The following is a 113,828-nucleotide window of genomic DNA, read 5'->3' as shown; positions in this document are numbered from 1 at the left end:
AAAAAAAAAAAAAAAAATTATGGGCGTGCAGCCCAGTAATCTCTCTTTTGATAAACTCTTGTACCAATTAGAGGTGTCAATAGGTGAGGACCCTTCTACTTTTTTATACCTCCCCACTACAAGTACACACACTACACAGCTCATGCAAAATTAAGCTTTTTCCAGAGTGCTTATGAATTCAGACCTCCACTTAATAAATGATTCATTTTTAGAACCACTAAAGACACCTAAAGTAGGTGTAAAGACAAAGAACAAGACAGATTTTCCCCACTGCACTAACCAGCCATCTGAGAGGATGCTAAAATCAACAAACATTAAGACTGGTCAGTACAGAGACTCTGTATAAAGTCAGTGGTTTCCAGTTTCTGTCTATATCAGAATTCCTAGAGGACTTGCTAAAACCCAGACATTAAGCCCTCCTTTCAGGAGGAGGGGCTGGCAAATTTGCCTTTCTAGCCCCTTCCTGGTGATGCACTCCCTGCTGCTGGAGAAGCAAGATGATACCCAGGGCTCTAAAGCCCCAGCCTCCTTGCTACTGGAGTGGCCCACAGGCCCCTTCACATCACCAGGGAACATTAGGAAACAGGACCTTAGGCCCTACCCTAGGCCTTCTGAGTCAGAATCTGCATCTAAAGGGGACTTACAGGTAAGTGGCCTGCATAGCACAGCTCAGAGCCCTGCTATAAGGTCACTTTGCCCACACTCTTCACCAGAGTGCTCTGATGGCTAGTTGATGAAAGCAACCCTCTCCAACATGGCCCTCCTACTACCCCCTCACCAGAGGCAAGGGAAGGTGAAGAGCTGTTGGCCCAATAGCACATTTTTCAAAAGGGGGACCTTTTCAACAATTGCAAACCTAGTATGCTAATGGTTACTGAAACTGAAAAAACAATGAAGGCTATTGTGCAAAAGCTGGATTAGCACACCAGCTGTCAGGGTGATTTAGGAGGGGAAAATGTAACTCTCAACCTGCTAGATGTCAGATATGCTGTGTTCATGTTCCCCCAAATCAGTGAATGAAGTCAAAGTTAAGAGTAGGAAGAATTTGTTGAGAGACAGCTCCAGAGAGACAGGAGGGGACCCGAAAGTGGGTCACCACAGTGGGTTGCCACTTCTCAGAGAAAGTTCTATAGAGCAAAATTATGAGGTGGACAATGTGAGTCAAAACTGTGATCAATCAATAACATTACAAGTATAGCCACTTAGGTAATATTGATCCAGTGGGGAAGCAGGTCACACAGCAAGTATACATGCAAAGAACAAAGACCTTTCTAGGAAGGGATGGATCAGGAGGTTCTAGTCACCCAGATATCTGGTGACTGATGTCTATCTAGACTTTAGTAGACCAGGTGAGTATAATCTTCAGTTTATTGCTCATCCCTTGGGAAGGCATGTAGACCTGGTCATTCCATCTTTATCTTGAGACTTGGCCTTCAACAGAGTCTCCTCCAGCCACAGTTGTAATGTGTTCTCATCTCCTGCACTGACTCCCTCGAGGACCTAGCCATGTCTGACTGCCTATAATATTTCTACCTAACTTAGCTGTCTATAATAAGCACATGATGAGACTCTTTGAGTCCTTCAATTTGGAAAACCACCACTTTGACTTGTTCCCTGGAGGCTGGAGGGCTCCCATCCACTTTCTGAAACTGGTTGCTACAGAAACTGGCCACCTTCAGGGTCACTGCTAAAAAATGACACTGTTTGTAAACTGCTTAGATGTAGTAAGGGGCAATCTCTACCCCTCACATGCTCCAGGCCTCCCCAGACTACTGTGTCTGGAGTCCAAATCCTTCTAGGCCCAGAGAGAGGAAGAAATCCCTTCTCCCTGGGACCAAGAGCCCATTCTCATCCTGCATCACAGGAACCCTTTCCAGGCTGACTTAAGAGCAGGTGCATTTCCCTTTAGGTTGTTCTCATATTTCCTCAGCCTCAAAGAAACAAGATCAAAGCATTTCATATTAGCAAATTTGCAGTGGCAACATAGCTCCATAGAGGGCCAGGATAGAGGCTTGGAAGAAAGAATCATCTTGACCCCGATTGTGGAAGTTAGATTCGACAGAATATTCATTCATCCTCAGCAAAGCAGGCCAGGAGACCCCTAAAGGGGAGACGTTCAAAAATGAAAGAGAGGGGCTGTGGTGGTTGGGTGTGTTGCACACAGAGCGTCATGCGAAGGCAGCTCCCTGGCATTGTTCTGCTGAACCTCTGGTGAGGGTGGGATGCTAAGTCCAGACACTTCTTTCTGGTAGACATGCCTCAAGCTAAGGGTAACAATGTTATGACACTGGCAAAGGCCTGTTAGATCTCAAAATATCCCCAGTGTGGCCTCCCAAAGCCTCTTATACCTTCAAGTGTGTTGTCCTGAAACTCCAGCTAAAATTGCTTTGTTGTCAGAAAAGCTGATTTGATTGGGGTATATTTGGATGTCACCAGCAATCTCTCACTACAAGTTATTTATAGTATAACTTTTACATGACTTGGTAATAGCTCTTACTAACTGTTATTAGGGTTCCATTACAAGTCTGTAATAACCAGGCACTACATAGATGTAGGTGTGAAATTGAAACCCTTAGGAACCACTGTGGTGGGACAGTGGTTTGACAGAAGGCTGAGTGACAAAATAAACCCACATAGTAAACTGCATGCAATGTTTCAACAGACCACTCATGAGACCTTAATAAAAGCACCGGAGCAGAATGTTTGCAGAAAATGAGGAACTGTTGCCAAAGTACAACCTAAATAAGCCTTCTGGCTTCCTTGCTCTTAGTAATATAAAAATCACTAATTTTGGAGGCCATACCTTACTAGATTCCCACTAGCTTTGCTGTAGAATGACACATCTGATATGTAGGTTATAACAGGTATAGGTTACTGCCTAGAGAACTGAAGGCTGCTTTTGCTGAAAATGTGGACCCTTTATATGAACCTACAGAGATGTGATGGGTGAATAAAATGGTATGAAAGGCATGGCATCTCTGTCTTCATATTGTGTCTGTCCCTTTGCTGTTTTAACCCTGGGGTCATGTTCTACTCAGTTCAGCACACAGACATGTTGATCATTTTTAAATGTTTGGTCCAAGATTATAAAACAAGGTTAACTTGATCTATCACACACTGATAGCCTGTATGTGTTTTCTTGTTCTTTCTCCTCCCTCCCTTCTAAAGCCCAAGCACCTATCACAGGGCCCAGCCCCATGAGGCCAGGATGTATTGTTTAGGATAATGACACCAGATACACGAAAATTCAACAGCCTCTAGAAAGAGTTGATTGTGGCCACCCACTCAGTGGTCCAATCCATCACAAGAAGAAACTTTTTTGGAACAATGTCCCTGGCCAATGGAAATTACCAAACTTGAGCCCACCCTAGCAGAGTAACAGTAACCTGCTGCTCTCTTTGTTCTGCAAGTAGCATCTGGGTTACTCTCTCGACCAAGTGCTGACTCCCTTCAGCTGAGTCCACCATTCAACAGAAGGCCTTTCTCCCTTGCAGGAGTTTATGTGCTGTCATTGTGTGGCTCAGTCTCATTTCTAACATCTCTGGGTCAAGGATCCCATCATACAGTGCCAAAGCTATATTCAGCATGCTCCAGACCTATTATCCACTACTCTGGAAGAATTTGTTGAAAGACAGCTCCAGAGAGACAGGAGGGGACCCAAAAGTGGGTTGCCAACTAGCTGAAACATCAACCCCAGCCATAGAGGGCCAGGATAGAGGCTTGGAAAACCTCTGAGCCCAGCAAGACCGACCTGAGCTGGCCAACAGGATCAGAGAAGCGGGAGAGCATGCAGCATAGGCAAGGGTGGCCTTTAGGCTTTATTCTCAGCATCTACCAGTCCAATAATGTCTGAACTTTATACTCAGCTACCAGTCCCCTAATGCATAAGTAACCTTAATTAGTTGACATTCTCCAAGTTAGCAGAGAAAAGAAACCACTTTTTTCTAGGACCTCTGACCTAAAGGTAGGAAAAAGTATTGGCTTGGGCTTTAAAGAAGAAACTAGTTTCTTAGCAACCTGATCCAGAATGTAATTTCAGGAGAAAAGAGTTCCTTCTCTTTAAAAAAAATGTTTTTCTGAACCACTTCAATTATTAAAAAACACACTCATGGGAAATTCTATTCACCTTTAAGAAAATGCCAAACTAAAAAGCAAAGAAACAGAGGATATATTATATTGGATATAGGTCAAGTGGAAATTAATACATATTGGAGAAATGGACCCAAATCACCAACATTCATTTGATTTTTTCATTGTTTTGCATCGACCATCATTAAATCCTAGGCATAAATTTTGCAAGACATTTGGAAATATCCCTGGCAGTACTACTGAGTAACAAGAGGAAGAAATTTCTAAGGAGTACATTTTTTCTGGACATGAATCCTTATTTGAGACAGTTTTCAAATTATTGATGCATCTACCTCCATTACCAGACAGTATAGAAAAAGGTTTTGACACCCGTAAAAACCTCCCCAGGAAGAGAAATCAAATTTTCACGGATTATTTTTAGACAATTTCACCATCACTCAAGCTTTAGATTAGCTCCTGTATTCATTTTCTGTGCCTGCATAACAAACCACTATCAATCTAGCCACTTAACATGGGCATCTTACCCCACAATTTTTATGGGGTTAAGGAGTGCGTAATGGATCAAATTGGGTTCTGAGTTCAGGGACCCAAAAGGCTAAAATCAAGGATTAGCTACATTTTCATCTAGAGGCTCAACTAGGGAAAGATCTCTTTTCAAGCTCCCTCAGAAAGTTGACAAACTGCATTTCTTTCCTGTCATATGTCTAGAGTCCCCATTTTCTTGGCAACTTGTGATGGAGGACTGCTCTCAGCAGCTAGAGACCACTGTCTATACCAGCATAGGTGGTTCACAATATGATAGGTTTACTCTTCAAAGGCAGCAGGAAAATCTGTCTCCCATGTCAAATTTCTTCTAATTCTTTTAAGGACTCATCTGATTAGGTCAAGCCCACCCAAGATAATCTCTTCTTTTAACTCAACATCAACTGAGTAGGGATCTTAATTACTCACTGTGGCTCTGTTTCTGATCTATGAGTTGAAAAGAATGTTCCATGTTCAAGATTGTTGCAAGCTTTAGTGTGTATTTCACTCATTAGAAGAGTAGCAAATGCATTTAAAACTATTCATGTTAAATGTTTATTAAGCTCCACTGTGGTTTAACCCTGTCCTAAATGCCTGTTAAAATAAGGAATTCTGCTGGGTGTGGTAACATCGGCCTGTAATTCCAGCACTCAGGAGGCTGAGGTAGGAGGACTGTCATGAGTTTGAGGCCAGCCTGAACTACATGGCAAGATCCAGTCTCAAAAAAAAACAGTAATAGGGCTGGGGATATAGCTCAGTGGCACAGTGCCTGCCTGGCAAGCACAAGGTCATGAGTTCAATTCCTGCTACCAAAAAAAAGGACAAAAATAATAATAACAATAATAATTAAAATGGATTCTGTTGCATCTCTGTTACCACATCTTTAACCACATGGTTGCTGCAAATCTTTCTTTTAAATTTTACTACACAGCTGCGATTTCTGTTTCATCATTTAGTGTGACTCTTAAAGCATGTGAAGGGACTGTTTTCCTGCCGATCCGTCTAGACAGGAGCACTCAGCAGGTCTAGAGTTGCTCTATGTGAGCCAGTCTTCCTAGCTATCAGAGCACACCTCATACATCCCAACTCCCAAGTGGCATCCACCCGCAGTATATGAGATTTTTGGTGATAGGTACCATTTTTAATTATGAAATTAATCTCAGAAAAATATTCAAATCCATGGTTAAAGTGCTTATGCCTGAAGGGTATAAGCAAGGCTAACGTGGGAATTTAAGATTTTTTAAGTGAACTGATTGGAGAAAAATAAGTAATAATACAAGTTGCTAGGATATGGCAAAAATGATGGTGTAGTAGTTTAGTTATTATGAGTAGGCAGTCAGAGCGGCCTAAGGATAAGGTCGGATAAAAGAAAAGAAAATAGCCCACCATTAAGAGATATCTCAGGCAGCTGGTAAAGATTAGAAATGCAAAAGTAAGCACAAGAGAAGGATAAATCTATGCTAGAAGAGGCGATAAGGACCTTTCCTACTAGGGAGAAGACATGCTTAGCTGACAGTTCCTACCTCCGAAGGTGACCTCAACCCACTTAAGACCAGTGCCATAGGTAAGACCAAAACAAAGAAGGCAGATTGAACGTCTATAAACACTCTCCTAAATGCTTCCTTTTGTTCTCAAATTTATTCTTCAATTGTAGAACACAAAAGAACTTGGGTTTATGCAAAATTAACTGTTTCAATGGTGGGAAACATTGGCGTATGGGAAATTGATAAAAGACCAAGTACTGAAAAAACTAGCACATTCAGCATAAATTATCTTGAGTCAGGCTGCAAGAATCCTTTCGGTCTCACGAAAGTCTACAGATGCCGCCATGTGAAGCGGCTCCTCTCAAGCCACACACTGGGTCGCCGGGCTGCACAGTAGGGGGCAGGGGGTGGAGCTTCTGTTGGGCGCGGCCAACCACGTGCAGCCTGCGTGCGGAGGCGTGTCCGAGAGAGGCGTGTCTTCATGGCGGAAGGCGGAAGTTACTGCAGAGTCACGTGACGCGAGTAACATGGCGGCTACGCACTGAATGCTACCGGTGCCTGGCGGGAGCTGGTCTTATGAGCAGTTAGGTGGTCTAGGTCCAGTGTGCGCAAACGGGGTCTGGGCCCGGGTTCCTGCACATCGCGCGACTGTAGAGTGAGACGGGCTCGAGGGTGGCGTGGTCCATGAACCGGCGCCGGTGGCAGCGCGGAGCCGTAGACTCCCCTGGCCCTGGCGCGGTCCCGGCAGCCACGGGCTGAGTCGCGAGGCTCCAGGACCCACCCCGAGCTGCCGCTATGAACCCCGAGAAGGACTTCGCGCCGCTCACGCCCAACATCGTACGTGCCCTAAATGACAAGCTGTACGAAAAGCGGAAGGTAGCAGCGCTGGAGATCGAGAAGTAAGAGCTACTGGGACCCCGCCCTGGCTTTGCAGCCCCTTGCTGGTCCGCTACCTTGGGGTAGGGGTAGGGGTAGGGGGACTTCTGTGCCTTCCTAGCCAGTGGTGCATTCCCAGGTTTCAGTCCTTCATTGCGGTGTTTCAAAGCAGGATATTTGGAGCCCTATCTGGGAGTCTGTTTCCTTCTTCACTGGCTGTGATTTGGGCCAAGCTCTTTAACCTCCTGGTTACAGTCTGAGTATAGTGATATCGTGTATGTGTGGTGCCTAGCACAGTGCCTAACACTTGATGAGCCCTCACTGGTCTCCATCAAAACCAGGAGATAGGAGCATGGCCTCTGTGATGGGAGAGAAGTCAGAAGCTGAGAATTTACTAGTGATGTTGCCTTGCCTGGCTGGCTTCTTACCTTTTGAGAAGTGAAAGAGACTGTTAAGTGACCAGCGGGAGAAATCAAGTGCAAACCTCATGATCTTAGGAGTCATAGGCTTGCTTATTTTCTGGCATATAATCCTTCCCCGAAAGTGGAAGCCGGAGTAACTTTCCCTTTCTTGCTTCTGCAGTTTTATTACATGTATGTGTAATCACGATCTAGTATTTGGTTTTGTTTCCCAGTGTTCAAAATAGAAAACGTCTAAATGAGGATGTTTTTATTTTCCTTTTTTATTTTTTTCCCAGCCAAATTTTAGTGATAAAGTTGAGTGGATGGGTGATTTCAGGAAAGGGGAAAGAAGCAGGCTGTGAAACTGGAAGATCATCAGCCTGGGAGTTGGGAAAGGTGGATAACAATTGTACCCTGTTCAGTAGAGTAGCCACTGGCCACGTGTGGCTAAATTTGAGTTATTAACAATAAAATTTTAAAATTCACTTTACAGTCACACATGTATTTGAAGCATTTAGTAGCCACACATGGCTCTTGGCTACCATACTGGACAGCTCAGGTTAGAAAACATAACCATCATTGCACAAGCTTTGTTAGACAGCCCCAGTCTAATCCATGGTGTGACACTTATCCTCTGACCTGGTACAGAATGGTTAACTCTGGTTTCTTAACCTCAGCACTACCGACGTTTTGGGACAGATAATTCTTGTGGTGGTTGTAGTAGGATGACTTGTGTCTCTGGCCTTTACCCACTAGATGCCAGTAGCACTCCAGTTGTAACAACTAAAACTGTCTTCAGACATTACCAAATACCCACTGAAGGTGCAAAATTGCCCCAGTTGAGAGTTGCTGCCTTAACTGCTTTGGATTTTATTTTTCTCCCTAAAATTAAAGGGTCTGGACTTTGGTAAGAAGACCTTCCCATTCAATTCTAATGTTCAGTATGTCCATTCTAGCTGTCTTCTCATCAAGCACCACTTTCTTGACTGCTCTTTTTTTATAAAGTTTTCTCTTTGTATCCTGGCTCTCCTGGCTACAAGCTTTAATGAGAATTATCATACTGAATAAGTGGACCCAACAACAATGTATAGACATGGGTCTTATTGCTTTGACATTGTACTCAATGTGTTAGCTTTCTGTTACTGTATCAAATACCTGAGATAATCATAAACAGGTAAAGATTCTGTGTCACAGTGTTGGAGGCTCAGTCCATGGTCAGTTGGCCCCATTGCTTTTCAGCATGTGGTGAGGCAGCACATTGTGGCAGGGAACATGTGGTGGAATAGAGCCATTCGTCTCATGGCTAGGTCTTGAAGGAAGAAGAGGGGCTGAGGGCTCATTGTACCCTTCAAGGGCAAGACCCCAGTGACTAGACAGCTTCCCAGTAGGCCTCATCTTTTAATGGTTGCACCACCTTCCAAGAGCACCAAGCTGGGCACTAGGCTTTTTAACACATGAGCCTTTGGAGGACACTTCAAATACAAACTGTACCACACTTGCTAGGTGTAGTGGTGCACACTTGTAATCCCAGCACTCAGGAAATTGAGTGTCTTAGTTAACTTTGCTCATTGCTGAAATAAAATACCCAACACCACAAATTAGAGGAAAGGTTTATTTAGCTCACAGGTTATAGAAAGTTTCTGTTCACAGTTGGCTGGCTCTAAGGCAGATGGTATGGCAGAGGGGAATCACAGAGGAGAAACAGCTCATGGCATTGCAGGGCAGGCAGAAAGCAGCAACCAGGAGAAGCAGCAGCAGGCTTCCTTCTTTCTGTACCTTTATATTATATCCAGGCTGAGAGTTTATTAAGTGGTACCATCCACACCCAGGGTGGGGCACCCTTAATCCCAGCATTACACCTTTAACCCACGTTTACATACCCTAATCCAGCCACCTTCAAACCTATGGCCATATGAGATTTTAAGAGGGGGACAAACTATAACACTGAGGCAGGAGGATTGTTGTGAGCTCAAGGCCAGCCTGGACTATACAGTGAAGCCCTGTTTAAAAAATAATAATAATAATAACTGTAACACACATATGCCCACTTTGTCCATCACCTGTTTGGCTTTTCAGGAATGTCTGGTTTTATCCTGTTGGGTCCTTGAATGGAGACATTCATTCAGCATTTATTGGTACTTCCAGCACAACCAACATTAAGTGCTTTTACTCTGCAGGAGGTTTTGTGAGGGTTTTGTCCTTAATGGGGTTCATTTTATATTAGACATTGTCCTTAATTTTTGACAGAGAAACTTCCTAGGGCCTTAACTGGACTGTGAACTCCTTAAAAGAATAAACTCCAGGGGCTGGGGATTTAGCTCAGTGGCAAAAGCGCCTGCCTGGCAAGCGCAAGGTCGTGAGTTCGGTTCCCGGTACCGGAGAAAAACCAAAAAAAAAAAATAAATAAAAAAGAATAAACTCCATATTTATATTCAGCACTTAACACAGTACCTAGTGGCATGTGACATTTGGAGTCTACATGAATAACTAGACAAACAGTTTTGGTGGAGAAAGACATTGCAGCCTGAGGACCTTGCTTCTCAGAAGTCAGGCCTTCAAACAGCAGCATGGGGAGCTTGTTAGAAAGAAACTCTCCCAGTCATTCACCCCAGCTAGGCCTACATAATGAGAATCTGCGCTTTAACAAGACCTCCAGATGATGACTACATATAAAAGTTGAAGAGGGGCTAGGGATTTAGCTCAGCAGCACAACACCTGCCTGGCAAGCGCAAGGTCATGAGTTCGATTCCTGACACCGGAAGGAAAAAAAAAAAAAAAACAGAAACAAAAAAAATAAAATAAAGGTTGAAGAGTGTGACCTCAAGGATGGTGTGTTCTACACTTAGAATATTTTATTCCAGTGTCCTTTTGGTTTGACCTGGTCAGGGTGAGGGTCAGCCAAACAGATAATCCCCGCAGATACCCCATAAAAGAAAAGTCAAGATATTGGCAGTTGCCTGTGTAGTGTAGATGAATCCGCTGACATGCTTCAGAAATGAGAATATTTGGTGAGTGGCTCACTCCTGTAATCCCAGCACTCAGGAGGCGGAGGCAGGAGGATTGTCACAAGTTTGAGACCAACGTGGGCTACAAAGTGAGTTCAAGGCCAGCCTGGAGACAGTCTCACCATGTAGTTCAGATTGGCCTCGAACTCACAATGATCCTCCTGCCTCAGCCTCCTGGAAATGCTGGGATTACAGGTGTGTGCCACCACACCCGGCTCAAGGCCAGCCTGAACAGCATAGTGAGACCCTGTCTCAAAAAGACAAAAAAGAGAGAGAGAGAGAATTTGCCAGGTGTAGTGGCTCACACCTGTAATCCCAGTGCTTGGGAGGCTGAGGCAGGGGAACTGATACAAGTTCAAGGACAGCCTGAGCTACATAGTGAATTCAAGCCCATCCTGAACTACGTAACGGGACTCTGTCTCAAAAAAAAGTGAAAGTGTTTAGTCCTATTATTGGATAAATGGCCCCTGTAAGACACTCTTACACAGAGCATAGTGGTGCACGCCTGTAATCCCAGCACTCGGGAGGCAGAGGCAGGAGGATTGTTGCAAGTTCGAGGTCAGCCTGGGCTACAAAGTGAGTTTAAGACCAGCCTGAACTGCATAATGAGACTCTGTCTCAAAAAGACAAAAAACAAAAACAAGACATTCTTACAAGCCTGCATGATTTGGAGCCTGCTTGGTTTGTTCTAGTCTAGTCCAGCAGACTCTGGAACCTACCCCCGAAGATTCAAGCTCCTATTCATTAGCTGGGTGACTCTGAACAAGCTATTACCCTCTGCCTTAATATCCTTATCTGTAAAATGAGAATAATAACAGTATTCATAGAGCTATTTGATTGCTTAACCTAATGTTATGAAGTGCTTAGTGCAATGCTGGGCATGTTATAATTATCATCTATAACTGTTTTAATTATAACATATGTAATTGTTTCTATCAGTGCTGCTTTTATCTCTTTGGTTGGCAGAATAATGGCCTCCCAGAACTGTCCTAATCCCTGCAGTCTGTGAATATGTGATTTAAGATAGCAGGTAGAATTAAGATTGTTACTCAGATGACCTTAAAATAGGGAGAGTATTCTGGATTACCCAAGTGGTCCAGTGTAACCCCAAGTATGCTTCGCTGTGGACAGAGGAGGCAGAACAGTGAGTATCAGAGTGGTATGACAGAGACTCAACCAGCCATCACTAGCTTTGAAGATGGAAGGTACCACCAGCCTCTGGAAGCTGCCAGGAAAGTGAGTTCCCTTCTAAATCCTCCAGGAGATGAAGCGTCCCTGCCCACACCTTGATTTTAGCGCAATAATAAATTTGTGTTGCTTTATTACAGTAGCAAATAGGAAGCTGTTACAACTCTCTTATCATTGTTTCTAAACCTTCTACCTCTTCTAGACCTTGATCTCTGTTCACATCATCTCAGTGCCTGCCAACTCTCAGCAGAACTTAGCTGGAGGCTGAAGGCCTGGCTGCTCTTCAGATTTGCCCCCGGCTTTTGCAGACCAGGCAGCAAGTGCAGGCACAGCCTCCTTGTCACCCTGAGCCTAGTAGTCGCAGTATTGGTGGTTAGGGATCCCTTTCAAGAAAAACCCCAGAGAACAGGAGACATACTCCAAAGGCAAAAGTCAAGATTTATTTATGGTTTACGAGGCGGTGAGGACTCAGGCTTCCCTGGGACAGTCACAGTCTCTAAGTGGAATTGCCCGCGTCAGTGGCACTCAAGGTGAGGGGAATATGAAAGTTGAGAGGTATCAAGTATGCTTTGAGCTTTCTTTTTCTTGAAAAGCCGCAGTTAAGGGCACAAATGTGTGATGATACGAGTCTGTCCCAGCTGCCATAACAAAATACCACAGACTGGCTTCCACATTAGCAGGTTATTTCTCGCAGTTCTGGAACCTGGGAAACGCAAGATGAAGGTCTTGCAAGGCAGTTCTCATGCTGAGGCCCAGACTCTGGGCCTGGAGGCAGTTGCTGTGTTAGGTGTGCTCACGTGACTGCTTCTTTTTTTGGCAGGGGGAGAGGGAAGGCTGGCTCTGGTGTTTCTTCTCTAAGGACACTAATCTTAGGAGATCAGAGGCCCTGCTCTTATGATCTCATTTAATCTTAGTTAATTAAGAGGCCCTCTCTCCAAATGCAGTCATATCAGGGTTAGAGCTGCAGCATATGCATTTGGGGGTGAGAGGATAGTTCAGCCCATAGCAGCGATCACAGGGACACCTGGGACCGTGTGTGAAGTGCTGTCTGCCCCATCTGGGGTGGTGGGGGCACAGGGACATGGAGAAGCTTCTCTTTCTTTGGCCATCATATGCTCTCATCTCAGTTCTCGTGGAGGCCCTGGGTAACATCACCCCATTTCACGAGTGAGAAAACAGGCCCCCCGAGGTTAAGTCATCTTCCCAACTTTTACAGCTAAAACCTGAATTAAAAAAAAAAAACCTAGGCTTATTTGTCTCAAGCCTTGCCCACCACCTTGGATGGTTTTCCTGCCAACCAAAGGAGCGTACATGTAATAAAAGAAATTTCATATTTGGACATGACCGTGGTAGTCCACAGCCCAGATGCTCAGGTGACAGAGCCAGTTCTGCATATGATGTTCCCAGGATGACAGGCCTCTCAGCCACAAAAAATGTAGAGATGGATGCTTGGCTCCACTACACTAGGGTTGTGTTGTGGCCAGTATCTGATGGCAAGTGTAAGCTCGTTGTGCGCAGTCTCCAGAGAGCTTTCCCTCTACCACCTCAGCCCAGTGACCACACGGTTTCCTAGAGGCTGAGATATTCAGGGTAAGATTTTAGTGGCCAGTTCAGGTTTTACAGCTTCTTGATTTTAGGGACACAGTCATTGATCAGCCCTGATGAGAAAGTTGATAAAACCCTGGGCTTTCCTCTCTTGGAGATTCAGATGTGGGTGACAGATGTCAACAGGAGTCTGCTTAGTGTGGGCGCTCACTCTGCTGGGGATTCTCTGCCAGGCACTGTGCAGGCAGGGCCCCATCTGTCCCGCTGCCGACTGGAGAGATGGCACCTTTCTTTCATAGTTAAATCTCTAGCATGCTTGAGCTCTGAGTTACTTCTCCAGCCATACCAGTAAACGTAAGTGCCCTTTGAGAAGCCCAGGGCTTGGGGATCAGAGCTCCTGGGCCTGTTGGGATTTGGGGTGAGGAGGTCTCCAGAGCTCTTGGATCAGACAAGGTTGAACTGTCCCATTTGTCCATGCTCTTTGGAATCTGCCAGCTCTGAGAGGGAAAACTCTATTACTAAGGGCTTGTGCTAATTTTTGGAGTTTGGGTCAGAATTCTACTCCTTGGAACCTTTTAGCGAATTGCTTCATCCAGGGGTCAGGGGCACAGACTGTTTAGTTTGGCCTGGATCTTAGAGTAGTTTAAATTGAGAAAATTCACAGTGCAATTCAGGTTCCTGGCTTCCCTTAAGGAATTGGGAGCTGTGGTTGTGAGACCCGCTTTCCCACTCAGCAGATCTGGAGGAGCCGGCCCCTCCCTGTTGTTGGCCAGTTCTCCAGCGCCTGCTGTGGCTCCCTTGGCCTCATCTGAATCTCCCTCCTGGCCCCTCAGAGCATTTGGGTTTGTGCACTTTTGTTTAACCTCATGTGCCTCAGCTTCCTCATCTTAAAAAAAAAGTACACGGTGAAAACGTGCTGAGTGGAAGAAGCCAGTTCACATATGATTCCAGTTACAAGATCTCCAGAAAGGGCAAAATTATAGGGACAAAGCAGATTAGTGGACACTGGGCTGCAGGGAAGCATTTGGGGAAAGGGGAGTGACAGACAAGGGGACAGAGTTTTTCTAGAGGGCAATTAAAAGGCCCTTAAATTGATTGTGGTGATATTGCAGAAGTTTGTGAATGTACTGAAACCCAACTGACTTGTAAACTTGCGAAGAGTGAATTTATGGGTTATGAATTATAGCTCCGCTTTTAAAGATAAGAATGTCAGCAGAGCACTGCTACAGTGCAAAGAAAGCACTCACCAAGTGTTCACTGTTACTGTCTGTTTTGGTTACTTTTTTCTCGCTGCTGGGACAAAATACCTGACGCCCAAAATTAAGGAAGGAAAGGTTTATTTCGCTTACAGTTCATGGAAGTTTCAATCCGTACTTGGCAGATTATAAGGCAGAGTGGCACGTGGCAGAGGGCTGCATCTCAGGGCGGCAGCAGAGCAAAGCAGCAAGCCACACACCAGGGCGGAATCGGGGAGTAATCTCCCCAAGCAGCTTCCTCCTCTCCTTACATATGTAAACTATCCACCCCAGGGCGGGTGTAGCTCTCACACCCACAATCATTTAACTCTAACAGCCTGCCCCATGTCCGCGTGAGGCATTGGGGGGACACACAGACATAAACCATAACACTGTCACTCAAGAAGACGACTTCTTGAGTTTACAACCCTTGATGAATGAATGCATTGGCCATGTCATAGGCAAGCCACACAGTCCTGTTACACGTTTGTACCTTGGTAAGACAGCTGTTACAGCATTGCTCCCGGAACATACAGGTTTGGATGAACAAATCATGTTTTGATTGCTGCCATTTATAATGGTATAAGAGATTTTTAAGGATATGCAGAGAAGTGACAGTCAAAATGACAGAAATGAGGTACATATGTAGCAAACTCCATGGTAATCTTTGTAAAATCAGCTGAAAGATTAAAATGCCGTAAGGTATTCCATGATTAACCATCAAGGTTAAACTGTGGCGCCCCCCTCCCCCCGTATCAGCACCATCATTCTACTTTCTGTCTTGAAATCTTTGCTTGTGGAGAAGTAAGTGTTTGGCAGGCATTACAGGCGCCCCTGTTGCCAGTGGACGAGTAATTTTCTGCACCTTCTTATCTCTTCAAGTGGGGGGTACTCGTTTTCTCCACAGTTTTCATAAGTACCCATTTCCTGACTCCTTGTAGTAAATTCTGATTTTTTTTTACTGTTTAGACAATCAAGTTGTATAACTCACATACACAAATATATGTTATTTTAGTTACAAGTTTCTGTTAGTGTAGTTTTAAAGTATATGTGCAAACTTTAAAAGCAAAACATCAAGAAAAGGCTATGTCTTATGCCATTCTTGTGATAGTCTGTAAATAAAACAAAACTTGATTTATGTGTAATGAGCACTCAAAAATGAAAACTGAAGTAATGCGCATACCATGCATGTGCCAGGCTCTCTGTTCAGTTACTGGCACTGCCAAAAGAAGAAAGAGAAGAGAGAAAAAGAAAACTTAAAAATACTATACAATTTCAGTTACACAAGAAATAATTCAAAAGTTTATTGAATTTATTGAACACTAATTATATTTCTTACTGGATACCTGCTAGCTACAGAAAATTTAGTATTAGAACACATTTTAATCAGTGGGTGTTTTTAACCTTTAAAATTAACTCAGGTTATACAAACTTTCTCCCAAAGCTGTTAGGAAAATGAAAGTTATTATTGGAAAGCCATTTGAGCCTTTATGTAAAGCTCATTATATTCTTACCAGACTTTTGCTTAACCCTATTATAAGTTGATTTTCTGATCTCTTAAAATGTTTTTCTAAGGACATATGATTAGTAGTTCTGTAAAAATTACTTTTAAAATGTTTTATTACATAAGTAACCATTTTCTGTAGAAAAATTACAAAATTCTTTATAGGAAATGTACATATAGGAAACTTTCAATGTAGAAAAATTTACAAAAGACAAAGGTACTCATAATCTCATAGTCCAAAGGTAAGCAAACGTAACACTTGAGTTATGAGCTTTGATGTGCCTGTCACTCCAAGCCACTTGTGGGACAGCTGATAGCGTCCTTTGTAGGATGCCGTAGTCCTTTGTTCCGTCAGCCACTATAGGGTGGTTGAATTGAACTCAGAGTCAAGATTGCCTGACAGCAAGCGACCTGGGGCTGCTTGTGTAACATCGTTGAGCCTCCCTGTAAAGTAGGATGCCAGTGAAGCATAAATTAGGTAATAACATTTGTTAACTCTAGTGTCTCATACACAGTAGGGATCATATTTTGATTTTACATTCTCTTCTTAAAAGAGAATTGTCATTGTTGCTTATTTCTTTTCCTTCTGCTCTAAACAGTACTAATAACAGCCTGGTATGTAACCTTCGATGTTTTCTGTTTATCCACATAACATACATTTTAGTCTTACCTTTCTCCCTGCTCTATAACCATACAAGCATATATGAGGTGGTTTTTCTGCCATTTACTATACAAAAATTGGGTGTGTGGGTTATTAATCTTTTAATCTGACAGTTGTGGAAATTTTCCTTATCAGTAGATATAGATCTTCTTAATTCTTTACACTGGGCACATTGATGTGCTAGAACTCTTTCTACCACTTTATGTGGGCTTTTGTTTGTCATGGCCGTGAAAAACATCTCTCTAATAAATGTTCAACACTAAAAAAAAAAAAAAAAAGAGGTCAGCGGAGCACTGTTACAGTACAGGGAAAGCACTCACTAAGTGCTATTATTGTCACCCGAGATCAAAACGGGCCTCCTCCTCTGTCCCTAACTCTTGTACCTCCACTGGTCATGTCCAGTGCACACACGGTGTGTGTTTTGCCAGTTAAGTCTCAGACCTTTGCAGCAGGCCTCTGGTCTGTTCTCACTTCTCCCATTCAGTTATTTGGAGATGTGGGAGCAAGTAGAAACGAAGTTATTGCAGGACTCATCAAAGCAGATGGAGGGGACTGTACTCATACTCTGGGAAATCGCTGCCTGGATGTGCCATCTGAATTCTTGTGTCACCTAGGAAGCATGTCACATGGGGAGCTAAGGCAGAAAACAAAAAGGCAGCTCCAAGTCCATGGTGAAAGTCCCACCGCACAGGAATAAATGTCAGCTCTGGGTTTATCTTTCTGTCGCCCAGGAACCAGAAGAGCAGCAAGTGTCCAGTCAACATTTGTCCTGGTGGTGTACAGATGGGTTTGTGTCCTTCATTCTGACTTTGCCCTGCTACTGTTACTTGAGCATGTGTGATGCAAGCTTGTGATGTGCATTGTCTAATTTAATTCTCTCAAAACAATGTGAATCTTTGTGATTATTAATCCTGCCTTGTGGCTGAGGATGTCTCCTCTGAATACGTGGGAATCTGAGTGTAGTGGCTAAAACCTCAGCCACTCATGATAGAAATGGACTTTTGAGCATCACCAAATGAAATGGGATTGGAGTTCAATAAAATAGTGAGTATAAAGTGCCTGGCACTCAGTAGGCATGTGGCAGGCGGTAGTGCTGATACCTGGGAGAGAAGTGGTGTAATATAACGGCTAAGGTTTCAGACACTGGGGACAGGAAAACCTGAAGGTGTTTTGTAGTGACTGCCGAGAGCCCCCGTTCAGAACTGATCAGAAGTATTACAGAATGATTGATTTTTAGACCTACCATCCACAAGTTATTTGACCTTGTGTATATTCTCTGAGCCTCTGTTTCCCCCAGTTCTAAGCCGACTAGAATAGTGCCTAAGTGAGTGGCTTGTTTTAAGGTTTAAGTTAGATAGTGCATGGAAAGCACCCAGCACTCTGCTGGCATATCGCAAGGGCTCAGCTATGGCTGCTCATTGCCTGCCTTCACAGCAGAAGGCCGGCTCTCAAGATTCATTTCAAGTGTGCACCTCATCTGTCAAGTATGCACCTGTCAAGTACATATCTCATCTGTACTCCCTGTGTGTATTGAGGAATGCTTCGGGGAAGGCGATACACTGAACAGCAGGGGAAATGCAGGGAGAAAGCTACGTGTCACCTGAGACTTTGGTTCTGCACAGGGAAATTGCCATTGTAACTGAGTGTGTTCATTTAGCAGCTGCAGTAGCTTCAGGAGATGGCAGGGAGAAACTGATATAGTTGAAAGGACATGGACTTTGTAGGTGTCGGGGGTTCAGACTCTCTGTGGCCCTGGGAAGGGGACTTGGTCTCTCTAGACTGTTTCAGGTCTGGAAGATGAGGTTAATGACAGCTGCACAAAGAGGTGGAGGAATAACTGACTCCTGAAATACTTAGTGCTAAGAAAGTGGTCAGCTCACGCAGCCGTGACTGTCACTGAGCTGTTACAGAGGCCGAGAGAGCCAGTACAGGGCTGTGGCTGTGTCGTTCAGAGTGTGGCCCCTGGTTTTCTCCTGGTTGGTGGCAATCCAAACCTGTCCGTGTGTCCTGCCCTGCCCATGACGCCTTCTCTCAGGAAGGGGCAGTCAGGGAGGCGGTCTTGTGATTTGCAGTTGGTGCCAGCCTACACTGTGGCTCGTGGCTTCTGGGGAACCCACCCTTCTGCCATTCTGCCACACCTCTGACCAGTCACAAGCACTGCTGGAGGACACCTCACTGATAGAAGAACATCTCATTGAGAAAAGCTTTTCAGCTGCTCTATGGGAAAAGCAGGCACAGGCAGCTTCGCCTCTTTGTTGAAGAGAACAGTAAAGCCTGAGACCTTTGTGTCAGTGAAGGGCCCTGGGGAGTCACGATCATGAGAGTTTCTAGGCCAGATGTTAACTTCAAAATGAGTTCAGCCTCAGACCCCCCACCTCTGGCTCCTAAGCTGTAGATGAAAGGAGAGACAATGCAGCCTTTTGAAGAGAGACTGGGCCTGGAACTGGGGGTGTCTGAGGCTGAACTTCACTTACTCTGCTTCCCTTATAGTTGCTTTTCTGTTCTCTGCACTTCCCCTATGAACCAGCGAGGCCAAGCTGCAGTTGGCTCGGGGCACTTTCGGAGCGCTCTGCAGGAGTTAGAGCACACCTCTGCCCCTCAGCACATCACTTCAGGTCACATCGCAGCATGTGCATCCTTCCCCAGCCACCAGCCACAGCTGTGGTGAGCCAGGCTCTGCTCTGTGTGCATTTGGAATCGCAAGAATGGTGCCCTTTGCCCCTACTACTTCGAACAATAAGACTGGGGTCAGTCCTGTCCACATTCCGTGCCAACTAGGTCAGCAGGCTAGGTTTAGATTGCAGGCCCTCCCCATGCCACCAGTGTGGCAGCGCAGGGCTTTGCCCAGGTTTGCCCTATAGCTTGTTCCCTCAGCCAGGACTGCCAGTCTCCCAGATTCAATCTGCTGGCAGATATTACTGATTCCCACCTACTGTGTGCACAGCACTAGACCAGGAGGGGCTGGTGGTAGGGACTCCGAGAAGTACGGCATTGTCCTCCAGGATCTCATCAAGGAGTAGTAGGAATTTAACTGGGGATATGGAGCAGCACATTGGTCCACACAGAATGAGGGATCGTTAAGGGCTTCTGGATTCGGAGGAGATGTGCCCACTTCATGGGAGAATTGAAAAAAGCAGGGGGCGGTCCTTGCTGGACTTCGCAGGCTGAGAGGAGCGTGGGAGGGAATGGTGGGTTTCCAGAAGGTGCAGACAGGAAGTGCAGACAGGTATGGCGAGCAGCGGCTCATGAGAAGGCGGCTGTCGCTGGTGGAAGAGGATGCTGAAGAGTTGGGCGGGGAGACTGGAAAGGTCTCCTGGCCCTCGTTAGACCACCCAGCATTTCAGCTAAAAAGGATGGGCTGATTGATGGGACAGATTCTTCCTACCTGTCTTCCAGGGAGTGACCCCAGGCCTGGGCCCAGGGCTCTGTGTTGCTGATATCAGTGAGGACTTGTTCGTGTTATTTCTTCTCCAGAGGAGCCATTGTTTGTCTTCCTGACTCTTGTTTTCCTGGAGATAAATAAATATTCTACCCTAAATGCAAGGGTACAGACAGTAGATACCTGGGGAACCTGTTTCTCGGGCTGTCTGTGTAGTGGCCTGGGGGCCAGAATCAAGCCCTGGTAGGATTTGGGCGGGGGTCTCCCAGTTGGTGTCCAGCAAAGAAAGCAGCCCCTCAGCGTCCCGTGTTCTCTTTTCAAGGCCCCACACGCTGTCACTCCGCCATCAGGGCCACATGCCTTCCACTCTACCTCCAGAGCTCCTCGAGTGCCATTCCGGCACCCCCACTGCAGATCACGCCTGCTAAAGTGTACGTGCTTCCCCTGCTAATGCCTTCTGTAGCTCCTCAGTGCCACCAGCATGAGACACCAGTTCCTCACCAAGCGTTCAGGGTCTCTTCCACCTTTGGCCTTGGCTCGTACCAAACACCGCACTGCCCCTCCTGCCTCTGAGCCTTTGCAGACTTACCCTGAGCACACTGAGATGCCTGCTCCTCCTTCAGAACCCTGTCCAGTGCTCACCCTCGTGGGGCCACACTGCAGTCCTCCCAGCAGCCACCGGCCATACTGTCTCCTCCTAGCCTGGCCTCACCTTGCACTCTTCTCAGCACATTTGCACAGTCTCCTGGAGGACTCTCTTGTTTCTCTTGAGAGCCCAAGGCCCGGGAGCACATCCAGTAGGTCCCGGTCACTGTTGCCTCTGAGGATGTGCTTCCCAGTTGTGCAGTGAGTGTTTGTGACCTGAAACCAGAGACAGGAGAGGAGCTGGTGCCAGGATGCTAGTGCTTGCTGCAGGGAGGCTGGCTGTCCTTTGGATCCTGGCCGATGCCTGTAGGATGTCCCTACTTCCTCTCTGAGTAGTGCTGTGACTGGTACCACGCAGAAGCAGGGCTTGGCTTCCTAGGAAAGCTGTCTGGGAGTGGAGAGACATAGCCGCTCACAGTGAGCCGTTGTTTGTCCCCACATCCCAGATTCTTCAAGAATAAGGACACTCATCTTCCGGATCCTTGTGGAATTTAGGAAACTTGAGTGTTTTTCCTCAAAGGTATTTAAAATTTAAGCCATAAAAACAAGGCATTCACAGTTTTCTGACTGGATTCACAAATTTGTAAGGCAGTATAAAATCCCAAATTCATTCCTTAGAATTAAAAAAAAAAAAAGTTCACTAATGCATTGGCCGGGAATCGAACCCGGGCCTCCCGCGTGGCAGGCGAGAATTCTACCACTGAACCACCAATGCTCTGCGTGTTGGGAGTTGTGTGCACCTCCCTTTATCCCCATTCTGGGCCTCCTTGAATATATGCAGAGTCACATTATGAGACTAGTCTCTAGTGCTGCCACATCAGCGCAGCAGTAAGAACAGGAAGCAGAGCTCCAGAGCAGGAGGGAGCAGGCAAGAAGCAGAAGGAGGCATGTGTGCCTCTGTCTAAGAGGTTGATTTGCCTTCAGGCCCCAAGACAGAAATTGTAGCTCAAATCTTCCTTCTCATGTAGCAAAGTGCTGAGACTTGGGGTGATTCTCCCTCTGATGTTTGGGTCCTCGTTCCCGCTTCTGTGGAGCTGTTCCACTATTCTCAGGTTTCACACCGGCGTCTTGCTGGCCACAGGCCAAGGCTGAGGGAAGTGAAGCAGGAGTCCTCTGCCAGGTAGAGGCACGAAGGCCAAGCTCCCACAGCTTCTCTGGAGAGCCCAGTGGCAGGAACGCATGGTCCCAGATTTGCAGGATCTCTCTGAGGAAATTGATCAGGAAGGGCCAAAAAAGCAACATGCCATTGCATTGGCCGGGAATCGAACCCGGGCCTCCCGCGTGGCAGGCGAGAATTCTACCACTGAACCACCAATGCTCCAGCTGTTTTCTGCAGCATCTGCAGGGCTCTCCTTACCGGGCTGTCCCTATAACTACCCAGACAGGATCACTGGGCTTCACCAGGCTGGTCTGTCCAGTTTGGGAACCACACAATTTTATGTAGATCCATCCTTCCCTTACACTGCTTCTTCAGGAACTGGGCCCTGTAAATGGCATTTAGCTTCCCGCTGGACACCCTTGGGTCATAGATCACTCTCAGCCCCTAAGATCAGAGCAGGAGACACCTCACTGGTCACCTATGCAGCCCCTTCCTGAAATACCCATCCCTTCTCCAACGTCACCCGCGCAGGAGCCAGGCCTGTTTTGTCCCCTCGTCTGTGAACAGTGCCTGGCATGTCATGGGTCCATACACTGCTAAATTTAATCCTTAAACCATGGTCCACTCTGTCTTTGAATAATCGCTTTGCAGGAGTGGTCACTGTCTCACAAGACAGCACGTGTGTTTTTGAACATCACTATTAGAAGTATCTAACATTTGAGGGGCTGGGAATGTAACTCAGTGGTAGAGCACGTGCCTAACATGCACAAGATCCTGGGTTCAGTCCCCAGTACCACAAAAAAAGAAAGTTCTGAACATGAAGATGGGACCACACAGGTACCTTTTGGACATGACTGTCCTTAAAATGCTTCAATATAACTGGAGTTCCCATTTATGCAGTAGATAAGCAGTGCACCTGCTGTGACTGGATACAGAGGATAAGAGAGTGCCCAGGCAGTTACTTTGAAAAGTCCTTGATCTCTAGGTGGCCTGCCTCTCACATCGCACAAACACCCCCAAGCTTCCCACCCCCCACTCGCTGTACTGGAGATTGAACCTAGGGCCTCTGCTTTGAGCTACATTCCCAATCCTTTTTTATTTTGGGACAGTCCTCCTGCCTCCCAGAGTGCTGGAATTGCAGGTATGCACCACCATACCTGGCACAAGCCTCCCCAGGCTTCCTAAAGACTTCTTTCATATACTGCTCAAAACCCATCAGAGACTTCCTGTTATCATGGTGGGAAATCTATTTCCCCTCATTGGACACAGCAGCCTTACATCAGCCAGCCCATCCTAGTCTCTCTCCCAGCACTCTTCTGTCCTCTGGGCCTCAGACAGGGCTGGCTTGCCTTTGCTTACACAGTGCCTTTGTCCCCACCTCTGAGACCCACTCAAGTCCCTCTTCAGAAGACTTCCCTGCCCACCCCAGCTGCGGCTCTCCCGCCAGGGATGTGGTGGCTTATGCACCATTGTCCCACATGAGGCTTCTCACTGCAGATTGCCCTTGATATCCATGAGGCTCTGAGAACAGCCGGGCTGCTGTGGAAGCTTCCCTTGGCCCCTCCACACCTGCCCTGGGAGGCACCTTCGCTGCAGATGCATGCGCCCACCTGAGCCTCCTCCCTGCAGTGTGCCACTGCCTTAGAGGCACCATCCACCCTTCTCCCTCTCATACTCCACGAGCTACCAGTGCTCTTCTGTTTCTTCTAGAAATGATCTCCCTGCTCTTTCCATGGCCCTAACTGTGTCTCCAGCTTTGTTTACTACGATAGCTGCAGTTACAGAGGGTTTTCTTCCTTGGCCTCAGTTTCCTGCTGTCGAACCAGTTCCCCAGCCCAGCCCTCCAGGCTGCTGCCAGCGGTATCTAATGAAAGCACAGGTCTGCGCTTGCCTCTCCATTGCTGGGAAACTGCCAGTGGATCATCTTTGTCTTGTCTGTCTCCTTCCACACACCAGACTCCTTGTACTTCCCTAAATATGCCATGTCTTCTCAGCGCTCTGTACGGGCCAGCTCTTCCCTGAGCATGAGCTCCCCTGAGCTAGGGTTTGGACGTTGTGCGTCCTGAAGAGTCACGTGTGGAGAATATAGTTAGGTTGGAAAGCGAGACCACCTGTTACAGACCTTAGGTCATCCAGAGTCACCCAGGGCTCTGTCCTCTGAGGGATTCAGGTAGTTCTGCTGTGCTGCCTTGGGAGTTCTTGCCAGAAGGTTGTTACTCAGGCCTGAGCGTGGCCCTGTTTGGGGATGTGACCGATTCCTCCCGTACATCTTCCCACCCTCCCCACAGCCATGAGATGGCCCAGCCGAAAGGGGCCCTCGCCAGAACTGAGTCAGTGCAGACACAGTGCCCTTGAGCCTCTGAAACTGTGAGCTAAATAAACCTCTTTTCTTCATAAGTAGCCTGCAGGTGCTTCATGATGGAAACAAAAAGCTGACTTGTAGAGTGTGCAGGGGCACAGGACGCCCCAGATTCAGGAAGGTAAACTTGAGCAAGCATCCCCTAAAGATAGATGACTGGCTGATAGACGGCACATTGTTTGATCTCCAGTGAGGCACTGCTTTCCATTCTCTCAAGTTCCTGGAAGAGAAAGAGTGCCACTGCCGCCTTCTGTTGTACACAAAGGGAAACTGAGACCCAGAGTAGGGAAGCAGCCGTGACCCAGCCGGCAGCAGAACTGAGAGGACCTGCCCGGGAGGCCCACTCCCCAATTCCTCTTTCTAAACAGGTCATCAGCCTTCCTAGTGCCAGCTCCTGCTCACCCCTCTACAGCAGAGGTCGCCTGGCTCCACCCACTCACAGCCCTCTCTCCCCTCTCTCTCCAGGCTGGTGCGGGAGTTCGTGGCCCAGAACAACACCGTGCAAATCAAGCATGTGATCCAGACGCTGTCTCAGGAGTTCGCCCTGTCCCAGCACCCCCACAGCCGGAAAGGGGGCCTCATCGGCCTGGCTGCCTGCTCCATCGCACTGGGCAAGGTGGGGCCTTCTGAGGGACAGACATGCCGGTGGGGACCTTTGCTCTGACCAAGACCTACTGTAGGCCCTTTCCCTCCTGAGACCCAGCGGGGCATTGCAGACCTGTGTTTATCACCACTCTTTCCACACTTAAGACCAGCGGGGCTGGCTCTGTGGCCTTGGAGCCGTGTCCCCAGTCGTGGCCCCTCTGCTGACGTAGAAGCTGACCTGGGAAGGGTCTTTGAGCCCAACCTGCCCTCAGAGGCCCAAGATCTCCAGGGGCAGCTGGAATGCCCCGGCACTGAGAGGCTTGGTTGGCCTGTTTCTGACCTGCCTTCTGTGCTGTCGCAGGACTCGGGGCTTTACCTGAAGGAGCTGATCGAGCCGGTGCTGACATGCTTCAATGATGCAGACAGCAGACTGCGCTACTACGCCTGCGAGGCCCTCTACAATATCGTCAAGGTGGCCCGGGGCGCTGTGCTGCCCCACTTCAACGTCCTCTTCGACGGGCTGAGTAAGGTGACTGTTCCCTTGCCTGAGCGGAGCTCGGCCCACCCGCCTCACTTGACCTTCTGGGACCTTGCGTGCCTGGGCCCCTCTGCCCAGATTTAAGCAGAACAGATAAGCGTGTTGCTGCAAGAAATACATGTTGAAACTAATCATTTTTAAGATGAGTTTGTATTGATACCTGTTTTCATTTCTCTGTTAATTTATTTTTTTGCACTTCATAAAAATAGCAGTCTGCCACACATTGGAGGGAAAAAAACTGAGAGTCTGAGAAGCACTCTCTTAACTGGCGGTGTCCGCTGTCCAACTGTATTCCCCCTGTGAGGAGGGCAGAGATGGTTCTAGCTTCCTAGTGCTCTAGAAAAAGTGGCCTCTGTAAGGGCTTTGGAGTCCTCCCCTCCCCGACGGCCTCATGGAACCGCCCTCCCAAGTGGCACAGAGAAGCCCTGTGGCCCCACCAATACCAGCCTCGCAGCTGCCCTTGCAGCGGCCCTGTCTCCCCCAGCACTGAGGCAGACCCAGTATCTTAAGGTGGGAAGGCCAAGGGGAAGCAGCCACCTGAGCTGTTTACAGCAGGGCACAGAAATGCCCCCAGGCTCCCAGAACAGAAAGGGGAGCCCCACTGAGCTGGTTCCTAAGCCCCGTTCGGTTTTGCTCACCCTCTTCCCTTCCTTTCTCAGCTTCACTCACTGAGAGGAGCCCCTGAGTGTTCTGAGCTGCACCACGGCCTTGGCCGTGAGTTTGCAGTAGGCTCCTTGGCTTACATTTGACAGTGACCGTTGCCTCGTTGTTTCTCTCCTATTTCTGGGCCTCATAGTTGGCTGCTGACCCAGACCCAAATGTGAAAAGTGGATCTGAGCTCCTAGACCGCCTTTTAAAGGTATTTATACCCTGTCCTTACTTTTACTCTTTAGCTTCTTTTACTTTTCCTTTTGTCTGTCCGTCTTAGGGATATTCTTCTTAATTTTTTTTAATTTTTCTATAGTAAAGTTTACTATTTGGTGCGCATGTCCATGACAAACGTATAGACCTATGCTGACCCCACAGATGCCCCCACGCAAGCTCACCCGGCACGTGACCCTTCCAGTGACAGTTCTGTCCAGCCCACAGGAGGAGGGTTTTGCCATCCAGTTAGTTCTCTTGGCCTTGATCCCTGCTCTCAGTTGATGCCTTCTGCATATCCTTTGGCTTGTGACAGGGTGGATTTTCCAGGGACTCGTCCCACCTAGCTCAGGCTCTGCTATTTCCCTCCTTGGTTTCCTGGCCCCTGGCGCCATCCCATAGTCGACAGCAGCTCGGGCAGTCCTGCTTGCTGGCTGCCAGTGGCTCACACTCATTTGATCCACAGGACATTGTGACTGAGAGCAACAAGTTCGACCTGGTGGGCTTCATCCCCTTGTTGCGGGAGAGAATTTACTCCAACAACCAGTATGCACGGCAGTTCATCATCTCCTGGGTAAGGTCCTGCCCCGGCGGGACTCCTCCAGCCCCAGAGGCTCTGGTGGAGGCACATTGCTCCCAGGCACACCCTTGGCAGTTCTTTCTGCAAGAAGCCTCCCTGTTATCCTCCAGTGGCCACTGGCTTCCTACAGTCCTGAAACTCTTTATCCAGTGTAGCCCCTAAAGCCCATCCAGTTTGTCCCTAAAGGGTCTCTCCTTGTCCCAGAAAACACCCAGACTGATCTGTAAAGCCTCTAGCAGTCACTTTTTCTACCCCTGACTATCCTTCCCCAAGCAGATGAATCCCTTTGGAGTCAAACTACCATTCACCTGCACAATGAAGGAAAATGATCGCTGCAGACACCCTCCCCGTGGAGCAGTGCTGTGACGCGCCACCTGCACAGGGACCCCTTCCCTGCCTGGGTCCCAGGGGAGTGGTGAGGAGAGGAGGCCCTAGGCCTGCACTAACTGTACATTCCCTCCCGCTGCTTCCCCTGGGTCAGATCCTGGTTCTGGAGTCTGTGCCAGACATTAACCTGCTGGATTACCTGCCGGAGATCCTGGACGGACTCTTCCAGATCCTGGGCGACAATAGCAAAGAGATTCGGAAAATGTAAGTAGAGGGAAGGACAGCCAGCTGCCCCCTGCTGGGAGCCCTGAGGGTGCACACGTACCCCATGCCCCACCCATGCCCCATCCACAGCAGCAAAAAGAAGCTTGCCTTTTCTTCTGCTTCTGCGCTTCCTGCTTGAGGAGCTGAGAGCTCATTAGCCCCAGCTCTGCACATCATCCACTCCCCAGCTGCCTGACCTAGAGCAGCGATGGGCACTGGCTGAGCCTCCTCAGCCCTGTCTGACGCAGGCTGTTTCTCTCCTCCTTTTCTCGTTGGTAGGTGCGAGGTGGTCCTTGGAGAATTCTTGAAAGAAATTAAGAAGAACCCTTCCAGTGTTAAGTTTGCTGAGATGGCCAATATCCTGGTGATCCACTGCCAGACCACAGGTGCGAAGGCCCCACAGCCACTGCCCTCCATCACTTCTCAGCTTCAGTGAGGGGGTAGGAGGGGCCCCTGGTAGGAGAGTTAACCTGTGTGACGTTGGAGCCCAGAAGCAATAGAGTGATGGGCCTTGGAGAGAGATGGGGTACTGTAGACGTGGAGGCCCTTTCCCTTGTTCTGGAAACTTCCTCACTGCAAGCTTGTCCTCAGCATTGAGAATTGGAATGATGCTTGGAGGATCGTGTATCCATTAGCTTTTCTTGAGTGTTACACCACAGTGAAATGCAGCTGCTTAAAAAACAGCCACTTGTCATTGGCCATGAGTCTGTAACTCTGCTGATGGTTTTGCTCTCCTGGGCCAGGCTGGGCCTGGTCCTGCACCTGTAGTCAGCTGCAGGGTGTGGAGTTGGGTGGTCTGAGACAGCCTCACTCATGTCTGGCGGTTGGCTGCCTGTCCACTGGGTAGTGGGGGCAGCTGGTCCAGACATCCCATCAACTAGGTGACTGAAGCGGGTTCCAAGAGCAACAGCAGTGGGCAAGGTCTCTTGAGGCTTAGGCTGGAAGCAGCACACCATCACTGTCACTGCCTGCTACTGGCCAGAGTCCAAGGCCAGTCCTGACTCAAGGGCAGGAAAATAGACTCCACTTCTTGATGAAAGGAGGCGCGAAGTTGCATTACAGAAGGAACACAGATCCAGGGAGATGTGGCTCCTTTTACAGAATAGCACAGGATTGTCACTGCCTTCCAAGCTGCTGTCCAGGCAGTGCTTTGGAAGGCAGAGTCCTCCAGTAAGGAAGTATTGATGAGGCCAGAAGCAATGCAACCTCGGTGTGCCCTGGTCCCCCGTCCCATCCTGCATCTGCAGTGGGAGGGAGCTCTCCAGCTGTGCATGCTGAACCCACTGATTCCCCTTCCAGATGACCTGATCCAGCTGACGGCCATGTGCTGGATGCGGGAGTTCATCCAGCTAGCTGGCCGGGTGATGCTGCCCTATTCCTCTGGGATCCTGACCGCTGTCTTGCCCTGCCTGGCCTACGATGACCGCAAGAAAAGTATCCTTCCCTCAGGAGAGAAGCAAGGGCAGCCCCAAAGGAAGGCGTGAAATGGAGGGCTCTGGGAATGGGGACTCCCTTAGGATCCACCACTCCAAATAGTCCTAGGGGCAGGTGGAGCTGAACACGGACCAGGAGAGTCGGATGCCGAGCTAATGCCAGCTGACCCTGGGCCTCACCTGTTACTTACAAATGGGGTGCAGCTCTCCCGGGTGCCAGGTTCCACCCTTCTGAATTCACACTGCTTTGCCTAGGGTAGGGAGATCCTGTTGAGAAGAAGGCCACCAGGAAGGGGCCCTCCAAAAGAAAGAGGAGCAATTCACACAGGCCCCAGTGGCAAGGCCACCAGGGACTCAGGTTGGACTGACGAAGCTTTGGGGGAGGACTAAGGCCCTGACCAGGAGGATCAGGCCTCCAGTTCAGGGAAGGCTCCTGCTCCTTACATCAGTGGACACAGGCATCAAGGAGGTGGCCAATGTGTGCAACCAGAGCCTGATGAAGCTGGTCACCCCTGAGGATGACGAGCCAGACGAGCTGAAGCCCGCAGTACAGAGGCAGACAGAACCCAACCCCGAGGATTCCGTGGCAAAGCAGGCGGGGACGGCCAGTGGTGAGTAGACTGTCCCCACTCCTTCCCCCGCCCTCGCCTCCACGGTGGCCCTGCAGCTCACTCACAGCCTCCCTCACATGTTACCACATTTCATTCTCGTAACTGCCCAGTGAAGTATGAGCTGTTATTATCCTCACTCTTCAGGCTTGAGCAGCTACTAAATGGTGAGCTTGGGATTGGAACCCAGGTGGTCTACCCTTACTGCCTCAAAGCCCTGATCTCCCTCTGGGGTCAGCCACAGTAAATCATTGTTTCAGTGCATGGCAGGAGAGTCAGGCTGCACTATTCCATTCTTGGCTGTTGGCATCCACCCGTTCAGCTGCCTGTACCATAAGTCATTCTCAAGGGGAGAGGGTTAAGGAGACTCTGCTTTATTCATTACCTGGGAATTTTCCTGCCCAAGTCTGTACCTTTTTTCTAGCTTTTTTTTTTTTTTTTTTTTTTTTTTAAGTACCGGGAATCAAACTCAGGACCTTGCACTTGCCAGGCAGGCGCTTATCCTACTGAGCTATATCCCCAGCCCCAGTCTGTACCTTTTTTAAAAAAAGATTGTTTTGCATTGTCTTTTCTTTGTTGTTTATAAAATAAAGAAAACTTTTTTTTTTTTTCTTTTGGCATATGCCTGTAATCTTAGCACTCAAGAAGCTGAGACAGAAGGGTCACAATTTTGAGGCCAGCCTAGGTTACATAGTGAGTTCAAGGCCAACCTGAACTACATAGCAAGACCTTGTCTCACAAAAGAAAAGTAAAACCACTTTTATACTTACTGAGGCCTGGGGTACATCTCTGTTAACTGGAGTCCTGACATTTTCATATTTCCTAGCGCCCTGTTTTGTGACTGAAAGCTCACTGATCAGCTTTCAGCTGACATCCTCCTGTGCAGAACCAGCCAGAGTAGATTGGTGCACACCCTACTCAAGTCCTTAAGGATAACAAAGTAGGGTCTAGAACCTGATCCAGGAGCCAAATTGCCCTTCATGGATCTCCCATTGCCCTTCATGGATCTTCTTTGAACATCAGAGCAGAATGTCAGGCTATGGCCACCTCCTGTGGGTTTGGCTGGTGGAACTTAGCAGCATTCCTTATTGGACCTGTCTTGGGTGTCAAGTTACAGCCGTGCCATCACCACAGTGAGCTGCAAAGCAGCTGGAAGCAGAGCAGTACACAGCTGGAGCATTGGTGGTTCAGTGGTAGAATTCTCGCCTGCCACGCGGGAGGCCCGGGTTCGATTCCCGGCCAATGCATGCTTTTTTTTTTTGGCAGCTCTAAGGAAAAAGAAAACTTGGAGAGTTAAGTGAATGCAAGTCTTTGAAAGGAAGCGCTTTCTTACTGGGAAAAACTAGAAGAATCTTAGGAATAGACATAGTTGATTAGTTTGTAAACTTTAAACTTCTACTGCTGTGTGAGTATTTTGATTTTCTTTTTGCTTTGGATTCTCATTTTAGAAAATTAGCAAAATAGAAAAAACTACAACGATTGGTCCTACCAAAGACAATCAGTATCACAATTTTGGCACATTTTCAAGTTTTTAATAGATAATTAAGACCAGGCATGGTGACGCATGCCTGTAATCCCAGCACTGGGGAAGCTGAGGTGGGAGGATCATTGAAAGTTCGAGGCCAGCCTGGGCTACAAAGTGAGCTCAAGGCCAGCCTGAACTGCATAATGAAACCCTATCACAAAAAAGGAAAAAAAAAAAAAAAAAAGGAAAAAGAAAATTAAAATTGTGCATCTTAAAGAATTACACATCTTGCTTTTGGGGAAGATGGATTGTTTGGGGGTTTGTTTGCTTTGCTTTGTTATTTGACTTGACGTGGAAGTTAGCGCCTCTTCATCTAGAGTCACAAAGTAGAATAGTGCTGTCCTGGGCTGAGACAGAAAAGGGCACTGAGACTGACTGCTGGCAGGGCCTGGTTTCTTGTGGGAGCAATGAAATAGTCTGGAATTAAGTCGTGATGATGGGATACACAGCTTTGTGAATATACTAACAATCACTCAGGTGTACACTTTAAAATGTAAGACTGTATTCAGTGAAGTGTTATATGAATTCTTCCTCAGTTAAAGAAAAGAACAATAAATGCATCTTCCAGTGCCTCTTTCCTGAAGTGGAGCTGACAGCCCTTTCCCCGCCCTGTCTGCTTAGGTGGCAGCAGCCGAGCTGTCTGGGCAGGACCTGCTCCATTTCTGTGGGTCATGGCAGCAGCTGACACACTCTGTGTGAGCTGGAGCATTGGTGGTTCAGTGGTAGAATTCTCGCCTGCCACGCGGGAGGCCCGGGTTCGATTCCCGGCCAATGCAACTTCTTTTCCCTTTTAGATAGTTTCTGCAACATTCTATAAGCAGCTGCCTACTCATGAGAATATTACACTAAACCAGGATACATTCAGGCAGCTTGGCTCTGGGTTTTACTGCCTCATAAACAGCATTTCAGCAGTAAAAAGCACACTTTATAGTAGTTCCTAGAGATGGCAACAGCTAATTTGACGGCCTCACATCAACTCAGCCCTGCTCAGCTCATAACTAATCACCAGGCTTTCACCAAGATGAGTCCCAGCAAGCCAAGACACAGAGATGCCCGAGCTAGTCAGTGGACAAGCTCATCCCAGCCTCCCTCTGCTCCTGCTGGTCTACCTGGCTGCGACAGGAACCTCCTGCTTATTTAATGTCTCTCTTCTGGGCTCAAATCTATTCTGATGCAGCCATGGTACCATGCTCTTCATGGCACACCTCCAGGCAAAGCTCTGTGTGTGCATCTGTGCACATACACACCCACACATGCACACACATGCAGAGACCCCCAACCTCCAGAACTTTCTCCTTCCTAAGCACAAGGCCTGCAATCAGGGAACACCCTGCATTGTGCCCAGTGCTCCCAGCCCCTCTGCACCTGCTGCAACCCTGCCTTGGCCCTGCCATTTGAGAGGAGCCTCACTCTGCAGACTCCTTTCCCTGATTCTGAGTTCTTACAGCATGTAGGTGCCCAGCCTTCCCAGCCCGCATCGTACTCCCTGATGGTCTCAGGTGTCACAGCAGAAATTCTGGGGTTCAGACAACATGACTGTGAGACCTGACTCAGCTCGTTTCATATCTTTTGCCTATGGACAGCTGCTTAGCCTTTCTGGGGCTCAGATTCCTTTTTATTAATGGAGGTAACAATAATAACACTTAGCCTATAGTGTGATTGAGAGTTTCAAACCATTTATTTACATATATGGCATGTGGCGATCAATCATAGGTGCTTTAGTGTTGTTTTAATATGGGGGTCCCATATAGAGTTGTGTCCTGATAAATACATCATGACTTGAAGATATCATAAGTCAAAAATGCCTTTCATAAACCTGACCTACCAAACATCATGACCAGCCCTGGCCTGGCTTGGACTGAGCTCTGTCTCTTAGCAGATCAGCTGGGGCATTAGATTCTCATAGGAACTCAAACCCTACTGTGAACTGGACATGGGAGGGATCTAGACTGCAAACACCTTATGAGAATCTAGTTCAAAAACTAAAAAATTTAAATTAAAACAATAAATTTTCTCCTTCCTCAGTTCATGAACAATTGTCGTTCATGAAAAATTTTCTTCCATGAAAATCAGACCCTAGTGTGGAGAAAGTTGGGAACCCTGACCTAACACAAAGCCTGTTTTATAGTAGTGTTGACCATTTCATATAATTTATTGAACATTGCTCAGAAAGTATAAAACAGAATGATTGGGTGGGTATGCTTTCACACTATCAGTAAGTTGAAAAGTGATTAAATGGAAGCATTTGTAGGTATTTATTTGTATAGTAAGGCACGAGTCCAGGGCTTCTACTCTTATGTCTTATCATCAGCACCATCCAGATGCTGATGGGCCCACAGTGGGTTCCAAACGAGGGTCCGGGACAGAAGTTCACAAGGCAGGTAAGGAGCAGGGCTATAAGTAGGATTTCCAGTGGAAGGCTGTGACCTCCAGTGTGCATGTAATGAAACCCATCCGTTTGCAAAGCTGAAGGTGGACAGGGTTTGTCAGCACCTTCAGTGGACGCTGCAGTAAGGGTCAGTCAGATCAACACAACACATGCACGCACACACATGGACAGACCCCAACCCCCAGGGCTTCCTGCAGGGAGCTCAGGCAGATCCACAGATGAGTGGCTGTGGTAACACTGAGCACAGTCTCCCTCAGTTGATAGACATTTGGATTATTTCCACCGTTTTTTCAAACCACAAACATAATGTAGCCAATACTGTATAATTAGACATATTAATAAAATTGGTCTCTGGAACAGGTAGTTCAAATTTTCCTTTTGTATGTGGGATGCACTTTGTAATTTCATTATTTGTTTCACATTGGCTTTCCTATTAATGTACAACACTTATCTTATATCATTACATTAGGTAGATAATGCCATAATTCATTTAGCCAGCCTCCCCTCATAAATCATTTAACTGCTTCTAGTTTTATCTTAATCTTATAATCCCTGCAAAAAAGAACCTTCTTACAGAAAAATCTTACATTCATAATTACTTCCTGGGGATAGATTGTTACACTTTTAAGGCTCTTGATACATGCTGCCAAGTGCCTTCCAGCTCACTCAAGCCAATTTCCAACCCTTCCCACTGGAAGTGGGTCTCCAGGGATAAGCAGGCTTCCAAGGAAGACAAACCAGGCAGAGAAGCCCTGTGCCTAGGGACATGGGCTCACATGGGAAGCTTTGGGACAGGAGATAGAGGAAGATCAGCAGACAGACAGACATCACTACCCTCTGGATGTTGGCATTTCTACTGGGCAAGGCAGACATAAACAAGTTAAATAGCTTGGCAGATACACTTCACAGCATATGTCAAGAGCCTTAAACACTGAAGAAAATCTACCTTTAGAATATAATGAGGATGTAGGTAAGGTTTTTTCTCTCTGTAAGTTATTCTTAGCTGATAAATGCTGTTGGAAATCCCAGGTAAAGAGAAGGCTAAGCCAGGTGTGGCACACACCTGTAATCCCAGCATTCTGGGAGGCAGAGGCAGGAGGATTGCAAGTTCAAGCCCAGCCTGGGAAAATGGGAGACTTAGCAAAACCCTGTCTTAAAATTAAAAAGGTTGGGGCCATAGCTCAGTGAAAAGGCCCTGGGGTAGAGGGGTAAGGTATTCAGGAGGGGAATCCTCAGAGAAGCCCTCACTGACAGGGTTACTTTTGAGCAAAGACTAAAGGAGGGAGAGGGGGATTCCATGGATAGCAAATACTCGAAGCAGGGGAAGAGCCGTCGCAGAACCCCTGAGTGCAGGAGGAGCGGTGTGCCTGGCGCACTGCAGAAAAGCGAGGACCGCAGTGACCTCCTCGGAATGGAACGAGCCACGGTGAGGTGAGAGGGCCCCGGAGCCTCATCAGGGGAGCTTGTGTGGCCCCGAATGAACTCAGGCTGCCTCGGAACGACACAGGGAGCTGTTGCAGCTGTGAGCAAAGGAACTCACCGGCAGGCTTAGCTTCTCACAGACTCACTCCAGCTGGTCCACTTACCCGGCGAGAGAGGGTGATGTTGGGAGGGATCGTGGCAAAGGCCGAGGCTCCTTGCTGCCGGGCTTGCCTGTGGAGGGAGGGAAGCAGTCAGGGTGACTGGAAGGTGGGGTGACCACTTACTGAGGTGAGCTTAGGCTTAGAAGGTGCTGGGTTTCTGATGCCTCCCAGACATACAGATGGCGCCTTGGGGTAGCCAGGCTGGAGACAGCATTCGGGAGCCGCAAGACTGGGTGAGAATCTGAGGGAGCGGGGGTGCCGAGAGAGGAGCTGAGGGCCCAGGACCAGCCTGGGGCACCCGATGTGTAGGATGGGGGAGCAAGGAGCCAGCTGAGGGGAGGGATAGAAGCAGCCCCAGGAGCAGAAGGAAACCCTGCAGAGACTTCCCGGACAGGGGCGTGGCCACTGTGTCAGACGCTGCGGACAGGTAAGGAGGACAGGGGCTGGGGGTGCTGGACTCGGCAGTGCGGGGGCGTCAGCGACCCTACAGGCAGCTTCTGTAGACAGAGAGACAGCGTGACCAGAGCATCCTGGGTGGAGGACTTACCACAAAGGGGGGCGGAGAAATGGGGTGCGAGCGTGCTCGTAGGGGAGGCGCAGGCAGGCAAGAGACATTTTTCTTGCCTTTTTTTTTTTTGAGACAGGTTCTGGCTCTGAGCCACAGGTTGCCCTTGAACCTTTGAACTCCTGGGCTCGAGCGGCCTCCCCAGGAGCTGTGACTGCGGGTGCAGTGCACGCTTCTGCCCCTGGCTCCGATTCTTCTTTTTTAATTAGGAAATGAGAGCAGGTGTATTCGTTTCCTATTGCTGCTGTGACAGTCCCTCCAATTACTGGTTTCCGTGCAGGGCTGCGGTCTGATACGGGTCGGCAGGGCTGCGTTCCCTTTGGTTCCCCTTGGAAAGGACCCATTTCCCTGCTCTTTCCAGTTCCTAAAGGCCACGGCTCTCCTAGGCACATGACCCCTGCTCGTTGTCACAGGCACGGCTGAGTCTGTGGTTTGAGTGTAGAGTTGGATCTGCTGCTGTGGTTCACCACTCACCAGCTGTGTGCCTTTGGGCCGGTCACGTAACCTCTCCATGCCTCCGTGTCCCCTCCTATGTCAGGTGATGATGAGAGCTAAAGAAACCCGTGAAGCGCCTAGGAAGATGCCCGGCACGCAGCAAGGGAGGGTGACAGTCTGAGGTGTCCAAGTCCCTCTCGGCTGAGATTACTTTGAAGCCCAGTTCTGGCACCATACCACTTCATCTATAAATATTTGTGTTTCTCGAAGGTACAAGCTCCTTTCATAAAAATTATCAGCTGAGTGACATGGCACACACCTATAATCTCAGCACTCAGGAGGCTGAGGTGGGAAGATTACCATAATGTCAGGGCACTCCTGACCTACATAGTGAGACCTTGCCTGAGAAAGTAATAATGCATTGTCATAATACCGTCATTACACCTTAGGAAGGAACAAAAATTAAGTCCTTAAGGTTAGCAGATATCCATCCAGGGTCTGTACTTCCTGGTGAGCTCAGGATGTCTCTTCTTAGTTTGTTTGAGTTAGGAGCAGGCTACATACACTGCAGTAGCTTGGTATGTCCCTCGTATTGTCTTCTACTTTTGCTCTTTCCTTCCTTGAAATTCACTGTTTCAAAAAAAGAGTCACCTGTCCTCTGAGTTCCCTGTGAATAGTTAGTGCTATTCAAACAGGCTCAAGTTCAGAATTTCGCGGCAGTAATACTTGGTAAGAAGTTCTTAACCAAGACCCACAAGAAAAAGTTATAAAGCAAAAAACTGATATACCCGATTAAAAATTAAAACAATATAACAAAAAAAAAAAGCAGTCAGAGAAAACATCCAACACAAGAACTAGCCCCTTTAAATCAAGTGGAGAAAACCCAAGGAGAGATGTGAAAGTCTGTGATGAAGTCACCTATTCTTTATGTGACGAATGTGCCTTTTAGGGTGTGCCAGGCACCATGTTACACACCTCACGAGTGTCAGGTCACCTGCTGTCAACAAGGTCCACAGTGCAAGCACTGTCACTACCCCTTCGTGCAGGTGAAGAACGGGAGGCAAAGTGAAATGACTTTGCCCAAAGTTGCACAGCCAGTCGGTAGGGGAGGCAGGGTCCAAAGCCAGGCCGCGGGGCTGGGAGTCCCTGCTCACAGGTTCTGCATCATTCTCCAGCTCTTCAAGGAGGAAATTAATATAAAAGGACAGAACAAGGTGCTCAGTGGAACCGCGAAACAGAGGTTTGCAAAGTAAAGCAAGGTTTCCTTTTTACGCATCAAGTTGGCAAACCTCTGAGAGATTACTAATGTCCCTGTGTGAGGCCTTGGGATGACTGCTCTTCTGTTTGAAGTGCAGGTAAGTTGGTGGAACCTTCCTAAAGGGCACGTGGCAGGATCCGTGAAAATGCAGCGTGTCTGATCCCTGCCCTCGGTCTGCAGGGACCGTTGCACAGAAGGAGGCACGGGGGAGACGCGGACTGACAGTGCAGAGGCTGTCTGAGTGAATGCAGCCACATTCCTGGCACTCTATTACGGCATCAGTAAATACGTGGCTTTCTGTGAGCTGAGGCAGAGTGACTTCTGAGAGCGTGGACACCCGGCCGCTGTGTCCGTCTGTCCTGCCCAGGATCGCCGGCACTTCCTCCTCACCTGGGCCCTGGCCTAGCAGAGGGACACCAGGCTGCAGGGACCAGCATGTTCACAGACTCTCTCCTTGCCGTAGTACTGCATCCTTTCCACCTGTAGCCTATCCCCCTCTGGGACTAGAGGGGCAGGTGGCAGTGTGGACCTCTTCTGTTTAATAGAGAAGCAAAAGCCTCTTGACTGCAGAGGAAGGACCGTGGTTCACTCCCGGAATGGCACTATCCAAAGACTTGATTTGTTTGGAGTTTTTAGGATAGGTTTTATTTGTATAATTTAAAATTTTGAGGGAGCCAAGGCTGGCATTATTTGAATAACAATATAAATGTCATGGTACTTTCCATTTATAACTCACAGAATAAATATCCATCATCCATGATGCTATAACTGAATGAATTAATGAATGACAGAGAAGGGGTAGTTCTTCCTTACAGAAGCATCCCAGTTAATAAAAGCGGAAGAGGGAAACAGAAGCTCCGCATTAGGAAAACTCCCCCACATTTGTTGTTGGCAAGTTCCACCAGTAGCTGCCACAGTCAGTCGGTCAGTAAGGGGACGTTTAAGGGCACCAGCAGGATGTAATCTCAAATGTATTCTCCAAGATGAATAAATATTTTCACAGGGGAGAAACTCAGAGACAGTACATCCATGGGTGATGAGGTCAGCGTCTCCAGTAATAAGCCTATGGTGGGATTGTCCCAAAATGCCTCTCTTCATCTGCTCACAAGAAAACATGGGACAAACCCAAATGGAGAGACTTCTGCAAAGTAGCTGACCAGTCCTTCAAAAGTGTCAAGAGCATGGAAGACATGGAGAATCTAAGCAGCTGCCGTAGGTTGCAGGAGACTCAGGAGATGTGACAGCTAAATGCAGTAGGGTCTTGGAATCAAAAGGACTGGAGTGAAAAACTTGGTGACAGTCAAGTTAACCGGATGGTGGAGTTAGTCATACTGTGCTAGCATTGCACTCTTGCTTTGACAGTTGAGCTATGGAAAGTGTAATTTAACATTAGGGGCAGCTAATATTAGCGGAGAGGGTATACAGAGAATTCTTTATTATTTTTTCAGTTTTACTATATAGCTAAATTTTCAAAATAGTTTTTTTGTTTAGGAAAATCCCCAAGAAACTGCTTGAAAATATCAAGCAATATAGGTAGTATTAGTCTTATTGTATATTTGAGAAAATTAAGGGTCAAAAGGGCTGCGTGGCATGCTCTAAATCACACAGTTAATAGCAGGAGTCTGGAATTTTTCCTGAGTCCCACCTGCCCTGAGCACCGCACCATCCCCCGCCCACTCCCTCTTTAATGTCCTGTAAGACATACTTGGTAAGAAGGTTTTTATAACTAGGACCCACCAGTGCCTGGGCCAGAGGTGATGCTGCAACAGGGTCCCCCTGACAGCCTTCCAGATCCATAATGTCTCGGATCTTTAGGAAACTTAATTAGATGCCAAAAGAAAAAGGTTGGAATTTTAAGGCTACTCCTTAAGTGGGAAAAATACATTGTTGATGCCAGGTAGATCCTGTCCTATCCAGGAGCAGTAAGTTAAATACTAGTGACAGGCTTTGAGTTGGCCACATAGAGAACGACGTGGGCAGAGTGCAGGTGACAGTCCTTTCTCAAAGTCACTTTTTTTCCCTTTTGTTGAGATAATTCACATACCGTACAATTCACCCAGTTTAGATTGTACAGCTCACCGTTGTACAATCATCATCATCACAATCGACTTTAGAACATTTTCACTGCCCTAAAAAGAATCCCCTTCCCCCACTGAACAACCTCTGATCCATTTTCTGTCTCTACACATTTGTTTGGGACATTTCCTAGAAATGGAGTCATATATTGTCTTTTGTGATTGGCTTCTTTCACTTACCCAGTGTTTTCAAAGTTCATGTTTTAGCATGTATGAATACTTCATTCCTTTTTAGTTCTGAATAATACTTCATTTACCGTTTACCAGTTGGTAGACATTTGGGTTCCATGCCTTGACAACTGTAAATAACAGTGCAGGCTTCTGTGTGGATATGTTTTTGTTTCTCTTTAGTGTATGTCTAGGAGTGGACTTGCTAGTCCTATGATGCCTCTGTGTTCGGCCTTTTGAGGAACTGCCAGACTGGTTTCCAAATATTCTGTACTCCTGCCAGCAGTATAAAAGGGTTTCTATTTCTCACCAACACTTATTGTTGTTCTCTTTTTTATTTTAGCCACTTAGTATGTGGTGTCATTCATTGGGAATTGGGAATTGATTTCCATTCCCTGATGACTGAGGGTATTAAATATCCAAAAGTCATTTCACACCCATTGCCTTACAACCAGTAAATGCTTATGAAATTTCCCAGCTGTGTTCAGCGCTAGGATCCCCTCCTTTGAGGTCACTGTGCCTAGAAGCTTACAAGCTGTGCTACTGGGAAATCTTTAGGGCAGAGCGAGCAGGCCTTGGGTCCTCGGGGCTCCAGAGCCCTGTTGCATTTCCAGAGCCGGAATCAAGGTGCTGGGAGCTGGAGAGGATAGTCTTGAGGGTTTTTATAACTAAGACCTCATTTATGCAAAAGACCAAACAACCTTTCATGTCACCTGTTCCTCTTCCTCTCCCAGGAGGCCCAGATGGCTCTTGTGACTCAAGCTTCAGTAACGGCATCAGTGTCTTCGCTCCAGTCAGGTAAGCGGTTTGTTCCAGCTGGAGGTGTTGGTGCAAAGCAGTCTTCGCCAGGTGCCGGCGACTGCTGCAAAGAGTCAAGGCAGATTGCCAAGGCCACTGTGTGGGAGGCACCCTTGTACACATAGAGGGTGCTTAGGAAGAGGATCTGAAGGACACTGAGCAAACCCACCCCACTGAGATGCTGTTGACAGATAACCTTCGGGGAGGGATTGGAAACCACTGGGCAGCAACGCAGGCTTGAAAAGCCCAGTGTACTCTTAGTGATGACAGTAGAACCCTAGCATATGCCTTTGTCTGACAGCTTTTGCTTGTCCGGATAATGTGGGGCTGACACGAGGCAGGCTGTTAGAGGACGGTCAGAGCAGAGGCAGTCATTGAGTCTAAGGCTGCGGAGAGACTGTCCTCAGCTGCTCCCAGGGCAGCTGCTCTAGCACAGCCTTCCACCAGGGGGCAGTGCAAGCCAGGCAGCACAGCGAGTCTGTCCTTTCCTCTCTGTCTAAGCTTCCTACAGGGTGAGGAGCTCCCCCAGGGAGGGAGCTCACAGTCCTGTCCAGGTCCTAGTCCCCTGGACCTCCTCCCCGCATCACACTCACTCTGGGTAGCACTGGCATCCGTGTGGCTGGACCGGATGGTGCTTCTACCATGTGTTTCTTACTTGTACTTGGCATTGAAGGGGAGGCCTGAGGGGAGCCAGTCACTCGTAGAAAAAAATGCGTGCTCAACCCCAGGAGACTCTTCTCCCCAGGCCCTTTTATATCATCTTGAGTTTATTGCTGTCCCTAAGGTGCCGAGCATGTTTCCCAAGTACACGTTCTGAGTAGATATGGGCCCAGACTACACCCCCGGTGGGCAGTGGGTCAAGAAGTACTGGTCTTTCATCTCCTTTGCTCAGTTGTCATGCATTTCCAAAGCATCTGTATGTGCCCAACCCTGCAGTTTCCAGATAAAGAGACAGCCTCTGAATGTGCCCCTGACCTTGAGTTCTCTGGTGGGAAGGCAGAGACGTATCCAGGAAGTTACCAGGAAGGGGGTGATTCTTTGGAGGGATTACAGGCAAGGGGGCTGATTGCTCTAGAGATACCGGGGGTGGGGGACACACTGTGGTGCCCAAGCTCTGGCGTTGGCACAGTGGCTGAAAACAATGGCTCATGACGTGAAGCCCAGTAAGGGCCCTCGAGGCCTAGCCCTGTGCTAAGCCTTGTGTCCCGTCCTTTACATTTGTTTATGCGTTGGACATGGAGTCAGCAGCATTGTTAGCTCTATTTTAAGGGTGAGGAGGGACAGGAAAGCAGGGCTGCTGAGTAGACAACAGACCTAGGACGGCTAAGGCGGGCAGAGCTGGGCTGAGGAACCGCCACCGCCATCCCCGTGAGAAGGGACATAGCTCAGGCTGAGGAGGTCGCAGCTTGGAGAGATCCATTTCACAGCTGTGGTTGTCAGGATTTGCTGAGGGATGGGATGGACCAGACAGGAGAGAAGTGAGGGAGGAGTGGCCTCTAGGTGTTCAGCTGAAACCAAATGCAGGATGTCCTGGTACCTTTCCAAGCCGGGCAAGAAGGGAGAACGGGTATGATTGGGGCGGTCCAGTTCAGTGGCTCTGGGCGTCCCCAGGACAGGAGACAGGCGTGGACACTGAGCTCTAGAGCGGGGGGAGGTATAGGCAGAGATGGGGGAGACCCATGAGTCCTGCAGAGGGCTTGGCTTTGGTCCTGGAGGCCACAGGACTCCGCATTGTAAGTGGAAGTAGCAAAACAAGATCTAGAGTTTAGCATCTCCGTCTGGTAGCCAAAAAGCCTAGATTTGTCACTGTAACGTGGGCCGTGGGAATTGTCACACTTACCGGGAGCAATGGTGGGACATAGCGGGTGATAGAGGGACAGAGACAGGATGTGATCGGGGGGCTGAGCCCCACTGCTGGGAAGGGCCAACGAGAGGCCCCAGTTCCTGTCCTCCAGCAGGGAACCACCCAGCTGGAACCGGGTTTGAGTTTCTATGTGTCATTCAGGAGCCAGTGCTGAACTGGCCTCTTCTAATATTAAAAAGAAGACAAAGGAAAGAAAAAAAGAAAAGAAAACAAATCAGCTCTCAGATGATCTGAGTCCCTGACCGTGCCAAAGAGAAGAGCCTTGCTAGTTGTGAAACAGCCAACAGCCTGGGCCACTGCCTTCTTCCTCTGGTGCTGCCGAAGGGAGATTGAAGTTGGACAAGACGGCATCATCCAGGGGAAACAAAAACCACCTGCTGTGTTCCGGGGGCATTGATGATACAAGAACTTAGAGTTGCACTGGTGGTACAAGAACTTCCTCATCATCCCCCCTGGATGAACGAGGAAACAGACCAGAGAGGCTAACTTACTGCTCAGCAAATCAGTGACCAAGTTGGAACAGAGACTGGGTGTGTGTGGCTCCAGATTCCCTGCGCTTGGCTCTGTGAGTCGCAGTTGGAGACGTGTAGAAGTGTTATGCTGGCCTCCCTAACTCGTTTCACAGGTGTTGCCGCGTGAGCACTCACTCCTCCCTCCGGCGCCCGGGCTTTGTGTGGTGTCCCCAGTGGTGTACAGCGCAGTGCTGGTGGTAGCTGGCTGCTCTCAGCAGAAGAGACCCGGAAATCACTGCCTCCCAGCCCTCAGCAACTGCTGATTGAAAAAATCGTGCAAAAAAGAGCAGCTTGGAATTCAGAAACAACTCTATTTTTAGATTTACCTCTCTAATTTGATTAGAGAGGGAATACAAGTACCATAAAAAGTTAGATATTACAGAAATAAAATGCTGTCTCCCAACAAGAACCACTGGAATGTATTATTATTTATTGGTAGTGTCAGAAGCATTATTCAGTAAGTCTGTATTTTAATAGCCGCGGCAGCACCGTGCACTTGGAAGTGGTAGTACATATATATGTGTAAGACATTCGTTATGAGATGCTTTATAAGAAAATACTCAGTGAAAATGGGGTTTTGGAGACACCTTGAAATAGCTCAGAAGCCCCCAGGAGTGACTCGTCTAGACTTTTTGGAACCAGTGTAGAAATGTATTATAAACTGCGTGAGCTCCTTTCTGTTCTTGTTGAATAAAGTTACCCGGCGCAGAGGGTGCCACATCGCAGCCTGCAGCCCAGCAGAGGAGAGCTGAGCTCATTGTGTCATGTGTCCCCTCTAGGAAGGACCCAAGTTCCCTGAGCCCCAGCTCCTCCTCAGCATGTGTAGGGCTCGGCAGCCAGCGCCCCCCAGGAGAGCAGCTTCGATCCAGTGCAGCTGTGATCCAACCTTTCCCAGGCACTGAGATGGGTCTTCCTGGTACCCAGGTGTACACCTGCTTCCGTGACCTTCATTTTCTGCCAACCAAGGGAAGAGAGACACAGGGAGGCTGTCTCCAGCCAAGGGAATGTGCTCACAGCACTTGGCCCCATGGCCTAGGATGGCCGCACTCTCTCTGGACCCTGGTTTGCTCAGCTGTGTGCAGGAGGATCAGGTTACACGAACCATGAGATCCCATTTGCCTGTGAAGTTCTTGGTGGCTGAAGCTGGCACCTGACTCACCAGCAGTTGGAAGACACTCATATCTGGGGAGGTTTGCCCTGGTCAGCATTTGCTGCCGGGGGAGCTGGAGAATGTCATTGCCCCAGTGCTCCCAGAAATCCATCGCATCTTAGCGGCTGTGACCCAGCATCTGAAGGCAATCCCTCCATGGCTGTCCAGAAGCATCTTCGATGAGTGGGAGGATGAGTGCTCAGAAGGAGCACCCAGCCCGGTGTCACAGGATGTGGAGAGCCTCCCACTAGGTCACCATCAGGCCTCCCCAGGGGGCCTCTTTCTCCACACCCATACCTCTGACAAGCAGATATACTGTGTGGCCAGGGATAGTGGCGCACACCTATAATCCTAGCGCTCTGGGAGGCTGAAGCAGGAGGATCACAAGTTTGAGCCCAGCCCAGGTACCTTAGCAGCTTGATGAGACCCATCTCAGAATAAAAAGGGCTGGGGATGTAGCTCAGTGTGAAGGCCCTAGTTTCAGTCCCCAGTCCCAAGGAAGGAAGAAAGTACACTGGCAAGTGTGCAGATATGTCCTACCACTGACACATGGGACTGCCAGTTCTGCTGACTATACCAGGAGATGGTTGGAGGTGATGCCACCTTGGACTGTCCTGAGCCCGCTACCCCTGCTACAAGGAAGAGCCGTGTGGGTGAGACCATGTGGGAGTCAGACTGCTCAGGTTCAAATTGCAGGCACCACCGCTTCCTGGCTGTGTAACCGTGGCTAGGTCACTTCCGTGTCTCTGTGCCTCAGTGCCGACATCTCCAAAATGGAAATAACATCACCTAGGTCATGGGGCTGCTAAGGGAATGCCATGAAGTTGGCAGGTAAAGCACTCAGCAGGGTGCTCGTCGTGATCATATTCAGTGCTGTCATTGTCACATTATCAGAGCAATTACTCCCTTTACCGAGGTTTATGCAGCCTCGGCCCGCAGCTGGGAACAGTGAAGTCAGCTTGAGCAGGGCCGTGGCCGTGGCCTTGCACTAGGCCTCTCAGGGGCTGGATCAGCTGAGCTGTGGAAGTGATCTGCCAGGCTCAGGCTACTTGTGACACCCTGAGCCCATGTGGCAGCCTGAGTGCCCTGCAGCTCCTGCTGCAGACCTCAGGGCACAGGGTTAAGAAGGGACAGGCCAAGGTAGGGCAGTCTCCCCTCACCATCCGCCTCTTTAATTCATACAAAGCCCGGGACTGCAGTGGACATCTCCTCTGCCACTGAAATCGAGCTGCTCCAGATTCTGTGGCCCAAGAAGAGCCAGCCGTAGGGAACTCACCAGAAGCCCTCTGTGGAGGCAGCCAAGATGAGGAAAAGAGACCTGGAGATAAGACAGGAAGTGCCGGCCATCCACGGAAGGAGAGGGAGTGTCTAGGAGATTGTGAGAGCTGATGGCCGATAAGGAAATGCTGAGGAAGTCAGGGCATGGACTGCTGCGACAGCCACGCAGCTGCCAGGCACCTGAAATGAAGCTGGCCTGAGTTGGAGCCTGCTGGGAGCAGAAAATGTGCACTGGGTTTCGAAGGTTAGAGTGCAGGAATGTAAAGCATCTCATTAGTAATCTTTGTGTTCATCATATTGATTGCATGTTGAAATGCTAATGGTATTTTGAATATATTGGGACAATGAAAACACTAAAACTAATTTATTTGTTTCTTTTTCCTTTTCAATTTAAAACTGGAGAATGTGGAATCCCATCTGTGGCTTGCTCAGTGTTTTTGTTGGACAGTGAGCACGAGAGCGGGTGAAGGCTTGTGGGGGCCACGTCGGCTGCCTGGACCTGTCTGCGCTTTGCTTTCCAGGGTCGTAGACTGCCAAAGTATTTAAATGTTTTGATGTCCTCGGAAGACACCAGGATTTTCCAGCCATGTGACTCCTGGGGAAATCACAGTCCCATCCCACCGCCCCCCAGCTCCTCTCTGGGCTCTATCACTGTGTCACACAAGCCTAGCTCTTCTGGCCCCCTGAGGATGGACGTGCCAACTCTCTCCCCTAAACAGACACTGGGGGACCATCAAACCATATTAAATAGCAATTCTTCCTAGCAGTTGCAGAGCTCAGAATCATGCCCTGTAGGAATTCACATCACATGAGCTTCAGAGAGGCTGCAGGCAAATGAGGGCAGCACAGCCATCGAGCTGCTGATCCAAATGAATAATTAAGCAGCCTGGATATGCCACCAAGGACCGTTTTATACTGGCGGGCAGTAGAACCAGCTGGCCTTGTCCTCAGGGAACACAGCCTGCCCCCTCACCATCATGTCACGTGTCCCCACCCGGAAAACCCAGTCTTGGCCAGAGAGCCATGCTTTGGGCAGAGAGCTGACTCTGTCCTGGCAGCACCCAGCTCCTCCGGGCTGCTTCATGTGGCTTTTGTCTGAGGGACCAGCAAGGCGCAAGCCCTCAGGAGCTGGGACACTTCCTGCGCCTCGTCGGGGCATCCAGACGTTCTCCATCTCCCTTCCGCATGGGCAGAGGCTCTGTGGCCTCTTCTCTGACTCAACGGAAAGCATTTCCGTTTTGGAGGCAACGCAAGGGTTCTCTGCTACGCCAACCCTCTGCCAAGTGCAGAGATGGCGAGATGACAAGCCACAGACCCTATTCTCATGTGACAAATGTTCCTTAGTGGCCTGGGTGGCCTGTTCGATATCTTGGGTGTTTGCAGGGTCCTCCTCTGTACTGTCTGAACGTGGCAGAGTTCTGTCATCAGCAGAGGGTCTGACTTAATTCCCCAAAGATGCTGAACAACCTTTTAGCCCAGACATCTGGCTGGTCGGTTCCAAGGCACTGTGCAAGCCAGGCTGGTACTGGAAAAGGAGGAGGAGTGAGTGGGAAGCCAGAAAACTGGGCTTGGTAGTATAGTTTTTACCAAGCCACAGGCTCCGAACTCCTTTGGAGAGGGTGGAAGGAAGCAGAGGGAGGGAAACGAGGCCTCCTTCGAGCTACCGGGCTGGCTGGCAGAAATAGGATTGAGAGAACCGAGAGGGTCTGCAGCTGTCTGCTCGAGCCTGTGCCCCAGGGCAGCGGGGCAGGGGCATGTGGTTCTGAGTGCAGGCCCAGGGAGCTGCTGTGGGTGTCGCGGGGTTCATCTAGCGCTCTCTCCTATTCCTGCCCACAGCACTGACAGGGCCCCAGTGACCCTGAACCTCGATGGGATTGTGCAGGTCCTAAACTGCCATCTCAGTGACATGACGATCGGGATGATGACCCGGATTGCAGTTCTGAAGTGGCTTTACCACCTCTACATCAAGACGCCCCGCAAGGTGAGCCCCAGGCCCAACTGTGAGGAGCCGCCTCCATGCCAGGCAGCTTCTTCCAGGACCTCCCTGGCCTTCCCATGCTGTGGGGGCTCAAGTCATTACCATTCTGGAGGAACCTGGCAAGCAGAGGAGTAGCGGATGCTGTGGGGGTCCGTGGTATCTTCCAGGGAGGGTGGAGGACCAAGGAGCTCCCCAGGGTGCTTTCCTATAAGCGGGGCTCGCTCTCTCGCCACTCACCAGCGCCCCCTTCTCTGCTCTCCAGATGTTCCGGCACACAGACAGCCTCTTCCCCATCCTCCTTCAGACCCTATCGGATGAATCTGATGAGGTAGGTCACAAGACACCCTGCCTTACAGAGCACTGGCTGCCGGCCTCCCTGTTCCACAATGTGTGGGATCTCGTAGCTGAGACCTGCTTGCTTGGTTCCTGTTGTGCTCATAAGTCAACATCAGACGATTGCCCTAGAGGTGAAGTTGTAGTTAGTGCTGTGGGCTTTGGGGGTAAGAACACGTCTGTGAGGACGGGAGTCTGCAGACTCTGCGAGAGTGCTGAGATTAGGGAAGCACTGTTTGGGGCTCGGGCTCTGTGAGGGCAAGGTCTGGCCCTGCCCCGCTTCCCGGCTTGAGCCAGACACTCGCATCTCTGCGCCTGGGTTTCCTTCTCTGTCCCAGGCAAGCAGCAGCAGTACCTCCATTATGAGAACCAAATGACCCATTTATAATGTCGAGTGCTGTGCCGTACACATGCTGAGTGCGTGTTTAGTATTAGTTGTTTCAGTTAAAATCCACTTTGACCTCCAGTTTAAAATTAGCCCCTTAAGCTGTGCTGTGTTGGGGTCACCAGCAGCTGCTGGTATGAAAAAAAGCAGCTGATCTGGGTCGTAGGAATAACCCCGAGAGAGCCAGCGAGGAGGGCTGTCCTGGGGTGGGAGACAGGGCACTCTGGGGTCCCCTGCCCTCTGGGGGAGGGTCTCCTCCAGCCACTCGTTTCCCTGCTCTGTGCTCAGCAGCATTTGCCCCTGTGCTGGGGTAGCGTAGTTCTTTTGGGGTTCCCCTGCCTCTGAGCCATGGGGCAGGCATTGTGACTGGGCGCTCCCATTTGCAAGGGTGGCAGCCCTCCCTCCATCCACGGCAGCTCTCAGGCTGGCTGTTGATTCTGGTTGTGAGGTGCTGGTGGTCTGAGCCATGACTCACCCCTCTCCTTCTCCCTCAGAGCTCTTACGGCGCTGTAGGGGGTGGGCAGAGCCACGTCTCCGTATGGCAGTGGGATGAATCAACAGACCTGTCCATGCTGCTCAGTAGGACCACGGGAGTGGACAGGGATTGGGAGAGAGGACACTGCTCTCAGCTTCGCAGGAATGAGGCAGCTGGGTCTTCCCTGGGCTGGTACCCAGCCTGTCCTGCAGCCTGGATTTGCTTTATTGAACCTGGGCTGAAGAGAGAAGCAGAGAGGCAGGTATCAGCTACAGGGCTCTGAGGTTCTCTGCATTTCCAGAAAATTCTCAAACAGATGGTGTGTGAGCGCCCCAGCCCCTCCTGCCTGTCCACTTCCCCTTCCCTCCCCCTGTGCCGCCCCCTGCGTGCCGGGCCCAGGTGGACTCGGCCCAGTTCTGCCTGCGAGCTGGGAGTGACTCACCGCTTAGCCAGCCCTCTCTTCAGCACAGAAAGGGAGAGGAGAGCTCTGCTGATTGGTGCCTTCCTAGGCCTTCACTGGAAGCAGCTGAGTCTTCAGTCCTTTAAATTGAGTTGTTTAATCCCATCCAGCTTTCTTTGCTTGAAATTGGCTTTTGTGTACGTGTGCAGTTAGGGGGAGCGCGAGGAGATGCAGCCCATTAAACTGCTCTCTTCAGGTTGCGGCTGTGGAAACTCGATTTGCTGAAGTGCCAGACGTTGTCAGGGCTTTGGGGCACATCTTGTGGGCCTCGTGGGGGGAGGCTTGAAGCTGCTCTTGGGGCCAGTTGAGGGAGTGCTGCGACAGGAGGGAAGAGTCCCTCTTCGATGTCTCTCTAGAGGCGGGATTTGGGGACCTTGATAACCACTGATGAGTCATGGTTCTGCCTCGTCCTGGTTCTTCACTAGAGTCCCGTTTCCGAGTGTCCCTTTCCCAGCCTCTTTGACCTTGATGAGGCACTGTGTGCTTGGCAGTGGGAGTGCAGACACGCACAAGGCAAAGTCCTCTGCTGCTGGAACTTCCTTGATAGAATATCCAGAAAGTGTTTTTTGTTGGGTTTTTCCAGATATTTCTAGACACAACTCTGATCTCAAGTCGAGCTCACTGGAGCTTAGGAACCATGTTAGTCCCTTCTGTTATAGCAGCTAGAGAGCTGTCAAGCCAGTTTTATATTAGAGTTCTGTTATTTCCATTTCACAGTTCGGAAAACTGAGGCCTAAAAAGGTTAAGTATCATGCACACAGCTGGGAAGTGCTGGAACCCAAGCTCAAAGCCAGACCTGTTTGACTCCAAAGCCATCTCCTTCACTGCTTAACTACCAGGCCCGGGAGCCAGTGCAGAACTGGCTGGGGAGGTGGGGAGCTGGAGTTTAGTTGTAGCACCATCCCTGTCCCCTCCTGATTTCTCCAGAAGGTTCTCTGGTCCGTAAGTCCTTGAGCAGAGTTCTCAGTCCGGCATGGTGATGTATGTGTATTCCGCCCTCAAATCCTTCGTCCACTTTTCTTACTTATTGGTAGAAGCTTTTGTGTATTGGGGCACTCTCCTGTCATCTCTGTTACAAACGTCCTTCTCTCCAGTAGACTTGTGCTAAACCCACATACTCCTCCCTCAGGCTGAGAGCCCTAGGCCTCAGGGACGTAACACACGGGCTGGGCACGGGGAACACAGAGTCCAGAGACCTCACTCGGCCCCACCACTGTGTTCCGCAGCCCTCGGCGTGTGGCCTCGCCGGCGTGCCTCGTCTTCTGTTGTTCCCTAGTGATGGCTCAGTGGGCCGCTCCTTTCTGCCATCCGCCGTTGTCTCTGCTTCTCCGTTATTTGGGCTAAGTGGCTGTTTCCTCAGTATCGCCTGCTCCTTGTAGACATTATCTGAAAATCCTTTTTGTCAAAAGAATTTGCAGGTGTCAAATTAATATTCTTGGCACTGAAATAGAAATCCTCCCATTAGCTGGAGATCTAGTTGCTTGTTGTTTCAGGGAAAATGTGACCCTGATTTCCCCAGCGTGGAATGCGGGACCCATGCTCAGCGCTTCCTGCAGGACCCCTTCTTAGGAGGAGGGTGCTGCTGCGTCCCCTGCCCAGAAGGTGCCCCTTAGAAGCTGCCAGCTGCCTAAGAGCACAGCCTGAAGGTGGCTGCTCCCCAGCAGAGAGCACCCACAGGATGGGGGTCTTCTCCACGTTCCTTCTGATGGTGGATTGGCCCAGAAAGGACTGCACATGACCCCTCCTAAGCACAGCTGCCTCCCAGCCTGCATTTAAAACTCTCAGGGGGATCCATCCCCAAAGAGACCAGAAGGACATCTGTGCCCAAGGAGCAAATACAGATGCCCTAAATGACGGCTGCTAGACCCGGGCCTGAATCCTGGCCAGGAATCGCGGGTGAGGAGTTTAACTTCCCTGGACCCATGAAGTGGGGTTCATGTGGTCTACGTCTGCCTTGTAGACTGTGTGCACAGAGAAAACGTGCAGCAACCACCAGACTGTGCCCGCCACCTCCCCATCTGTCCTCAAGTTTCCCTAGAGGGATACTGGCCTTTGCATGAGGTTGGACCTGTCCCAGAAGTAAGGCTTGTCGCCAATGCATCGTCTTGTCCTTTGGGTCTTTTCTTAGGGCTTATCCACTCACTCTGAAGGTAACCCTTGGTGGTTTGTATTTTTATTATGATTTATAATAGCATCCCTTTCTGGTAATGTTCTCTTCCCAGGTATCAGTATGGCCTGGTGGCCAAGAGCATGGGCTTTGGGGTTGTGCAGGCCAGACCCGGCTCTACCACTGCCCGGTTGGCTGACCTCAAGCAAATGACCTGGCCTCCCTGAGCCTCAGTTTCCTTGTCCATAAAGGGAGAACAGAAAAAGAAGCCTCCCTCCCAGGTCTGTTAGAATCCTGGTCCAGTGAGATGGTTCAGCACAGTACCTGGCCCAGGTGAGCCCGTGGCGGGCAGGAGCTCCTACACTGCTGGTAATCATTTCTGTAGCAGGGCTCAGAGACATGTGTATGATCAGCAGGATGTACCCTGTGTCTGTCTGCCCAGAGCCTTCCTGCCTCAGCTTCAGCAGCCAAAATCAGAACAGAGGATGCTCTCTGTCCTCTATTTCCTGCCTGTCTCAAGAGGCTTAAGGAGCATGTGGGTGTTTGAGGGAGTCTGTGTCATAGAGAGTTAATCAGGGACAGAGTGGACAGCTGGACCAGTGTCTCTCTGCGTCCGTGCTCTTTCCCTCGGCCTCCCTAAGAGCCCTAGGTTGGAGCTGCCCAGAGCAGGACTGAGGCAGCGTTCAGTGCCAGCGTCACTCGCCAGAGCGGGAGCCTCACCATCAGCGTGATTGCCAGCGTGTGGGGAGTGCTCCCCGGCTCACAGTGGGCAGGGCCCCAGCTGGCCACCCTGGGTGCAGGGAGGAGAGGAGAAAGGGCCTCCCTCCATGGCCTCTCTCTCGGAAGCAGAACCTCTGAGATGAGGAGGCGGGCCCGCTGGGCCCAGTCATCGCTGTGAACATCTTCACAGCAGGGCCCCCAGAGGCAGCCCCCCATCTCCTCTGGATCTCAGAGCCGATGTCTTAATGCTTTAGAGAAGAGATTCTCGACCCAGAAGGAGCCCCTTCTTCTGCCCCCCTTAGCGTCAGAGTCACCATGAAAAGAAATTGAAGGTGGGGGTCTACGGCTGATGGGACTCACGCAGAAGCAGCAGAAAGAAGCACCTCCTTTCCAGAAAATGTGCAGGGCAGGGTTCCGGCAGCATTGTTCAAGACGGTGGTCATTTCAAGCACAAAATCCCACTAGCTGTGTGAAGAGTGAGGGCCAGCCGCACAGCCAGTGCGGCACAGGGCATGATCCTGGAGGAAAAGGACAGCGGGGGGGAAGCGTAAGGAGTGACTTAAGGCCTTTTTTAAAAGGCTCTTGCAGTACCTGATGGGTTCAGTGATGGACCCCAGTTCAAGTCAGATGCTGCCTTCCCTGTCCTCAGCCGAGTGGGACATCTCAGAAGTGCCCAGGCCTGCGAGAGGAGCCCACAGGCCACTCCAGTTTGGGCTGAGTTCTGAGGGAAGTGGACCTGGACATCTAAGGGCGTGGCTGTTCTGGACACAAGCCTCAGCCTGTCCTCCAGTCTCTCTCGGCCTTTGGGCCCCACGCCCGCAGAGTGGGTCACAAGGGATTCTGCTGCACCCTAGACTGTATGTGAGCGATGCTTTGTGTGGAGGGAAGGAGAGAGGATTTCATCTGTGTTCATGGTCCACGTCCCAGGAGAAATGGAATGGAAAAACTGAAGAGGTTCTCGGCCCTCCGGGGAGAGGCTTACCGGGCCAAGGCGAGCGGCCAGAACAAGAACCCAGTCGGGGCTCATTGGAGAGCCGGCAGGGGCAGCCAGGCTCGTGCTATAGCAGCCTTGTTCACGCAGAGCCCAGGTCCACAGGAAAGTGTGGGATAAGGCTGCCTGGGGCTTCCTCTGTCTCAGGGCAGGCGCGGCCCTGTTGTCCCATCGTGTCCCTTGTCCTTCTCACCCTCTCCATCCTGTCCACCTGTAACCTCCCCTTTCCCAAGGAGTCCTTTTGACTTTGGTCTGCTGAGCCAGTGCCCTGGGCTCCAGGGTTCGACTTCCTGCTTTAAGAGGCTCAGTGATAAGACTTCGGCATGAAGTCTCCTCTAGGGAGAAGCCGCAGCCCCAAGCACAGGATGTGAGGAAAGGTAACAGAAGGCGCTGGTCCCCATCATTTCAGGGTAACGGGCTGCTCACTCGTGGTCCCAGAGGGAAGGCCTTCTACTAGCAACTAGCCATCCCTCACTGTCTGCCCCAGAAATGAGGGCTTGCACTTACGAGTGGCCTCTTCAGCTGAGGGGATTTGGGGAGCTGATGATGGCCCTGCTGATGCTTCCACTCCCAGGTTCCAGTGTGTCCACAGCACACACTAAACTTCACGGATATGTACACCGTTCACATTGTCTGTCACCTTAACAGACCTGCCAGGTGGCCCTAGAATGGTTTCAGTTGTCCCAGTTTGACTTATGACCAGGTTTGGGTGCTAGGAGCGTAACTTTCCCAGGGTCACACTGCACAGAACCAGAATTAGGCATTGGTTATATCTGATTCCAAAGCATCTGAAACCCTGCAGAGCTCCCCCTTTTCTGTGTGGGGCTCCAGCCTGGAAGCAGTGCAGGCTGACCAGGTCCAGCCCCTCACTGCGTTCATGGTGCTTTGTCCATGCCTGCCCCTCAGTTCTGGCTGTATCTGCTCTGAGTACTGACTCTGACCTTGTTCCCCTGCCCCTTACCAGGTCCTCTGAGCTGCCCCCGGCTCACTGATGGGGCAGAGAGGTAGCAGCTCCCCTCCAGGGCTCAGACCACCAGTCCTCTCCATGCCCGCCAGAAGGTCCGAGGCCATCTGCTGGGCCACTGAAGGGTGCAGGAGACGGAGTGAGGCCTCTTGTCCTGTGCTCCCAGATGTCCATGGAGCCAGGCAAGTGGCATGATGTCTCCCCTCCATTTTCTTCCCTAAGATGCTGGACTTGGACGGGATTGTCTTTGGTCCCTTCCAGCTCGGAGTTTGTGTGGTCCTGACTCCACTCCCTGGAATACTAATGCTGCCTGCTCAAAAGTGGACAGTCTTCCCTAAGAATGGCACTTGTTTTTCCTTCTCAGTTCCTTGCCTCTGTTTTTTATTTAACTCCAATTTTCATTCCATCCACTCTCCAAAACAAACAAAAACAACCCCTCCGTGCCTGCCTCAATTCCACAGATATCTTTAAATTCATTTTCCAGTAAGGTAGCAGTCTTCACCCAGAAGACTGAGGGATAACATGTCGATAGCCAAGATCTTGATTTTTTTGCCTAGGGCCCCCCACTGCAGCCCAGGACAGTGGGCACTGGGCGTCCTCAGCTCTCCGGAGGCAGACCCTGCAGCCTCACACTGGGGCTTCAGAGATGCAGTTCAGGGGAAGAAGCCACCAGCCAGCAAGAGCAAGATGCTGGGCACTGGTCACAGTCCCCACGCCTTCTCTCAGGAGAGCTAAGTCCCCAAGCTTCAGCTCTCACGGGCTGCATCCCCACGGCTGGGCAGAGGAACTGGTGGCCCTGCTAGGGGCCCAGGGAGGCCTCAGGGCTTCAAAAATGACTTCTGGTCAGCAGATCATTGCCCAGGGAGAACAGCAAGATAACACAACCAGAAATGTGCCTACCAAGAGCGCCTGTGCTCCTTGTCATTCTTCCAGGTCTCGCACTTTTCTCAGTCTCCTCATCAACCACCCTAAAGTAGAGGGGAACCCATAATAACTGTGGTCAGCGTATTGGCTTCCCACTCCAGAAAGACAGGTTTGCGTGCCAGAATAGTTTTTATATTTCTGTCTCCCTCAGTGGTTCCACAGAGCAGAGGGATACAGTAACTGGGGTGAGCAGGATGGGGCCCAGGCTGCTGCCTGGCTCCTGATGAAGGAAGAGGTTGGGCTAAGAAGGGCAGTGGAAAGGGAGGCTTGTTTTCCCAGAGTTAGTGCCATGGCAGCAGGAGGAATTCCACCACAGGGAGCCCATCGGGCCAGCTTTCCCCTGGGACAGGGACCAGGACTCTCAAAAGCCGGGCTCTGGGGGTAAGTTGCTTGCAGGGCTGAACACACTCCCTGGCCCCCACAGGCATCCCTCCTTGAGTTCAGGAAGTGATTTCAACCAGAGAGACCAAAGGCTAACAGCCTGGCTCTGCAGCCCCAGCCATCCAAACCGGGGCTGCCGTCAGGACCCTCAGGAGCTTTGAAAAGCCTGCTGCTGGGGCCTCACTCCAGACTTCAGCTGTACCCTCAGGCTGGGCCTGGTTGCCTGGGCACTGGCATTTTTCACAAACACCCAGGAGATTTTGATGCACATCTCTGGTTGAGAGCCATGGCTATAGCCTGGCATGAGACCAGTTTGGAGACTACAGGCTGGACTCCTGCCCTCAGCCCTAGTGCCCTGCCCTCATAGCCAGAGGTGTAGTGGCCAGGCTATGGCCACTACTACACTTTGTCCACCCAACACCCCATGCAGTGCTCTTGGCATCTTCAGAAGTCACAGTTTCTTCCAAGTTGTATGTTGGTTTTTCCTCTGGCCCTAGACATGGCCAAAGCTGAAGCAGCTGAATTTTCATGGCATCTCCCTGTTGGCACTTCACAGGGCATAAAGGCCAGTCAAGGAATGTGTGTGAGGATGGGACCAACCCTTGCCACCAGTAAAAAGCTACCACGACACACTTCGTCTATCCCGGGTCCTGTGCTTGGTACCCTAGGAGTGTGAACCTCCTCCGTCTTCATAGCACTGCCCACAGGGGGTGCTCTGTGGTTTTCCCTATTTCACCCGAGATGACTGACACCCAGAGAAGTTAAGGAACTTAGTCAAGATCTCAACTTAGATGCTCTCTAAAGTCTTATTCCTCCCTCTCTCCCCGCCCTCTCCCCCTCCCTCCCCTTACCTCTCTCCCTCTCTTTCGCCCTTCCTGTCCCCGTCCCCCTCCTCCTCCCCCTCCCTCTCCCTCTCACACACACATACACCATTCCTCCTGCATATCAGGGCTAGGTCAGGACTCCCCTGTCCTTATACTCACCCCATCCTGTCCACTCAGACCCTCTTCTAGCCCTTATCACCCTATGACAGCACCTTAGCTACAGGCTGTAAGAAGACAGTGTCTGTCTAGTCCATAGGAGGTTGGCTGGAGAGCGATCTGAGCCTACCTGGGGCTCCCCCATGTCGCATGGGCAATCCTGTGCCACAGCAGACAGGCACCTGGGCCAGTGAAGAACATGCTTCCTTGGGGCGGACCGACGTGCAGCTTGCAGGTCAACTGGGATTCAGCAGCACCATGGAGGTTGGTGGGAGCCCTCTGTCCCAGTTGCCTGGCCACCGGGCTCATCTCCTGGTAACCGAAGTCTAAGGCGTGCGTGTGCACTGCTCTCCTGCAGCACAGTTCCCTGCCCAGGACAGAGGATTTACAACCCAGTGTGTCATCTTTAATGGTCAGGAGCACAGAACAGTACAAATGAGCAAGAGCTGGGACGAGAAGGAAAGAGACCCAGCGGGTGAGCAAGAAGGGGTCAGAGATCTGCTCTGCAAGTCACCCTCCTCCAGGCCGACCTTCCTTTTCTCCTGTACGCCAGCAAGGGGTGCAGAACCCGCACTGCGCTGCACTGTTCTTCAGTAAGACTTTACGGTCAGCTTTGGGTGCTGGCCCTTTACTTGGGAAGCAAATACAAGGCTCTTACAGAGAGTTCCAAGGTCCACTTAGAAGAAAGCTGCCCTCCTCCCAAGGGCTTGTGTTCAAAGTCAGGTAACACTGAGAAAAAGAAAAGGGAATAGAATCGTACTCGTAATGCTAATAAATAAGCATAGGTATTATTGATAAAAGTATGGTGAATGTTTTCATTTTTAATTTATTGCAGTGGAAGACATACCGCCCACATTGCCATGAATCCCCCACATACTTCCCCTACTTTTTTTCTTTCTTTTTTTTGTCTTTTTGAGACAGGGTCTCCCTATGCAGTTCAGGCTGGCCTTGAGCTCACTTTGTAGCCCAGGCTGGCCTCCAACTCACAACGATCCTCCTGCCTCTCTCTCCTCTTCCCTCTCCCCTTCCAAGTGCCAGGACTACAGGCGTGCACCACCACGCCCGGCTGCTCTCCCTACCTCTGAACACACTTATCCTGTCATTCTTGCCACTTTCTAGAGTGTCTTTAGTTACACTGCCGTGGCTGCCTCTGTCCTGAATAGATCCAAAACATTTACTTTACACAGTCATGTTGACTTCAGGATGGTGCCAGATCTGGTGAGTAAGGAAGATGACACACCGTAATATATTTATGAGTCTGCCTTTCGGTTGGAGGCAGACAGCAGCAGCACACACTGTATTTTTATCACCCCTTTTTAAGACTCTCATGAAGGAGGACTTCCAGAACTGTTTCAGAAAGTGGCAAAAGCAACGGAATGAGTGTTGCAAAGCCCTGGGATTGTTTTAGAGGGGATTCGTGGCAGTATGGTTTTTATTATAATAAATTTTTTAGTTTAAACATTCACTAGACATTTTGATCACACCTTTAAAAATATATGTGTATATACATAGAGGGAGAGAGAGGTATTTTTGCTTTACCATCACACAAAACATCTGTAATCAGAGTGGTTTCTGGGTGGGAAATAAAATAGGGCTAGGTCTAAGCAGTCAGCCTCTCCCACCCCCAAATCCAGACGTTCTTTTGGGCAGTGCTCACCTTCCTTGTTTTGGAAGGCATGTTTTCCGGGACCCCAGTGTAGACCAGAACTTTCCTCAGAATGCTGCCTCTCTCCCAGGGTGGACCTGGTCCAACCACAGCTCTGTCCCACTCGTGTTTACTCTCTGTTCAGAGCAGAGGCCTCTGGCCCCAGTGCCAACTGATGTGTGTGCCTTTTCCACTACTCTTGGCCTTTGGGGACTCTTGTGGCCTTCAGCCTGGCTTCCTAGGGTGAGTTTTCTGGCTTGTTCTTCCCTAGCTCTGGGGAAGCAGGAGCCACTTGCCTGTGGTTAGGGACTGAGAAGGCTTGGCCACAGGCTGTACCCTCATGAAGGAAGGAGCCAGGCTTCTGTGTAGGAAGAAGCAGAAGGCCTGAGCTGTTCCACAGTGCCTGGCCTCGGTGCTCTGTGAACCGACCTGTCAACCCCCATCAGTGCCTGTGCAGGCCAAACCACATCTTCAGGGCCTGGGGCCAGACTCCATCTCTCCAGCCATGTGTCTCTCGGAACGTTCTTGCAGCCTCTTCCTAGCCAGGACTAGAAAGGGCCTAGCTTGGGCATTTCCTGTCAACATAGGAAGAGCTCCCTTTGCAAGAAGGAGCCAGTGGGCATCTAGGGCCTCATCAGCCAACAGTGGGCTATGCAGACCCAAAGCTTCCTGAATGTTCCCTAAAGCCACATGGGTACACAGAAGTAGGAGGCTTCTCCAGGTGTTTCCTGCCTGGCACTGCAGGCCAGCGTCTGCTGAGTGCCTCTCCAGGAACTTTGGGTCCAGAGTCTTGGAGGACGAGGAGGATGGGCTTCCCAGCCTGGAGACATGGCAAAGCTGGTCTCTGGTCTCCACCTGTGTTCAGAGAAAGAAGGGCAGCGGCTCTCCAGCCCCAAGTGGTTTCGAGGGCTAGGCTGGGTACAGGTGTTGCTACAGTGGAGGCCAACGGACCAAAGAAATAGCACTGTCCCAGAGACCTGTCCTTGACTACGGGAAGGTGACAGCCAGCAGTGGCCCTACCCAAATCTTGACGCCCTCCCACATTGAAAAATGCGCTTTGCTGACATAAAGCTGTCTCAAGGAAGGGAGACCTTCTCAGGATTCCCCTGGCTTGCTTCTCTTCGCTGCCCACCGTGTGGAGGGTAAAAGTCCCCTTCCCTTGCCCCTGAGGCCTCCCATCAGAGCTGCCTTGTCAGAGGCTTCCTCTACCCAGTCGCCCCTGACTTTGACCCTTGCCCTCTAGTGAGGAATCAAGGCCAGCCCATTCCATTCCAGAACCAGGGACCAGCTGACCCGCCCCCCCAACTGCCATGGTAACGGTAGGCACTCCTGCTCCTGCAGAATATTGCTTTCTTATAACCTCCCTCCCTCCCTTTCCCCCTTCTTTCTCTCACACAAAAGAAAGCACAAGTGTTTTATATTCATTTTGCAAAAACGCTGTGTAGTGCATACTAATTGGTGTGGCTTCCTCCTGCTTTCTTTGAGCTGTTCCCCGTCCTCAGAGCCAAGACTCCAGGCCAGCCTCGGGCACAGGCCCAGCCAGTCTGCTAGCTGGAAGAGCTGAATCTGTTTTTCTGGTGGCCAAAGCAGAACTGGCTGCAGCTTGTCTGTAGCTCCGGGGCCTTTCCTCCAGGCCTTGAGCAGGGTGTCCAGTAAGCAAGGCCACTGTGATTACCTGCTTCTCCTCCCAGAGCTTCCTACCCACACTCCAGGGACGGCAGGGTCTCCAAGTGGGTGGAGCATCAAAGCCCTGGCCTGGGTTCAGACTCAAGGCCAGGGCCAACCGGAAGGGTGGCTCCCCATGGTCTCATCCTCATCCCAGAACCCTCATTGATGAGTCCTTCCTTTCACCCAGGCCTGCCCTGCCCTGCCCCAGGGATAGGCCAGTATTTCAGCTGTTACTTCAAAGCCTCAAGGTCTGAGTGGGGTTTATGAGTCAAAAGAAGACAGTCACCTCGTATTCCTGAAGTGGCGCCCACTCCCCGTGCCAGCCCTAGGCCATTCTGTTCCCTCCATTCAGGCGGCACTTTCCCTTCCTTACCTCTAGGAGATTGGAGGTGATGGTGACACTGTTCCAACTCCTGCTTTACTCAAGGGACAGGAAAGGTGCCGTGTGTGCACATGTGCATGCACACACAAGGACATGTGGTGTTGCCCGGGTCAGGGCTGTGGCCTTTTGCGGGCTCCAGGGGCCAGAGACAAACCCTTTGATAAGTAAGCACAAGAGGAGTGGCTGGGGTTACCGAAGAAACCTGTGGACAACTTTTCCGGCTTTAACTGTGCAATTGAAGTGTAATTTGCATTCATTTGCCATTTGGTGTTAAACTTTCTAAAATAAGAGAATTCAAGATGTAAAATAGGCAGCTTTGCTGGCTGCAGCTCCGGTGGGATGGGAGGCGGTAGCACAGAGAAGGGGCCGTGCACATCGTCTCCGGAAGCCCTTGGTATGGGCACTGTTGTCCCTGTCCCTTTGCCAAGCCAGGACCACTGAACAGCTTGGCTGTGGGACCAGAAATCATGTAACAGAAGTGCTAAAGCAGCCTTGCTTTGTGCCTGCTTTTTTGCTTGTACATAAAGCACAGTCATCCCTCAGTACCCACAGGGAACTGGCCCCACAACCCCCATGGGTTTGAGCAGTCTCAAGATGCCTACAAAATGGCCTAGTATTTGCATATAACCAGCGCAGATGGTCCTGCACACTTCAGGTTATCTCTGGGTTTCTTATAAAGCTAATATAATGTAAATGTCATGTAAATAGTTGTACTGTATTGTTTAGGGAATAATGACCAGGAAAAAGACACTGTTTTACCTCTCTCATATTTCCAATCCATAATTGGTTGAATTCTCGGCCGTGGAGGGCCAGCTGTGTCTCCTGTAAGCTTCAGGACAGCCTTGCGAGATCAAACTGCCATTTGCACATCTGGGGAAACTGAGACTCCCCATTAGCTACAAAACAAAGTCCAGTCTGCTTTGTCTGAGTGCTAAGCTCATGCTGGCCTACCCCAGCTTCCACTCCGGCCCCATGTCCCACTCAGGAGCTGGACCACAAGGTCAGTTTCCTGGAGTGTGCCCCACAGTTCCTGCCGCCATGAGAAGTGTGTGTTAGCGAAGGGAAACATTCGATGCCTTTTCCTCACCCTTGGCAAACTCATGCTCAAGTGCTTCCAAAGGCTCCTGGCTCCCAAGGCCCATGGGCTCTTCTGTCAGTCCTTGCTTCCCCCATCTGCCCAGAGACTGTCCTTTCGGCTTCACATCTCCAATGGTGTAAAACACCAGCTGCTTAGTAGAAGTTTGGAGGAAGGCTGTGTGAATAAAGTTGACTGGCCCGGTGTCAGACAGCTGAACAGCAGGGTGAGAATTAGAAGTCAGGACTGGCCACAAAGCCATGAGTAGCATGATTAACAGGCTAAGATTTGGAGACCAGAACTGGATTTGCAGTGGATTCACTGTTGAGCCAGTAATTCTTTTGAACTAGTAACTGACCACGCCCCATATTCCTTGTGTGTAGTATGTAAAGGGACACACACATATGACGAGTGAGGGTTTAGTTCAGGCTGAGAGCAAAGACAGCTTCTGCCTTTGATCTCCCTATCCCTCGCGGCCTGGGTCTGGAACCACTCAGGCTGGACAGTCTCACATAAGCCAGGCCTCTTGGGTGCCCTGGTTATTCCCCAGCATCTTTCCCAGTGGAAATAAGCCCCTGCCGGATACCAAGTATGGGTCGGTGTGCCCATCCTGGTCCCAGGGATCTAGCAAGGGCCCAGCCAGCTTTGCTGGCTCACGCTTTTCTCACTTGGTGCATTCGACCACCAGGATTTGCTGCCAGGGGCTCCATGCCTCTGTCCACCTACACAGACAGACCTGATGGTGGCAGGCAGTCCAGGAGTGCGCAGTGAGGCTCACAGATGCAAAGAGGCAGAGGTATTCTTTTCTTTTGGGGGGTTTTGTTTTTGTTTTTTGGTACCGGGAATTGAACTCACGACCTTGCGCTTGCTAGGCAGGCGCTGTGCCGCTGAGCTAAATCCCCAGCCCCTAGGTATTCTTTTCAAACTCTCTTGTCTGTCCTGAGTCTGAATCTGTGTGAGGTCGGGCAGTATAAACAGGACTCACTACCTTGGGCTGTGGGCAGGGCAAAAGCAAACTGCTTTGTGCATACCACTCGGTTGGGAATTACCATAGGATGCCGCTTTGGGGCTTTGGCTTGATTTTTGTTTTTTTATACATTTCACATACCAAAATTCAGTAATTTTTTAGGATTTTTCACAAAGTTGCACAACTGTCGCTCCTAATTCCAGAACATTTTCATTACCCTATTAACAAAAACTCCCCAGGCCTCCCTCCCACCAGCCAGTGGCAACCACTAACCCACTTTCAGTCTTTTGGGATTTGCCTCTTTTGGACATTCATATAAATGGAATCGTCCGGCACTTTGTGGCCTTTTGTGTTCGGCATCTTTCACTTAGCAAATGTAGGCGAGGTTCCTCCCTGGGGTGGTCTGTGTCAGTCTCCCCACTCCTCTTTACGGCCAACCAGTGTTCCTTGAGTTGGGTACATCACATTCCATTTGTCCTTTTACCAGCTGATGGACCTTTCAGTTGTTCCACTGCCTGGCTCTGAGCGGTGATGACTGTGAACATTTATATAGAAGTCTCCGTGTGGACATACATTTGCATTCTCTCAGTAACTACTAGAAGTGGGAGTATACCTGCAGCCACTCTGTTTCATTTTTTGAGGAACTCATGGCTTGACTTTTGCCTCACTGTTTAATTTTGCATGAGTCATTCCCCCCATTGCTCCCTTACCCCAACTCCCGATCTCCTTCCCCCTGCCTGACCTTTGGGAAGCGACTTGCATGGGACTTTGAACATCAGAGCGTGTGGCCTGTCCCCAGCCTGCTGAGGCAGGTGCTCAGGGTCTGCCCGTCTTGCAGGGCTCCCCATTGTTGCCATGCTGTCTGCTTCCCCATCTCACCTTCTTCCTCTGTCTCTCTTCTGTTTCAGGAGTGTAGACCCTGTGGGTGCTCCTTTCTGCACACAAAGAGAGATCAAAGCCCTGGGTGTAGACCCACCCAGGGTACCCTGACTCATGGCCTACCAAAGGCAGCCCTTGCTCTGCCATTGACTGGGGTATATAGCAGCCACCACAGAACCATTTCCCACAGGCCCAGCAGATAATAATGTCCTGAGAGCAGCCAACAGCCCATATTCCAATGCACGGGAGGGCCGGCAAGTGTTCACCCCTTACGAGAGTTGTATCTGCGAGTGTTGAGTTACCACCCCATTTGCCCGCCATGCCATGGACCCGGGCAGCTCTGACTTGCTCCTGCAGCCCCAGCGTTTGGAGAAGCATGGCACAGAGCAAGGTCTGTGATGAGGGAAGGACAGTGAGAGATAGCATCGAGCGCCAGCTATGGACGACCTAGAACAGGCCGGGTGCAGCTGGAATGGGTTCACAGGCGAAGGGGGCCTCCGTGGGATGTGCCAGGCTGGCCTCAAGGACACCAGGAGAAGTGACACCAGGCAGTGAAGGGTGAGGCACTAGAGAACCACTTTTGAGATTTAAAGGAGGAAGCAGACCATACCTTTTCCCTTTTTTGAGATAAAATTAGCCCTTCTGAGGTCTGTAATCCAGGGGTTTTAGTATACACATGGTTCCCATCTGATGATGGTTCCAATTCAAGTTTTTATTACAATGGCGTGAAAGTAAAGCACTTTCAGTAGAAAGCGTATGTCACATTTTGAATTTTGATCCTTTCCTGGGCTAGTGATATGTACGTGGCGCAGTGCTTTTGATGCTGGGCAGCTCCCAGTCAGCCCTGTAACCACAGTCCTGGAGGGAAACCCCCAAAACTCTGCAGTTACTGGGTGCGAAACTGTGGTATTCAGCTGGGCATGGTAGTGCACACCTGTGATCCCAGCACTCGGGAGGCTGAGTTAGGAGGATCAGTGCCAGTTTGAGGCCAGCCTCGGCTAAGTAGTGAGTTTAAGACTGGCCTGAACTAAATAGTGAGACCCTGTCTAAAAAAAAATAAATAAACAAACAATAAATAAATAAACAAGCCATGATGTTCAGTGAACTAAGTGTATTAAGTGCACTTTCAACTAGGTTTTAAGGTTATAGTGGCTTTATTGGGATGGAACCTCATCATAAATTGAGGAGCATCTGTATTTACAAGGTTTTACAGCCATCACCAGAATCTAATTTCAGAACATTTTCATCCATTGTAGCTTTACCTTGACCTCATATTGATCATATTCCACCCAGCTAACCTGTCAGGGCTCCACCCAGCAAGTGTCTGTGACACTTCCTGGTCCAGGGCTGAAGCCTTCCATCACCATGGTAACTTGGCCTGGCCTTGGGATAGCCCAAGAAGAGACAGTTATTCCCCCAGTCAGCTGATGTTCATTGGGGATCTTCTGGGTCGTAAAGGTGCATTTGTGGGCAGGACAGGCAGAGTCCCTTTTCAGAGATGAGTGGGGAGCAGAAAGGATGGGCAGCCCCTGCAATGGGAGGAGCTCCCTGCTGGAGGAGCACAGTCATCACCAGGTAGCAGGAAGGCTCAGCAGTCCCTGGTACAGGTTACAACAGTGCGCATCCCTGGTCTCTCCCTCCTGCTTTGCTGTACCAGAGTGTTGTGCCGGCTCCTGGTACCAGATTGTGCAGCTTCTAGGGCCACAGAGGTTCTCTGAATCATAGGGCAGCCCTGGGGGCCCTTGTGACACAACACTCTGGACTGTCCCCACGCTCCACTCTGCCTGGGAGGAGCTCAGTGGTCAGGCTGTGGAGGCCTAACCCCACCCAAACCTGGGTGAGAACACTTCGGAGGCAGCCAAGTCTGCATATGCAGAGTCACAGCCCCTATGTGGACAGCCCTGTGGAGTCTGTGTGATCCAGTGTCACCTTTATAGTATCATCTGTCTATGGTCGGCCAAGGCCACTGCACACGGATCATGGCCTGGAGAGCACCGTCAGATGCCTGCACCACCCAGGGGCCCTGAGACACACCTTGTATATAGCACACTCTGATGCTTGAGACCCACATCCCCTAGGGACCCCTCAGATCCCTGCCCGGGACCAGAGAGGAAGCTCACAAGAAAGGGACTCACCAGCCTTGGACTGCAGCTTTCTTTCTGCATAGGCCCCCGTCCACCCCCATCTGTGGTCACTAAGCATTACCTTCATTACACTTTCCTGAGCACTTTCACAGCTGTGATCTTGGCTCTCACAACTGGCAGGCAGCCCAGCTGTAGTCTGCAGACACCCCCCACCCACCGCAGGTGGCTGTCTCTGACCTCACCTCTAGCAGGTCAGCTCAGCTCATCCCTCACCCTCTACTTGTCTCCCCAGGTCGTCCTGAAGGATCTGGAGGTGTTGGCAGAAATTGCTTCCTCCCCTGCTGGCCAGACGGATGAGCCAGGCCCAGCTGATGGCCCTGACCTCCGAGTCAGCCACTCGGAGCTTCAGGTGCCCACCCCCAGCAGAGCCAGCCTGGTCAACACTCCCAGTAAGTAAGGGCTCTGGCCTCAGGGACCCCCAGAATGCCAGCTCTGGGTCTTATCTAGAGCAGGGGAGCCTTTGAGCTTTTATTTGTGACCCCCCAAGCTCTGCCAGTGTGAGAGGGGGCAGTGGGTTTCTTACCTCAACACAAAGCCCCAGAGGGGGGCCGACCTTACCCTCCAGCAGCCCCCCAAAGAGAACCTTAAGGTTCCTTTCCTTCCTTATCTTCCTGCAACTTTGATGCTTTTGAACCCCTGACAGCACAAAAGCGTCGGAGGGAGCTGAGTGTCTTTTTACTCAGCAGCGTCTCCCCAGGCAGGAGTCCAGGGCCTTTAGTCTTAAGTATCACAGGTGGAAGAAGACGAGGCAGCCATTTCCTCCTCATTGAGCAGCCCAGAATAGCTTGCCATGGCAAGCAGCCCAGGCAGGAGACAGGGAAGTTCAGACAGGCTGTTTCTGGGCTGCCCGTGGAAGTGGAGGTGGCCAGGATGCTGTTCCTAATGCTCACCGGCCGGGTTCCATCCAGGCCAGTCCTCTCCATGGACTACAGGCCACCCAGCCCCTCCTCTCGGGGGCAGAGGCCACTTCCCTCCAGCCACGCGATCCTAGAAAAAGTGCAGGGACACAGGTTGGTAGGGAAGTTACCCAGTGAATCCTGGATGTCTTCCTGGGTATGTCTATGTCTACTGAGCCCCTCTTGACATCCAGACGACGGGTTCTAGCTGGCGTGATACAGGTTTGGTGGCCTTCAGTAGCAGTATCCCTCCTGCAGTTCCACGATACTGTCCCACGCCCAAAGAACACCTGCCCCACTCACTGAGAGCCACCTCGGCCCTTTTGGGCCAGAGACCAAGCTGGGTGCCTGGGAAGCTCAGGGTGTCACCAGAGCCTAGTGGACTTCAGTGCACCCCAGGACGTGCCACGTGCCAGGACAGATCACAGAGGGCCCATGTGTTGAGATCATTCCCATAACCCCAAAAACCACGAGCTCCCGGAGCCCTGCGGTGCAAGGCACACAGGAGCCCAGGCTTCAGGCTGCCTGCTGTGTGCATTTGGTTGTGTCTGAGGGTGTTGGAGAGGGCGCGGGGCTCTAGCACCCGCCTGGCTTCCTCTCCCCATTTCCCCAGGATGCCATCATTTCCTCTTTCACGAGCCCAGTTTCCTCTGACCCATGAGTGGCCATGTCAGGGAAGCTACTCCCGCATCCTGACCCAGGATCCCTGCAGAGTCTCCCACCCTTGTCCCAGAAGTTCATTCCCCATCCTGTATCCCCAAGTCAGCACCTGAGGGCCAACACATTACCCCGGGACACCAGGGATGCCAGCGTTCGAACATAGGACACAGGGCAGGAATGAGTGACAGGGAAAAGAGTGGAAGCTCTTCCAGAGGAGTCTGGCTGCAGGGAAAGGCAGGGCAGGGAGGAGACTGAGGGGGAGACGCCCTGTGTTGGCCTCCCCAGGAGACAGGTGCCCTGCCATGTTCTCCCCGTCACATAGGAAAGAGCTCTGAGCCCTAGCTCCTAGCCCTGCCAAGGTGGGGAGTCCACTCGTGAGGCTGAGGCAGTAGACTCGCCCTGACCACTGGGCTGTCAGCCAACCTCACATCAGCCAGGGATGCGCTCAGAATTCGTAGAAAAACAACAGAGTATGCCAGATGGGAAGAAATTCCATCCTGGAAAGAACACCAAGGAAGTGCCTGCAGCCAGCAGTGCTTCTGGCTTCAAGAATGCACAGTGCCATGAGCCATGAGCTCTTTAACCTGGGCCCCAAGTGAGGGCTTCAGGCTGTGACATCCTCCAGGCTGATGCACATGTGTTCACACGTGTGGGCTCACAGCTGGCATCAGAGTCTCCAGGCGGGTCTGTGGTTTTAAAGGTCAAGCTCAAACCAGTAGTGAAAGAATGCGGGAAGCCAGGGTGCCCTTCCCCCCTCGGGCCCCAGCCTCCTTGGGAGGTTCACACCAGGCACCACGGATGTGGGAGGTGCTGTTTGGGTCAGAAAGCACGCAGGAAATGTTCAGTCCTGCTGCTGCTGGCCCTTCCCCAGAGTGCTTTTCCAGCACACACCGGGTCATTCTGTTCGCTTCTGCATGGCCGTACATGTGGACAGAGGCCGCAGGGCCTGTCCTCTTCCTGTCTGGATTCTGCTTCCCTCTGGCTCGCCAGGGCACAGCACAAGAACCTGCAGGTTGCGTCTCATAAAGAGAGATCATCCCACCCTCCATATAGGGACTTTCTGGAAGGCAAAGGAGGCAAGGAGCCTAGCCAAGATGAAGTTAGGTATCTGCAGGGAGCCAAATGGCCCCGCCTGCGCACTGGGTCTGTAAACTCAAATGGTGCAGATCAAACACAGCAATGGGAAACGAGACCCATCACATGCCTGGGTGGCTGCTGCGCTGGCCTAAATGCGCCACAGCAGTGGTCCCCGGGGCCCTGGAGGCAGATTTGCCCACATGGGATTTTCCTCTCGCCTGGCCTAGCATAAATACTTCTCCCTGCGGCACAGAGGCCCCAGTCTGGGTTCTCCCGCCCGGCCTCCCACCCTGGCCTCCCATGGCTCAGCTCCTTCTGTACTCTTTCTGCCCTGTCTCTGAGATGGAAGAAGACGCTGCAGAAACCCCGCCAGGCTCTGCGAAGAGGGAACAATGGCAGGCTTGCAGGCCCACCCTAACCCTGAGCCTGCATAGGAAGCTTGGCAGGCAGAGGCCCTCGGATGGGTCCCTCTATCCTCCTGCGGCCTGCATAGTTGTGCAGCCAGAGGGAGAACAGCGGGGCCTGAGGAGACCCAGGCATCCTAGCTCTGTGGTCCTGCACAGCAGAAGGGACATCTGGGGCTGAGGGCCTCCCCAGTACTGCTGTTGGGCCTCCCCAGCTCTCCTGCCTGCCGTGGGACCATTCTTGGTGGATAGAAACCATTCATGGCCACACAGCCCTGCAAGGTTCCTGGTCCAAGCTATCACCACCTCTGTCCCTGGAGTGGGCAAAAATGAAATGTTCTCATTCAGTTCCATCCCTCGCAGCCCAGGCCATTGTGGCCACGCATCAGCAGCATCTTCATGTCACCACACAGAAAGGAGCTCTCGAGGAAACCCAGAAAGCCATCTGTGAGCATCCCCCTGGCCAGGAACAGCAGCAGTGATAACAGTGATGGCAGCATGGGGGGCACACTCATGGGACCCTGCCCTGTGCCAAGAACCTCACCCAGGACGGCTCGAGCTGCTTCTCTCAGCTGGGCGTTGCACCAGGCGTTGGAGCTGGCCAGAGCCTGGCCTCCTCACTGCACACTCAGGAATCCCCCCTCGTGGGCCCTGGAAGCTTCCACTGCTTGAGGAAAGAGCAGTGGCGGGGTGTGGTCCCAGCCTGGCAGTTCCTGGGGAAGTCACTTCTCTCCTCACAGTGACTTCAGGGCCCCCCAGTTGGCCTCACGCCACACAGTACCTCATTTCCTGTCCTGCTGCATCTCCACTTGCCGCAGCCTTTGCTGTCTGAGCCTCATCCCACACCCACTTCCAGCCCCCAGGAGGCAGCCGGGGGGGTGATGGCGCAGCTTCAGAAAGATCTGTGCCTGTGCGAGTTCCCTGCCTCGGCACCACCTCCCCCTCCCCTGCAAAATGGATGCTGGGTGCTTGGTGAGCTCCATGCTGCGGGGACAGACTTGGCTTCTATCTGGGGCATTACAGGACCTTCCCAGGGCCAGGGCCAGGGCCAGCTCCGGGACCCATCCTCTGCCAGGCTGCCTCTGCTCAGTCCTCACGCTTGCTCAGGTCAGGTTGGGGGTGGAATTGACTTTGTCCTTCCTGCCTGTGATTTCTTAGGCCTCTCCTGCTCAAGATGCAGGTTGTAACTTCTCAGTGGCCCAGAGCTGTCAGGAATGCAAACATTCGAGCCACTCCCAGGCACATTTTATCAGGATAACCAGGTGATTTGTGTGCCCATCCCAGGCCACAGGGACCATGTTCTACTCATCTCTCAGTCCCCAGCAGAAGGCACCCACCAGGGGTATGTACCCTCTTTGGAAGTTCTTTAAAATGAGGGAAGACAGGGACCAGTCACCAACCATGAGCTGAGGCTCACCAGCACCACTGCCCAGGAGGGTGTCCCCTCGTGCCCTGGCTGCCAGGCCCGTCAGCAGGCCTGAGCCACCCTAGTTCCTCCCTTAGCAACATCCTGGGCCCCAGCCCTTGCTCTGCAACAGCTGCTCCTCTTTGCTGATGGCAGACTGTCGCGCAGCCTCTCCACTGCCCTGTCAGCTAGAAATCCTGCTCGGACCCATTAGCTTCCCTCTTGCTCTGAGCCCAGCAGCTAGACAGCCTCTGGATGTGGGTGAGGCCCCCCATTCCTGTCCTCAGGGACCTCAGCTGGTCCACAGAGAAGAAAGTGATCCCCTCCTGGATTGGCTCCCCAGGAGGCCATGCTGCTGCATCTTTTGTCCATGAAGCTGAGGGCCTGCCCCTTCACCCCATTGAACAAATGGGGTGTTCATTGAACACCCTCCAGGACCCTGCTGGGCCTCCCGTTCTCCCAGCCACTGGATTCCTTGAGGAAGCTGCCTGTCTGTGGCCTGTCCTCCCCAGTCACACTGTCCCTTCCATGGAGCACTTCCTGTGCCGGGTACGTGCTGCACCCTTTCTGCCGTGCTGGCTCACAGATGAGTGACGAGCCTTGGGGAAGTCTCGCTGCCTCGGCTGCCCTGCTAGGCAGCAGCAGGACCTGGACCTGATCTGGTCCCTCGGGCTCCTGAGTGCTCCATGCAGCCACTGGTCCTTCCCCTGCATTTTTGGAGTGGTAGATCCTGATGCCCGCTCGCAGGGGCTGTCCTAACACATGGCCCTGACCCCGGCAGGGCAGGAGGGTGGGAGCGGAGCAGGGACCTGGCTGTACCTGAGCTGGGTGGCTAATGTTTTCTCATCGGGTTCTGTTGAACTGTAACTCCCATTGTGTGTTGAGGCCAGAGCTATTTTTATCCTGACATGTGAGGTTCCTTCACGTCATAGCCACAAAACTCAATCCAAAACATCCCAGGGAAGGTTGTTTGTGAGACATTCTGCAGATTCTCATGTCGCCACATCAGGTTTCACTTAGCACCATCTGCGGGGCTGGCTCCCCAGCCACCGCCCCACCAGACTGGTTTTGTATACAGAGGGCTCCCCACAGCATCTGTCTGCCCCCAGGCAGCCGGCTGTCACGTGAACTTCCTGCCAGAGCCTGGTAGAGTCCTCTCTTGCCCAAACCAGAAACACGAGGCAGATCTGTTTGCCTGAGGGCCTGCACTCTTCCTCACACCCCACCTTCTGCAGGACCGGGATGGAAGTCCCACTCTTCCCCTCCCCTCAGAGAGACCCTCTGAGACACATAGCCAGGTTGTTCCCTCCCTTGCCCTGTTTACCACCAGAGCCGCCTGCCCACCGTCCCAGGTGGGCCTGCAGGACTGCGTTGTCAGTGGCGCTGTGAGCACAGCCTTTTAGCAGATCTTCAGCTGCAGCTCTGCCCTGTCCCATGCATGGGCAGCCCCCAGCCCAGGGCCCTCCTGAGGAAGAGAAGGCTCTTGTGGTGCAGCAGGGTGAGCAAGAGCTGCAGGTGAATGTATGGGGCTGCTAGAGGCACTTGAGGTCTCCCCCAGGAGGAGCAGGCTGGGAAAGCGGAGTCAGGGCTGTTCCGGGACTTTCATGGCTGGAGTCGCCCTCCGGGCACCAGCTGTCCTCTCTCCACTTCGTCTGCTCCTCCTCTGCCCGAAGCCCTGGCCTAGAGGCTCTTTTCTCAGGTTGTGTCTCAAGCCAACTAGGCCTAAAGGCTGCCAAAGTCAGAGGAGTGGCTGGGCACAGAGGAAACTGAGGCTGAGAGAGGTCCCACAGGGCCTCACCCTGTTTTTGGTGAGCCCTGCGACACCCTCCTCCTTGTCCTGCCCTGCACCTTCTTCACTCCAAAAGGACCTGCCAACTGTATTCTTAGTTGCTTTTCTCCTTGTTGAGACAAAATACCCAGCACCCACAAGTCACAGGAGGGAAGGTTTATCTCAGCTCACAGCTTGTAGAGGGCTCCGTCCATAGTTGATTGGCTCCGTGGCAGCATGGCACATGGCACAGGGGTATCAAAAGAGCAACAGCAAGCTTCCCTTTCCTTTTTATCCCACCCAGGCTGCAAGCCTTCTGGGTGGTGCCACCCACATCCAGGATGGGCCTTCCCATTACCCACACCCAGAACTATGCCAAGCCAATCTGTGGATTAATCCAGAGCCACACACCCTTAATCCCAGCATCACATAGCCGTGATCCAGCCACCTCTGAAAAGCCCCACCTGTGAGCACCTGAGGCCTTGTGGGGACATCTGTGTGACAGGCAGCATCTCTCTTCAGGCTGTGGTCTTTCTGGCAGGTGGAACCCTGGGGAAGGGAAGGTCCTGCTGTTGATAGTAGCTCCCCCGGAGCTCCTGTCACACTGTGGCTTTCCGCCAGCCAGGGGGCAGGGAAGGCACGTGCCCCAGTCAGGGAGGGGCCAGCTTCTTACTGTTTGTTGTCTCAGACAGCAGGAGCACTGCAGGGCTGGGTGCATACCCTTTCCCCGTGGCCATTGTACTGTGAGGGTGCAAATCACTTAGCAGGGCTTCTCCACATGTGACTCTGTCCTCCTCCTCCTCCTCCTCTCGCTCCTCCTCGTCCTCCTCCTGCCCCTGAGGGCCACTGTGCAGCCTGGCCCAGAGTGGAAGCTGAGGAGACTAGATGTGTGCAGAGCAGCCCCGGGCCTTCTCTCCCGCCATCCCCAGCAAGTTTGTCAGCTGAAGGGGGTGCTGATCTCCCTCCCGGGGTATGTGATTTGAGGGGTAGGGAGACACCACATCCCAGTAGAACACTCTGAATTTGTCCCAGATGTCAGGTCTCCCATCTCAGACGTTTTTGGACCATCCCACAGCCCAAGACAAATGACAGTCTGCCCCATGCAGGGTTCCAGAGTAGGGCGCATCTGCTAATAAAAGCAGCCCCCATTTTTTGAGCATAGGCTGTGTGGCAGGCCCCAGGCCCGGCACATTACATTTTGTCTCATTCAGTAGACGCTCTTAGTGCCCCCACTTACAGATAAGGAAACTGAGGCCACCTTCAACGCTTCCTACTGCCCTGAGGCTGGAACCCCGGTGTCAGCCTCAGGAACCAGCTGCTTAGGAATAGATGGTTCCAGCCAAGGAGGATTTCTTTTTTAATGGTTACTCCTCATGTTGCCTTTGTCCTGTTTTTTTTTTTCCTTTTTTTTATTAGTACAAGTTTGTAGTACATACAGTTACATTGATGATGGGGAATTGGTACATGTGCATAACACATCATAGTTGTTTTTGCGTCTCCTTCCCTTTCCCACCCTCCCTTTGTCCTCCAAAATACTTCAGAGCCTACGTAGCCCTAGACCTGAAAATGGGCTGGGCAAGGGGTACACACAGAAATGTAGGAAGGGAACAGGGACACGAGGAGCCCTCACAAATGTGCACCTAGGAGAACCCTGAAGTTAATTGGGCCCCAGTCCGTTATGGGGGGAGCTGTGTCCCCCAGCCAGGCCTTCACTGGGCCTCTGAATTTATCTCTGAGGATGAGGATGAAATGAGGCTGCCTCAGCGTTTGTATCTGTGGCCAGCCCTTCAAAGATCCACCCCAACAGGCCCGGGGTGACTGTGAGAATGTGACCCTTGATACTGCAAACAGCCATTTCAGAGCCACTCAGGACATTTCCAGCCAGACCGCTTTGGGCGGAGACCCAGACCAGAGTCCCACCAGGAGGAAGTTAAATGAGGCCTGCGCTTGACCAGGCGCCACCCTCCGGGCTCACTGCAGGTTCACCAGGGCTGCCTAGGAGGGTCTCGGAGATGAGGATGGCAGAGTTCAGATGTGTGGCACCTGGTGAGGAATCCTCGTAGAGTAACCCACAGCTGAGGGAAAACAGCCCAAAAAACACCTCTTCTAGCTCTCAGCCATTCTCCTACAAGGACCAGAAGAGAGCTTGAGAGAAATCTGAGTCCAGCTCAAAAGGCAGAACTCCTGGGAGGAACATCTCACTGCCATTCTCCGGGCAGTGGTATCTGACAGGCAGCCTGAAGGGCTCCTCTGTGAGACTCGCCTCCAAGGCTCCAGACAGTTCTGCACCTTCTGCTTTCACACATCAGGCCAAATGTTTCTGGCACCTGAGATGACCTCTCACAGTCTGACTTGATCCCCAGAGAGCTCACATCCTGTTTACCTTGCATTGGTGCCCAATCCCCCTTTCCTAGTGCAGGGAGGGCTATGTGACTCCCACAGGGCACCAGGACCATAGAGAGGCTGGCAGAACTGAGCAGCCCAAGCAAAAAGACACATTGGTTAACAGGTAAAATTTTATGAGACTGTATAGGTAGCTCAGTGGTAGCATTTGCCTGGCATGCCCACGTCCCTGAGTTCAATCCCCACAGCACCACAACAGACCAAACAAAATAAAATAATTAAGTTCTGTGCTTCAGAAGGCACCATCAAGAAAGCAAAAAGACAGCCCCACAGAATGGGAGAAAATATTTGCAAACTGCATACCTGGTCAGAGACTTGTAACCAATACATGAGGAACCCTTACAACTCAGTAAGACAAATAGCCCAACTTAAAAATGGTCAAAGGAACTGAGCGGGCATCTCTCCAGCGGACACATGCACGTGGCTAGTAAACATGCCCACATCATTAGTCATTAGAGAAATGCAAATTGAAACCACAATGAGATACCACTTCCCATCTACTAGGGCAGCTATAATCAAAAAGGCAGATAATAAATGTTGGCAAGGATGTGGAGAAATTGGAACCCTCCTGCACTGCTAGTGGGAATGGGAAATGGTGTGGACACTATGGAAAATGGTCTGGCAATTCCTCAGAAGTTAAATACAGAGTTGCCATATGAACCAGCAATCTCATTCCTAGGTAAATACCCAAGAGAAACAAAAACATGCTCATACAAAGAAACTTGCAAGTGAATATTCACAACTGCACAATTCCTATAATAGCCCTAAAAGTGGAAACTGCCAAATATCTACCAACCAACGAATGGACAAACTGTGGTATATCCATACAGTGGAACATTATTCAGCCATAAGAGTGAAGAACTGATACATATTATGAGGAACCTTGAAGATACACTGCATGAAAGAAGCCACACACTCTAGGGTTCCATTTATATGTGACATGTCCAGAAGGGGCAAGTCCATGGAAACAGTACATCACTGCTCTCCAGGGCCTGGAGCAGATGAGAATGGGACAGCCCTGCTAATGGCTACAGGGTTTCTTTGGAGGGTGATTAAAATACTCCAGGATCAGTGGTGATTGCTGTGCAGCTTGATGAATACTCTGAAAAACCTCTGAATTAGACACTTTAAAAGGGTGAACTTTATGGCAGATGGTTAAAATCGCAAGCTGCTGTTTTACCAAAGATTCCCTGGTAGTGTGTTGGACAGACTGCCGTCTTTGTCACCTCTTTGTAGCACTGTCGTTGAGGGCAGCATGCGTCAGAAAGGAAGGGGTGAATTAGGTGTCCGGATACACCATGCCAGGACCATCCAAGCGTCCCATCAGCCTTCCCCTTCTCCCTGCAGTGCAGGACGCCTCACTGAGCACTTGGTGGGGGAGCAGGTGGAAGGGTTGGCAGTAAGCGGCCCTCAGCACGTTTTCAGCTGGGACGCATCAGAGGGGGACCCTGCATTTCCTGCTACAAAGCCGGCTCAGGGCTTTGAAGGTGTTCAGAGAACCACGCTAAAAGAGCATCTTTTCCTGAAGATGAGGAAGGGAGCATGTTTGCTTTCCAAATGTTAGGTGAAGATTAAAACACTTCGCACAGTTTGGCATTTGCTGTCTTCAACTCAGTGGGTGTGCACACCATTTATTCTTTCTCACTTGAATCTGGAGAAGGAGTTTGGCTTCTGCCTCTCGTAGATTTGCTGGTTTTGTTAACCACAGAGAATGTGCGCCTGCCTTTCCCCACTGTTCTCTGGCTTCTCATTGTCCTCACCTGGGCCAAGCACACCCGTGTCCCGTGTATGGCTAATGAGTAAAAGATGGTTTTTCTTTTCAATATCATAGCACCTAGCAGGGTCTTACACATAAGAGATACTCACTGTGTGGTTGGGGGTGGAATGGAGGAGTAGATCAGTAAATAGGTATTTTTGCAGGTGCTTCCGGTATGTGCTTAACACACAGGCATGGTCCTTGCTTTTTTTCTTTCAACCCATGGCCCTTGATTGAAGATTTTCTGTTACACACAGGAATGCACACGCACGCACACCCCTTTTAGGTGTTTGCAATTATTTATGTTCTGTATGGGTTTCATCACCCTATGAGCACACAATCAGAATAAATTCTGGCTCTGGCCCTTTCTCCGCAGGTACCAAAGGCTTGGAATGTTCTCCTTCTACTCCCACCATGAACTCCTACTTTTATAAGTTCATGATCAACCTTCTGCAGCGGTTCAGCAGCGAACGGAAGCTCCTGGAGGTCAGAGGCCCCTTCATCATCAGGTCAGCCCCACGCGTGCCTCCGCTTCCCCTCAGAGCCAGGGCTGTGCGCTCGGCACCGCACAAGGTGTCGAAGCAGCCGCCTGCTCTTTCCCGCCTCTCTCCTTTTCCTGGGGTCCATTGGAAAGGAGGAAAAGGAGGAGAGAGGAAAGCGTGTGGAGAGCTCACTCTGCCCACCTGATATCTGTTCTTGTAAGAACTGAAGGAGATTCCAGCTGCGTACCGGGTTGCTGATGCTACCAGCATGAGGCAGGACATGGTAGACTTTTCTGCAAAACAACTGAATTATCTTTTTGCTTACTGAGATACCGTTTCCCTTCAGGTGAAATGTCCCCTCCGTAAATGCCTCCGTCAGCCTCTGGATAGGAAAGTGGGAGAGCCAGAAGGACATGGTGCAGGCCTGTGCTGGGAGGCCGTGTTGGGGCCGGCGGGATCAGCTTCTTGAGTTGTCTAAGCCCAACCCTGATAGTCCCAGGGCCTTGAGAACCGTCAGCAGCGGCATGCCTGGCTCCCTTTGTCTCATACTCTGCTCCAAGGAGCAGGGTCATCAGAAGAGTGAGCCAATGTCACCTTCAGGTTAATGACAGCTAGATCAGGAACACGGCTTTCTCCAACCTCCCCAATAAAGCAGGTGGAGATTTCCAGCGTAGTCCACATGGCCCCACGTGCTCCTCAGCAGTGATTCTCAGCCCTGCATGTTGGATCACAGGAGAGGCTTAAAAAGGATGCCTGGGCCTCCCTCGTGGCCAGTGAAATCAGACCTTCAGGGTGATGGGCTGAAGGGGCCCGGGATGTTCAGGGAGCGGACGACTCAAGTCAGACCTCAAAGGTTGGGGAGCTGTGGAGCTTCAAGGCGGGAAGCATGTGGAGAGCTCACTTTGCTATAGACCAGAGAGCAAGGGAAGAGGGGCCAGCGTGGTGGGCTGTACCAAGAACTGGGGTCACCAGCCCAGCGGTCAGTGGGGAGCACCGTCAGGGCATAGGCAGAGAGGGGCATGACTTGGCTGATTTGACAGATCACTGTATTGCTCGAGAGAATGGGTCTGAGGGGCTAGCATCAGTTTGAGGCTGTTGTCCCAGCAAGACTGGCAGCTTGTCAAGGGGTGGGACGCAGCAAAGGAGTTCAGGATTCATAGGAAGTCTGTGGACAGGGGCTGGTTGCTGGAGGGAGTGCGGGGGAAGCGAGTCGGGGATTAACATGCAGGTCCCTGGTTTGAACTGCTGGGTGGATGGTGGCGCTGGTCCCTGAGGGAGGAGCCCTGAGAGAATAGCAGGACATGAGGAAGGTCACATGTTTGAGTTTGAATCGCTTTGGGGACATCAAATAAAGATGTTGAAGAAGCAGTTTGGTGCACCTGGCTCTGCAAAGAGAGGATCCAAGTTGCAAATCTGGAAATTGATGTTATAGTCATTCAGTCAACAGATATTTACCGACACCAGCACTGGTGTTCCCAGATGGTTCTGCCTTGCGGAGCTTTCATTTTTAGGGAGTATGAGGAGGCCAATTGAAGGGAAGGGGTCTGGAGCAGAGCCTTAAGGAGCCCCAGAATGTGACGGTTGCAGAAGGAAGGAGGAGCTAGAAGAGGAGGCTGAGAAGAGCCACAGAGATGGAAGGAAGGGGAGGAAATAGGGAGCGGGCAGCGGGCAGTGAGGGCGATGAGGCCCACAGGGGTCTGCTGTGCCTCGGGAGGAGCAGAGGAGTGGGGGACAGGAAATGGAGGGGTGAGTAGAGACTTTAGCCAGAAGCTGGCCTCCAAGGGGGAGGAGAGCCCCAGGCTTGCTCATAGGCCAAGCAGGGAGTTGAGGGCACCCTGAGAACTGGGCCAAAGGACTGCATATGGGAGGGGATAGAAAGAAAAAGCTGTGCATGGGGTTACATACCTGTCTGCCAGCACTTGGGAGGCTGAGACAGGAAAGTTCCCTTGGGTTCAAGACCAAGGGGCATGGGCAGAGAGGGACATGACTTGGCTGATTTGACAGATCACTGTATTGCTCGAGAGAATGGGTCTGAGGGGCTAAGATTGATAGAATCAGATAGAATCAGGCTGGGCTTTGTAGTGAGTTCAATGCCAGCTTGAACTATATAGTGAGACCCTGTCTCAACCAAACAAAGGGAAAAAAGAATGAATAGCAAGGCACAGCAAGAAGAAGGGGCTTCTGATGGTCTGGACACCCCGAAGGATGTCCCCTGGGCATGGGGAGGTATCACCACCCTCTTCCTTCTCTGAGCTCTTCTCCAGCAGTTCCCACCCTCAGGGTACCCATCCTAGCATCCACGGGGAGGAGGCCTATTGGCAGGGTTTACATGGGGAACCCTCTGGATTGCCCCACTTCTCTGTGTGGTGTCCTTCTTTCCTGCTGATGGCTTTAAAGAGGGGTAGTACATGCTGGCTGCCTCCGTGAAGGCACAGGCCTGAGAGAATGCAGCGAACGGTTTCATAAGCCTTACACTGCTCCTCTTACCCCCTGATGGTGAGCCCCGAGAAAGTGGGGAGAGATTCTTCTACAAAAGAGTTCGAAGCCATGATCTGTGCAGTTGTGTGTTTAGCACAGGCCCAGGAGGGGCTGCAGTCCGTGAGAGGACAGAGGCATCCGGAGGTCTCAAGACAGACATCTGCTGGGGTTCTTGCCTTTGAGGGAGATGTGTGCTTTCCCAAAGGACCCAGGAGCCTCTCCCCTTTCCCCGCACAGCCTTCACCATGGTGTGGAGTCAAGGCGTAGGAGCGGGACTCCTAAGCCGCAGCCCGGCCCGGGTGGCTGGACGTCAGTGCCCACGTGGCGGATGTAACCTTGCGGTGTGTGTTGAGGTTGGGGAAGCCCATTCCTCCAAAACCTCATCTCTCAGCCAGCCTCATAGAGACCGGCTGTGCTTCCGGGGCCTTCCCATGGTTGCAGGGAGTTGAGGCCAAGCCCACACATGGCAGGGTGTAGTGAGGAGGCTGGTGCGGCACCCCAGCCCCGCCCACACCCCAGAGCTTGAGGAAGAGCGTGACTTCTGCAATCAGACTGAGGCTCAAACCCCAGTTCCTCCCATTTGCAACCTTGTCGCCTGTTTCCAGGCCCTTCCTGCTTTGTCCATAAAACGGAGCTGCTCATAGTGTTGTTCTGCGTGGGGTTAAGCAAGATCATGGGGTTCCGGCCCAGCGCTGATGAAGGGAGGCTGTTGTCCAGCCTCGTGACACGGCCTTGGCTTTCGCCTCCCCCGGTGGTCTGTGGGGAAGGAAATCCAGTCCCGAGTGAGAGATAATTGAACCTTCTGTGCTAAGAGCCAGCTCTGCTACCCTGGTGCCCAGAGCACCCACCAGCACCCTTCCCGGCCCCGCTAAACCAACTCTGCCTGGAGTAGGTGTTGGTGTGCTTTGCCACCCTCCAGCCTCTTCCCACCCTCCATGCTAATGCTGGCAGAACAAGCCCAGGCCTTGTCTGCCTGTGAACCACCCCACTTATATGCAGGAGAAAAGGAGAGGAGGGAAAAAAGCCAGCCTCTTTGATAAGCTGTGATATGAACTCCGGCGTAACCCAACAGCTGTGATCTTTACAAGCCTGCTTCTGTGCTGGGAAGTAGCAAGTCTGAAGACTCTCCACGCTGCCTGCCAACGCGGCCCTCTGGCCAGCGTCCTTTGGCTCCATCAACTGCGCATTTTTCCCCTCCTCTTCCTCCCTGCTGCCTTGCAAAGAGCACTTGCCAGAAAATGCTTTCATTTTTAATGAGCCACTGTCGTTGTGAATGCAAGGGCTGCGACCCAACCACCCAGCTGATGGTGGGTGAGTCCCCAGCAGCCTCCCAGGGAAAGGGGGCGCCCCTAAGATGGAGCAGGCATCCAGAGGGGATGAGCCAGGGCCCAAGTGGGAAAGGAAGAAGCAATCATGGGACTTCCTTCCTGAGACCCCCGACCCAGAGAAGCCCAACACGAGGCTTTCGGTTCATTCTGGTCCTGCTGTCTCTTTCCTGTGGAGACAGACATGGTAGCCACTCCCCTTGAGCAAATGCTCAGATGGTCCCTAAATGTGCCCCCACTCACACTGCTCCCCCCGCCACTGCCCTCCAGCATCCTGGGTTTGCAGACCAGCCCTTTTGTGGGAAGAGGGGGCAATAGGTGGAGAGGGGAGTTGATTGGCCATTGCGGTGGGTGGCGGGGCAAGGCAGCTACTAGAAACTGGAGTTGTTTGTAATTGCGGGGACTAGAGAGGAGGACATCGAGAGAAGCAGCTTTTTCATTCTGTAACTGGGAAATTCCACTTTGCTGGCACTGGACGTTCTGCAACCCACTTGGGCTGACCCCTCCTGAGGCCAGTTCCCTCCTCACACCCTGGAATCTTCCAGCTGCCCAGTCTAGGGGACGTCCTCCTCTGCCTGTGAGTCTTTGCTCATGCCTCACCTGCCCAAGGCAGTGGCTGCTCCCCAGAAACCCATTGTGCTGAGGCTCATGGAAGGCAAAGTGGAGAACAGTGAAGTCCAGCCGCCCTGATTAAGTGGGCATCTCAGAAAAGCATGCTTTGCCCCGGGCTCCAGCTTACAAGAGAGCGGCTGAGAGACCCAGTCCAGTTCACCTCCTCTCATCCTTTTAATGGATCTCCTTCATTAGCTCAGAATAAAAATAAACTGCTATGGCAAATGCTTGCCAACCTGAGTCTGTCTGCTAAAAGAGGCCCTGGCCCTCCTACCCAGAATGCGGACAGTTTCCAGTTTTCGTTGTTTTGCAGCCATATTGATTGGGTCCACAGCTGGGGGAAGGAGACAGGACATTTGTTAAACAGGGCTGGAGGAATTCTGAGGCTCTCTTCCTTCTCAGAGGAAGCTTCTCATCTCACCAACTTTAGTTAAGGTACCCTGGGGGCTGAGACTGGTTTCCTCGCAGAAGGCAAAGAGGAGGGTGTGGCAGAGGCCACTTTGCACAACCCGCCCTCGGCTTCTGATCTGCTAATTGGAGACAACCTGTGGAATGTGAGTGGCAGGGAGGCCTAGTCTCACACAAAGGACTGCCTTGCAAGGAGCAGTTTTCAGAGACCCCGACCCATTCTGCTATCCCATGTCCCTAATCTAAGGCGAAATAACCAGCATCCCAGCACCTCACAGAACCTCCTGAGATGGGACCCTTCTGCCCCCCACTGACCCAAGAGTGGAAGGAGAGCCAGGCCACCTGGGGCCAGGGCCGGCTTTGCTCTGTCCCCTTCAAGCAGTCCCCACACCACCACACACACGGGCACTCCCAGAAAGAGGGCTGCCTTTTCTTCTGGCAAATGGAAACCACATGTGACGGGCCTTGTGCAGCCAGGCTGGCATTAATTAGGTCTTCCCAGGGCGTGGAGGAGGAGGGGAGTCCTGGGCAGGACCCGCACAGCTTGTTCTGGGAGCCTGGGAGATTCAAAGGGCAGCACCCCCATGTTTCAAGGGTCTAGGAGCCTTGAGTAGGGCTGTAGGAGGTTAGAGTCACAAGTGAACTTGACAGGAGGAGGACATGTGTCCTTTACGGTGACCCAAGCAGCCAGCTGTAGTGGAAAAGACAAGGTTGATGGGAAAGCCACTCACCTCCAAGCTCCCCCGCAGGCCCTTTCCAGCCTCCCCCCAACACAGGCTCTATAGTCTGCACACCTGAGAGGTATTGCTCTGCCCCAACCATAGCTCAGGTAGCCAACAGGGCTGGGGGTGGCGGTTGCCACAAACCATTTTAGGGGACTGAGAACTTGATCGCAAATGTCTTTCTAAGCTTGAGAGCCTGTTTCCAGATGGAAAGTGCAGTACTCTCTGGATCTGACTACTTACACACTACCTAAGGGTGCCAGGACACTTGGGAAGCTTTGACACAGTAACTCAGACAGCTTGGTGAATTCACGAGTAGCTAAAGTGTGTCATAGTGTAGCCTCTTCTTAACAAGTAGTGGCAGGCTTGGAATTGGCCCCTAGAAGTCATTTTCCACCCTCTTTACCTCTTCAGGAGAGGGCTGCATCTCCTCCAGCACAGACAAGTGTGTATCCTTGGATGGTTTCCAAGTGCTCACAAACTCCTGGAAATGATACAGGAAATGATGTAGGGCCTCCAAACGATATAAGGGAAATGATATAACTCCCAACCTGCTAGATGTCTGATATCCTGAGTTTGCGTTCCCCAGAATCAAAGAATGAGTTCTAAGGAACAAAGAAGGTTAAGAGTAGGAAATATTAATTGAGGGGGAGAGATGCAGCTCCTCAGAGAGACAGAAGGGGCCCTGAGTGAGTTGCCGCGGAGCCCACTTTTCAGGGGAAGTTTTATAGAGCACAACCACATGGGCACAACGTGGGTTAAAGCTGTGATCAACCAATAAGGTTATAAGTATAGGCGCTTAGGTAACATCGATCCAATGGGAAAGCAAGTCGCATAGCAAGTGTGTATGGAAAGAACAAAGAACTTCTCAGGAAGGGATGATTCCAAGGGTCTTGCTCACCCACTGAGGTGACTTTATTAGACTTTATTAGACCAGGTGTTACCACTTATCATGGGCCTGGTCATTTTGTCTTTATCTTGAGCCCTGGCCTGGAGCAGATGTGCCTCTAGCCACAGTTGTAGTGAGTTTTCATCTTTGGACTGACTCTCTCGGGGACCCAGCCGTGTGTGATTGCCTATAATATTTCTACCTAACTTAACTGTCTGTATTAGAAAGATAGCCACAGCACGTGTGTGTCCTGTCCATCCGTTGTACAGTGCATTTCTCAGGACGTGCTCCGTTCTTCTGGTATCGTTTCAGCATGTTTCTCAGGGCTTCCCTGTGAGGTTCTCCTCACTCTTCAAGTGATTGCTTTCAGCAGATAGGCACCGGGATCACAGAACCCTCACAGCCAAGCCCCATTCAGAAAGATACCCAGAAGGATTTCTGTCACATGCAATTGTGAACTGGGTGTGGTCTCACGCTTCTGTAATCCCAGCACTCAGGAGGCTGAGGCAGGAGGATCACCAGGAGTTCAAGGCCAGCCTGGGCTACATAGTGTGTTCAAGGCCAGGCTGAACTACATAGCAAGACCCTGTCTCCAAAACAAAACTCACAATGCAGTACATTTGTAAAAGACTCCAGCCCAGCTGTCCCTTCCACCTAGGAGAGGCCCCATCTTGGAGCGTTGGTAATGGTGGTTCTTGGAGGGGCCTGGCCTGGTGGAACTGCAGTACCACAGGAAAGGGTGCTGGACAGGCCACATGCCTCTTGCAGGCTGGGACAGCCCACAAGGAGACTCTTGGGATCTGAAGTGGACAGTGGAACGTTCTGTAAAAGTTTACTGCTTTCCCAGTCTGGGGAATGTAGGCTTTGGGTCTGTTCCTGTCCCATCCTTGTTATCTTATCTCTGAACATCCCTATAGCAACAGAGCTTCACCCCAGCAACTACCCTGGAGCTTGGGATGTGCTCTCCAGGGCGTTCAAAAACCACCCAACACCCCAGGGCTGCGGTTTCCCCAGCGGCCCAGGTCTTGTGTGTGAGGAAGGAAGAGTGATGGATAGGGCAGCAAGACAGTGTGGTGAGCACTGGCCCCGTGGGCCTTGCCCACCCCGCCTGCGAGCAGCCGGTCTCGCCTGGCTCCTGCCGGCAGTGAGGAGTGCTGGGATCTGTGTGTCCTTCACTGCTCCTCTGGCCTGTCACTGTCGCAGCCTGCTTCTGGTCTCCGTCTTGCTTGCGCCATCATCTCCTCCGACCTCGCTGGTGTTTTGACAGTGAATGCCTGTCCCGGTCAGAGCCTCCCTCTGACTCTTGCTCAAGAGAACATGTCTCACCCCTCCCTCCGGCCGGTCTGATTTCCTCCTGGGCGAGCGCACTGGCACGCCTCCTCCATGTTGGCCCCGCTTGTTTCGAAGCCAAGCTGAGTTGGATTCAGGTGAAGTCAAGGCAGCTGTTCTGTTTTCCCAGCCTTCCTGGGGAGCTGCGAGGTGTGGTTGAGCCCAGGTGCTTGCTCCTGCCTTCTGGAAGCTGCTTCCTCAAGGGCTAAGATGTGCCGTCTACTCCCTCAGCAGGAGCGACTCTTTCCCACCCAGCCCCGGTCCCGCCGGCCTTGTGTCTGTGTTTTGGCCATCAGTAGACTTGTGGCACGGAAGGCGCTTGCAGAGAGGCTGGTGCGGCTCCTATGCAGAGCTGCCGGGAGGGGAGCTGCCTGGGGAGCGGGGCTTTCTCCTCTCATTCTGAGTCGAGGGAGGCCCAGGAGGTTCCCTCACCACCTCTGCTGCTCCCTCCACCCACCTCCTGGAAAGCAGGTGTTCTGGGGCCGATTCAGTTTGTCCTGTTTTCTAGAGAGGGGTGAGCGAGAAAGCCATGGAGTCTGCATTAAACAGACCTAAATCCCAGAGTCCCCCTTCCTCTACACCCCCCGCTGACCCCGCCCTTGTTCAGGGTTGCCCATTCCACACCCTAGATGGCACAGGACGGAAAACCAGTTCTCAACCTCACATTAAAAAAATAAAGAGATAAGTCAGGCGTGATGGTGCACACCTGTAATACCAGCATTTGGGAGGCTGAGGCAGGAGGATTGTCATGAGGTCAAGGCCAGCCTGAACTACATAGTGAGACCCTGTCTGAGATGGAAGCCTGGTGGATAGGTAGATAGATCGGTCGGGCAGGCATGGACAGGGTCACATCATGAAACACTCAGAGCCCCACTCCTACTGTCAGGACTTGGCCTCTTTCTCCCCACCGTCACAGTTGGCTCCCTTTGCTCCTGTGTCAGCCCATTCTTGCACCCGCCACCTGCTCCATAGCACTAAGGCTCACTCCTCTCAGCACCCCGCCCTTCAGCAGCCGCCCTGGGGCTGAGTCTCACCAACCCCGTCAGAGTGGTCAGAAAAGGCGTGGCTGCCTGATGCCCGACTGTAGGCTCGTGTGCCCACCTGGATGCAGAAAGCCCTGTGGTCTCCGTCAGAGGCAGGAGGTCCTGTGCCCGCCTTCAGGACCAGGAAGAGAAGCGGTTACTGCAGAACTAGAACCCAAGGCAGTGGACACAGGAGGCAGACGGCATGAGTGTCCGCCCTGCCTCTGCCCGCACTGGGACCGTTGTGGCGCTGGCAGGAGTGTCTGTCCCTCAGCTCCCAGCAGCTATGCCCTCCATCCCTCCAGGGGGGCAGGGGAGGGTGAAGGGACATGTGTGACCCAGCGACCTTCTCGGAGACCACCTGGGAGCAGGCAGTGAGGAAGTGGCCAAGGCAGTGCGGGCGGCGCAGGAGGAACCCCGCCGGCCTCCCAGCTCATCGCTGCTGTGTGGCTTCCTTCCATCAGCAGCACTGTGCTCGCCAGAGACTAGAGGTGTCAGGCTTTCCCTTGTTCTGTGTGGTGCTCGCGGCGCACACTGCCCAGCACCTCCCAGCAGGGCCACTTGGTCCCATCCGCACGTGGGTCCCCGGACGGTCACCACAGGACCTTGATTGAAGAGAGACTAGGACGGTCTCAGACACACTGCAGCCTCCTGCGGCCTTCAGGATCACCTGGGTTCTCCAGCACAGGAGGAAACTGAGGCCCTCCTTTTCCATGAACTGCTCACTGTGCCCTGAGCCCAGGCTGGACCAGCGCAGGCCAGCCTCCACCATCCCAAGAGGAGGCATTTCCAGTGTGACAGAAGCTTTTTAGCGGGGAGAATGCTAGGGAGTTCATGAAAAGAGAGATCACCTAGCTGGGGCGGGGGTCCAAGGTTCCCTCACCTCCATTCTGTGAATGCTCCTAGAGCAGCTGGGGTGTGCCAGGCTCCATGCCAGCCCTGGGCTCGTGGGTACTGACAGCTGTGGTTCCTGCCTGCACCAAGGTTGCCATCTAGAGAGACGACAGGCAGGCAGGTGACAAAGAAATGTGTGGCCCAGCATCATGGTTCCTGCTCTGAAGGGAATTCGGGGGCCGGGGGTGCTCCCTTTCGGGCCTGCGGGAGGGTGCCCCACCACTTGGTACGCCAGGAAGCTGTGACCTGGATCCGATGTTTTCTCAGAGCATAAAAGTGCCCTAGTTTTCCCTTTCCTCGGGCTGTGCTGAAGCTATGCCAAGAATTGGCTTTTAAAGGCTGCCTGAAATGTGGTCTGGAGCCAAAAATCTATAGAGCCAGTGCATTTGTGACCTTGTCAAAAATGCTTACTGGGGAAAATCAAGAGGTGGGATTTGGGATTTTTCTTCCCTTTCGGAGATTTTTTTTTAGTCCGTCTCTGTTCCCATCCCTACCCCACTCCCTTTCCAGCCTGCTTGCCCCTCACCCAGCAGCCGGACTGCAGCCACAGAGCATTTGTGTCTTGCATTTGTCCACTCCCTCCCCCACCTCCAATCCCTCACCACCCCCCAGCCCCTGCATCAGTAATGAAAAATACCAAGTGGGTAAAAATAAGGAGCCTGGTGATAGCCCTGGAAATGAGGCCACAGCTGTCAGGCCAGGCAAGAACCTCACATCTGAGAATGGAACTGCTGGGGGCAAGTACTCACCCCCTCCCTGCAAGGACAGAAAAGAGCCTCTGCCTGGCACCCGGGAGGGCGCTGCCGAGGTGCTGGCCTGGGGAGCGCCGCGCAGCCATTTGTCACTGAGCAGACGTGTCATGTGCCCGCCACTGTCAGACCCAGTGCCCACAGGGGGGACACCACTGTGGACAGAGCTCAGGGGTTAGTCACGATCGCAAGCAGCAGCATTGTGGCACGGTGGTGCTCTGTGGGAGCAGATGGGGTGGGGGCAGGGTGCCCAGCCCAGTGGAGGGGTCCAGGAAAGCTTCCGGAAAAAGAGAATGTCTGAGCTGAGCCACGCAAGATCAGTAGGAATGATGGGGGCAGGGAAGAGACGGTGTTTCTGGCACTGCCAGCCATCTGCCCAGGAGTGCAGAGGTGGATCTCACGCCCTCTGGGAGACTTGCTGCGTGGCTGGAAGGTGGCAGAGGAAACTGGCCCTGGCTGCCTCACAAGCAGCACTGCAGTGAGCCATTGAAAGGCCCAAGCGAGGGGCTGGGGATTTAGCTCAGTGGCACAGCACCTGCCTGGCAAGCGCAAGGTCATGAGTTCGATTCCTGGTACCAGAAGAAAAAAACAAAAACAAAAACAAAAGGCCCAAGCGAGTTCAGCAAACACTGTCCACCTGGGTAGGCTGCACAGGTCCCTGAGAGGCGCAGCCTCTGATGGGTGGCCGCCCTAGAGCCTTTACACAGGCTGCAGGCATACAGGAGCCCGTGCCTAAAGTGACTGGCTTTCTAGCGGCCCCCAGAGCTTCCCACTAGCTGGAGGGGAAGTGGGGTATAGGGCCCACTAGGGGAGGATTGATGTAAATCGGGGTGACACCCTCACTCAGTCACTGGCATAGCTGTGGCCTTTAACCCTCTCCCCTCCCGCTAGCTTCATAAGACCCCAAAAGCTACTGGCTGGCTAGGCAGCATGCTTGATGAGGGATCTTGCTGCTGTCATTCTGCAAGATCCTGTGCTGCTGGGACCAGGGGTTTAAACAAAGCGTCTGAACTAAGTTTAAATCCACTCCAGTCATTGCTGCTGCGCTTGTTTGGCTCATCAGAGGACGCTGGCCTCCACAGTTCATTCCAGGGGCCTGAGCACTCGGCTGACTTAGACTCTGCTGTCTCCTGAGTAGAGCAAAGCCAGTTTTTCCTTCTTCCCACCTGGGCTGAGGCCCTCCTCCATGATGGACGAAGTCCTGCGTCCCCTTTCCTGAAGGAGACCCCCGCCACCTCAGCCCTAACAGTTGGCAGAGTCCTCGAGTTCCCTTCCTTCCTGCCTGCCTTCCTGCCCTTGAAGCCTGAGTGGCTGCCCAGTCCTGCTCCTTCTGCTTCTCCCAGCCCCCCAGCAGCGTGGTAATTGCTTTCTCAGGTCTTCAGCTGTGCATCCCATCTGCAAGCATTTCCTGTCCCCAGACCCTCTGCAGGAAAACGTATCTGTGCTCTTTCTCCTGAGGGGAACCCCAGGGGTGAGGGGTGATGGAGAAATGACTGGCCTTTCCGTCTTTCCTCATTCTGACGGTGATGCCTAAAATAGATGGCACACCCACCACCACTGTGTCCCCCACCCCCACAGCCGCAGGTCCCCCTCCCTTCCAGATGGGGCCCTGGGCCTGGTGTGACTGCCAGAGGCCTGGAGCAACTGCCAAGTGTTCTCTGTCTCCAGCGCTGCCCCAGAGATGAGTGCAGTTAGCGCTCCCAGAAGGTCGCAGTGTTCACTTCGTGCTTGTAGTGTTAGGAGGAGTCTCGGCTCTCTTCGCTGCATACAACCCAGGGTCATCTGGAGCCAACTGAGGAGTGTCCAGGCAGGAAAAGATGACTGTCAAGAGTGCAGCCACAGGCCAAGCACACACCTGGGAGAGCGAGGCCAGGCGGGTGGATGGAAGTGGCCGGGGGCAGTGCCATCCAATGCACAATAGTGTGGCCTTGGAGGGTGTTACAGTTGGGGGTTTTACTAGGGCAACAGTATAATACAGGACACATTTTATAAGATCATTTGTAATAATCACCCAAAGAATCCTACAAAAAGAGCGTGCAGGAAACTGCCCATACATTAAAGACCAAAGAATCCAGCTGAGGGCCTGGATCCCACAGTAATATCCTGCATGAGTCCAGCTGAAGACCTAGAGCCCATAACAATGGCCCTATGAGTCCCACTGGAGGCCAGGAGCCCACAACAGTGTCTCATGCAGGCCTGTTTCACAGATCTGCGCTGGGAAGGCCCAAAGGCCAGTGGTGGAAGCTAGAAAGTCTGGGCCAGCAAGATGAAGGATCTGTGCTAGCAGGCTGAAGGATCTGAACTGGAGCCAGGAAGTGATGCTCAAAGTAAGAACCAGAGCTCCCCTAAAAAACAGCACAGCCATCCTCAGTGACAGTGAGGTCCCAAGCTCCTCCAACGATGAGGAAAGCCAGCACGACAAGCTTCTCCAGGAGACTGAGCTGTGCACCATCTTCGCCTTGAGCCAGGAAGCGATGCTCCATAAAGTGTAGACCAGAGCTCCCCCAAAGTGAACCAAAGTCATTCTCAGTGAAAACAAGGTCCCGAGCTCCTTGGACAATGAGAACAGTGAGTTCATCAGGAAAGCCAGCATGGCAAGCCTCTCCGAGAAAAACAACAGCTCCTTACAGCTTCTCACAGCACCCAGCAGCTTGTCTTCTTCTCCAGTTCTGCCTCTTATGCTACCGGCAACAATCCTCAGGTGGGCCTCTCACACCCAGCACCACACTGGTTCAGTCCAGCTGGGTGTTAGAAGTTACCCCTAGTTGCCAGTCCACCACAGAGGAGGACATTGTCACCACCTGAGACCTTGGATTGTCACCACCTCAGACCTTGTGCTGTGATTGTCCGCACCTGCCCTCAATCCCGCTTGCTCACCTTGATTGGCTTTGGCAACTCCAAAACTCTTTGTACTTAAAATTGGAAGAAGACAGTTACACAAAGCGCAAGTGATGTTTAAACAGCACCCACAAGGGGAGCCGTCCAGGGCAGAGCCGAGGTTCTCTTTACACTAAGATCTCACGCTGATCTCATGCTGCTAGTAGCACCGTTGTGCCCGTAATAGCCAGGCCATTACAAGGTGCAAGGTGGCATTCCTGCTCCGAGTGAACAGGGGGCTTCATCCCCATTGATAAGACTTTCCTCATCTGCCAGTTCTATTTCAAGAGAAAGGCTCCCCCTGTAGTAGGCACTCCTGCCTCAGAGTGGAGCCAGGCCTTTTTTACTCGTATTATGCTAATCACTCCCTGCAAGCAGGCAGACTTTGTAGGAGGTTTGCCTGATTTTAGATGAAACATACGCCTTTGAAGCAAAGAGCCACAGTAGCTAAAAATACCATTTCCCGGCTGTTGATCCTCTCATTTGTGAAATGCATGTTTCCATTGTTAAATCTGCAGCAGCCCCTCTCTTGGGAGAGGGGAGCAGTGCCACCACACTCCCAGCAGAGCCCTGCCTCCCCCATCCCTGCCCCAGGTTCTGTAGCTGACAGCGTCCATGAGGGAGTCCAGGATGACCTCACATGTGCAGGACTCTGCCTTCTTTCCTATTACAACTTAAAAATAATGGAACCTTGTATAAAAGAGAAGTTGAAATAATCCAGAATATAGCGTAGTGCACAAAAGACTCCGTTGCCACTTCCTCCTCCAGACAGAGCCTCCTTGTCAGCTTTGCGGATTTCCATCCAGAACCCTCTCTGCACACCTGTAAACACAGGGCCTGGTGTGGCCCTGTCTGTAGCAGTGACCTCAAACTCAGGATCACTCCGCAGCCTGCTTTGGCTCCCCCTCACCCTCCCTAAACAAGGAACATCTCCCTCAAGATCCTGACCTCCATTAGATGCAGCCCTCTACTTTGCGGGCCAGTAGGGTGGCTTGGGGGCCCAGTCCTCCTCCCACATTTCTCTGTATGCACTGCCTGATCTCTCTGCTCCAGTGGGCAGTGACATGATCCTGAGGTGCAGGGAGCTGCTCTCTCCTGCCGAGGACAAGCTCTGCTGGAGGAGGGGAGGTCCTACTCTGTGACTGAGTCGTAGGACTCATCCCCCAGGGTGACTTCCAAGGATGCTTCACATCTGGGGCGCATTCTCATTCTCACACATTTAATCCAGTGAAGATTTCCTGGGCTGGCAAGAAACATTTGGATGAAAAGCCTATTTCATGCGTCTTAAAATTCCCTGAAAATGACTGATCACAAAAGGAATTTTTCTAGCCTCTTGGCAGGCAGTGGGGGAAGGTACAGATAAGAGAAAACCCCCCCATTTGGCCACAAGTACCTGAAGCTGCTCCCTCCGTGCTGCCTTTGTGCCCCACACCTGCTGTGGCTCTGCACAGAGCCGTGTTCCAGAAGGCCGTGCAGTGCGGCCGCTCTGATGTCTGCTCTTTTGTCACCAGTAGTGAGGATTAGTGTCTAACTTCCCCTTCTGTTTTCTGCCACTTATCTCCGTGCCCTTTAAGTGGGCACTTGTAAAGAGCTACAGAAAGCCAACTCAGTTCATAAAATATCACAAAACCCTCAGAGTAAAGATGTGAAGCCCAGAAAGGCCCTGATCACGCTAGCTCCTAATGGAGTGGGGGGCACCGTCTATAGATGCCACACACAGCCAGAAAGGCAGAAATGGCATATGCCCAACACAGCGGCTGGAGAGCTGAGTTTCCTCCCCAGGGAGGCTGAGGCTGTGGGGGGCGGGAAGGGGCAGCCAGGAGGCTGCCAGAGGAAGCCACCGCCCAAGGTGAGGGCGCCAGGAAGCATCCTGGGCGAGCACAGGTCTCGTCTAAGTGATCTGTTTTTCATTTTGTGTGTAAGAGCGGAGGAGGTGAGGGCTTTGCACAGTGGGCAGAGACCAGCAGGGGAATGGAGGGTGAAATGCCAGGCAGAACCGGGGTACAGGCTCTGGGAGGGAGAAGACAGGCACCAGCGGCCTCTGCCCAGATCCCCAAGCTTGGCTGAGCCCTGGCTCTGTGACCGTGTATCTCTGAAACTGCTGGTAAGTCACTCCCATTTCCATGCAGCCTGCCACTACCGGCACCCAGACCCATTGGCCCTGGTGAGGCAGTTTGGGACAGCAGACTTAAGGAGGCCTTGGGAAGCTGGAAAATGCTTAGTGCCCACCTCTGAAGGAGGGCTTTTCTCCGTGGGATCCTTAGGTGACTCCAGCATATAGGCAGGCTTGCAGGGGACCCTCAGTTGGGGGCTGTACCTGGCTTGGGGATCTCCTAGTTGAGGAGAGTAAGTGTGCAGTCCTGGTGCGTGAGGACACTGATGGAGCCAGAGGTACCAACAGAAGTCAGAATGTCAGCCCCTGGTTGCAACACCCTCCAAACACAGTGAGTCCTGTGGAGGAAGGTTGCCTCAGGCGCGTGAACCCTCAGTGGGTCCCACAACCACAAGGACAGCCCACTTGGGTAAATAGTTCGGGAGAGGGAAGTATCCTCCCCTCAGGGCATGACTTGCTGCGTGCTGAGGCTGCTCACCCAAGTTGGACTCACGCTGTCAGGGCAGAGGGGCAGGGGTCCCGTGTCGTCATGCTGACTAAGGTAGAAGGAGTTCTGGCCATCTGTAAGTGTTTGTGGTTGTGTAAACAGCGGGGAGTGAGCCCTGGGGCTGGAACAAAGTTACGAGTTCGGGAATAATTGGATGAAGTAGAGGAAAATGTGAACAGCAGTGGTAACAGGAAGACCTTTGGGTCTGGGGGTACTCGGGCAGGCAGGAGGAGCCGCCCCACCAGGTGGCTCCGGGCAGTGCTGTTGCTCCCCCGCCCTGTTTCCCAAAAGGCCACTCCGTAGTGTGAAGGGAAGTGGCAGAGACACGGGGGTGCCTCTCCCTTCCCCGTCCCAAGATAGACTCCACCTCAGAGGAGCCAGAATAAGGTCACATGCCAGGATGCAGGGGCATCTGTGCCCTGGGGCTTCACACAGCAGGGGTGGGAGCCCCCAGATGGGTGGAAAGAGGGACTGGGCCTGGGTGTGGAGCTCCGTGTCCTTCCGGAGGTGCCACACCGCGTGGGAGCATCTGGCCGAAAGAGGACATGAACTCTGAGTCAGCACCTGAGCTCTGACCCATTGTGTTCCTGGCGGTAGCCTCAGACCTGGCGTTAGACCTGGCTTCAGTTTCTTCCCCCGGCCGTGAGGAAGTGAGGCACGCACAGTTGTGGCTGGAAGGGGGCAGGGACTCGGACGGTGGGCAGCTCTGGGGCCAAGAAGCAGCGGGGCAGGCTGTGCCGGGCTCTTCACAGGCTCAGCACGGCCTCCGGAGGAAAGCCTGCTTAGAGCAGAGCCCAGAGGGCTTCAAAGGGAAGGAGTGGTTACGTCATGGTTCTCTAATGGTCACCAAGGAGACTCCAGGGCAGTTGGGGCTCAGGGGTACAGTTTCCCTGGCAGTATCAACCCTAGATTCAGAGCATCAGCTTTGACCATGTCTCTCTGGGCACCAGGAGTCATTGTGTTAAAACCCCCTGCCCTGGACCTCAGGCAGCAGCTGACCTGAGACCCACACTTGGGAGCTACCACCCCTAAGAGGTTTCTGGGAACCTGATTTTGGAGTCACCCCCATGACCCCTGCCCGTGTCTGAGTTCAGGTCCTGGCTATGTGTGAGGATGCAGTTCCCAAACCCTGCTTCCCTTCTGTCCCCTTGGAGTGTAGACCACAGGCCAGCATTGTTCTGGCCAGAGGTGGTCAATGTCTGCCACCCACAGAAGTGACCTCGGGTGGAGAGTGGGTGCAAGGAGCCAACTTGTAAATCTGCTGCCTTGGAGCCACAGGATGGGTCTGAAGAAACTCAGCCTTGGGGGTCAGAAGACCCTTGTGGGGCTGGGGTCGTGCGGGGGTAGAACACTTGCGCAAGGCCTTAGGTCCAGTCCCCAGCCCTGCAAAAAAAGAAGGCAGCAGCTCCGAAGATGTTTAATATTATATCTTAGAAAAGTATGCCCAAGTCTTGGGGTGACTCCAACAGGGGGGCCCTGGAGCTGCGAGTTAGGTGTATGGCCAGGCAGCTGCTAAGAGGTCAGCTGCTGGGGCAGTGTGACAGAGGACCAAGACAGGGCCTCTGATGTGAGCTGCATTTGCATTGTCTTAGAAAGGGCCTGGGCTGCAGCACCACCTGTTCTATGTCAAAAGGATTCCACATACATGATGTGTCTCATGTAGAGACACCGCCCCGCAACTGTCCGTTATCTGTGGCTGCTGTTAGGAAGGAAGTAGTGATTCCAGCCAAGAAAGTCCTTGTGGCGCACTAGAGGGCAGGAGCCAGCCTGATCCCAGGGCTCGGGCGGATCCCAGCCTTCTTGGAGTTGATCGTCATAGAGACAACAGGATTTCCTTTAGTGACCTGTCCCTTTGTTTCCATTTGCTCTGAGGATTCAGAGGATGAAACCGAAGCGCTCGGGCAGCGGGCCTCCATTCCAAAGATTTCAGCCTAGACAGTGATAGCCTCCAGGCAAAGTCCAGACCTACCCTACTCCTGCCACATGCCCTGCCTGTTCCCACCTTGTCCTCCCTCTGCTGTCCCTCCTGCCAGGACCCATCTCAGCCAAGTCCCCAGTCTTCCCAGCTCACCCAGCCTGAGAGCCTCCAGCAGAAGGGCTCTACCCTGGCCACATTCTGGGGTACCTCCATGTGCAAGCCCTTTTCTGAAACACAAACCCAGACCTCACTGTGTCAGGCACTTTCTGAGTTCCCTGTGGCAGCTTTTGAAAGTGCATCAGTCCAAACCAGGCACTTCACAGGAGTCCAGTAACACATTCAGAATTCACTCGACTCCCTCCGCCCCTTAGTGCGCAGCTCCACATGCAGGCTGAATTCCATGACTAAGGTGGCCAAGCCACCTGGATATATAACCGAAGTTCCACGAGTGTCCATCTCCCCACTCCCACAGAGGCCCAGGCCTGGGCCATGGGAGGGTCATGGTCTAGGTTGGTGGTGGCAAACCTATGGCATGCGTGATACTTGTTTTTCTTGTAAGACAAAAGATGTTAATTATGAGTTGTTTTTTTTTCTAAACGAAATCCTCAGTGTTCATGTTTAATTGCAGTGTTGGCACTATATGGTAAATAAATGGGTTTGGGGTTGCAGTTTGGGCACTGGTCTCTAAAAGGTTCACCATCACTGGTCTAGGCCCAGAAGGAGACAGGTCTGGAGGTTGAGGGGTCCGGCCCAGCATTAGGAAGTGTTCAGTGGGAACTGGCCACCAGGGAGCAGGAGGGGGCTGGGGCTCCCCGAGAAGAAGAGGGTGCATGAGAAATGGTTACAGGCCAGGCCTGCTGATGAGAGCACATGGAACATAAGGCCCAGTGGGAACCAGGCCAGGCAAGAAGATGATTTTTTTCTGGGAGAAGGTAGATCCCTGGCCATGCAGGGAGCGCTGGGCAATAAGGAGGCAAGAATCACTTCTTGTGCCCGCCTTTGCTCTCAACTCCGTTTGCTCCCTTAGAATAAACCCCAAACCTGGAGTGAGGCCAGGGAGACCACTTGATTTTCTGCCCTGCACTGGAAGTCCCTAGATGAGACCACCAAGTGTCTGTGACAGCCCCTACCCCCAGCCTGGCAGTAGCTCCTCCTGAACAGAGGGACAGACAGCTGAGAGGACAAAAGGCTTCTTTCTTCCTCGCCTTGTCCCATCATTTGTTGTCCCCTTTCCACTCACTCCCAATAAGACCCTCACGAGAAAAATAAACCCTCATGTGGCTTCCTCCTCCTCTTCCTCCTCCTCCTTCCTCCTCTCACTCCCACACCCCAAAGAAACTTTTAAGTGTATCAGACACATCAGCTGCATTAAACACGATGAATTTTTAAGGCATGAGTTGGCAGGGTTACCATGGCTGCCTTTGCCCTGAGGGGCACACTGCTGAGGACTGATTGAAATAAATAAAACAGATTTACAGTTTTCATACTTGGGCAGCAGAGAATTGGAAGGGAAGGGAGTGCGGGGGAGGGGCAGGATGCCATGAAACTCCAGGGCTTTCTAAACCTCAGATGGGAGTTTGCTCCTTCCCCTCCCACCCAAGGGTCTTGATGACCCAGAAGCTGCTTTCTCTCTCAAAATTCCTGAAGGAGTTCAGCTGTCAGGCAAGAATACAGCAGGGAGCAGGCCTTGATAGTAGGTCACATTCTAGGATTACTGGTTAGGAGACACCAGGCACCTCCTAAGAAAGCACCCGTGCCCCCTGTACCTTGGGCCACTGATGTAGACGTCACTGGTAGCCACAGTACTGAGGACATGAGGGCTCACCTCTCCATGTGTTGGACAGGGTGGGGATGGAAACGAAGGAAGGAGACCTACAGGCAAGAGGGAGAAGGGGAGGAGACTGAGGCAGGAAGCGGGGTGGAAGGGGAGATGGAATGACCCAGCCCTGTCCTCAGGACTGATGGCCACCAGCCACCTGCAGCTTCTTGCCCTCCTGCCCATTTGCCCAGCCTGCGGCCACTTGGAGAGGTGAGAAGGGTCCACACCAACCTCTGGGAGGCTCCATGAGCCGGGACTACCTGGCCCGTCACCCACTAAAGAGCTGGGCTTGGATGTGCCCCCAGCCCGCGCTTCGAGGCAGGAGAACTGGACCAGCCTCGGTGGGAGACAGGGCGTCCAGTCATCCTGGTGATGCCAGGAAGGAGAGGTAGGAAGAATTAGATGGAGCTATTTGGGGACTGGGGCTTCTGCTGAGTTTGGGCAGTTCGAAGAGATGGCAGGCAGACCTTCCTGTGTCAGTGGAGCCATACACATGGCCCAGCCCAACAGGAGGCACCGGGAATCATCCGGAGCCCTCGCTCCACTCGTGGCACTAATGGTACAGTTCACAACAACTGGTCCCGGTGACTGTGCTGAGGATGGCGGGACAGGGTCAAGGGGAGAATTTCAGAGCTGGGAGCCGCCCCCCTGCCTGGGACTTGCCAGCCGAAGCTCTGTCTGCCGTGGGCCAGTCAGCCCAGAGAGGCAGGTGAGGGCTGCCGCAGAAGAGCGGACGGTATTAATAGCGCCAAGGAGAGGCTGCAGGCAACAGGTGGGCACTCCCAGCTCGCCACTGCCAACTCTTTCTGCCCAGGGGGGTGGACTCAAGTCTCCCAGCCCAGGCCAGCTGTTCTGCATTCCACCGGTGGCCCGAGCGGTGTGATGACCTTAATGGTTGGGACAGTGAGGAATGTCAGAGATTCTTGGGAGGAGATGATCGCAAATATCCATCTCCCCTTAGATGGACCCTGAGTCCTTTTGGTGCCCTTCCCACCAAATGCAGCATTCCTGGATTTCCACCTCTTTCCTCCTCCCAGCTGACACCCCACACATCCCCATCAGGGGCGTCACTGCTTCTGCCTTCTGTCACTCCCTAAAAATGCTAGGGAGAAGGGCGGCTGTGGGCACTGCTCCCCTCCATACACCCCATGGCTCCACACTCAGGGTTGTGACAGTTATAGGCAGGCAGGACCCATGGGGTGTCAGTGGCCCTCCCACTGTGGACAGAGCCAGAGGAGTCCCCAAAGGGGGCTGTTGCAGGAGTCCCAAACACATGGCCAGGGGACCTGGGAAGGATGAGCTGACAGTGCAGACACCATGTTTGGCCTTGGCAGCTTTGCTGGTCCTGCTCTCCGAGCATGCAGGGGAGTGGGGTCGTGGGAAGATGTCTTCCCTGAAGCTGCGTGTCACAAATTCCCAGGCGAAGTGCCCCAGGGTCTCAGAATTCTTGCTGTCCGAGAAGGGTACCGTGAAGTTGGGCCATTGCCCTCCAGGACCCACACCGCTGCCTGTCCCCAGCGTCTTGCCCTATGGTGTCATTACCTACACTCGGTCCTCTGCAGCACAGGCTCCTCACGCCTCCCAGGCCCCCAGGAGGAGCCCCACAGCCCCAGGAGTCAGGGAGGTGGGGCAAGGCCTTTGCCAAGGAAGCAGCCCCTGCTCCATGGAGAGCCGTGTCTGTGCGGCGGCTCTTCTGCTCTGCACACAGCCCCAGCGAAAGCCACAAGCAGGTCTCATCCTCTAAACCAAGGCTTGGCTTTGCCCGGATTGTCCTGTGCAGTCCCTGGAGAAAGAGCAGCACGTGGTCCCCTTCCCACAACCCAGGATAGGGTGGAAAACAGCGCCAGGCTCCCGGCAGCCGCTACTCAGCCTCGGCCATGTGGCCATAGGGGTGATTGGTTGGTTAGAGCCACCCAGAGCCCAAGGTACCCTCAAGGCCTGGGGGCACCTTTATCCTCCCACCTGCTCCTCACTCCCTGGAGCAGAGGGTGCCTAGCAGGGCTCAACAGAGCACCTTCCACCATGGTCTCCACTCAGGCTATCAGCCATCCAGGGCCGATGCCTGGTGCATGGTGATACCTGGCCACTGTTACTGGTTGAAGGGACCGTGACACAAAGGCTCCAGCAGGCTGGCAAGTGTGGTGCAGCCACTTCCGGGCAGATGGTGCCAGCGCACTGCCCCTGGCCCCAGCAAGGGCCTCAGTGGAGGCTGCCCAAGAAAAGGAAATGTCAGTGGCAAGACAGCATGAAAGGGAAGTTACAGTCCCTCTCTAGGGCCCCAGGGGACTCAGAGCAGCAAGGCACATCCCTGCCTTGATAGCCCCTGGCACGTGGCAGAGGAGCAGGAGAAGCTGTTCCTGCCCCATCTCAGAACCACAGCTGGAAGAGGGGGGCAGCCAGAGGCCCCAGCGGAGAGCAGGACTTGAGGCCTGAGGCCTTGTGTCCCCAGTTGGGACCAACAACTTCACCACCACCAAGAAAGGAGCCCCGCCCGAACAGTTCTGTGTGCCTCCCTTCCAGCCACTTTCCCCCTGCCATTCCCTGTGTCACAGCAGCATAAGAGAACCCACGTCATCTGCACAAGTAACCCAGACCCTCCTGGACCACTGCAGGTTGCTCCCACCCCTCCTCTCCTTGTCCCCAAGCACTTTCCAGGCCATTGTCTCCTGATGAGACACACTTTAACGTGGGGATTCACAACGTGGGCAAATGTGTAAAGCTTGCAAGGTGCACTCCATTATTGACGCAGTGCTTGGGAGCCAGGCAGGCAGCTCAAGCCGGGCTGGGGCGCAACAGAGAAGCGATGACGCAGCAGCCCTGCGAGGCAGCCATCTGCCGGGCCTCCCCTGGGCAGGGACGGGCACTGGTAGGCCAAGTGGTGACGGGGGACTTGGGCTGTGGAAGCTGCCACTTCTGGGTCTGAAAGCCCCCTTTTTCCTCCCCTGTTCAGCTGTGTGATTCATTGGCAGTGTGGATCCTCTCTACACTGCAGACTCCTCTGCAGGGGGCTCCCCAAGCTGTGAGGGTGCAGCAGGAAGCCACAGGAAGAGGCTGATGGCAAGCATGTAGAAACTGGCGGCCTGTGCAGGTCCTGCCGTGGATTTGGGGTTGCAGTAGAAAGTGGGCCCTCCTTCCTCCCTTCCCACCTTCTTGACTCGGGATGTTGACATCCTGTTTGACCTCCCAGTCTCCAAAGGCAGGCCTGCTGCACCCCCAGACTTGCCCTCCCTCCCACCCAGGACAGTGCATTGAACCTGGTGAGCACCCAAGACAGGACAGAAGCTGCTGTTCTTATCCATCACTGCCTGACCAGTCCAAGCAGGTTCTCACATGGCACCTACTAAGGGGTGCCCTGGCCTAGTAATACTGTCACGATTACTCCTGTCTTCTGAAGTCTTTGTGACAAGGTGTGTTCTCCCTAAACCTAGATGACCTTGGAGTGAAGTAGGTGTGGCCCCGCCTCTGCCCCTTCCCCTTGCAGCAGTCCCAGCCACAGGCCAGGACCACCTGGGGAAGCCCTGGGAAGCAGCATCCTGGAACAGGGTAGGCCATACACAGCTGGAGATGGTGGGGTCCTCAAAGCTTGGCTTGCACCCCACTGCATCCTCTGGGCCTCCTGGTGAGGCATGATAGTTGAAACATGGTGTCCCCCAAAATTCATGTGGTATAGACTTGGTCCCAGGGTGCTGTTGTTGGGAAATGCTTTAGACCTTGAGATGAGGCCTTACAGGAGGCCCTTAGGTCACTGGGGATGTGCCCTTGCAGGGGATTATGGGACCTGATCTTTTAGTCTCCTTCCCAGCTTGTTATGTGAGTGACTTGCTCTTCCATATGCTCCCATCATAAAGTACCAGTTTTGCCAGGGGCCCAGAGCAATAGGGCTTCCAGCTTGGACATAACCTTCTGAACCGTGAGCTAAGTAAGCCTTTTCTCCTTACTTGTTAATTGCCTCTGGCATTTTACTCCAGTAACGCAGAGCTGACTACTGTGGGAGGCTCAGTGCATCAGTCCCTCAGGCCATTGTGGAAGCAAGTGCACCAGATTCTTCTGGGATAAGATGGCTAGAGCAAGGCAGGACAGCCCTGGGCTTGGCCTGGCGGGGGTAAGGGTGAGAGTGCATTGGCAGGGCAGGAAGCTGCCTGTAGCTGAGCAGACCAGATATGCTGGAGTTGTGTAAGAATGTCTGCAGGCCTCGGTGACATCTTTGAACAGGATAAACAAAGTTCTTTCACACAGTGATGGAACAGGTGGCAGCCAAGGCCCTGCCTTTGCAGTTCACATGCTAGAGGGAGAGTCAGACAGAAGGCCAGCACACAAGCACCCCAGCAAGGTGGAGTGGCAAATACTCTTAAAGAACTAGGCCCCACTCTTAGACAGGGCTGGCAGGAAGAGAGGGCACATCTGCCCAACACCTCCCCAAGACCTGGGGTGGAGCTGAGACCTCTGTGGCTGGAGGGAGCAGGCAGCTAGGTACTAGTCCCTCAACAGAGCATGCCAGGCCCGGCCAGAGCAGACAAAAGCCTCAAGGCCCAGCAGTCGAAGCGAGACCTGGATCAAAAGAAAAGCCCAAGTGGTTAGGATATCTGAGGGAAGGGTAGCAAGAGCTGAGGCTGGAGAGGGAGCACGGAAGGTGTGAGGTCTTGATAGTGGCAGCAGGAGCTTGGCTCTTTGATAGAACCTGGGGGAGACGACTGATGCAGGCAGAGCCAGGGAGCCAGAAAGGAAGGTGTGGGTCAGCACCTTTTAGAGTTGCCCCAGTTGGTACAGGAAGGTGACCTGTAGGGTCACAAAACATGGCTTCGTCTTGAGACTGACCCAGCAAGAGGTGACTGGCCCTTGCCCCTGGGTGGTGGTGGCCGAGAAGACACAGAAAACCTAGCAGAAGATGCTCAGATAGCAAAGCCCATGGGCCTGTCTGTGGACCAGGTTGGGGTCAGTGACCAAGGACCTTGGGTATGGGCTGGAGTAGCTGGGTGGGCCGTGAAGCCACTTACTGATAAAGGCAAGGCAAGTCTGCAGGAACATGAAGTTTGAAATGCCTGCTGGGTGGCCAGGCAGGGACATCCACCTGGCAGATGCTGTCCCACCTGGAGCTCAGCAGAAGAGGCTCACATGGCAGCCACTGATCCCAGGCAGCTTTGGATGTAGCCGTGGGACCCATTGAGACCACCAGGAGATGAAGAGTGGGGGACTCCCCAGTCTCAGAGGAGGGGGTGCAGTTAGTGAGGTTGGAGGAAAGCCAGGTAAGAGCGTTTCCAGAAAACGCCGCCACCCTTGACCTGAACGCCATCGGCACTCCCCTTTCTCGTCCGTCCGTGCCCACCCTAGCCCACCCTCACGTGAGCAGCCACCTACCCTTTGGCTGCTGAGGGTCCAGGCTGAGCTGCGCTGGCCCGGGGTCCCTGGACAGCGCTGCCTGGCAGCAGCTCAGCTGTTGGCCTCTGTCATGGAGACGGCAGCAGCTGCAGGCGACGGGCACTTGTGACCATTTGTCAGAACGCTCCCCTCCTTTCCCAGCCTGCCCTTCTGGAACATTTCTGTCCCACGGCCTTGGAGACAGGGCTCATCTAGGGGCGGGAGGGCCAGGAGGCAACAGGAAGCACCGAGTTCTGCACAATTTCCACCCCCCTCCCCGACCAGCAGGCTGGCTGTTGTCTCCACCACGGGGACTCTGGCCCCTGCATGCCATGTACCGTGATCCTCCCAGCTTCCCTCTGAGTATCTCTCCCCCTTTAGACAAGGGCTGCCCCCACTGAGGAGATGAGGAAAGTGCAGTGCAGAGGCACTGAGATCACACAGCTGCTGGTTGGGGCCAGCGGACCCTGACGCCTCAGCCCACCCACCCAGCGCTGCGACAGAGCATGCAGCAGGGACGAGGTAGCTGTGCTCCCACACTGCCCACGGCCCCTGTTCCCCCGTGCCCCAGCCCGGGTGAGATTTCTCTCACGGTCTCTCGCCCAGGCCTGCTGGTTCTGTCTGGGGCTAGGCTGGAGACAGCTGGCCCGCTGTTTGAGCTTTGTGGTTTGGCCTCTCCATTACCAAATGCTCTGGGATTTTTCCAGGGCGGGAGGTGGGGCAGAATCTTCTGCAGCCTGGTTGCAGAGCCATGGCTGGTATTCAGAGGAAGCAGGAAAGCGGTCCCCGGTCATGCTGAGGTTTGGCAAAGAGGACAGTTCAGGCACACTGCCTCGAGGTGTGGCTCTTGTCATCCAGCACAGGAGACCTTGTCTAGTCTGTGCTGAAGTTTCCCTTGAACAACAGTCAGGCCGGTGACATCAGCCTCAGACAAGGACTGTGAAAGCCTACCCAGCAGGAAGCACCGTGCCCCGTGCCCGCCTTCTCACCTGCCCCTTCCCTACTCCTGCCCACCGCAGCTGGGAAGCCCTGGACCCAGGCGGCCTTGGGGTACTGTTCTGCTCAAAGCCAGGCCTCCAAGAGCACATGCCTCACGTCTCCACCCTCAAGACCTGCTTGTCACTGTTGATGTCACATTGCCCCTGGGACCCTGGAAAGCCCACTTTTTTGGATGGGTGGTGGACACTGGAAATCAGACTCAGGACCTTGTGCTTGCCAGGCAGACAGTGCACCACCGAGCTGTATTCCTCGCTCCAAACCTGCTTTTCTTCCTCCCCTGGGTTCCTTTCTATGGCACAGAGACTTTTCCACAAAGCCCCATCCTTGCCCGAAGGATCTCTGTGGAGGAGAGATGTGGCTGAGGGGCGGGGGAGCCAGGCCCTGGCACACCGGGCCCTGTGCCTCTGCGCCAGCTTCCTCGTGTGCCCCACAACGATGAACCTCAGGGCTGTCATCAGGCCCCCTCGGCCCGACTGCCCTCGGATCCCCTGCCCCCTGCAAGCTGCATGCTGGAGGTGCAAAAGGAGAAGCACAGAACCCTGACCTCGGGGCACCCTGCCGGGACGGGGCAGTAACACGTGACTCACGTGTGCACAATTCTCAGATGAAGATGAGGTCTGCGAAGAGTCCAGCGGGGACACAAGGGTGTTGGCGTGGGCGGAAAGGGTGATGGTAGTGGGTGCTCAGGAAGGTAACTTGGGGGCCCTGTGACATCCCAGGTGGCCAGAGGCCCCGGTGCTTCTCTAGGAGTTGGACATAAATGTAGCCTATAGGACTCGAGGGTTCTGGGCCAGGGTGGGCCGTGTCGGGAGGCACAGGGCCAGGGCACCAGTGCGCAGCTCCCTGGCCCTCCCGGCCTACCAGCACACACAGGCCTCGGCACCACAGCCCCACGCCAACCCTGGAAGGGCAGGGGGAGGCTTCCCAAGTCAAAGCCAAGAGGTAACCGGAGTGGCCTGCGCATAACCATCTCTGTCTGTTTTCCAGGCAGCTGTGTCTCCTGCTGAACGCAGAGAACATCTTTCACTCAATGGCTGACATCCTGCTCCGGGAGGAGGACCTCAAGTTCGCCTCTACCATGGTGCACACCCTCAACACCATCCTGCTCACCTCCACCGAACTCTTCCAGCTGAGAAACCAGCTCAAGGACCTGAAGACCCTGGTACTCGTGTCCCTGGGCTCTGACCCCAGGTCTAGGCCTGTGTGTGGCCAGGCACCTGGCCCACGACTCGGTTGCCCCCAGGAGGCTCATGGGAAGAGACAGGGATAACATCGAGAGCTCCCTGGTCCAGGATAAAATACAGAGCCCCTGGGTTGAGTGGCTACCTATGAACGCCAACCATGGAGTGAGTCACCCACTGCCTGGCAAGGTCTCAGGCCACAGAAGGCTCCTCGCCCTGCACAGGGTCCGTGTGCCCGCCCAACCCACCCTTTCCCACACATTGACTGCCACCCTTTCCACATTGCCCCATCCAGACCCTGGCAGGGTCAGCCCTCTGTATCATAACCCTGCCCCTCTGCCATAGCAGGACACACCTGTCTCATAAAGCACCTGTCGTTAGCCAGGGTGTCACACTGCTGCCTGTGAGGACCCCTAACGCCTAGTCAGAGAGAGCCGGGAAATGTTCACTGCAGGACAGGGAGACACACAGCTCATAAGTGCCACAAAGCCCAGCTGAAGGCTGCAGGACCCAGGTCATCCTGGGTGCTGGAGCTCCAGGGGTTTCTTCCCCAATCTGGGCTTCTGTCACCTCACCTCTGTCCCTCCCAGGTCAGACCCTACAGACCCTGTCCTGCCCGGGTCAGACCCTCCCTTCCTCCGGACATTCAAGGACTCCCAAGCCCATGTCTGAGGGCATCTGGGGCCGAGTGGCTCAAAATGATCCAGGCCACAACCCTTCCTTCCTCCTGTGGTTCCGTCCAGACATTCGCAGAGACCTTAAGAATTTTCCTCAGTGGCAGGGGCTCCCCAAGTGTGTGCTCGGCTGCCAGGCTGGTTTCTAGGCATCCCGAGTGGACGAGGGGGGCTGCCGGGAGGGAGGACGTGGTGTTTCAGGATGGAGGGGAGGAGCAGGCCTGGAGAGCCCAGCCAGGAAAGCTCTCTCCCTGTCCGCAGCCCCTGTCCCTTCCAGCCCCGCAGGCTCTGGGACCACAGGGTTCTGGGGAGGACAATGACTGTCATTTTGCCACAGGCAGAAGTGCCAGCACAAAGGGTAGGCTCACTCCCCACCAGGCCCTCACTGCTGCCACCACCACACTGCTCTGTGGGGCTGGGAGGTAATGACAGGGTCTGAGGAGCTGTCAGCATTTCCTTTGTGACAGTTCGTTCCCAGCTGGGCTGCCAGACACAGCCAGGGTGCTGAGCTGGCGCCCTAGCTACTCCTAAGAGGCCCCGGTTCTCAGCCCTCTAACTCTGAGGGTCCCACACTGGGGAGGGGCAGGGCCTCCTAACTGCTGCACCTCTTCTCCCAGGAGAGCCAGAACCTGTTCTGCTGCCTCTACCGCTCCTGGTGCCACAACCCAGTCACCACGGTGTCCCTCTGCTTCCTCACCCAGAACTACCGGCACGCCTATGACCTCATCCAGAAGTTGTATCCTTCCTTTTGCCGCTCTTCCACCCCCTCAGAGGGGCAGGAGGGTGCCTGCCTGCTGTCCCGCCCCTGTCCCTCTGCTCAGCCTGGAGGGTGTGTCACATCAGAGCCACCCGGCCAGGGGCATCGTGAAGGATACATTTGGGATAGCGCTGGTAGCAGCAGACAGGGCCCATCTCAGAGCCTCCTGGTGGGGAGCTGGACCTGGAAAAGCCTCAGGACCCAGCAGATGCTGACAGTGACACCAGCCCCCTGCCCCGTTGCAGAGGCAGCTGCTCCTCACTCTGCAGCTCCTGTGGCCACTTGGATGCCAGGCCCAGAGCTGGGGATGGAGAATGGACTGGGATGCTGTGGGTGAGTGTGCGTGGGGCTGGCAGGTCACGCTGGACCTTTAGCGGTCACAGGCAGAGTCTGGCAAACGGTAGATGACACAGTGAGAAGCAGGTGGGACATGAGGTGGCACATCTCTCAGCCCCTGCCTCACCAAAAGGCATCCATAGTCACATTGTTTTTAAACCCTGGAAAGCAAACCAGCCTTGTCTGTAAGCCTGACAGGTGCCACCACCCAGGTTGGAGCGCTGTTGTAGGGTGCAGAACTGGCCCGTGTCCTGATGGGCCGGCAACAGGGACTAAGGGCGCCTGGGGGCATAGGACAGAGTGGTGAGGTGCTGCCTTGGCGGGTCGGGTGTGGCCTTGCCTGGTTCCTCTGTGTGCCTGCTCGCCTTGCACAACCTAAACTTGCTTTTTGCGGCCACTTCTGGGACCCAGAGACCTGAAGGCCAGCCTCCAGCTCCACGTGTGTGCCGCAGGCCTAGCAGTGGCTGTACGTGGGATGAGCGGGGGCAGGGCCTGCCCTCCCCTACCTCCCCACCCCCCGGCAGGCTGCAGGGCCCTGATAAGAGCCATTGCAGGCTCAGAAGGGTGGAAAGGAGAGAGCTGCCAGAGTGGAACCTGAGCGCCCACACAGGAGGGACAGCCGTGCCCTGTTCCATGTAGAGGGACAGAAAGGCAAAGGGAATAGACATAGGTCCTGCAGAGGCCAGAATGTGCTTAGGGAGAGGCGGGCTCTGCAGGGGAAACCAGGACCAGGTGGAAGGGGTGCGTGGAGCTCTGAGCTGCCGGCGTAAGCCTCTGGGGTCTAGCCTCAACCACCTCTCAGCAGGATGTAGCCAGCTGGCCCAGCTGTCCAGCTGTCTGTCCCAGGCAGGCTGTGCTGGCCCAGTGAAGAGACTTTCCTTGACTGTCCACCCAGCGGAGACCTAGAGGTCACTGTGGATTTCCTCACGGAGGTGGACAAACTGGTGCAGCTGATCGAGTGCCCCATCTTTACGTGTAAGACTCGGGGTGGGGATGGCTGTGTCTAGAACAGCCCCAGCCCTCGCTGGCCTGGAGTAGCGGGGTGGAGCCAAATCCAGCGCTGCCCCTGGCTGGGGACAGAGGGAGGGCAGTCAGCCCAGGGATGCTTCTGGAATGTCAAGAATGAAAGACAAGGGCTGGGGATATAGCTCAGCGGCACAGCGCCTGCCTGGCAAGTGCAAGGTCCTGAGTTCGATATCCGGTACCAAAAAAAAAAAAAGTAGTTGACATGGCTGAGAGGCCAGCCGGAGGGGATGGGGCACAGGGCATCAGAGCTTGGTCCTGCCCATGCTGTCAAGGTGGGTCTCATGGAAACAGGCCAGACCTGATGCAGAACCTACCAGAAGGTGACTCTCAGGCTCTGGCCCAGGCACTGCCCCCTGCCCTGGCTCTCTGCAGTCGTGGGCACCTGGCAGGTACTCCTGTTTGCCCAGGAGCTGTGCCCTCTCCTCTGAAAGAAGAGATGACACGTGCCGGAGCTGATGAGTAACACCCAGGCTGAATGTGCAAAAAAAGTGGCAGCTGGCTGGGTAAGCAGCTCTTGGCATCAGAAAACATAACAGCGCCTGCTCCCCAAAGTGGGCAGGCGGCGCTCAGAGTGACACGCGTGTGTTTACGGAGTGGTAGAGAAGCAGGAGGCAGCCCTGCCGGTGGCCACCTTCCTTGCCAACCCAGTTGCCTGGGCCTCCAGCTCTCTGGCAGATCTCTGGCCCGCCCAGCCTGAGCCATCAGCCTCCTTTCTCCCTGGAGCCCAAAAGCAAATGCAGGGATTCAGGTACCCCTTTGCCCCAATTCCCATTCAGTGGGCCAGCTTCTCCAAGCGGCAGGTGCCACGGTGACTCATGCCATGGAGACAGAAGGGCAGGCAGGAGACCCTGCTCTTGACAGAGAACACTGCAGCCTGTCCCAGGCAAGCTGACCCTGGAGCCTCCACATGCATCTGCTCCCAGGGCCTTCCTGGGAAGGGCAGTGACCGCAGAGATGCTCCCGTCTCTGCGCAGCGTCCTTCCCAGCTGAGTCGCTCGGATCCCACGCCCAGTGGCCGGCTGGTGGCCAGCTCAGACACAGGGCAGTCCTAGCTGCCCAAGACCCAAAGGAAAGAGAGGATTCAAAACAGGCCTGTGCTTCTCCAGTACTGCATCAGCCTTCCACACAGTAGACATCTGTGATCCCAAGGGCATGAGGGTTTCTCCCACCAAGCTAGCAGTCTGCAGGCACTCATTAGGTGTCCCTAATTTGATTTTGTCTTCTAGAGACAGGGTCTCACTATGCAGTTCAGGCTGGCCTTGAGCTCACTTTGTAGCCCAGACTGGTCTCAAACTTGAAACAATCCTCCTCCCTCAGCCTCCCAAGTGCTGGGATTACAGGCGTGCGCTACCACGCCAGGCTGATTCCTTTTTGACACTGTCTACCTATACGATAGTGGCAGATAAGTTAGGGATCAGTCACAAAAGTGTTCCACTTTGCTTCAGATGCCAGGCACACACCCCAGTTCATTCTGCCTGTGCTTCTGACCAACCGTCAGTCAGTTCCCACAACAGCCCCATTGGGTTTGTTTATGTGCTAGAACAGCTCACAGAACTCAGGAACAGTTTCTTACAGAAGATGCTACAAAGGTCATGGATGTAGAGGCGCATGGGTGTGGGGGAGGGGGCATGCCAACTTCCAGGAACATCTGCAACTGCTATCTAAAGGCTCTGTGTAGCCCAGGCTGGCCTTAAACTCCTGATCCTCCTGCCTCAACCTCCAGAGTGCTGGGATTATAGGCATCCCTGGCTGTCCTTTGGATTTTGGTGGAGTCTTCATTACTCAGGCATTCTTTTTTCCCTCTTTTTTTTTTTTTTCCTTTTAGTTTCTGTTACTGGAAATTGAACGCAGAGCCTTGCACTGAGCTACATCCCCAGCCCCTTTAATTTTTTATTGTGAGACAAGGTATCCCTAAATTCCCAAGCAGGGTTCAAATTGCGGTCCTCCTGCCTCAGCCTCTGGAGTAGCAGGGATCATAGGTGTGTACTACCATGCCCGGCTTTTTAGGCATTCTTGGTTAAATCGTTGGCTGTTGGTGGTCCACCCAAACTTCATCCCTCAGCCCTCCTGGAGGTTGTAGGTGGGGCTAAAAGTCCCAGCCCTCTAATCCTGGCTATCATTCTCCTGATCTGCCCCTTTGCCAAAGCTACCAGGGGCAGGTGCCCCTGAGCCAACTCATTAGCATACAAAAGGTTTGTTTTGGGGATTCCAAGGATCTTTGGAGTTACGTGCTAGGAAACAAAAGTGAATACCAAATACATAGTTCACAGGGTCACTGGTGGCCAGGCCTGAGGACAACTGTAGGTCCCTCCCTATTTGGAACACCTGCCTTCTGGGGCAAGAGGAGGGGCCAGGGGACATTCCAGGTTCAGAAGGGGGCCTTGTCATGCATGCCCTGGCTCACCCTTACTCTGGCCCCAAGGCCTGGCTGCCCAGGCTCCCAGCATCCTCCTGGACCGCCTGTGCAGCCTCTGCTAGGGAGGCTTTGCTCCCTCCAGAAAGTGGCTTATCCTCCACAGAGGGTGCCTGGGACAGCCCAGAGGTTGGAGGGAGGAGCCAGTGGTCTTGCAGAGGCACAGAGCAGATCAGTGAGACCCTGTCTCCAGTCCAGGCCCCTTAGAGCTTGGGGAAGCTGCCAGGGGACACAGCTGGTCACCAGTGGGGTCCAGGCACCCTGGGTTGGAATGGACGCTGGGCAGAGACCAGAGATGCATTTCCTGCCCGCGGTATCCAAGGTGGAGATCCAAAAGCACCTGCCAGACACTCGGGCTTTGTTGTGCTTCGCTACACACAAAAGCATTTTCCTTTCCTGCCCTCCCTCAAAGCCGTCCTAATCCACTGTCTTTCTCTCTGCTCACCCTATTTATAGCTCTCATGCTGGCACGCGCAGAGCCGACTGGGGAATCTGTTACTCTACAAGCCCCCACCCCTGATTACCAGGGAAGCAGCTGAGTGTGGGGGAGGTGGGCCTGGCCCTCAAGAAGGAGGCAGCTGGCCTGCCTGGCCTCGCCCAGGCTGGTCCTCGGCTACAGGTGCCGCAGTGCAGGGGTCCCAGGTGGCTCTGGGCTGAGTGATGTCCCAAACAGTGCTCAAATCCCTGACCCCTGGCCTCTGCCCTGTGCCCCGCTGCAGATCTGCGCCTGCAGCTGCTGGATGTGAAGAACAACCCCTACCTGATCAAGGCGCTATACGGCCTGCTCATGCTGCTGCCCCAGAGCAGCGCCTTTCAGCTGCTGTCCCACCGGCTCCAGTGCGTGCCCAACCCTGAGCTGCTGCAGACCGAGTGAGTGCCTCCCCTTTGTCGCTGCAGCCCCGCCCCCCATCGCCACCTGCCCTCTGGCCTCCTGACACAAGCCATGAGGGAGCTCAGTGCGACCAGCACTCCATGGAATTCAGGCAGCCCACCGTCAGCCGGCAGAGGCCCCTTCACATGAGCTGCCGCGTGGGGGAATGAGATAAGGGCCCAGGTGGCAGTCAGTCCAGAGAATAAGATACAGCCCAGTCCCAGGCCCCAGAGAGACCCCAGTGTCATGGAGATGCTCCCAGCACCTGCTGCAGTGGGACCTGAGGCAGGGATGTACTCTTGTCTCTGCTGGGGTTCCATCCACGGGAGAAGCAGATCTCCAGGAGGCCTAGCATGGCATCCTCTGGGCAGGGGGGTCCAGGCTCCCACCCCGAACCCACTGCTGGCCCCAGCCCCAGAGCCTGTTGGGCTGTGTCTATATTTGGTAACCCTTGGAGGCTTTGCCTCATCCACAGGCATTTGGCATCCGAGATGGAAAATTTCACTTGTCAGGTCGCCATGGAAACCAGCAGAGCCCTGAGAAGATTTACGCTGAATGGAGCGCACCCAGCTTGCATCAGATGCCCTGTGTGTCTAGAATTCCCTCCTAGGCTGTTGGGGCCACGCAGCAGGCCTGGTGCCCTGCTCTGACTTCCAGCGAAGGGCCCCAGCACTTGCCCTTGGGGTGGACTTGGGCCACCTCAGGTGAGCCTGCTTGGCACTCAAGCCTGTGGACCACCGGGCTGGGGCACCTCCCAGCCCTTCTCCAGGGGCACGGCAGGGCCACCTGATGGCCCGTCCCAGGCGGAGACTGGGCCCTTCTTACCCTTCCCTTTCCCGCCAGCGGCACTCCGGCTGGCAGGACTAGCCCTTGGCAGCCTGTCTCCTCTGCTCTGGGTGCCACCCGGATGAACCCAGGAGACAGAACAGGGAATGTCCAGAGGAGCAGGGAGACAGCCGAGGGTTGGATTTACATTTCACCCCTCTATCCGGAGCACCTCCAGCTCCTGAGACCCCATGGAAAGGCCCTGCAGCCATGCTGGCCTCAGCAGCCTGGCCTAAGCAGTGGCCCTGCACCCGGAAGGTGTTAGGGGCTCCTGGCAGGCACTGAGGAGAGGAGGAGACAGGGCAGGCAGCTTCCCCATGGGAACAGAGGGCACCCGAGCTCTGCATGCTGCATCTCGTCTTGGGAAGGGCAGGTAGGCTCGGAGTTAGTCAGACCCCTCCCAGCCTCCCTCAGTCAGAGAAGGACACCTTTGCAGGGGAAGCTGGGAAGATGAGGATTTCCTCAGCCTGCCATGGTTGCAGCCCAGGAAGTCTTAACCCAAGGGTTTGGCTTACAGTAGAGAATTCTGTGAGCCCGGGGGCAGTTCCTAGACCTGGACTGGGATCTGGTTCAGGCTGTGCCGTAGATTGGCTATGTGGCCTCAGGCAGTGTACACGCCCTGTCTGGGCTCCTGGTTTCTTCATCATAAAATACACATATGGAGTCCATGGCCTGGGGGGTTCTTCCCAGTCCTGGGTTCCTAGCCTTTCTCACAAGGGCCTCAGGCACAGGGCTGTGAGCGAGGAAGGGGACTCAGGGACAGCTGGGGAGGGGTCCGGCTGCAGGGTTGGGCATGGAGGGACAGCTCACACCCTGGGAAAGAAGCTGAGGACCGTCCCAGCCCGGGCAGGGCAGGGCAGGGCAGGGCAGGGCAGGGCAGGGCAGGCAGCTGGCAGAGAGCATGGCGAAGCCGGACAGGCTGCACGCTGGGAACACCTGGAGGAACTGTGCCCGTCCCAGGTCTGCATCCTCACCACACACCAGGGCCCCGCAAACTGTGGCCCCCTCACGCTGCCACACCGCTCCCACAAGCAGTCTCCTCAGCGAGACAAGTGGGGCATGGAGGGGTGGCAGGAGAGAGGGCCAGCTCTGGCTACTAGAACCCCGGCTGTGTGCAGCTGGCCAGGCATCTCTGTTGTTTTTTGTTTGTTTGTTTCCAGTACCGGGAGTCGAACTCACTACCTCGAGCTTGCCAGGCAGGCGCTGTGCTGCTGAGCTAAATCCCCAGCCCAGGCCAGGCATGTCTGTCGCCCACAGCCTGAGCGGCTGGACACGACGAGGGGCTGAGCGATGGCCATGCCCGCTACTGTGGCAGGGAGAGGAGCTCTGACTTCCTGCCCCAAGACCAGGCTACATCTCCTCCTCCCACGGGGACCTCCCTCTACCACCCTCAGAAACTCAGCCAGGAAGAGTCTGCCCATGGCTGGGGCAGGAGTGTGTGAGAGTGTGTGTGTGTGAGGTACTAGAGGTTAAACCCAGGACCTTCACAGAGAGCTACATCCTCAGCCCTTTTTTATTTTGAGGGTCTCAGACACTGAACTGCCCAAGTTAGCCTCACACTTGTGATCTTCCTGCCTCAGCTTTCCAGAGTGCAGGGATTGATTACAGGTGGGAGCTACTACACCTGGTTTAGGGGCAGGACTTCTGCCACCCTGAGGTCCCAGAGAAAGGCTGCAGGCCACTGCTCCCCAGCCTGCCTCACCCCCTTGGCACACTCGTCTCCATCCTGCCCTCGAGTTTGCCAGGCGCGAGGTCAGGGGCCGCCTGCCGCCCCGTCATGGGGCCTCATGCCCTGTCCCGGCCTGATGGGTTGGGTAGCAGCCGGCCACACCCTGCAGTTAGGGCTCCATGCTCGGGTGTCCCTCGGCCTGCTCACATACGAAAGGCGCTCACGGGGCGGCAGCAGCTTGGCCACAGGACTCCTGTGCCACCGAAGTTCCTCCGCGTCCCCAGCAGAGGCAGCAGCAACAGTGGGAGCCCAGGGTCCACCCAGCAGGAGAGAGGGCAAGCTTTGTGGAAACAGCCTTGACCGGACCAACTCAGGAACGCAGCAGCCACTGCCAGGCTGTTTCCAGAAAGCCAGTCGGGAGGAAGCGATCCGGCCACGGCATCTCGAGAGGCTGCGGGAAGCAGCCCCGGCCCCAGTTCTACCCACAGCCTGGTGGGCCTCGGGAGCCGCCTTCCAGGCTGTGCTCTTGGCTTTTGGGGATAAGCCAGGCTCATCGGTGAGGTTGCGCTGTGCAAGGCCCACATCGTGTTTCCCCCTGTTGAGGTCTCTTCATGAACCCAAAGGCCAAGGACTTGCTGTCTTCATGAGAGCCCTCAGCAGGGCCCCCAGGCTACTGGCTGGAAGCAGATACTTCCCATCCACATGGATCTGCTTCTCCAAGGCCAGAGAGGACAGAGAACACCATGAGGCTATGCTGGAGGCGCAGTTAGGAATGGGACAGACCACGCACCGGCCTTGAGGCAGCTCACTGCACTGCACAACTGTAGAAAGCATCGTGCACACCGTAGTTACATAGTGCACAGCCTGTGCTGCTGGACAGGACACCTGGGAGGATGGTAGCAATAGGAGTGTGGGAGCCATTGGCATAGCTAGTGGTAAGACCAGCTTTCTTTCCGCAGGGACAGGGAGTAACTGTACGTCCCAGGGCCCCAACACGCAAAAACAAATGCCCTGCCAAATTGAGGGCCCGGCGTCGCTAGCCCTGGGACTGCCCCAGAGAAAAAGCCAGGCTGCCTCCTCCTCCCCTTTTCCCCAGACCCTGTTCCAATCCCCAGCTGGCTTCCTGGCTGGCTGCTAGCCCTGGCTTTCGCCCCAAAGGGAGCCACTGGTAAACAGGAAATGCTTCCCCATCTGATGCCTGCTCTGGGCGCCATTGCCAGCCCACAGGCTGAGGGATTTCCAAGCAGCAGAGCCGGCCGTTCCCACTGGCTGCAGAAAAGGGGGTGCACATGGGGCTCCGTGCTCTTTGGAACTGGCTGCTGGGGAGAGGTTCCCAGGCATGGGCTGACAGACCCCCGGGACTGGGCCCCACCAGCAGCCCCCTGTACACAGACACTGACTCAGCCCTCTGCTTGTCTCCCCAGAGACAGTCTCAAGGCAGCCCCCAAGTCCCACAAAGGTGACTCCGCCAGCATTGACTACACAGAGCTGCTGCAGCACTTTGAAAAGGTCCAGAACCAGCACCTGGAAGTGCGGCACCAGCGGAGCGGGCGTGGGGATCACCTGGACCGGCGGGTCATCCTCTGACACACTGCCCGCCACGGCACAGTGAAGGGCCCAGCGAGGGGCCCGGGAAGCACTCAGGGTCTTCAGGCTGCCTCCCCAGGAGCCTGAGGACCAGCCCAAGGTGGGCAAGGGGCACAGGGGATGCTCTGTCCACCCAGCTCCTCTGAGACCCCAGCCCCCAGCACTGTCAGGTGCACCCTGGCTTCAGACAGCTGGCTTCCCACCAGGGTGGGGCTGCAGCCTCCTCAGTCTCTCTCTCATGCCCCTCTGTGAATTGAGCTGGAGCTCCTCAGCCTGCACCCCGGCCTTGTGCAGCTCTGTGTATACACATGTAACATGTGCACGTACATAGGCGTGTATATAGCCAGTACACACGGGACCAGCGCAGAGATCTCTAGTGAGAAAATGTGCAGCCCTCTCCCTGCCCCAATAAAGAAATGACAGAAACGCTAGTCTGCACCTGCCTGCTCCTTCCCAATGCCGCTGGATGCTGCCACTGCCCCTCGGCCTCACCTGCCCAGGAGGCCTGGTTTCTCACTGGCTGCACCACCTGGGCCTGGACCCTGCTCTGCACCACCGTGACCTGCTCCTTCCCCCAGGTCTGCGGGCGCCCCAATCCTGCCTATCTCTAGCCCCAAATCTGACTTCCGTGCTGATTCCCGGGGGGTAGTGGGACATGTCCCCATTGGGCAGTGGGAGATGAGCCCTGGAGTCTTCTGGATGGAAAGGGACTGCATACTGCAGAGCACTTTGCGTGCAGATCTCTGGGCAACGGGTAGAAAGGCCAGTCCAGGGAGAAAGGGTCAGGCGTCCCCACCCAGTGTTCGGCTGTGGGAACCTCTCCCACCGGTACGGCCTGGAGTCGCCTGTCCCGGGCTTTGGGAAGCCCTGGCTTGGCCTGGTGGACCTCAAGTGATTCCTGAAGCCACTGGAGTCGGGGGAAGTGACTGCCTTCCCCCAGAGCCCAGCAAGGACCAGCCCCATGAGTGGGTTTACCTGCCTGGAGTCTCCAGGACGACGGGCTGTACTTGGCTGTCGCCCACATGCACATGCGTACGTCCCCACGCACTGCCCAGGCATCAAGGATTGCTCTGCTGGTGGGCACGGACCCCCACTCACTAAGAAGGTTGCCCCAGGGCCAAGAGACCACTATCCCCCAAAGCCCCGGCATCGGGCTCGCCATCCAGGTGACCTCGCCGCTCGGGAAAAAAACCAAAGAACTTATGGATGAGGGTGCGAAGGTACCCTCCGTCCGACGGCCCTCTGCTCCCGCCACCGTGCTCGTCTTTGAAAGCGTGGGAGGCCCCCCAACCAAGAGCCAAGGCTAGAAGGTGTCTGTGGGCGCCCGGACCCCACCGCCCCTCCACTCCCGCCGGGGGGCTGGGCAGGCCCCGCCCCAGCGCCACCCCGACCCGCG

General features: G+C 52.9%; 1 protein-coding gene and 4 non-coding genes across 5 annotated transcripts; 3 read left to right on the top strand and 2 right to left on the bottom strand.

The window, feature by feature from the left end:
• The first annotated feature begins 6,578 nt into the window (after positions 1 to 6,578).
• On the top strand, positions 6,579 to 112,863 carry Vac14 (Vac14 homolog (S. cerevisiae)). The gene is made up of 19 exons (XM_005403494.2): positions 6,579 to 6,994; positions 24,458 to 24,608; positions 24,939 to 25,106; positions 25,912 to 25,974; positions 26,443 to 26,550; positions 27,038 to 27,147; positions 27,427 to 27,533; positions 28,447 to 28,581; positions 29,039 to 29,191; positions 39,921 to 39,984; positions 46,625 to 46,769; positions 47,029 to 47,094; positions 64,479 to 64,635; positions 74,992 to 75,124; positions 102,081 to 102,255; positions 103,566 to 103,684; positions 104,937 to 105,016; positions 108,200 to 108,350; positions 112,270 to 112,863. Exons 1-19 carry the CDS (start codon positions 6,891 to 6,893, stop codon positions 112,430 to 112,432), a joined length of 2,352 nt encoding a protein of 783 aa, XP_005403551.1. The 5' UTR covers positions 6,579 to 6,890; the 3' UTR covers positions 112,433 to 112,863.
• Trnag-gcc lies at positions 21,179 to 21,249 on the bottom strand. The gene has a single exon. It is a non-coding gene; the product is annotated as a tRNA-Gly (tRNA).
• Positions 21,782 to 21,852, bottom strand: Trnag-gcc. Its single transcript has one exon. It is a non-coding gene; the product is annotated as a tRNA-Gly (tRNA).
• On the top strand, positions 30,365 to 30,435 carry Trnag-gcc. Its single transcript has one exon. It is a non-coding gene; the product is annotated as a tRNA-Gly (tRNA).
• Trnag-gcc lies at positions 31,419 to 31,489 on the top strand. The gene has a single exon. It is a non-coding gene; the product is annotated as a tRNA-Gly (tRNA).
• Positions 112,864 to 113,828: the final 965 nt, after the last annotated feature.

The sequence above is a fragment of the Chinchilla lanigera genome, unplaced genomic scaffold (genome assembly GCF_000276665.1).
Source record: "Chinchilla lanigera isolate Chin_1 unplaced genomic scaffold, ChiLan1.0 scaffold00083, whole genome shotgun sequence".
NCBI lineage: Eukaryota > Metazoa > Chordata > Mammalia > Rodentia > Chinchillidae > Chinchilla > Chinchilla lanigera.
Note: the sequence above shows the minus strand (reverse complement) of the source record. Positions and strands in the feature narration are given on the sequence as shown.

What these genes read in the sequence shown, in the direction of transcription:
- Vac14 (XM_005403494.2), top strand. Translation starts at nt 6,891, where the DNA reads ATGAACCCCGAGAAGGACTTCGCGCCGCTCACGCCCAACATCGTACGT. An exon ending in AGCAAAGAGATTCGGAAAAT is followed by an intron (nt 27,148 to 27,426) that starts GTAAGTAGAGGG and finishes TCTCGTTGGTAG; the next exon opens with GTGCGAGGTGGTCCTTGGAG. An exon ending in CAGCCTGGTCAACACTCCCA is followed by an intron (nt 64,636 to 74,991) that starts GTAAGTAAGGGC and finishes CTTTCTCCGCAG; the next exon opens with GTACCAAAGGCTTGGAATGT.